Here is a 141289-nt window from a genome sequence, read left to right on the forward strand (position 1 = left end):
CCCGACAGAAGCGTGTGAGATCCCGTCACTTTTCTAGTGCCAAACTAGAAATCATTTGTCTCCTTTTATGTGAAGGTAATCCTTGAAAAAAAGATGCGCATTTTCGGTAAGGTGGTGATACATACTGTAAGTAAGGAGATCGTATTAGGACGGGACTCAAGAAATAGTATTTGGAAGAATTATGTTACTGTGCACAAAGAACAATATATTTCAAGGAATTAGTAAAGTAATCCGGTGACCCTTCTCAGGATAAGATGTTGTTTCAATGATGTGGAAAGATTAGGGGTTAAATAGGGGTTTTAAGAAGCTGAGGAATCGCCCAGAGTGCTGAGCAGCAGACAGGAAAATAATTAGCTTGTTTTGGCCTCTGTATCGCAGCTGGATTTTACACAAACACTGGAGCATTTATTTAGGTGCAGATGTGCGTCGGTAGTTTTGTTGGATTGCCAGCAGTCTGCCAGGTGAGAGGCTCACCCAGAGACCTGGCACCTTGGACCGCTTCAGCTCTTCTTACCCCCAAGAGCCCTTTTGATCCGGTCTTCCTGCTTACTCTCTCACTCTGACCTAATTCACGCAAGACAAACATTTGCTTTCTGAGCAAATACGCAAAACCTTGGTACCTTTGCTTGTCACGGGGGCTGTACCCTGGTAATTGTACCTTTTAAGGTAGAGAAATGGACTCTGAGGAACACCCCAAAGGTGCAAACAGCATTAATGTACCATCAGCGGTACAGAAATGTTCCTCAGAGCTCATTTCTCTACCTTAAAAGGTAAAATTACCTACAGCTAAGGGTACAATTTTGCAGACCCTTGAGGGTACATTACCAATGATAAGCAAAGGTACAAATTGTTACCCTTTTTCTGAGAGTGTGTCTGTTGCATGTTGACAGATGGAAATAAGTAAAAATTTTAATTACAAATAAAATCTCAGTATGATATCCTGGGAAAGTAGAACAGGCATTAAACTAAAGTCATCACATAATCCTGTTTGATTTTTTTAAGTAGTGTTTTGCAACACTTGTGAGTAACTGAGACTAATAAATAATGATAATAATAGTTGTCATTTCTGAGGTTGATGTCACAGCTAAGCATTATGAATTCAAAGCTATACATTAACAACATATGTATTTGCTCTGTGCTTTTTCCCCCATGCCAGCTTTACCTCTGAAGGCAGACGGCTGTGTTTCCACAGAAACCAAGATTTACATGGTAATTCGTGCCGTGCATGAATGTATGCTGATTAGAATGAAAAACGCCGGAGATTCTGCTTGAGGCTGACCACAGAGCCACCGCAGAGAATAATGTCTGATTAAGGTGTTGAGAAATTTGCCGTAAACACACATTCGTCCATAAGAAAAACACTCGCCAGCTAATTATTAGATTTATGGGAAGACACCTCTAGTGTAGTTTTTGATTTCATCTGTGTTCTGCTACCAGGGACGTGGTGAATCTGGAAGCCATCCCTGGATGTTTATGGCAATCTGCACCTTGGGCCTCACAGCTTACACCGTAGCTCATTCTAGGCCCTTTTCAGCAGAGGTCCAGCCAGCTAATTTTTTGTCTCAACCCCTCTGAAAAATACTTTCATCAGACTGAATATGGCCACCGTAACAGTCAAATTCTAGCATCACCCCTGCATCAACCAGTCACCACAGGCCATTTAGAGACGTCGATATGCCCAAACTGCAGGTCTTTGAGCTACGGGAGGAATTCAAACCTCAACCTTGACAGTCATGAACAGCCTTAAAGTTTTATCGCTCATTCCAGCTGCCTCTTTCCGACAGCTCACCACCTGGATGGAGAGGAGTCCTGCTGATTGTGTCAGTCTCTTCCTCTCCACCCCATACCGCCCTCTGCACTTTCCATCAGTCATAAAACACATCACAGGTGTAGTAATAACCACTTTGTTTTTAACACCTCCTTTAACACCTTGTTTTTAACACCGTGTTTTGTACCTCGCGTCTCCGCCGTCTGATCCCTTTCTTCCCGAAAGCCCCTCCTCTCTGGGTGTTCCTCCTAACTTTCAGAAATGTCTCTGTCTACTATAAAAACCACCCTTCACTCATTTCACATTACTGAGCGGCCCCTTGTAATTAATATAATTGAATATTGACATAATATATTGACATGTAAACAATGGTGTGTCTTTATAATTAATTTATAATTAAAACGTGTTGCTTATCAATTTTGCAGTCCTTGAACAATTAACCGAAGACTGATTAGTCAAGGCATTTTTTTAACGTGATTATTATTTCGGACCTCTAATTCATCTCTGGGCAGGATTCCAACTGGCTCAGTTTGACTGATAGTCGGCTTGCATGGTGGGTCAAGATCACCACAGCTGGGGAAGACAGACAGGAGTCTGGTGTCTTTTAGCCCCATTTTCCTACGAACAAAAGGGGTCGCATCAGTTACCACTGACTTTTCTCGCTCAGCAGGAAATTTCAGTGGATCCAATGAAACTCAGCCCATATTTTAATGGAACGGTTCTGACCCGAAGGTGGGAATAGTTATCAAACCTGTATGACCTCCTGATCAAGATGGTCCCTCTGCTGAGCTTGTCGGTTTAAAGCAGGGATTCCCACGCCCAGTTCGGTGGGCTGTATTCCGCCCGGCCGCAGAGGGCTGGGGGTCAGAAGGATTACTCAATTTAAACTAAATGTTTTCATTTGTAACCACCCCTCATGTTACCATGTTCTTTTCAATTCTAGGAAAAAAAGAAAAGATATCATTTATGAAATCACTGATCAGTTCAACGGCAGATCCCACACCCCGGTATGCAAAAAATCTTGTACAATGTAGACCGGTCCATGAACATCAAAAGATTGGGAACCCCCAGTTTAAAGAGTGACCTGTCAGGCGTGTTTGCCGTTGTTTTCCAGTAGCGTTCTTCACTGGTCACTGCTTTTGGTGACTTTCTAACACTTAAAATGATTAAATCAGGCCTAACTTGTAGGCCTTATCTCCCAGGAGAGCAGGTACCAGGGCGGTGTGGGAGACGCCTCTCTTTGTGGTTCTCATTTCTGTGAGAACTTTGCGACATCACCCCAGAAACACCACACCACACACACAGTGAGGTTTGGGGGTGGGAGCGTCGTGGTGTGGGGCTGCTTTTCAGCATGTGGTGCCGGCAGACTTCCTGTAACTGAAGGAAGGATGAATGGGAAAACGTGCCGAGACTCTGAGAATCTAAGAATCTGCTACTATCTACCAGGGTGCTGAAGATGCATTCAATACTTATTTTCCCTGCTGTATATTCTGGTATGAGATACATTTATACCATTTATAAAATGAGTAATTAATGACAGGACTCTGAAACGAAGATGACAATGCCTTTATTGTCACTGGATACATAATCCGGTGAAATTTCAAATACCCATCTCAGTGGTATTAAAACATACTGTGACACACTTAAAAACGAAGGCAGGTAAAAGTAAAGAGCAAATACCAGGTTTTTACCTAAGTTAACATGATTATTATTTGGGCCCCCTGCATATTTTTTGGAATTGGCTCAGTTTAACTAACGAGTCCATGGTGAATGACAGTTTTTTTTTCAGATAAAGAAAACCATTTTATGTTCTAATTCTTCTTAATTGTCTGGGTGTGGGTACCTAGACATAAGAAAGTGTGAGCTTTGTTTTGTCGCCATGCGAACACGCAACTTCTGGGGCAGGTGTCAAAACGATGGCGGGATTCTGAAAGATATTGTGATCGAAATGCGGTTTTTACCGCAGACATGGCATTTAAAAATGTAGCTTACGTCGCGTTTTTCCTTCTCCTCAAGCGGACGCAGGGCAGACTTGCCGCGGACCTGTTTGCCCATGTGAACACAGGCTGATGACCCCCCTGCAGGCTATCAGCTATAGACATGTTAATAAGCTGCGTTGGTTCTTTGCTGGGAACATTGCTACAGGTGTTTGCTGTTTTTTTTTCTTTTTCATAGCAAGCACTAAGGTGTGCCTGGTATTTTTACTAGATTTTTACTAGATTCTGCTTTCTCAGATCTGATGGGATGCAATATTTCTCATTCCTGGTGTGAGTTCTGTGCTTCTCACGCATAACAATGGAAGACAGAGTGCCTGGAGAACTCTGATTGAATATTGGCTAAAGTAAGAAAAATTCTAAACCAAAAACGTGTTCACTGAGTTGTTTTGAAGACTCTTCTTGTAGACTGCCGTTGATTCTCGAAAGGCGGCCACCTTAGTTGCCGACGTGCAACACTCTGCATGGTGTACTATTACAGCCTATACTTGTCTAACCTAAGATTATCTCATGCATACTCAGTGCTGGATTATCAGGTATCACTGAGCTTTAGAGCTGTCCACCTCCACAATGTACAATTTTCTTTGCATGCCAGCTTTGTTTGCTCGGCTTTGAAAAAAGTAATTTGGTCGTCTAAAGAGTCCGGTGACAGGAAGCTAAGCAAGACTATTATTGTGAAATGTGTGAAACATTAGTATTAATGTCACTGGCTGCTCTGCTAAAGGACTAAATTCTAAATTCTTTGGTTCTCTTTTTTTTGCGGCCCAGTGACAGTCATCACAAATAGGCATCTTGGACGATTTTGTAAAAACCTCTTTGAACTTCTGAAAGTGGTCTGGAGTATTTTTGTTTGAGTTCTAGTCAGCAGATGGCAGATTAAACATTTACAAACCAGGGCTTAAGGGTAATAAAATCAGTTACAATGTCTGAGCATAAAAGGTAAGAAAGTAGTAATAGAATCTGGATAAATGACTATATCTCCTAGGAAGATGTTCTTATATATGAAAATATGTTCTTTTAATGCCATTTATTCAGTTAGTATTTTATGGTAATCTGTACAATAACACACCTAAACCCCTCCCCATTTCATCAGATCTATGGTAACATATAGTTTTTTTAGCCATTCATTCCCTAGCGTACTAAGTATTTTACAATATATACAATATACTTCCATTGACAAATTCTTGCCTTGTGCTCATAGTGTTAATTCGATTTGTGCATCATAAACACTGATCACTAAGTTCCTGTCTGCGAGTTGTTTGTGATTCAGGGGCGCAGGAGTTCATGCCTCTCATCGGGCCCTGGCCAGTTCGCATTCCAGGCCTGATGCTGCCATGGGCCCTTGAGTGTGGCCCCTAACCCCCAGCTCCAGGGGTGCCGCACACTTGCTGACCCTGCGCTGTGACCCCAAGCTCACTCCCACCCGCATGTGTGTCTGTGTGTCTTCTGGAGATGAGACAAGGCGAAAGATGAAGCAGGATGAGATGAGGTGAAAAAGGGAATTCCATCCTGGGGATCAATGCAGCACCACTGTTCTGTCAGGGTTAGGTTAGGGTTATTATTGTTAGGGTTAGGTTAGGGTTAGGGTTATTATTGTTAATTAAAACCATAAGAAAGCATTTTTGTAATCTGAAATAAAATAAGATGCGAAACAAACCTACAACTAAAAAAATTATAAATATTGCTTCTGAAGTAAAAACGAACATCAACTGCTAATTTTTAAAAACTATTTAGCTAAAGTAATCATTTATCTTTAATGAGCATTAATAATAATAAAATATGGATCGTATTTGACCTGTTTTGAGGAAATTTGTACATAATGTGTGCTGTGTACTTGTATAGAATTATCTAAAGATCAGACACAGGTACCAGTTCTAAAATTTTGTTAAAACTTAAACAGAAGCTGAAATATATATAAAAAAACTAAACAGAAATATATATTTTAAAAGCTAATAATATCTGTATCTATAAAAGCTAATAAAACACAGAAAACTAACTGAAACAAAACTGGATTTCAAATGACAATTGAAATTAATATGAAAATAAAAACTAAAAAAAAAAAACTATACTATCACTGTCGTGAGCAGTGTCTGTCTTGGCGTGTCTCATACCCTGACTGAAGCACTTCGTCCGACTGTTCATGTCAGCATTCACACTAGTTACAGCATCTATGTAATGGCAGTTCCACCTAAAATGCTCTTCAGTTAACTGAATATTAATATCTCTTTAGGTATCATTTCCGGTATCTTCTATTCTTGTGTGTGTTTGTTTCTCCTCACTTTCTTCTTGCGCTGTCATGCGCTGGCTACATCCATACCCCGTTCCAATCCGTACCAGAAAATGACAAACTGTAAATAAGCCACTGGTCCATCCGCAGCCGTCCTGTGATGCCTGACTGTGTTCCTTAAGTTTACAGGGTCCTTCTATGTGTATAGGCTGGTATGGTATAAGAAATGTGAAAATGACATTTATTCTTGTAGTTAGTTCTACGTACCTTGTTTTGTGTTGACTTCACTTAACATGTTATTAAAGGCAATTTCCAGATTTTCCTGATTAAGCAATGATAAAATTGGTGTTCTTTTCTTCAAATAAAGGATGCCATTGTATGTTATAGTTCTTCTTAATTATCTTAGGGTACTGAATGAGAAGAAAGTGTGTGGTAATGCTGTGTTACCATGTGGCCGCATGACCTGCAGGAAGTCAGTGGCAGAGACACCTGTGTCTGTAGTTTGTAGGGAACATTAATCAGGTGTGTCTGGTATTTTTACTGCAAATGACGTGCTTTTCTCATTTGGTGGCCAAATAGGATTCGGTGGAATATAATATTTGTCATTTATGCAGGTTATCTAACTACCAAATCATGTTGGGATTTGCACTCGTAACAGCATCATTGTAATTGCAGTGCGCAATGACTAAAAACGCCAAAACTTTCGTATTTTGTTCATTAGGTCATTATGTTGGGATTAGAATTTTCTGCATAAAAATCCCAATTACAAACCTGTGTGATAACTACAATTATATAATTATAAACCTGTGTGTGTCTGTGTGTGTATGATATATATTATTTAGACGTTAAGTGAATATTAATATTTAAATTTAAATCAGTAGCATTTAAAGATTTTGTGATGGAGGTGTAAATAAACATAAAGCAAATTATTAGTTCAAATTGACCATTTAAACCATTTATGTTTATGTACATGTCTATATATATAAATATATATAAATCGATGAATGAATTGAATAACATGATGTGATATTCCTTGCAATGTGATTACGACACAGCCCCAAAAAGTTGTGTGAATCATGATCTCTTCATAATTTCCCTGTTCTGCCATTCGCTCATGTCTCGTGTCGGAAGGCGGCATGAATCACAGCACCATCATCATTTCCCTATTTTGATGTTCCCACCTGTCAGGAATGTCTGTCAGACTGAAAACGGGTGAGAGGGGGGTGATTTGTAAAACATACACACGCCTCCTGGCCATTCCTGCAGCTCTCCCGGTGAGTCACTGACTGACAAATGCTGTGTGTGTGTGTGGGGGGGCAGAATACATTCCCCAGCAGGACTGTCGTTACTCCCCGCCTGTCCCCTCCCAGACCTAAGCCCGTTTACGTCACATGCGAGCACGCCCTCTGCATCCTGTGATGCAGGCCGGGTGTCACCCGCCAGAACACAGATATAGTCGTTGATTTTTGGTAGCAAACCTGCGATATGAGTCTTAATTGGCTCAGCATGTAGACCAGGGCTGCTCAACCATTTCTCCCAGAGGTCCAAATTCCGGAAGCGACACACGGACAGAGGTTCCCCCTCATTAGATTTCACCAACAGCTTAACCACACAGTTTGGTCAGCCAACTGAGTACCCCTTGTGTAGACAATGATGTAGGAAATGGCCAGTGTACCCATGATTTAACTCTAATATAGGGTGCAACTGCTGCTAGCATACAGTTTGTTTGTTCTCAGTAAAGACTCCAGTGCAGCAAAATATACAATGTTTATGCCTGTATTTTTTAACCAGGGAAAGACTCACTGACTTCCAAAATAAACATACCAAGCATGTGCAGTTGTGGCGAAACTTGTTGACTTTAGCACGGATTTAATAGCTCACATCCCACCAGTTGATAATTTAGCCCCATTCTAACACCAGTATTGAATATTAAATTCCCTCAGGATCACTTTTGAACGACTAGAAAACCACAGCAACAACAGCTTACGTTTACAAGCTTAAATACAAGTCCAGCCTGTTGTCCAGTCGAGTCTCAGTTCTTCTTCCAGCTACTGAAGTGATGAATATTTGATCCCCTTCGGTGTCGTATTCCTTGTACCCCGGGGGCTGCTGGTGTTCGGTCTCAGCCAAAGGCCCCGCCCCCCACGCAGGTTAGCTCAGCCCTTATTTCTTGTGCCATATAAAGGAACACCTGCATCATCAGGGCCAGAACAAAGCCAGACCTCCACCAGGAGCTCTCTTCCAGGAATCAGTCACCCTCCAGGTCAGTGTACCTATGTACTTTTTTATTTATATACTCTATGAAGCTATAAGTGATTTGATTATTCTGAAAACTGCCAAATCAGTTGTGCTCAAATAATCCATACGCATGGCGTGTTATGAATATATATGGATTACATATATGTGTTTTATATGTTTTATATATATATATATATATATATATATATATATATATATATATATATATATATATATATATGGATTTTGTTTCGACTTTTTCTCGTGAGAAATTTGTCTGATCACACATTCAGCTTGATAATGGGAAAGTCAAACATACTTTTAGATAGAGAGAACTTTGTACATGAAAGTACATGAAAACACCCTCCTTCTAAATACCAATTAAAATCCTTATATCTTAGGTGGGAATAATGCATGTTCTTCTCTATTCATGTTTAGTGGGCAGGTCGCTATTTAAACACCTCTGTCCTGTTTTCCTATCTGCAGCTCTTATCGCCGTCGTTCACATTTGTATTACAGGTACAGTTCCATTGTATTTTAAGTTTCATTGCCATTCTTGCATTTTGAGATTATGTTACCGTATGAAAATACCTTTGCATACAAGTGCTGTTACAGATAACACAAGAGAGTAAAACAAGATGATCCCGTTCCAATCAGGGAAGCGTTAGAAATGCCGTGCATCACTTTACAAGCAGGGGGTTTCATTTCAGCAGAAGCAGAGAGAGACCTTGCAGCTAACAGCACGTGAAAAACAATAAGAATGACTTTGGAAATGAAGTTGTGCTTCACCACAGCTTTCCGGTGCTATGCCGGCTGTCACTTAGTGCATCAAAGAGAGAGGCTTACATCCAATATGTCAAATTTGAAATTCAAATACATGATAAACCTATCATCCATCCATCCATCCATCCATCCACTTTCCATAAATGCTTATCTAGAACATGGTCACGGTAAGCCTATCACAAGAGGCACAGAACATGAGGTGGGAGATATCCTAGAGGTAATGTGTCTGTCACCTATATAATGAGATTTAGGCTTTTCTTTCTTAAAGTTCACGAAGCTGCTCTGGTTTATGAACAATTTCTACAGTGTTTTATATTAATCTAGAAATGACTAATACGTTTGAATTTGGGATTCTTAGTAACCATCGTACAGATTGACAGGATACTCTCCATGTGTCATCAGTGCGGGACGGAAGTGAGCGCCTGCCTGCTCTTGTCTTTCATCGCTGAATTTCGCCTCTGCTTCCCTCCACAGCGGCCACCATGACGTCCGTGTACTCCGTGCAGAGTCTCTCAGCCGGCCGCAGACCCTCCTTTTCCAGCATGTCGCTCAGAGATAACAGGCTGGCCCTCTCCAGGGCGCCGGCCACGTTCTCCGTCCGCTCCCTCTCCATGAGTGGAGATCTCAACAATCTCGGCAGCCATTCCCTCGATGCCATGCAGGCCGGGGCTAATGATAAGGAGGCAATGCAGGGCCTCAACATCCGCCTGGCCAAATACATGGAGAAGGTGCGCTCGCTGGAGAAGGCCAACGCCGACCTGGAGGAGAAGATCAAACAGCTGATGCTCGAGAGAACTCCGAAAGGGCGCGACATAGAAGCCATGATGGTGAAGGTGCACGTGATTGAACAGGAGGTCAGTGTCCAGCACCCCTTAGTGTGAACCATTACTAGTCATGTAATGTAACGAGTGGTGCGTGACTCTAGAGCAGGGGTCTCCAACTCCGGTCCTGGAGAGCTACCGTCCAGTAGGTTTTCTATCCTACCCGGCTTCTGATGAGCCACACCTGTTCTCAGATAAATACCATGAACAGGTGTGGCTCATCAGAAGCCAAGTGGAACAGAAAGCCTACTGGACAGTAGCCCTCCAGGACCGGAGTTGGAGACGCCTGCTCTAGGGGTTAGGACTGGTGAGCAGAAGATTGCCGTGCTAAAATCAGAGTCTAGTCACCATTTAGCCCTTGAGCAAGACCCTTAATCCTAATTGCCTCAGGGACACTGTCTGACCCTCCTCTCTGATCTACACTTAAACTGATCCTTCACTTTGGATAGAGGCTTTGGTCTCCTAATTGAATAAATAAAATGTAATTGCTGCAGACTCTATCCTTTAATCCTAGCAAATTTAACACAGGCAAGACTGAACACACCTGGATATGTAAATCCAAATCCATATAGAGTTAGAAGAGTCTATTCCTTTAGACAGCAGTACGTTGTACATCCAAAGCACTGGTTTTGGTTCCAAACTCCAGTTAATCATTAGTTGGCGTTAGCTTGTGGGATAAATGACCAGCCTTAAAACAAACAACATTTGCATTCTGGTTCCTGGCATCAAAGCTCTGTAAGGGACAGCAGAATCCTAAAGTGGAAGACAAAATGAATTATGTTGCAAGGAGAGCAACACAAAGCAGGTACATTAGGAGAAGCAGAGCCCAGCAGATGGAGGGCTTCATCTCACATTTCGCTTCCCAATTCAGGTGAGGAAGAAGACACTGGAGAACGCCCGCATCATGCTGGAAATCGACAACGCCAAGCTGGCCGCCGATGACTTCAGAGTCAAGTAAGTACCTGTCTGTCCGCGGGAACCTACCTGTGCTGGAAATGCAGCAGCAAACTCCCTTCCAACTGGATACTTCTTTTGTTACAAAATTCTTGTAATGTAAGACTTTAATTGGTTGGGAGCAAGATATTTTTTTTACTCCTATTTCCTTTGGCATTGACTGGCTTTGCTAAAACTGATGTAATGTATTTGTGATATAGTCTCATTAAGCACATAATCTCTACTGTAGGTTATAATGATATTAAACTATTTTGATCCTGTCTGTTGCTAGGGTGTGGTTGGTCTCACAAATCACTTGTCTGATAATAGGCTTACATAACATCCCAAGCATTTAATCCATGGGCATTGAACAAGACATGGGCTTTTATATCGATGATGGTGGTAGAGTAGAAATGGCGGTGTGTTTTGAGAGGACAAGGACGAGGGCTTGTGGGCACGTGCACGGCTGTGCGCAGCGTGACACGTCTGCTTGTCTGCGCAGATGGGAAGCGGAGATGGCATTGAGTCAGTCTGTGGAGGCCGACTGCCTCGCCTTGAGAAAGGCCAAAGCCGACCACGACCAAATCATTGCCACACTGAAAGAAGACATGAAGAGCCTTCAGGACGGGCTACACTTTCTCAAGAAGAACCATGAGGAGGTGAGTCATATCTCCTGGATCTGGGTGCATTACGCAGGTCAGCAGGAAGAGTGAGATCTAAGATCTCCTCCATCCCTCACAGATTCTCATATTGATCTCTCATCAATCATTGATTTTTCATCAGCAAAATCACACAAGTTGTCTTCAGATTATCCAACGCATATGATATAATTTAGAAAACCTCACTCTCAATGCATCTGTTTTTCGGTTCGGAAAGGGTTCTGTTTTCATTTCTAGAACCATCTCACTGACATCTGGCATAGGTCTGCGATGCATTGTTACTGGTTTTATGTTTATGTTTTCACACGAGAGTTGTGGACGGTGGTGTTAGTGGTGCTGCATGTGCAGACATGCGACAAGCAGACACCCTGGCCTTTATGTTATCCTTTGGTGTGTCGTTGGCTTAAAATTTATACGTGTGGTGTAATAATGCCACAAAGTTGGTAATCTGACCTTTATCAACCCTGTTACTGTGGGCAATCAATTATTCATGCTAAGGGCGTTAATTATGAAGGAGGAGTTTTCAACAGCTCCCTCCTCCACGATATCCACAAAAAACCTCTCTCCGCTTTCAGAACACGCAGAAACAAATACGATCTGTAGCCTATCTTTCTTCCTTGCTACAGGAGATAGCCAAGCTACGTGCTCATTTGGCCACAGACCAGGTCAACGTGGAGGTGGACGCCAACCGTGGTCCAGATCTGGGAGCCATATTGACCAGCCTTAGGTCGCAGTACGAAGGCATTGTGCAGAAGAACAAGGACGATGTCGATGTTTGGTACAAGAAGAAGGTCAGTGGTTCTGCAGCCAGTGTTGACTCAGCATTAATCAATCATCATTAACTGTGATACACGCAAAAAATATGTATACAGCAGATGAGCTAATTTCCCTCACCATTGCGTGCATTGACAGCTAGTGCGATAACATGCATCATTCGCATTGCGGCTGCTGTTGTGTTTCTACAGCTCGAGACCATGCAGAACGAGGTGCAGGAGGGCAGCGAGGCTCTCCGCAATGCTCAGAACGAGCTGAACGAGAGGAGACGCTTCCTCCAAGTCCTCGAGGTGGACCTGGAGAGCCTACGGAAACAAGTAAGGGCCTGCTAAGCCCAGATCTTTTGCTGCCCCAATGGAGCCCCACCCCTATTAAACCTGGCCTAACCCAGTCTAAATAACACTCCAGTGTCCCCCCACACCTGATCTCAGATGCTTCCGCGGACATGACTGTTACTTGTCATGTGTTCATTTTTTTGAAAACATTGCTGGTGGTTCTCGAAATACTTGTCTGAAGAAACCAGCAAACTATTCTGGCATTTTGACCAACCCTTCACTTCTGTTTTAAGGTGAAATGTAACTGACTATAATGATCTTTCATTGATCTGAGTGAAAGGAGATCAGACGCATAGTACGCCTAATATGCAGGCACATTTAAACAGATAGAAACTTCTCAAGGTCATTTTGCCAGTAAACTGGGAAGTTTCCACAACTGTTAATGAGTAGAGAGGTGCAGTGCTGCAGTGTTTACATCTAAATCACATTAGTTATTTGATAACTAAATTCCTCACTGGAATCCTGAGATAGTCACAGCTACAGCAATATCTTCATTTTAGGACATTTTTTTAATTGTTTATACATTCTCTGCATTATACAAAGGTGTGTGATGCCGGCTTCTCTCTCTCTCTCTCTCTCTCTTTCCCTCTCTCTCTCTTTCACCTTCATACTCGCTCTCTCTCCCTCTCTCTTTCACCCTCATATTCTCTCTCTCCCTCTTTCTCTCATACCCTTTCTCTTTCTTTCACCCTCACTCTCCTTCTCTCCCTCTTTCACCCTCATACTCTCCCGCCCTCTTTCTCTCACTCTCCTTCTCTCCCTCTTTCACCCTCATACTCTCTCCCTCTTTCGCTCACACCCAATCTCTCCCTGTCTCCCCGCAGGTAGCAGCTTTAGAGGGTAACCTGGCCGAAGTGACCCACAAGAACGCTGTGGAGATGGAGCAGCTGCAGATGACCCTGTCGCAGCTGGAGGACACCCTGTCGCAGCTGCGCCTCGATATGCAGGGCAACAAGACGGAGTACGAGCAACTGCTGCGCATCAAACAGAACCTGGAAATGGAGATCGCCACCTACAGGAGGCTGCTGGAAGGGGAGGAAGTGTGAGTCCCTGCACCGATGTGGATGGTGCCAGTCGTGACAAGCTGTAGTGGCTCACATTGGGTTCTGTGGGAAACCTTACGTAAGATGCTGTGCAGATAACCTGTTCTTGGGTTTTGAACAATAGTATTTATATTGATGTAAGTAGGGTTCCCCGATTCCAGTCCTGGAGATCCAGTCTGTGACACAGTTTTCCCGGCTCAGACATACCTTATAGACCTGCTAATTAGCTGGTGAGCTAAATAAGGTGAGTTTGAGCAGGGAAATCTGTAAACTGTGTTCCAGACAGGCCCCCAAGGACTGGAATTGGGAAACCCTGTTGTAAGCCATTAAGCATGTATTAATAAATATAATCTTTTCCTTTTTTTGTAGGGTTAAGGAAGTCCCTAAAAGTGAGTACTTTTTTTCATGAATGCAACATTTTTTTAGTCTTTCATGACTTCAGGGTACATGCCACAGTAATATCGAGCGACCAATGCAGGTGCTCTCAGCACCAACAGAGATCGCTTTGTAGAAATCGAACGCATGAAATTCAAAATATCCCGAAGCATCAAGAGATAGAAATACCTATGCAATTGCATACTGAGAGCTATTATTTTTCATATATTCTTAAAGAAGTAGTGCTCAATTAGTCCTAAATTTATTCCAAAAAAGTTAAAAACAATAAAAACAATACAGTTGGATTATAGCTGAAATGAGGAGCGTTACGTTTGCATGAACAGCCAGTTCATCCAGGGCTGCTATGCAATAGCATGTGAAGATCAGCTATATATTTCTCTCAGACTCTGATTATCAGACTGCCATTGTGTACATTCCACTGCAATTAATCGGTTACTTTTGGCACCGAGCCAGCCTTTAACTTACCTATCTGTCATGGCCTCCTCACATGACTCACAGGTATGATGTCATTGTGTGAATTAAACAATAGTAAGCAGACACTCCCAGAGCAAATGCAATGCTACAAGTTATAATATATTGGAGCAGAAGGAGCAAGAGACCTAAGGCAGCCTAGTCTTGTCTGCTGTTAACCTGTGACCTGCAACCTTAGTGAATTCTTGTCAAACCCCCCCCCCTCCATTATGGAACAGACAATGGGTTGGGGCACAGAATTAATTATAGATTAATTAAAACTGTACACAAAGTACCCTCCCAAAACAGAGTAGCCCTTAGCAACTGCATACAAATAAGTTACTAGTTCCCTTTCTCCTTCCTTGGCCTTTAAACAACTTCGTTTGATCCGTAGAGCTAAAAAAAACACACACAAAATCACAATCTTGAGAAATGCTTTTAGTTTTTAAGTGTGTATGTTTGCAGGGGGCAGTAAGGCATAGTCAGGCATAGTTTAATTCCTACCACCTGCACATTGTTTGGCCTTTTTGTATTTCAGTCTGGGAGTAAATTGGCCCAGAGCTATAGATAGATCTAGAGCGAATGCGTGAGCAGTAGGAGTCCTGTTTTCCTTTTTCCTTCCCCATCGTAGCCACCAAAATGCTGCTTTTTGTTTAAGTCTCTTGAATTCCCTACTTTTGTTTCCATTTGATTCCCTAAAAGGGAGAAGCTCAAATAAAACTCCGCCCGCTGCTTACAGCTCTGAATCATGTTCTTTTCTTCCCCAAGCCAATGCATTGTTTCCCGAGATCCAGGCAGGAAGTAAAATGACGTTACAATTGTGCTACATGCCATCATCACACACGGGTGTGCTGCTTTGTCAGAGAACTTCTCAGTCCTTTGGCACTGTGGCAGTTTTCCCAGCTCTGACTACACAGCCCAAGCACTTGAGCACATTCTTTCATGCTGTTCTGCAGAGCAACCGGAAGTTCGGACCAGGAAGATCGTCAAGGTGGTCACCCAGACCATGGTCAATGGAAAGGTGGTGGACGAGTCCAGCGAGGTCGAACATTTTGAAGAGAAGAAGAAATAAAAGAATCGTAATTGCTTCATTCCCAGACTTCACCCGAAGTGCCCAGTTTCTTCATAGTTCCGGAGATCTTTCTGGAACATTCATACCAAAGTGTTGTTGAACCTGTAAGACTTCTGTGTAGCTCTTGTTTTAAATATTTATTTCATGGTAATGAAGTCAAAGGAATATTCCGGTTTCCATTACATGAATTTAATGAATGTAATAAAAAAATATTTCAGTCAGCCACTGTCTCCTGGAAATTTTCCACAGACATATTGGGCAAATGAAATAACACAATCCATCCATCCATCATTCCATCCATCCATCCATCCATCCATCCATCCATCTCCATAACGGCCCGCCTGTACAGGGTCATGCGCGAAAAAAGTGCATTTTATCATCGATTATAAATGACCTTTGCTGACGTTTTTATACTAGTCAATATTTTCTGAATTTGTCTTTGCTCGACTGTAGTCATTTACGTTAGTAACTCAGCTGACATTTTCCTAAAGATACAGAGCATATGTTCTTGGGACCTCAGCTTTGGGTTAAAGTACATAAGTGTGTCTCGTTAACCATTACATAAGTAGAAAGTCTCAACCTGCTAATGTTTATGTAAGAATGAAAATGTTGAGGAAGAATCCATTGACCGATGAGGCAAAAAATTATTATTTCCTGCATAATACATTGATGCTCCTCTGCGTGCTACCAGACAGAGCCAGTCAATCCTATAGGTGACATGGGCAGCCTCCTAGGGCACCAGCTACTGAGGGGGTGCCAGTTTGCCTGCCAATTTCGCTTTGCCTTGGATACAGGGCCCTGGCATAAATATGCTCGCCCAGGGAACCACACCGGTACTGCCAACACAGCGACTAAAACATGGACTCCGCAACAGCTCAGAAGGTGTCCTGTGGTATCTGGCACAAAGACATTAGCAGCAGATCCTTTAAGTGCCGTAAGTTGCGAGGTGAAGCCATGACAAATCTTGTTGTTGTAGCACATCCCTCAGATGCTCGATTGGATGGAGATCTGGGGAAATGGGAGACCAGAGCATCACCTCCTTAAACCAACAATTGAACAATGAATGCAGTGTGGCAGGGCGCAGTATTGAAGGAGAGGCCTTCCATCAGGGAATAGTTTTACCATGAAGGGGTAGGCTGCTGGTGGAAAGATGAACATCCATATGAACGACCAGACCAAGGATTTCCCAGGAGAATATTGTCCGAAGCAGCACACTGCCTCTTCAAGGCCTCAGTCACTGCACCATGAGGACTGTGTTTAGCTGGGATGAGGAGGTGCTGACTAACTCTGGGGACAGTGGGGGACAGTGGGGGACAGAGCGTTTTGAGGAACTCCTTAATCCTGGAGGGTATACTCTCTGGTCAGGAGACAAGACCGCATTGTCTGTGCGTGTGTGTGCATGTGTGTTATGTATATATTACATTGTGTCCCCACAATATGATAATAATCTGTGATTTTGATCTTGTGGGGACCATTTTTTTCAGTCCACACAAGGGGAAATTCCATTGTATAAAAATCCGTGACTGCAATCAAAGAACTAAAAGAGTCTAAAGTATTTTGTTTGGTTACTTATGGTTAAGGTTGGGCTGGATATTGGTCAAGGTTCTCATGGTCGCGATTACGCTTTTGCCCATTGAAATAAATTAAAGATATGAATGCAAGTATGTGATGTAAATGATTGTGCCCTGCGATGGGTTGGCACCCCCTCCTGGGCTGGTCCCTGCCTTGCGCCTGTAGCTTCCTGAATAGACTTCAGATCCTTGAATAGGACAAGTGGGCACAGAAAATGAATGGATTCATATTTGACCTTTTTCCTACATTTGGATGTATTTATTTTTGGACAGAGTATAAAGAAGCCTTTAATGCACATCATCTCTTCCATGCTGCTTAACATGGTGTTGCACCTGCACCAACCTGCAACCATTCTGGGGGGGGTCACTGGGCCCACATGGTCTCATAATGGGCATTTTACAGGACACTATTCAAGCCCACAGACGCTGCCAAACAAATTTAATCATGCTTCATACACATTAAAATGGTTTTTATTCCAAAGCAATAATAGCTTTAAATTCAAAATAGAACTGTTAATTTTTATATTTAATCAGTGCAATATTGCCTTATCTTATAATGATATCAGACCCCAATCTAAGCACCACTGATCCCGCATGGAACGCCTCCAGACTCTGAACTTTCTAAATAATTGCACTGTTTAGCAATCCGACATCAGCATTAAATGCAGATGGAACTTTCCCACAACCATGCATTTGCTTCTTCAATAGGGACTGCATTTTTCATTGCCCTTATATAACACCCATTCCCACAAAGTGATTTACAGAACTCTGCAGAAATCATAGGCAAAGAAAATGTTTAGAGCTATTTTTGTGTGAAGTAAGTATATATTTGCTCAGGAGGAAAACACGCATCCAACAGAACACGTTAATGCACATTAACAGTGACAATAAAAAGTAAGAATAATTAATTGCGTTCACCATTTCGGACTTTCTCTCTTTGTTTGGCTAGATAAACACCCCTTTGGTCTCCAATCTTCTCCTCAGAGACACCTCAACCATTCCACATATTCATTACATTTCACCAGCAGCTCAATTAATTAATTACCTTAGCTAGCTGAATAACTAAAAGAGGTACGGATTAGCTGAACAAAGTGGGGGTGCTTCAGTCAAAAATCGCATGGCCATTTTGGATAGTCACTGCAGATACTGCGGTGGCTTTAGGAGAGGTTTTGAGAGGGCCAAGCTGACAGACACGACACAATAGTTTCACACCAACAGTGTGATGCCCGGCTCGTCCGCTCCTCGTGTGTGCCACGCCCCCTGATTACCCACGTGTGCCTCCCTGATCGTCTCCAGTTGTGTCCGATTACTTTACTCAGTCTTGTCTTATTTAAGTCCTAGTCTTGCTTGTCTCCCTTGTCCGTCATTGTGGTCTGGTGATGGTAACCCACCTGTTCCCTGTTCATAGTCCTTGTTCCCTAAATAACCCCCGAGTTTGCCCCGATATTTGCCTGTCCGCCTGCTCCTTACCAGCCGACCCGCACGATCGCCTGTCTGCTCGCCCCAGATCGTGACAAACAGGAAGATCATTTAAACATTTTCTTGCCTAAGACTTTTGGGCAGTACTGTACATACATACAATAAACTGGACTGCAACAATTTGCTTGTATTCTTATACAGACACTCTGCATTAGCATTTAATTACTGAACAATAGGCATTTACGGCCTGAAGATAAAAACATTGTTTATTGTTATGCTCAGTCTTCAAGTGATTGACAGTTTTTCTGCTTAAAAAGGCTTGTTGATACACAGCCTAACACTAGGGCTACAGTAGTTTCGGACTGTAGGTATACTTTCAGCTGCAATTTTCTCAATTGCTGGATTATGCCCTCATTCACAGACGGCAATTATGCATGTTTTGGCAGCTGTTCAGAGGGCATTCAGTTATGTAACATTTAATGATCCTAATGAAGTCATTGTTTTGCTCTGTGACATAGAATTGTCAGCCCTCGTGCAAGATAGACAGTTTCCTTAGTGCGAGAGACACCGAGACTGTAGTGCACTGTAATGCGTTCAGATTACTGGGGGAGAAATTTGACAGTAACCTACTGTCTTTACACAACAGAAGCTGTGGGCTCAGATAAGCCCCGTTAAATCATTCATACATCCCTAATGTAGTTTCCATCCAATTAAATCCATGTTCTCACGACATAATTTGATAATCCACAACATTTACAAATGCAGGTAAATGATCAAAATTGCATTCTGATTATATACTTTTTTAGGTCTTAACCTTGACTTCTCCCGAGGTGTGGGATGTTTCTGGTAGAAACAGAAAGTTAATGTAATAACTCCAGTTCCAGGAACTGGTGGTCCATTGTATTTGGCAAAAGCAACCTTAAACATTATTCTAAATCAATCATCCATTATAAGATTTATTTCTTAAAATGAAGGTGGAAAAAGCCTGAATGACCAGGGATTAAAGTGAAAGGCAAGGAGACTAGCAAAGACATCAATGGTCTGTGTATCACACAAGGTACAAGAGTTTACAGTTCCGATCTGCCTTTGGTAAAGTCATACAGAGTGCCTTTGATAGATAGCCAGAATGGATTCGTGCAACAAAAACTGCTGACAGAACCAGGCTTATCGTTTACTCTGAATATCAATTTCAATAAAATTCCAAATAAAAGACTGACAATAAAATTAAAAGCGGCAGGAATCCAAGGTGACCTGCACAGATGGATAAAGTACCGGGAAACAGACAAGAAAGAACATGTCTACTGAGAGGTAACATCTCCAGCTGGCCCAGCAGAATCAGAAGTGGATCACAGCTTGGAGCTGGCCTTGAGCTTAGGCCTATTCAAAGTTGGGAGTGAAGTTTGGTGTCTGAGTGCAGGGTCAGAATACCTGTGTCACTTGTCTTAATGTGATTAAATTCACCAAATTTGCATCCGTTCTTTCATGTGACTACGTCAGGCATGATTAAATTTCTTTAAAAAATTATTCTCTTCTTCTGTATTCTTCAGTTTCAGGTTCTTTTTTTGTGAAAGGTTAACAAACTTGTCAACGTCTGGACAGTAAAGGATTACAATGTAAATGTCATACAACAGCACAAATGATCTGCCTCCTGGTCATATGCTTAAATGTAATCGACAGAATCGAAGCTGTCTTACCTGCTTGTTCGACGTTGTACCATTATCACCATTTTTGGCATGACGCCTTTGCATCGTCCCAGGGGCTTTTTCCTTTGTTATGACCCCCCCCAGCTACCTGCGATTAGCTGATGTACTCTGATGCCAAGGGCTAGTCACCAGGACTAATTATGCAGCTACTGACATGCTTTGCACAATATACCGCTTGCATCTTTAAATACTGCATATTAATACACATACTCATGTACTTAAGTTACTGTATATATCAAAACTGTGAAATGATTGCTGTGGGATGCATGTGTTTCGTTAGCGTGTAACTGTGAGCATCGTGTTGGCTTCCCTGTTTGTTCAGCTGCTAGTGTTAAATCAAAAGTGGCTGTTAATAGAGTAACTCTCATTGAATAATAGGCCTATCGTGGGGAGCCATTTTAGTAAAGGGGGTGACAGTCCTTTATTAAAATGACTCTCCACAATAGGCCCTCATTTTTTCACTCTTTATGTGGATGCACTGCATCGAAAACTTTCTGTGCCCTTCAGGGTCGTACTTGTAATACTGATCTATCCTTTCCATTTGTTTATTGGAATGGTTGCTATTTACGTATTGTAATGCGATTACCTCTGGCTGCTTTTTAACAGTGGTACTCTGAACTTCTTATATAACTTTCTCCAAAAATAGTCACCAAAAAATGTTAGGGATCGTCTTATAATCGGGGCCGTCTAATATTCAGGCCAAAACGGTATTTTAATGGGGACTACTTTACTATAAGTTTACAAGCATTAAAACCCATGTTAAGCTTTGTGATAACCGACGTGACAATGTGATAAGCGCTGCATTACAGAGGGTGATAGTACAAATGGACCTCCCAGTGATATAGGCAATTTGTTTATATTAATGCAATTAGCATTAGATCCATTTTAAAATGTGGAATATACAAAGGTAAGCTAATTATAGGTGTCTGGATGAATCCATTTGTGAATCCTTCCCTGATGAGCAGAACTGAGATCAGTCCGTTTGTACAACCGCAATAAAGAAATGTCCTGCGTCTTGCGTAAATTTCAGAAAACAGGTTCTATAGTCAGCTAGGAAAGCAATTAGAGCACGCCGTTATCTCCGCGGGATGCAGAGGAAACTCTCCTGCGGGTGTCTGTGCAAATCAAACGAAAAACCGCAGAATAATCATTAATTTAAGAAAAAGAATCACGTTTCAACTTCAGTGGAAATTGTACCATTTATCGATGTGTCAAAAAGGCCACAAGGGTTTGGGAATTCTCAAGCAAGTTGAAGCCCATCACAGCATCTTAGAGAAACACAAACTTCAGCCACTCCCATCAATTAGTCCCACAATTCAGTTCCTCGTGCAGACCTGTTCGTTACTCACCGCGTGAAATAGACTAAAGGGAAAGACCTTTTAAAGCATGCGAGCAGCGGGGAGTGTGTTCCTCTGACAATGAACAAACAAAGAGTCTCAGAGGGATGTCTAACTCCAGACTGTTATACGTCACACCTGGAAGTGCCAGCTAATGATATGTATTAAAATGACTAATTATTATGAAAGTAAAATAAATATATAATACGTGAAATTCAAGTCACACAGTTTGTGCATCATGACACACCTTGACATGAATTTCTACGGTCCATGTTGTGTCATGCAAGAAATGGATGCTTCTCATGATCCAAAAGTTCAACATTGCCCCAAACGGTTTTCAGCTTCTTTCTCAGCTGTGGGCGCCAACAGAAATCTTACACTGAGATGATGTCACACTTTCTCCAGAATCGCACACACCATCATGTCATGCAGGTAAGTGAAAGGCTTAGAAATCGCAGTCGTAATAGTACTTCCGAGAAATATGAAGAAATCTCAGACTGACATTCAGTTCTAGCGTTTCAACGATGGTGGTCACAAATCGAATGACTGCCCTGCACTGAAGATGAATCATCATGCTGTGATGGAGAGCCGGAGAGGCTGGGTCTTGTGAGCTTCCCTGATTCGGATAATGGGCCCTCTCCCCACAGCGAGGGAGGCCAAATGCAGAGCGGGCCCTACTCCACAATGAAACGTGCACACATAAAATCTGGTCAAAAACTCCAGACATCCTCTTTCAAATACTGTGCCCTAAACTCTTAAAGACAAAAGGTTCTAGAACCTGTCATTGTCACATGGAGGAATTTTAGACTAAGCTGTCTCAGTTTTAATATAGAAGAGTAGAAAGTATCACCACTCAGCAGGGCGTCCAGCCGTGAAGATGTCTCCGCCCTGATAGTATCGATATTCCTCTACCCATTCAGTAGGACTGTGACAATTTGGCACAGCCATGTGTGTCGTTTTGTGCCTCAAACCGCATTCCAGAAGTAACAGTCATTGTTTTGTCAGGCATAGCAGCATATTTGCCTGAGGCCTCATGGAAGCAATCAGCAATCTGACTGTCCGTGAAAGGAAAAGGGGTTTACAGCAATGGCCCTGAATCCATACGTGCAACCAAATACTGATCTATAATTCTGGAAGGGTACTTAGTACCACTTACAGAAAAACTATCGAAACATCCATTCCTCTGTAGCTGAACAGCGGCCCGTCAGTTGAGTTATTTGAATCCCTTGTAATAAAAATCAATATCAAGTGTAAAAATGAAGTGTCATTAATCTTAAATAGTCTTTATGCATGCAAAGGTGCACGTTAGGCCTAGCTGTAATTATGATCGCAATGCCAGTAAGTTTTAAGTGTATTATGAACAAGTGACAATGGATAATTTTACGTTACGGTTTCCGAAACGCTGAGATTCCTTCCCCACCCCGTTTGGCAAGCATCGGGAGCTGTACAGAGAGACTGGGGTAAACCACTTCACAGGAATGAGATTACTGGAGATATCTTCACTACATAACAACATGATAGCCTGCTTCAATGGATTAGGATGACAGCATGAGTAAATATTGTGACTCTCCCAGGCCCTGAAGCAGTGAAACACACCACATCATACCCTTTAATAATGGGTGGGTAAGATCACTGCTTCACCTGCGTTTGGCCTCAAGCAGGTATAATGATATTAAATATTTAAATACAGATGTTTTTTTACGGGTAAAGGGTTAGTATGTCAGTAACTCCCAACTGCAGCTGACTTCCACTTACTCAACACTATTCCAGGCTTTTGCATTTACAATTATATGACGTAAATATTTCCACTTGAATTCGCTTCACATCATTTTAAAACAAGCACTTAAGTTTCAGCTGAACTTAAATAGCAAACGCACAAGGTAACACCTGTAGAAACTGAAACCCAACTATATTAGCATCATTTAAAATAATGCCTGGTGAGTTCTTCCCCCTTATGGTCCGTTAACAATTATATGAAAAAGATAATACACTATTATTGTGAGAAACCATCTCATATACTGACTCTGCCTTTCAGGATAGTTTGGTAGAAAGTGCAAAGGTCCTGAGATAATTGTCAGGTTCTTTCTCGAGATCGTTAAAAGAACGTCCAGCTGTACCCTTTAAATACCGCAAGAGCATCACAGAGCTACTCCTTTCATCTCTTTCAGTAACCAGGTGTTTGTCTGGTATTTTTCAGGACGGACAACATAGTTAAAATTATGAAGAAACGCAAATTTCCATAGAAAAACCACCCTAAAGGCAAAAAAACTGTCCAAAAATACCACAGAAATGTGACACGCTATCTCGAGATAAGTCTTTTAATTTTGTCATTAGTCTTTATATATTTTAAGGCTCCAATTGTTTGGATCCACTTCATGGTACTTTGAAGTCTACAAATTCCCCCCCCCCCAAAAAAAAAAAATAAAATAATAATAATAATAATAATAAAATAAAAATTAGTAATAAAAAAAATGATAAGCACATTACAGGGCCTGCGTTTTTCCCCAAACACGTGTGCCTCGTTAGGGAAGCGCGTGAGAGAGAATTAGAACAGAAGACGTTGAAAAATCCATTTGATCCCGTCGCAATATTTCCAATATGTTCACGATAGCTCTTCCTGACGAGAAAATGCTGACATCTAGTGGCCGTAGCGTGTTTTGACAAAGGGAAACTATCACAAGTCGAGTATTTTGTTGGATTGCTTCTGGTTAAAGTTAGGGCTGGGATTAGGGTTTTTCCAATAGAAGTGGAAGGATGGTTTTTTGCATGGACTGGATTGTGTGTCGGCCTAGGGGGTCGCCAACCGGGATCTTAAGGTGTTTTGTTGTGTGGTGGATACAGGAACACACTGTACCAGTGCAGGCTCCCTAACCTGACCTGATTCCTTTCAAATAGAAGTAATTAAAACTCAAATTCAAGTTTATAAAGAGTTTATCCAAGTTAAAAAGTTAATTAACAAGCGGTCTCATTGGGTGATTTTAGTTAGTAACACCTTCGCAATATCAAAAAAAAAAACACACTAAACACGTGTGTTACTAATAAGCTTTGTTAGTGTTGAATGCATATTAAGAGAATCAATAAAAGTTAAACTGAACTGAAGAATTTTATGCTTTTAGGGGATCTGGGCTCAGGTCTAGACCTTATCCTAGATCAGAACCCAGTTTTTAATTTTCAAACTACTTAGGATCATGGGGATAATGCTTTACTAATTAGTTAAATGAGTTTTATGGTAATGTAGGCTATGTAAAATGTGTGTGGACATCGTGCAAAGGGATTCTTTTTTCTTATCCTTGGCTGAGAACTGAAACTTCTGACTTTATAATTTCAAATTTCAAACTGAAAATGATTTTTTTTTCGCTTTTTAATTTCTAATCTTGCTAATTTCATCTCTTGCCCAAGATGCCCAACAAAATCAATATATTTCATGAAGCACATCTCTTCCAAAGAGGGACAGGCAGTGACCCCGGCAGTCATTGCGTCTCGTCTCTTTAAGTCGTTCTCTGTATGGCTTCTGTTTCATCCCCTTACAAACCAAGATTACACTAAACAGTGATTCTAGCTTGTATGGCACCAAGCCCCCCGACAACAAAAATTGTGTGCTTAATCCCCCCCCCCCCCCCCCCCCACCACCACCAACAAAGAAAGCACCATTCATCACTGTCATTTTTAAGACATTTGGAACGATAGAAATAGAAAATTATAAAATTAAAAACTAATTTGACTAATTGCTGTCAGGACCAGCGTCTGTTTGACCCTGTCCTTTGTGTGTCTTCCCCGTTTGGCCAGCAGGTGTCGCTGTAATCCCACATTTCTCCTAGCCTCTGTCTCCTAGCCTCCTAGTATAATACTATATTATTTGTGCCCCATCAAGTTAAGTGTTACCGAATTTATTTCTGTGTTTGTATGTGTTTTTCAATTCTGATTAAGCATCAGTAATAACACGGAAACATTGCTACTGATATGTGTTATTTACTGTGCACTGTAACTTTTATCCAGCACCCTGTGCTGTGCTATTCCCAGCATGGTGCCAAATGCTTCTGAGATACCTGTGACCCTGCATGGAAGAAGCAGTATAAAGGTTAATGAATAATCAATACAATTGATTCACTACTCCAATCTATAAAGTATTATATATTAATATTACATTTATGCATTATTAATTTTGTTCAGGTTTGTTCATTTGGTTGACTGTATTCATCACAGCCCCCGGCAGTGACATGCTCTACTACGTCCCCTCCTGGCAAACTCACTCCTAGCTTCGCTATGTCATCGTTATCCGGCAGAGGATTCTCGTTGCAGAGCCACCGGTTCCTCTTTGGGTTCCCACTGCCCATTCTATCTGGTGCTAACCTGGTACAATGGGGTCCAGATAGAGCTCTCACAATAATCTGCCAAAAAATGTGTCCCCAAATTTAGAAGGGAACATTTTAGAGCTGAATTCAAAGAGCAGGATCAGTTCATTTACATGAAACCCAACCACTGGTTTTGCATTATAAAAAAAACTATTTGTAGTTCTCTGTCAGGATTGGCCTGACAGAGAACTCCCAGGCTCAGGAAATAGTGAACGAGAACTGGCATCCTCCACAGTAGGGGTGCAAAGGTCTCCTTCCACAGCTCATATAGCTGGCATCAGGGTGGCGTCTGGAGAGGAGCGGGGGGCGAACTGAGCGAAAGCCGTGACCCTGTGGCGCCCAGCAGGCATCCAGCCTTTCCAGCTCGCACTCCACCGCGAAGCCTCTCACCTTTCTGGTGACCTAAAACTAACCTTTCCATGGAAGGGGAGCCTGACAGCTCAGAGACCCTGTCAGGGGCAGAGGGGAGTCTGACAGGACCCCTTACAGGGGTCATACGGCAGGGCAAATTTGCTGACCCGGGGGGTGGGGAGTAAATCGGTGCAGGTTTTGTGTGACTGTTATCGAAAGGGTAGAGGTGGGTAGCTCAGGTCCAGCGAGTGAAAGTCCAGACCAGGATTTAGTTTCAACCACCGAGCTGAGTCCACTGTGATTGTGACCCTTTATACTCAACTGGTTGGTTGAAACAAAATCTTGGTCTGGACTTTTACTCTCTGGATCTGATTTACCCACATCTGCAAAAGGGGCGCTCGGTTAAATTTGTCTGGGCTTACCCCTTGGTAAATTTAGTGGTGGACCCCCCTGCTATGATGGACCTGGGGGTGGACACCTCTCTGACCCCCGCCATCTCCGTTATTGGATCTCGCATACGGGGACACAGTATGAGTGAAGCCACTGCACGACGCAGTTTAGATGAAAGCCTTGCATGTCACTCCACTTCAGCAAAGGTCACTGGGAAGGCAGGATGGAGAACGTGCCCGAGGCAGCTTCATGTTCAGCGAAGCCCATGTGACACATACAGGTGAACAAAAAATGATGACACAGAAGGAGTAGGGGCTGGTTTATAACCACTATTCTGTAAAGATACGGAACCTGCTTGTGCCATCAGCAATTCATCAGTACTATTTTTTCTTTGCAAAGTCAAAGTGTATATCCATCCATCCATCCATCCTCAAATCTCACTGCAGGGTTGCAATGGAAGGTGCACTGGAGCCTTGCTTTAGCAGTACTATCAATAACAAATATGGTTAAAACTTCTACAATATAGAACAATAGAAATTATTTAAAACATGAAATTGCTGGCATATTTCAAGGCCCGTCCATCTGTCATCTCATTTTCCTGGTGAGGACTGCCATGCTTTCATACTACACACTTTGCCCCTCGGTCTTCTGTGACGAACTTCATGATAGATATAATAAGTTGCATTTTCTCATTTGGCCCCTTGGGGGCGCTGGAGGCATACTCCATCCATCCATCTTCCAACCACTTATCCAGTAAAGGCTTGTGGGGGTGATATACTACTCACCAATATTTTGATGTGGATATGTCCCAGGATACGTCTTTACATTAATCAGTGTATATATACTTAGCAGCTCATTATGTTAACATCCCTTGTTATTTTGTCTTTTCTTTTTATGGGGCATGAATAATGGAGATTATTTGACTCTCTTCCCAGATGGGTAGTGGTCCAAGGCCTTCCTACAGAGATGTTTCTTTGCACTATTTAAATCAGCTGCCCCTGTATTTGGGGCTTACTGAAAGCCTTGCGGCTTGCTGAATTTAGCTCGAGGCCTCTTGTATTCCCCCACTGCACCGTCCGAGTCAGTAGCTGTCAGACCGTGTCACTGTTCCGCTGGTGTCCCACTTACTCTGCAGTCTTTGTCTCTGGATGCTCTCATTGGTTCCTTTCATATTATGGTTCTTGCCATGTTTGGTAGTTTTTAGAATTGATCTGAAATATATTGTACGTGTTTGTTTGAAATGGAAGCCGCATGTTATTCTTAAGCTGATGAAAGCAGAGGGGCGGCATGGTGGCGTAGTGCTTGATACACCTCTGGACCCAGGCTCTGAGTCTCCGCCACATGTGTGGAGTTTGCATGTTCCCCCTCTGCTGTCATGGAGTTTCTCCATGAGTTTCTCTGGGTACTTTGGTTTCCCCTCACAGTCCAAAAACAGGCTGAGGTTAATTGGAGTTACCAAATTGCTTATAGGTGAGTGTGTGTGTGTGTGTGTGTGTGTGTCCCCTGCCTTGCTCCAGTAGATTCTGGACCCCCTTGTGACCCTGAATAGGACACAAGGGGTATATTGTGGAATTGGAAGGTCACTGTTTCATATCTCAGTATCAGCAGAGTGATGTCATCATTGGGCCCCTGAGCATGGCTCCGAGCTCTAGATACTCCAGTGACTGTCTGACCCCCACTTTCTCAAAAACATACATCGCTTTGGCTGCTAGTCAGGTTAAATGTAGATTGTATTTTTTGAATTGTGAGTCAGAGGGTAGCACTGTCGCCTTACCTCTAAGGCTGAGGGTTCAGTCACCACCTCCACACTTAAAGATAATCTCATGCCTATTTCTTCTGGGCATTCTGGCCTAAGTACATAAACTACGTGCAGTTAAGTTAATTGATGTCTCTAAATTGCCTGTAAATTGTGTCAGTGTGTGAGTGTTTATGCCCTGTGATGGAATGGCATCCCATAAGTAGTCTGAAGCCGGAATGAATGACTTCTAAATTAGACATACAATGAGAGATAACATTATTAGTTATGCCTGCTTGCCAAATCAAACGGCCCCCTCCACACAGCCAATCACGTGACTGCAGCTGAATGCAAACAGCATGCAGAGAGGGTCAGGAAGTCCACTCACTGTTTGACAAAGCACCGGAACGGCTCTGATGGCTGATCGTATTTATTTTCAGTGTGGTGCGACGTGTCACGTTGCTGGCATCTGCCCGAATTCTGACATGCACACAGTGTACGGTGTCTAACGTTTACAGGGAATCCCGTGACGGCATTTCTTGTTAATCAGGGAGGCCAGAAGAGACGGGACAGACTCGTTAATGCTAACAGGAAGAGCACAAGCGCAAGAAAGACAAATTTCAGAACAGTGTGTGCCATGGTGTGCAGAAAGAATTCAATGAATGCAAAAGTCATCTACTGTTGAAGTGATTCTGGAGGCAAAATCTCCTTTTGGCAAAAAGGCTCACCTGGTTGTACCCAGAAGAGAGTCCACTGAGTGTATAAAAGCACAGACTTATACATAACACAGTTGTGCACTTATATATATAACAGTATTTTGTGCATATTAAACACTTTTACATAGCAATGCTGTAGGTCATATTTATGAGCGTTGTTGGTTTATGTTGGTTTTTATTTTGCGTTTGTTTATTTCTGTTAAGAACATAATAAGTGTCACTTCATCATGCACTCTTCTCCACCAGCATTCTTCGCTTCTGGCTGAGCAGAGCATTGTGTTCCACTCACGAAGACGCTGAGTGTGTGGGACAGATGCCTGCAACTGTGCAACTCCCACAATAACGGTTGATCGGCTTCAGTGCTTGGCCAGGGAACGTCACTCCCTTGTGTTTCCGCCTTCCAGCTTTCAGATGTAACGGGGTGGGAAGTGCAAGCGAAATCTAAGTAAGACTATGAAATACCAGCAACTAACAAATTGGCACCTGCTCCTGCTTATCCCCATTATTCCCTGCCTTGTCAGTTCTGGGATAGGCTCTGGAACCCCGCAACCCTGCATAGGACAAACGGGTACAGACAATGGATGCATGGATGGATGGATATCCCACATGCCGTGTCTCTAATGGAAATATGTGTTGCTTCAGCATCCCACAAGAGGCGAACATTGGAGTGTTGGGTTTACTTACCGTGTTAATGATTCAGTCATTACTAGAGGCTATATGCTTTATTTTCCTCCAGATCGAGGTTTGAAGAAAAGATTATATGATGGTATAAGAGAAGTGGATATGGGGGTTGGCTGGGCCCCGTTCCCCCAATGTAACCTATCTGAGTGCATCAGTGAGTACAGATACATTAGAAATGCATTGGCTGGAATGCCTGACATGGCCTCCTCCTTTCTTGCTGTCTGCTCCAGAAATGTCACCCTCACTCAGCTCAGCACAGGATATGTCCACTGAGCCCTTACAGGGCTGCTCTTTGGAAGGGCTTTGGAAGGCACTGTGGCTTCAGAATTTGTGTTGGCTGCTGTAAGGGACCATGACGTACTAATCGTCAGCATTACGTCAATTTAAAGACCTTTCAGAGGAGCCGAGGCAAAATATTCGGTCGTATTATTTGTACCAGTATAATAGTACTATGTTAAGCACTATTGGGGTGTTGTGTGGCTCTGTGGGTTGCGACTCGGTACCTGTGATCGGAAGGTTGCTGGTTCAAAATGCCATGATCGAGAGAGAGACTTCACTATTGGACCCAAAAGACCATTTGCTCCCTTGACTGGCTAACCAAGCTTTTGCAGATATCCGTCACCTCTATATGAATGTGAACAATAATTAAAAATCAAATGATTTTCTTTGACAGTTACCTCAACAGCACGAATAGCAAATGTATAGAAGTTTTCTATTACGAGGACACTTACAAGATGATTGAGAGTAAAAGGATAAATACGACTCTTTGATGATTGAAGAGTCATTATTTAGATCTAGAATCTCACTAGTAATTTTACCATGAGTTGACACAAGAGTTTTCAACTAAGAAATTGTTTCATGCACATGAAAACGGGCACAGCTCCCAGTTCTTACACCTGCCATCCATAACCGATCTCAAAAGGACGGAGCCCTCAGCAGAGCGTGTCGTAAGTAGGTCAGCACACTCACCTCACTCGTGTGTTTGTGTTTCTGAGTGCATCACATTGTGAATGAGGAAATGTGGCAAAGTGGGGAAGCTGTCCATCACTTGTCCTGTGGACATTTCCATGTTCTTGCCATTGAGGGCAAGTTCACACATTGCTGGAGCTCATATATACAAAATTGCCTTGTATTTGACACACTGCATACGCAGTTTTCTCCAGTGTTGGGGAAAAGATCAACATGAATTGTTGAAATCAGTTGTTACTGCTTCTGTATGTTGTTAAAAAAAAAACAGTATGATTGATTATTATTCTACGACTGGCATTTATTTGTTAAAAACCAGGTTTAACTGTTATTGAATATATCCTGGGGAGGTTTGGGGGCTGTCTGCACAGCACCGAGACCGTACAGTTCCACAGCTGGGGCTTCAATTCACAGCATCTGCCTTGTGTGTACAGTTCTGCAACATCTGCCCGTTTCTGTGTGGCTTTGCTACCACGGGCAAAAGACATGTGGTTTAAGTGGATTAGACTGTGTGTTTGGATGAGTGCCGGGTGAAGGACTGCCTCAGGCTCACCATTACCCTACGATACGTAAGCGGCTATTGAAAACTGATAGATTCGTATATTTTTCCGTAATTCCCGTCACCCCTGTTGTGGAAATGAATACATTTTGAGCAATGTGAACTTAAAGCAATGTAAGGAAGCATGCACTGAAATGTGGGCATGTCAGGGAATTTATGCCTTGAGATAGGTGTCCCACAGCCTAGTGATGACTGAGGAAGTCAGCTTGTAAATAAATCCAAAAAATGTGTGCTTTGCTCCTGCATGATCAAAAGTCACTCCAGTTTCCTCCTGCAGTCCAAAGACACGCAGTTATGTGAATTGGTGGGTGTGACACACCCACACCCTGCGATGGACTTGCATCCCGCTTAGGTTCCCCAGCCTTGTGCACTGTCCCACCTGGGACAAGCTCAGGCCCCCAGTGACTCTGTCCTAGGTAACCGGTAAATAATTGAATAGATGGGGGGAAAAAAATCGGATAAGATAATGGATATCACCCGCTCCTCTATAAGCATGCAAAATGGCAGTTTGCTTTGTTACACAAACAACACAGGTGTCAAATGACTCGGCAGGAAGCATGCGTTTAGCTTAGGTAGAATTCCAACACACTTAAAGACAATCTGATACGCGACCTTAATACAAAGGCAGTAACCCTGTGAACCTGTAGAGGTTAGAAGATGGATAGATGTATGTTTATATAGGCGTGGCCTTCACAGTCAAGTCATGAAAGACATCATAATAAAAATGATTTGCTGATCATTTATGACTTCAGCTGATATGGTTTTTTTGTGGATAAAATGTGTCAAAACAACTCAGAAGTTTTCGTTTGTAAATAACAGGGTTTTGAGCTTGAAGTGGGGCAGATATGCTTTGTGTCAATGCTTCTGTACTTGGAAGTGTCAGTGTTCTGGTTTGATGGTATATGACTGGACACTTTATATGTCCTTCGAAAACAACAATTTTGTTGTGGGTGAAAAGAAAAAGTCTTACGGAATTGGAAAAACAATTTACGCAAAATGGTTTTTAGCAGCTGATCTCATGCTGATTGTGCTAGATAAAATCGAGAAGTACGTCGATTCATCCATCACAGATACTGAACAGGGGTAGGGTGGAACTCATCTGAGGCGGCATATGACACATGGCTGGGATACACCCTGTATGGGAGGCCAGTCCATTCCAGGACACACACACTCATACATTATAGGCAATGTTAGCGGTGCTAGGAGGAAGTCGATGTAACACGGGGGACCCAGCATTAGTGGTCTGACCCGCAGCTCTTGAGGTGTGGGCCAACGACACTGTCCAATGAGCTACTATGCCAGCCTGGTGTGATATTTAACTTTATGAGAAATTTGCACTTGCAGAACCTGTTAGTTTAAGTGGCTTCTTCCTTACCATAAAACAAACCCTGAAAGCTTGCATGTTATTACATCTCAATGCTGGGCTGGCATCAGTGACTTATTAACGGAACAGAGTGCGACAGTAATTAGCTTCACTGTCCTGTCTCCTGCAGACATTCTCTGCTTACTGATTCAAGTCGAGAAGAATGAGAAGACACAAGACTAAAGGATTATGCCCAGAGGTTATGTCCCCCGACTTTAGGGTTGAGAATGTGTATAGCAGATTTTACTCATACATTTCCAAGAAATAATGGACAGAATCCCAGTTTAGCAATGTATCATACAACACACCCATTTAACTTAGATAGGGAGAATATGCTCGCCTGCTCAGAGCCTTTTAGTCAAGCCACGCACCTTGCTAGAGATAAACAAAAGGAATACTTATGCTGGCTATTTGCTTAATTTTTTTCCAGTATTGGCAACAGGTGTTGAATTGACTGTGAGATCGTTGCATTTTTAAAAACACATGCCAGAATATAAAAGATGCCTATCCCATATGTCAGTCAATGAATCATGGTTAAGGAATGAGAAACGTGCCTAAGGCCTGCAGGTAATTGTCAGAAAACCGTTAACACTACAATAGTTAAAATGAATTGCCATAGAAATTAAACGAACAATTTTTACGTCACATTTCAAAATATTGTACAGGACACCGTTGAGATGGAGTCCAACACAGTATTCCTTTGAAACTTCGATGACAGAAAGGCTTTGAAAACCAAATTCGCAGTGCACACTGCACCCGTTATAATGGCATCCTTGTCTCTTTAAAAAGATGCAGCCTACGCCTCAAAAAGCGGCTTGTTCCGGCTTTGCCCCTTTACATCTTTATCCTTGCCCACCCGATGAAAATAGTACCACGTACACAGGGGCTCGACTCGGCGAGCGGGACGCCGCGATTTAAACGGCTCCGTCGATCCCGCGGTGTCGGCGTCGAGGCGCGTCGCCGCTGCCGCCGCGGCGGTTTGCGCACATCTGGCCCGGGCGCGCAGCGAGCGCGCGGTGCCGGCGGAGGGATACGAGGCGGGGGAGCCTCTCCAGCTGTCAATCGAAGGGAGCGAAACTGAGCGGAGATGTCGCGTCGTCGCGGAGACGCGACTAAAATCAGAACGATATGTACGTTAAAATTACTGTCGTGACAGGGTATATATCATGTCATGACACGTAGCCCCGTGAAAAGAACCGCGGCTTTTTGTCGCTTCTGTGAAGTTGTTCTTGATTTTTGAAAAAGTATATTCACCATTTCCTCTCCTAGTCGAGAAAAGCGATGGATGTTACTCTCTTACCGTAGTGCCTGAGGTAAGTGACTTGACAGTCGTGACTTTAGTCGCTGGTTTCCAGCAACGTCGCATGCTCCTAGATGCACGCCTCTGACTGACACTGATTATATAACATAATCAATGGCACCGGTGGATCGATAAGAGCTAGGGGCAGCTGTCAGATGCGCCCTGAGCACCTCCATCCTGGGAGAGTATGTATAGTAACACCCCAGCAAGTGCGGAGTTCCTCCTGCAGAGGGTCCGCGATCAGAAACGGGCGATAGAAATTTCGCGAAAATGTCGCCTCTTTGGCACGCTGGAAAGTCGGGGCACTTTTTGGCGCTGCGGGGGGAGAAATTCCTCCCGAGACGATGCCAGCGCCAGGCAGCTTTGCGTAGCCCGGAGCCTTTGGGCGAAGCCTTCGTTTTGAGCGCCGTAACCGTTGTAGTGGCGCTCTTTATTACGGAGGCATCCGAACTGCCTCCATAAGGCTTCCCTGAAGGGAAGTTCCCGTTTAAAAACGTTTCTACAGCCCCCTTCAGTACTGCGGTACACGCATACTGCCCTGCACGGTGCAAAGTGCACCTCAAACGTTAAGTAAAACACCTGCTAATTAGGCCACGCAAAGCCGATTCGGCGTCTAACAGGCTAATAATCCATATTAATGTCAATTTACACGGTTACTATAATATTTTTGTTTCACTTTCGCTTGCATTTATAAGTCGCGCCACGAGATCGTTCGGAGTTTATTGGTATGGGCTGCTTAAGTTGCCAGTAACATGTTATTAATAATGTAACAAAACAATTGTTACACAGATCTCTGCATTCAAAGTAACTTTGATATCCTTTGCTGAGCCCGATGACGATTGTAACATAAACTTTCTCCCTCGTCTGAAATATACATTACATTATGTACATTTGATGTATTTTAAAATTACTGTAAATGAAATATGTATAAACTTATGCATGGGCCATATACAGTATGTAGGTAGTTCTACGTATTTTACCATTCTCTAAGATTTTTTTTTTTTTTTACTCCAGATTCTTATAAAAAGGCTTTAATTCATTCAGTTATCTAGCATGTCTTTGTATTCCCTCTTTTTGAATTGTATGCTAGCCACAACAGTACAGTAAATATAAAAACAAAATAAAAATTGGGAAAAAGTGTGAACAGTATTATAGTCATTACATATTTGTGGGACGAATACACATTTTTAACTAACCCTTTCCTCAATTCTCTCAGAGCTCTTCATATTTTTGTATTGTGCTACTTTTGTAGGGTTTTAGGGAAGATTTGTAGATGTAGTAATTGCAGTCATGTAGGTTGTGGTTCTGTGTTATTTATAAGTAGAACAATAATTAGTGTATTCAAAGTTATAAAGATACTTAGTCCTTTCACTGATAACAGATATACATTAGATTACATTAGGCCAGTGCTAGTTGAGCCTGCTGGTGTGATACAGAATGAAAATCTACATGCCAGAATACATGCTCCTACACTTAGTGACTATTTTACAGCAATAAAATGCTTTTTTTCTCTGCCAAATGCTTTGTGTATTTATGCACATAACTGATAGGCTGTGTTATAAGTTATTTGTAAGTCCTAATTATAGACAACATAGTTTTGGTTGTGCTTCCACTTGTGAGTGAACCTGGAATAATAATCATTTGCTGATCCCATAATGCTAGAAATCACATATACTGTAACTGTTATGTGTATTGTTCAGTTTTTCCTCATGAGTATTGAGCCAACAGGTACTTGTGTCACCTTAGTTTTTATCTTATGGGGTGGGGGATACTTTTGCATGTCAGACCATGAAAAGCTATATTCAGCAGCTCACCTGGGGTTCACGCTGAGCTTCTCAGGAGAAGGTGCCAGGGACCACAAGGGCTTTGACTCTTACCTGGCATCCCTGTTCTGTGCCCCAAGTAAATGGGCGATGCTCTTGGGTCCACCATGGTCACCAGGCCATGTGTGCAGGCAGCCTTGAGGTCTTAAGGTACCGACATATATGTGTTTTTCACAGTTCACATGCTGCCATTGTTAGTGAGGATGCGCTGTTCCCTCAGTATCAAAGGAGTTGGACTGCAACGCATCCTTCAATGTTACCTGTACCTAAGTTTGTTGTTGCTTAATTTTTCTGCAAAATCGAAACTGAAAAATAGGGTTAAGCAGCGCTCATGTGATGGGTACACTTAACGGTAAATAGTGTTAATATAGTTTTTGTGACCTTTACCAGCTCTCAGTTTGGTCATTACCTTTAAAGCACGTGAATGAAAAAAAGTTACGGTGGTATAATTTTGGATAATTATGATTAAGTAACATGTGACTATGAAAATTGCAGTATAATATTTGCATCTGTGAAAGTTGCCCTTTGAGAATTTTTTTTTTCTGAGTGTGGGACTGTTTCAGAAGCACAGCTACGCCTGTCATATGAGGGTGAACAAAGCTTCCTGTTTTCTTTTTTTTTTGTTAACTGTAGATGGTTGGGGGATTTTGTTTTCACTCATAATTGCCGTAATCTTAGGGGTCTGTGTCTAAAGGACTTGTGGGCCACTCTACTTTATAATAAATTTGATGTTATTGCCGTTTCAGTTGAACGTTGGTTCGGACCTGACATAATCTTGAGCTACTTGCACGGTGTTTCTCACTTTCATTTTGTGGTTCCCCTGAAGAATATTGTTTATGATCGCTTTATGACCAGAGGGTGCCTAACATTTCACAAAGGGCTGGTTGGTTTAATGAGGCAGTTTAGTATCCTTGTACAAACAGGGGAAGCAGAGGCTATGGGAACATGTTGCCTGTCTGTGTACGAGCTTCGTATCACATTACCCTTCTGAGAGGCGTCACAACAAGTATGTGGGCTAAATGTCGACAGCATGCGTGGTCGCATACATATAGGAATGTGCCCGTTTTGGGATTTTTTAAAAGACTGTATTTAAATATGAGTGTCCTTCTGGAACCATTTCCATGTTATATGCAGTATATGTTTGTAGAGTTTTATGTGGTTTTATAAATGTACGTAGAAATCGGTACATGCTTTTTTTTCACACCTAGCAGAGGTCAGATAACAGGAAACGGCAGGTGGTCATCCATGTGAATGTGAATCACGCTCGCACTGCGTTATTTACAGCGCGGCTGTGTCCCATATACCAACTTCCTCACAGAGCCCGCCCTTCCGCCACAGAACGTTTCCCTCTGCGCACGTTTCGTCACCAGCACCCTCGGTGTTTAAGGCAGCTGCCACCTTGAACGTGAGGCGCCTTTTTTGTTCAGTACTCCGGAGTGAGATCATGACTGACGGGATGAGCGTGGAGCTGCCTGGGACTCGCAGGCCGTGTTGGAGTGCCCGGGTTATTCGGCACGGTATGTCCATTGGCTTTTCCCACGGGATCTGCTTTTCTCATGCCTCTCAAACATGCTGCTGTAATATCGACCGGAGACGTTTAACCATTTGCTATAGTGACACCCTGCATAACAGGGATGATGAATTCGCGCGACAAGCGAATCAATTTTCATCTTGTTATCAAAAGATATGAAGTAATCCCGAGTTAGTGAAGTAGAATTGAATATGGTTGGTAAAATGTACAGTGTGCAATATCTACTGCCCTCTCCCTGGTTTACTGTATTCCTATTCAGCATAAACATGTAAGGTTGGTTTTCTTTTTCAGCTTACATCCGTCTGTTTTTCAGTTCATCTTCGTGGATCTTTTTCAATTTGTCCGGTGAAACTGGAGTTGTGCTCATGTATTTAGCTTGCAGTATCCATTGTGTATAGTAGCCAGGCATCACATAGGGTTTATTATTACTTTCCTGTATATTTTAATGAATTCATGGAGCGTGAAGTGAGGTTTACTGGTTTAAAAGATTCCTCAAAGTTGAGAAAACAATGTGCCTAATGCAATTTCATTTGTATAGAAGAAAGACAGATGGGAAAGGCTTAAACATCCTATCTTGGGATGTGAGCTGTGGTTATTGATCTCGTTATTATCTGATGGAGAATTAAAGTTAAGAACATTGTACTGTACATTTGGTTGTGGTAATGCCTCATTATAAAAAGAAGGTGATTTATATATTTCTATAACAGCACACAGGTAGCACAGTGTAAAGAGTGTGTTAGTAGAGTAACATTATGCAGTTAACACAATGTAAACTGTGTTAACAGAATAACATTTTGCAGTTAACACAGTGTAAAGAGTGTTTTAGTAGAGTAACATTATGCAGTTAACACAGTGTAAACAGTGAGTTAATAGAATAACAGTATGCACATAGCACAGTGTAAGGAGTGTGTTATTAGAGTAACAGCACACAGGACCCTGCCTTTGCCTCACACACACCGTTCCTGTCAGTCCTCTCCTCAACCCTCACCGTCTTCGGTTCCCCTGACTATTTATAGTGGCTGACAGCTTCACATGTAAATCAAAGTGACGTGCGGTTTGTAAATCGGCCTGTTCTGAGACGGAAGCTGTCTCTAACCCCACATGGTTCAGAGGGAGCAGTCAAGGGCGGGCCTGGATGTTTGCGTGAGTATGTCTGTTAGTGTGTGTGTGGGGGGTGCCTAGGAGTCTACATTATGTGCTGTGCACTGCATACACTGAGACCCTCACACTATTCCCAGAAAGGAAAATCACTATGGATACCTTCATTGTGGAGATCGTAGCATAATCGTAGCATAATCCATGTGCCTAAACTAAATGAGTCATAAACCAAGCTCCCTAGACCCAGTTATACAGTGAGAGCTGAGAGGTGCTGGTGTACAGATCAGGACCCCGGGTGCCTGCTCTGTGGCACGTTCGGGTGGGCTGGCCTGTGATCTTGGCCTGTCTGCAGGTGTGAAGGGCAAAGCAGGGGTGAATTCAGAGAGCATGACGCCAGCTAAGGCTTCACGCGGTTAGAGAAAGCCGAACCTCGCAGGAAGCAGCTCAGATACCTTGTGACTGGGGGTGGGATGGGGGGGACTGGGTCTGCTCCGCATGCTGCCTCATGTGGTCGTGTTTTGGGGAAGCCCGGTATCTGTTACTTGTTAAGTTGCGGGGATATAATGCAGTATGTAAAGCAACAAAAATAGACGAAACACATGGCAGGTGCTATAGCAGGCAGCTGCTGCTGAAACGCTGTAAGGAAGTGCAGTGGGGCACGTGTGTGTGGTGTTAAATGCGTTCCAGCCTATTAATGGAGGTCTCCTCTCTGGCTTCTCCCCCAACCCTCAGCTGTCTATGAGCCCTCCGGGTGTGGCAGCATGCGATCCCCTTGAGCAAGCCCCCCCCCACCAGCAGGTGACAGGATGCCGGTGCAGGCGGCTCAGTGGACCGAGTTCCTCTCTTGCCCCATCTGCTACAATGAGTTTGATGGGAGTGGCCACAAGCCCATCAGTCTAGGCTGCTCCCACACCGTCTGCAAAACCTGCCTGCACAAGCTGCACCGCAAGGCCTGTCCCTTCGATCAGACAGCCATTAGCACGGACATTGACCTGCTCCCTGTAAACTGCGCCCTGCTGCAACTGGTTGGAGCTCAGGTGAGTGTGAAAGGTCGGTCACATGATCACCGCCGGACCAATAGCGGTGACTCGGCCTTGATATATGCAAATATATGCAAATGATTATTACAGCACACAGGGACACCGGTTTATGGTCGCAGTTGCTGAGCGGTCGCTTTAGTGTCTCAGAAGTGTAAATTTATTAGTCTGTTTATGTTTTAATCTGATTATTTTATGGTGTTGTAAGTTACTCAAAGTTACCATTGTGAGTGGACATTGTATTTTCACCCAGGTGCCAGACCGCCAGCCGGTGTCACTGAGCAGTGTGAGTGAGAACAAACACTATGAGGCATGTCGCCAGTGCGTGGAGGACCTGGCACTGTACCTGAAGCCCCTCAGTGGAGGGAAAGGTATGGCGCTGCCCCCTTCTGGCCAGATAGTTGGCCTCGCGGGCAGGGATGGGGCGGTACTTCCTGCCCTTTGTTGTTTTATGGTTTGTCGCAGTTCGAAGCGGAGAAACATGAGAAAAACCATGTGATGCATGGAGCCGCCTCGATTACGCACGAACCTGCCTGCCTGCCTGCCTGCCTGCCTGCCAGCTTCTTGTCGTGATTTGAAGCGCAGGTTATTGATTTATGGCCTGTTACGGAAAAACAATGCAAAGTGCAGCATGGTGCTGTCTCAGCATCCAGACCCTGCATCTATCGTTTAAACCCGCCCCCTCCCCATAATCCACCAGGGGAGGCAGGCCACAAAGCAGGGGACACCCTGGACAGGACACCAGTTTGTCGCAGAGTATTCCAGCATGCTTACACAGAGGAGAGTGGCTGCTTGGCACTAGCTGATGTAACTGCTGCCTTCTCCCTAATGGCTTCCCCACCCGGCCCAGGTGTGGCGACCCTGAGCCAGAGCACGCTCAGCCGGCCCATGCAGCGCAAGCTGGTCATGCTGGTGAACTGCCAGCTGGTGGAGGAGGAGGGCCGCGTGCGGGCCGTGCGGGCGGGCCGCTCCCTGGGCGAGCGCACCGTCACCGAGCTCATCCTGCAGCACCAGAACCCCCAGCAGCTGTCCGCCAACCTGTGGGCGGCGGTACGGGCGCGCGGCTGCCAGTTCCTGGGGCCCGGTGAGTCCCGCCTCCTCCTTCCCTGTTGTTGTTTTCCTTTTGTCTGCTCGGTCGGAGTGACTAAACATACGTGTGTGTGAGGCAGGCGGAAGAGAGCCGACGTGGGCTGCCTGTGTGTGGCGCATGTGCCTGTGTGTTCATGCACCACCAGGCAGCGGTTTGCCAGATCACTCCCACGCCACCCACTGGTTGCCGTAGATTTCTGTCCATGTAGAATAATCGGTCGGCGTGCTTGCGTTTCAGCAAGCCCACCAAACCCACCCGCTTAGCTCGCCGACCGCAGCAGGCAGCTGGTTCTGTCCCGGACAGGCGGGTGACCTCAGTCCTGTGTTGACGTCACTGGCAGAGCTGTTCAGTGCTCAAGGCTCTGAGAATGTTAGAAGCTACAGGTGACAGGAAGCGATGCAGCCAGTCTCAGTTTCCGTCTATATTTAACAAAGTGGCACTGCCAGATTCACCAGTGGCTCATATGAATGAATCTCGTGTGTGTACTGTGGTACTGGGCAGTTTATTCCAGCTACCCAGCCACCTTCCTCTGCTTTCAATTGAATAGATTAAGTGTATGTATCTGTACTGGTTGCCATAGTTACCATTCCGAGTATGTATGTCCCGTGTCTGCATCAGCCATGCAGGAGGACGCCCTGAAGCTGGTGCTGCTGGCTCTGGAAGACGGCTCGGCCCTGTCCAGGAAGGTGCTGGTCCTGTTCGTGGTTCAGAAGCTTGGGGCCCGTTTCCCCCAAGCCTCGAAAACCAGCATCGGCCATGTGGTCCAGCTGCTGTACCGGGCATCCTGTTTCAAGGTGAGGCAAACTCTCATCGAGGGGTGGGCTGCAATGTCATATCCCGAAAGTTTTGGTTAGAATCACAGTCCATGATACAGATCATGATTCGTTTTCAAACCAACCAAACTGGAATGCATGTAGTAATGTTAATTAACCATATAATCAATTAACCAGCAATTCTGTAAAACTGTAAAAAAAAAAAGTATTTTTTTCAGCTTGAACGGGTACATTAAGTTTAATTTTTTTTTTCTTTTTTTCTAACCAGTTTAGTAAGATCTACTTACTAAGTTGAGATCCACTGAGACAGACAATTGTGAAAAAGTGAGGAACACGGGCAGTGCTCTGTTGTTCGGCTGGAATAGCTTTCTGTCACTTAGATCTGTTTTTGTTGTTGTACTGTTGCACATACAGACATCATGTTATAGGTACTTCCTGGTTTGTTCTGTTATTATAATAATAGTGTCAAGTAGTGCAGTATCCAATCACTGAAATGCTTATTATGCATACAGCTGCAGCCAGTCACAATAAAATTTGTTATAACACCCACTACTGTTCTCATCAAAAGGAGACCACTTGTGTTTTCAGAAGAACATACTGTACACTTAACATACAGTAAATATAAAATGACAAATATTGGAATATGGAAGGTAACACTTTCCAATTTGAGAAGTTCCCTTTGGAACTTCTTGTATTAGTTGACTGGGAAGAATCAGACTATTATACAATGATTATTCCTTCACAAGTAGAAGGAAAACTGGAATGCTGTACTGTACCATCAAAGTTTATGACTGGGAAATATATGTGAAAAATATCAGATGACTAGTAGTTTTTAAGTGCATCATTTGAGCTTCCACTCAGAAAGAGAAAATAAATAGTAATGAACGTGTTAGTACTGATAAATGATGCATTAACTGTGCTTAACTTAGTCTGGCATGGGTAGCGGCATAGGAATCCAGGCTGTTTTCCCAGAGTGCCCCAGTGCGCTATATTTGGTCAGATGCAACAGATCTCACAGCTGCAAGGCCCGGCCATGTTGAGTGTTACTCCAGCAGAAGGGGCTGCTCTGCCTAACAGCTGGGCTGTTTTTCTGCCAGTGGAGCATTTGGGGTGAGGCTTAGGCTGTGCTGCCCATGTCTCCCTGCGCCTGGAGGGTTAGATGCTAGTGGAGCTCTTCAGTAACTTGGGTTCCATGGTCTGTGGACTAGGGCTGGGTATTGATTCACTTCAGATATTGTGGATAAACAAGGTAAAAAGGCGTCAGTGGTGCAGTGGTACTTTGTACAGTTTTATGTCCGACACGTTTATTAAACATAAGGATATGCTGAACTTTGGGCATCACAGTACGCCTCCTATTAATATTTCAGGCATATTCCTAATTTGCTTAGCAGATTATGGGCATAAGTAGAGGTCCGTATAATACCCAAAAGCCAGTGTCTGGATAAATTTTTACACTGGCTATCTGAAGCCCTGTAATCACATTTCATTTGTCGACACTGATTTGTGGCTGTTGACACAACTCGTGGAAACACTTATTTGACACACTCTGTTGGTAGATAATAATGAGTTCTGTTTGCCTGTAGTTTATTTTGAGTAAATTTCTTCTTTGTTTTGCAGCGCAATATTTTAAATAATTGTGATGTAATATTGTGCAGCCCTACCTTCAGTGGGGCGGCTCCCATGTCTTTTATCTGATCCTGTCACCAGATCCTGTCGTCAGATCCTGGCCACATGCAATTAACGCAGCTAAAGCGTCACACCTCTATGGGACAAGGCTACAGGCTGTAAAAGGCATATATTAAAAAATCGATCTCAGGATTTTATGAATCGACATTGGATTATGCAAATGAAGACCAGGGAATTGATTTTTTTAAACCCAGCCCTACTATGGACCTGCAGGGCAGCTTCTGAAGGGTCCCCAAGTGGGTGTGTGTACAACACATCATGTCTTTGAGAGGGAAGAGGTCGGGACACTCTATGCGCATACCAAGGGCCATGGTGATTGAAAAAGGTTCAGAACCAGGATGCTATGAGGTTCCTTTCCATTGGCAAATCAATGTTGGAATTCATCTCTGCGTCTGTAATAAGTTGGTGTCTAATGATGATCACTCATAGGGCAGATTCTGAGTGGGAGGACACTGGTTCTCACACCTGATTTGACCTGAGTCTTCATTGTCTGAGGACACCTGTGAAGCGCTTATAGGTCAGTTACGAGTTCATGATAGACGTGCGCTAACGCACACTTGCGGGCCGTGCTGCCCTCCTAGGTGACCAAGCGCGATGAGGACTCATCCCTCATGCAGCTGAAGGAGGAGTTCCGCACGTATGAGGCGCTACGGCGGGAGCACGACGCCCAGATCGTCCACATCGCCATGGAGGCAGGCCTGCGCATCTCGCCTGAGCAGTGGTCCTCGCTGCTTTATGGCGACCTCGTGCACAAGTCCCACATGCAGTCCATCATCGACAAGGTCTGAGCCTCTTCCTCCATCCCATAGGCCAGGGGTCGGCAACCTGCAGCTTGCGTGCCACACGTGGCTCTTTGACCATGAGGCTGCGACTCTTCTAAGAATGACAGATGCATTCACATTAACAAATTCTTTGATAATACTTTTGTAAACATAAATTATATATGGGTTAATATGTTTCATTTAAATATTTCTTTAGCTGTGAATTAGGCAGTCCGTCGCGTCCCTCTGTGACATCTTAACTGCATCATCTACATCTTCCTCAAAGTAATTCTCTTCAAAGAAATTATGTCTACAGTCAAATGATATGCATTCCGGAGTTTTCGAGCGTACCTGAGATTGGATGTACGCTTCAACTTTTATTGGGATTCTTAATTCTTTCATATACTTTTTTGTAGTAAATCGCCACCACGCCTTCCCAGGTCTTTGTAAATATTATTAAATTTTTTCTGATTATAGCCAGCTGAGTCTGGAGTGGTGAGTACATTTTGCACTGCTCAGTCAGCACAGTTACAGTAGTGAAGTTGAGAGTGAAGGCCAAACGACTGCAGAGCCGAATGGACTTTACTCAAGAAAGGAGGGGTGAAGGTGAAGACTATCACTACAGAACTTATCAGTGTTGTAATATCAGCCACCTTTGTGCTGTTACGCGTCCAAGTGATTTAAAACAGAGACGCTCCCTTCCGTTTTGAAGTTATGTTTTTGTGTTAAATGCATATATACCAATATTGCATAAAAAAAATCGTATTTCAAACCCCTTTCTCTACCCATTGCGGCTCTTTGTAAATCTTGGGTCAAATGTTTAGGATGAAATGGCTCTTTCCTTTAATAAGGTTGCCGACTCCTACCATAGAGTAAAGGCCATGATTTCTATACTGTACATTCAGGACACCGGATCCCAAAAAACAATTTCTTTAATGCTGTGATTTCAGAGCCTCACGCATAAATAACAGTCTGTTTTCTCTGGGTATCCTCTGAATAATTACTGTAAAAATGATAAAACTGACATAACTTCCATATGCTGTCATGTTTGATACGTGCTGTCCCCAGTCATTCTTTCTTTGGACTTCAATCTCATGTCACAGTAGAAATAACTGAATGTATTAATTGTACTGAATTGTTTTTGCTTTGCTCCATTTAAGCTGCAGTCCCCAGAATCCTTTGCAAAAAGTGTCCAGGAGCTGACCATTGTTCTTCAGAGGACGGGAGATCCAGCCAACTTGAACAGCTTAAGACCTCAGCTGGAGCTCTTGGCTAACATCGATCACAATCCAGGTAACATCTCGGATGTTCTGACTTCAGTGGAAAAGACCTTCAGCGGCAGCTGGGTGTGGAAAAAGCCTGTCTCTCTGTAATTCACCGAGAGGTGACCTTTCGTTCCTGTGTACGCTCTGGCTCTAAAGATGCCGCCTCCCCGACGTGGGACCAGCTGGAGAAGGTGATGCTGGCAGTGAAGGTGGTGGTCCACGGTCTGGTAGACTTCATCCAGAACTTCAGCAAGAAGAGCCACGAGACCCCACAGGTAGCCGCTGCCTCTGAGTGTTTCCCCACCTCCCCTGAGACCGAGCGACGCGAAACAGTGCAGCATGCGACTCTGCAGCCATCTGTCACTGTATTGTTCTCCTTCCAGCCGCAACCAAACAGCAAGTACAAGACAAGCATGTGCCGCGACCTGCGCATGCAGGGTGGCTGTCCCCGGGGGACCAACTGCACCTTCGCCCACTCCCAGGACGAGCTTGAGAAGTGAGTGGGCGCGGAGACGCTCTGAAGCACGGCGAGCTCATGCACAGCCCTGCACCTCAGTCTCTAACGCGCGGTTCCCCTCTCTCCCCGCCGATGTGCCAGGTTCAGGATGAGGAACAAGAAGATCAGCAGCACTGGCAGAAACTTCCCACCTGCCCAGATGCCTTTAGGCAAAGGGGGGGGCAGTGTGACGAGCACCCCTGCAGGGGGGGTTTCTCCAGGGGGCTCAGAGAGCGCAGAGAAAGGAGTGTTGCTGATGGAGGGCACAGCCCCTCCCCAGCTCATCCCTCGGGGTGGGGAGACTCTGGATGAACAGAAGAGGACGGTCCGGAATGGATCCAATGGAGCGGCTGGTCCCGGTGGCCCCTCTTCCAGCCAGAGCGAGCAGTAAGGCCCCGTCACTTGTGTGAGAAGCACTGACATCCCTTTCTGACCCGATGAGCTCTAAATAACTTTAGCTTAGTGAGATAGCTACCATAGAATATCGATATTATAGTGAGATAGCTACCATAGAGTCTCGATATTATAGTGAGATAGCTACCATAGAGTCTCGATATTATAGTGAGATAGCTACCATAGAATCTCGATATTATAGTGAGATAGCTACCATAGAGTCTCAATATTATAGGGAGATAGCTACCATAGAGTCTCAATAAAGACTTTTACTTATTTAGTTTTCAGCAGTCTCTAAAAAGACAGCTCCAATTTTGTGTTAAATCTATTTGCACAATCAATTGCACGAAAGCGTTTTCTTATTTTAGTTGTGTTTTTGGGGCATTCAAGCTGAACGCTGACACACTCAGTTTTTCTGCCCCTCACTGGGTGTGAGTGTGGTGACTTCCGCCTGCTGTGACGTCATGCGCATACCCTTCGCTGCAGGAGAAGCGTAAAAACAACAGACAAGAATGTGACGGTCTGGCAGTATTTTATGCTTTTAACAGCACCTTGTAGCACAGCGATTTGCAAACTTTGTAAAAACAGTTTTGAGAGGTGGGAGTAGCATTTAGTGGAAAATCCCACTAAAGAAAATGTGCGTGCTTGTGCGAGACAACGCGAGTAATATGAAAAAGGCTATGGATGATTTTGGGAGTCGCTTGCTTGTGATACACAAGGGGCTGCGATCGCAGAGAAGTGTAAGTGACGCTGTTGCCAGTGGGAGAAACATTGTGGGGCATTTTAAGCATTCGCCACTTGTGTATACTCGCTTGGAAGATATTCACACTGAACTATAAAATGCCTCAAAAAGATGAACTGTATTTAATAGTTTCAAAATATTAACAATAATATATAAAGTATAAATATTTCTAATATATATTTTATATATTAAAATATTAAAATTAAATAAACTCTTGTATCGGAATCTGTATTGGCAGTATCAGAATCGGATCAGAACTGAGATCATGTGGATTGGCTCCTCCCTAGTTTTATATGAACGGAGTTTAGCACAGTGTTCTATGCAAGCCATGTATTCAGTTATGCTTATGGAGTCCAGCATGACTGTATATCAGCAGCTCATGCGGCTCATGCGTTCCAGCAACACTATGTGTAAATGAACAGACAGCAGAAAGTAATGTTGAAAATGACAGGAGAACAGGAATAGTGTAAGTCGACTGGAAGCCCACTGGGCTCTGAAAATCTTCAGCAGAGACTTAGATCTGATTGACAGAAATGAGGGAATGAGGAAGCGTGTGAGGTTATGTCTGGCTGCTAGATCCTGTCCGCATTGGGCCAGGCAACAGGGGGAGGCCACTAAGGTTCAAAGGTCTGGATGTTTTTATTGTCATGTACAATGTACAAAATAAGTATGTAGTAAGTAAATAGTATTGAAACTTGTTTGTTTCCCGTAGAACAAAGCACCACATGTATATGACGATCAGTATAACAACTGATGATACATAATCATAAATAAGAAATAATAGAAAATAACAGCACCTCATCCCAGCTCCCGGTAGAGCAAAAACATGGACTGTCTGTGGGTCCCCAAGGACCGGATTGGGAAACACTGTCTTAGATAAACAGACGCTTGTCATATATGTGTATGAAGTGTATTGGCAGTACAGCCTGGGGAGTAAAGTGTCAGAGCATGACATTCAGCAGGATGTGCTGAGTAATTACCTCTTATTGTGGAGGACCCTGATTCACTGATTCTTGTAGACTGACTGCTTAAGATACTTCATCCTTTGTCAGAGGGGAGGAGAGAGAGATGTGGCTGTGCAGTAGCTCAGGGTACAATCTCCAGTAGAGACCCTATGTCCCTGAGACCTTAAAATGTACCTGGTCACAGAAGTGCTCAGGGCCCAGCTTGACCTTATAGCCTCATTACATGACGCCTTGAGTTCCTCTTGCTTGAGTTCCTCCACTTGTGCTGTCCCATTCCAGGAAGACCGTATCTCCTCCGAAGACACCGGTCAATCACATCTCAGCTACCTCACCTCATGTCCCGAGCTCCACCGCGGACAGCAGCTCCCCACACCCTAAACACGGGCCCTACGTCCTCAGGGGCCCCCTGTACCCTCCGCAGTCGGACGTTTATTACCAGGAACAGAGGGCATCTTTTGATACACCGTCGTACCCCCAATCCAGTAAGTCCGATCACTTAAATTTGGTCTGTCTCTGTTTGTAAGAGTAGTGGAGAAGCACGGACGTAATAACAAGCGTCTTTAGGTTTGAAGGAACTGCTGTGATCCGATGCGTGTGACTCTTGTAACCTAAGGTGTGGATTTTCTTGGAACACTGAGGAATGTTGGCAGGAATAGTAATAGCAATGCATGAAGGTCATCAGGAACTTCAGGATAATAGTTACAGCAAGCCCAGATGTGATGTGCGGGCTGGGGGGGGGGGGGGGTTCCAAACATTTTTTGGCTTACTCACATGCTGTTTACGGTTAAAAATCTGTGGTTGGTTGGCATTTGCCCCGCCTTGAGCATGTGATTGGTTGGAGTTGTTGATAATTATGGCAGTAACTCACTGTTGTCCTCCATCATTCCAGGTAATTACTATACCTCCGCAGTGCCCCCACCGAAACCGTGTGTCGCTCGCTTCCTGCGCTCCAGCAACGTGCCCGAGTCCTCACTGCCCCCGGCCGCGGCCGGATACCCTGAGCAGCCCCCGTCCTTCTCCTTGCGGGAGAGGCCACCCCCCTACGGCCCCGCTCCACAGTACGGCCAGCTGGCGCCAGCACACGGCATCTACGCCCCCGTGTACGACAGCCGCCGCCTCTGGCGGCCGCAGATGTACCACCGAGAGGACGCTCGCAGCAATTCCCTGCCCCCTGAGGTGCTGCACTCGTCCGTGTACCAACCGCCTCTGAGGGAGCGCTTCAACTCACTGGACGGACCTTACTGTGCCGCTGGGGAGCAAAGGGCCACGCTGCAGAGGGTAAGCTCTCCACTTATAGGGCTGCCCCTAAGCCTAACCCTAACCCTGAGCCTAACCCCAACCTATACTGCACTGCTGGGGAGCAGAAAGCCACAATGCACAATGCAGAAAGCCTCTATATCCCACTGAGAATCTGTACAAGGCACCCTGAGAAAGCCAGTGGAGCCTTATCAACTCTTTCTGTCAAAAAAAAAATGTGTTCTTTCTGCTGCTGTTTGTTGACCCCCTCATGTTGTGGGAATTGTTGACCACGCCCATTTTAGCATGTGACTCACCCTCGTAAAAATTTGACTCCAGTTACAGGCATGCCCTCGGGCAGCTACACAGGGGCCGGGAATAGCCTCTTGTGTTTACTGCTGACGGTCATTACAGCCTTTCTGTGACAAGCTCAAAACAGTAGAATCCCAGGCAATGCAGACTCCTGTGAATGCAGCTCCCCATCATCGTGTAAAATGTGGAGGGCTGATTACTGTACTCAGCCTGGGGTATTCGCTGTCTTTAAGGGCATTATGGCCTCCTGAGCGCAGAGGGGTACTAGGCTAACTGGAAGTACAATATTTATAGGCTTGACAGTTTTATTAGTCAAGAATTTGTAATGGAATGTAAAACTGCAAAGTCGTGTCAGTGGTGGTGTTTTTTTTTTTTATTGTCCTGCGTAGGACTCCTACAACAGGGTGGCCCTCGGGTATGAGGAGCTGGTCCGCCGCAAGCCGGAGCAGTGGGCCTCCCAGCACGGGCCCGGGCCTTCCCCGTCCTCGCCCCTCTTCACAGTCGACTTCACACCAGAGGTGTGCTCGGCCGTCTTTCTCTGCATACATCGCATGGCTTTCCTTCCCACATAGTCTTCATTGGCCATGATAAACAATTAATTTAGCTTTCTGTATTTAATGTTTCTAAGTTACAAAATTATTAGTTTGCCTCATCAGGCAGATAAAATATTTTTTTTATTGTGTATTAAAGTATGGGCGGCATGGTGGTGCAGTGGTTAGCACTGTTGCCTCACACCTCTGGGACCCGGGTTCGAGTCTCCGCCTGGGTCACGCGTGTGTGGAGTTTGCATGTTCTACCCATGTCGTCGTGGGGTTTCCTCCAGGTACTCTGGTTTCCCCTCACAGTCTAAAAACATGCTGAGGCTAATTGGAGTTGCTAAATTGCCCGTAGGTGTGCATGTGGGAGTGAATGCTGTGTGAGTGTGCCCTGCGATGGGCTGGCCTCCCATCCTGGGTTGTTCCCTGCCTCGTGCCCATTGCTTCCGGGATAGGCTCCGGACCCCCCGCGACCCAGTAGGATAAGCGGTTTGGAAAATGGATGGATGGATGGATGTATTAAATTATTCTAAAAATCAGTCTTACTTGCTCGTTGGTCACAATTTTTACCCGTATACATATTCTCATGGGGAAATTTCCAGGGTAAAGCAAATATATTTACTGGTGCTTGTCTTCCAAAGACTCCTAATAGCCTCAGATAGTAGAGTTAGTAGTTATCAGTGAACAAAAATGTATGCAAAACATGTTCACGAAGTAGCTAGATACTCATATCATTTGTTTCCTGTTTCCCTTCTTGTATGTTTACTGGAAATGACAGCAGCGTGTGAGGAAGGCCATTAGGCTGTTAACCTGTCACATAACTGGGTATAACCTGGTCATGTGATTGAGTGGGGTTTCTCCCACGCTTCCGCAGTTCTTGGATGTGCTTTAAATAAATGTGATTGGTGGAAGCTGTCTCCAGGGCAGCGTGAACATCTGTGGGAGTGAGCAAGAAAAATAGAGCATCCCATGCCTGACCCCCCCAAACCCCTGCCGGTCTTTCCATCTCCCAGCTCTCAGAAAGCGTGGGAAAAGACTGCGTGGGATGCAAGGAGAGCCTGAGCCAGTACTCACCCTGGTCCTGTGGTACCATCAGCTCCTGCATCAGTACCGCGGAGTCAGACCTGCAGGGCGTCATGGCGACGAATGTCTCCGAGCTGCCGGTGAGTGGTTTATGAAAACGGACGTCTCCGGAATGGTTTCCCGGCGTCTCCCGGCCGGGGCCCTTTGAGTCTCGCATGGGTCGCAGACACTGCTCTAATCCCCAGTTCCTTTACAGCCATACTCACAAGAACTTGCATTCAAGAACAAATGCATCATTTTGGTGGATGACACATGATGCATTAAAACGGCCAAGTAATTAAGATTTAAACACTTTCCAAGACACAAACATTTATCTTTATTTAACTCTACGGTTATTAGTTCATACTGATTATAGGTGCAATATAATACATTTTATTTGAATACAATGCTGGGCTTCTCGGTATATTCACAGATATTCATTTAAAAACTACCGTTTCTTTAAATCTCAGGAATAGATTGAAACATAACATTTATATTTGTATTACACTAGAAATGCATTATTATTATTTTTATTATTATCATTTGTTATGGATGGGCATCCTTGTGCCCTGTACTGCCTAGGATAGGCTCCAGGCTTCCCCACTGCCTGTCTGAGATAAGTGGTTGGAAGATGGATGGATGGATGGATGTAATTATGAATGTAGGATTTATAAGGTGTGATGTAATCCGCTGTCCAGCAGGACCTGGAAGGCTGCAGCGTGAAGCGAAGGCTGCACGGCCCAGAACCCTACCGCAGGCCCAAAGAAGAGGACCCCATCATCCCATTTGGAGAAGGGCCCATCATCTCCAAGTGGGGCGCCATCTCTCGGGCCTCCCGCACGGAGTACCACACCACCGAGCCCGTGCAGGCCACGGCCTCCCAGAGGGGTGCCACCACCACTCCCATCAGCTTCCGAGGTGGGGAGCTTCTCTGGCTGGGGCCCTTATGTAGGGCAGAGATGATTCCATGCGCTGATTTCCTCGCTCTGTTATAGCGTCACTCCTGACCTAACCTGAACTTAGACAGGAAGTGTCAAAATTTCCTACATTATAGAGCGAGGCGTCGCACCCAAATTCACCGGTAAAATGAAAGGCCCTGTTCTGTGGGGCTAATTTTAATTATGGAATATTTTTATGCACATAAACTGAAAGCAAATCCCTCATATCTCCTGGGTTTCCATTCCAGTGAGGGGAAAAAAAGCTCAGAGTCGCAGTTAGTGATGAATCCTCTTTTCTTGCAGAAGAATTGGGGTTTGAATATAAACGAAATGCGTGCTTTCATCTCCGCTCGAGGTTTCGCGTTCAGATTACCCCCCCCATAAGCTGCCGCTGCGTTACAGCGCCTTCGTGACACTCGCATGGCGATGAAGGATGCTAGCTGCAGCCTTTCTTTGCAGATTACGGCTCCTACATCAGTCACTGCGACTACAGGTGGAGCTCCCACAGCTCCGACCCCCCCTGCCCCTCCAGCTTCCTCGACAGGTACGAGGCCCGTTCCCCTGCAGCCGCGTGCGGCTCTGCACTCACCTGCCTCTTTACTTCACACCTGTAACATTAGGTGAGGTTTAACCAGTAACAGGCTGAGCCTAGAAGGGCCAGCGAGTAGAGTTGAGAGGCCTGTTCCTGTTGAAGTTTGCTTGTTATTCTTGTTGATGCATGTTGATAATGTGTGAGCCTTAATCCTGTAGTCCTCTAATCTCTCGATGATGTTATTTCCAGTTTAGCGACTGGTTGTATTGCATGCCTTTTATGTAAAAGGAGATTTATGAATACATGCACCATGTCCACATTAGTGGCTTCGCACGGGGTTCCCCGGGCTGAAGCCCAGGGGCCTCTGGTCATTAGCGACATCTGGCTGTTGGTGTAAGTGCCTGCTGACTGAAGTGCGGGCGTAAAGGTGACATTTGTGACAGCTTGCCACATTTCCGCAGTGACCAGCGGGGAGTCCCCGGGCTGAGAGCCCAGCGCCAGTCTTCCAGCGCCGAGGAGAACCGCAGCGCAGACGCTCTACAGGTGTGCTGGGGAGGAAGGGGCCTGTGCAGCGGGCAGGGGAGTCGCTTACGTGCATGAGACCAGCTTAGCCCCCCCCTTCTCTCCGCAGGCTGACGTCTGTACGGACGGCGTGGACGGCGAGCCGGACAGGGACATTGAGCTGGAGCTGTCCGCCCTCGATATCGAAGAGGCCGGCTCGCAGGACGACAAGACCCAGGTGCATCTCCTCTGCCAGACTCCTCGCTATCTCTTCTCAGATTCGTAGGCGTGTTTATCTGCCGTACATCCCTGACCCCCCTCCCTCGGTAGCCGCCCACATGCTGCAAAGGCACAAGCAGTACTTTTCAGAAATGCTGGCTGCCAAGCCGGTTACTTTCTTTATTCAGTACCAGCCTTGTCTTCCTGGAGGGACCTTGTGTCCTTCGGCAGCCCATGTCTGAAGGGCACGTCAGCTTACATGTTTTCTCCCGACACAGCAGGATAATTGCTTCTAATTATTTTATTGTATTGTTTATGATTTTTTTCATTGATTTGAATGATTATTAAGCATCATTTGAGTTTTCAGGATAGCATTTGTGCCAAACTTACATATACCAAACATATTGTGCCAAACGTGCTTTCTATTTTTCTCTGGATGCAGGAGTCGCTAAGAGCATCCTCTCATGGTACCCATCTCCCCGACGGCCCAGTGTCCGGCAATGGGCACCAGAGGAGCCAACCGGACCCACTCTCATCGGACAAGATGGGGGCTCACCTGCTGAAGAAGATGGCCTTCAGGTGAAGCTCAGCTCCGGCTCGCTTTCACAGAAGAGACGGGTCCCATAGCGGTCGGCCTGCCCGCCCTCTTTGAACTGACAGCACTCTTCTGCCTCTGTGTTTCAGGAAGCCTGTCTCTCCCGACAGGCACGGCTCATCTGGGCTCTGCGTCAGCAAGTTAGTCATGAAGACGGGGCGAGGTGATGTCCCCCATCCCAGCACTGGGGCTGAGATGCTGCTCAATGGTAGCTGAGGGCTGGGGGGAGGGGCGGGAGGCGGGGCCACGCAAAGACTCAACCTGCGATGTCGCGCGGCCTGGCACGTAACTCGGGATGGATGACCCACAGCCCTGCTGTCACGGCGACTGTGCTGTGTAGGCTGCACGTAGTGTTGCATTCTCAAAAATGCGTCATATTTCCCCGTTTACTGTGGGTCATTTGGTTACACAAAAAAAGGCCCTTGGAGTGTGTTTTTTAAAAAACTGTATTTGCCTATTCACTTTCCAATAGCTACAGAACTTGGATGTTACCATAGAACTCAATGATATTAGCAGTGCTGTACGAGCTTTGCTGACCATTGGTGTACTTTTCAAACACTGGATGGCTTGATCTTAAAGTAGCGGGGCTTTGCAATCATATTCCTCATCGATAGTGTGTTTTATTATTATTACTTTTTTCTGTTCATTGTCTGTTCAGGAAAACAGCGCCCTCTCTGGGGACAGTAGTAGCAATTTTAAGAAAAGATTGGTTTTTGCAGCAATTTGGCATGACCAAGCAATGAATATTAGGGGCGTGTTCATCATGGCTGGTTTTCGGGGCATGTCACATCTCTGATGTTCCACAGATTTTATGTTTTTTTTCCTCTTTTCCTGGTCTGTTGCTGTTAAAGACATAGTTATTTTTCTCTTTATCAAGAGCAGTTAATGGGTCTACGATCCATCTAAATATAATGATGCATTATATATATTATAAACTAAATCATTATCTACTACAAAATTTTTGAATACGTTTTTGTGAATGAACACTTTTTTTTATTGATAACTTTCCACTCTATTTGTGCCCTCTAGGATGATTGACCACTTTGTGTCCTATGGCTGGGATAGGCTATCACAATCCTGTACCGGATTATTGTTTGGAAAATGGGTACAAAGATCAATGGATGTTGTCTTGAAAACAGGATAACTTCCTTTCTTCGTGCTAAATCAGTACTACTAAGTGTGTGTTCTGGATATAAAGTGGTCATATTTGTGTGAATTTTTAACAACAACAGAACAGGTACTTCCCACCATCAGGACGTGTCTGCGCCTATGGCAGTGTTTCCCAACCTGGTCCTCGGGGACCCACAGACAGTCCACGTTTTTGCTCCCTCCCAGCTCCCTGCCAGACAGTCCACGTTTTTGCTCCCTCCCAGCTCCCTGCCAGACAGTCCACGTTTTTGCTCCCTCCCAGCTCCCTGCCAGACAGTCCACATTTTTGCTCCCTCCCAGCTCCCTGCCAGACAGTCCACGTTTTTGCTTACCAGGAGCTGGGAGGGAGCAAAAACGTGGACTGTCTGCAGGTCCCTGAGGACGAGATTGGGAAACACTGTCCAAATGCATAAACAGCCATGACACTTACAGCCCTGACAAGAAGGATTTTTTTTCTGCGCCATGATGTTCTTGCACATTTCAAGCATTTTCCATCTCTGTGGCTGGGAGGAGCTGTCTGACTGGGACAGACAGTATGTTCAGGGGACAGATGTGACACGTGTAACCAAGAAAGAACCCTCAGTCCAGCACCCCTGTACCCGCTAGGCAACTCAGTAGATATGTCAGCCGTTTTCAGGCTCGTCCTTCGTTAGTTTTTTTGTTCATATTCCTTATTTGATCCGACTTGTACGTTTTCAGTGCTAGTCGAGAGGAAGTTCTTAAAAGCACTTATTTAGCAAACAGCAGATGCTATTTAGACTTTTGCACAGTTTCTTAATGGTTGCTAATTGCTTATGATTGTCGGTTCTTTGTTTACACTGTTGTGCAAAAATGCAGGACATAACCACGGCACTAACAGCTAATGGAGAATAACCTGCCTGGCTGTAGATTCTGTGCTGAATACAGTGCATTCATTATTGACATTAAACAGGAACAGGAGTAATGATTTTATTCTTAAATTATAGAGATATTGATGTTCATTTTCAAAATGGTTATTGAGTAACATTAATGAGTATATGTAGGCTGCACATGATGTGTATTCTGTATTCCTATAGGGGCAGCGTTGTCTGTTATCACAGTAGCCACAAGAAGTATCTAAGGTTATTGTAAACATCACTAGTACCAAAAGCATATTTAAAACTTGAATATCTGTGTTCTGGATATTTTTTATTTTACTCGAACTGCCCTCGTGACACGCTGCGCACACTCAGAGCTTCTTGTATGCGTGCAGGTGTGATGTGATGACAGGGGAGAAACTCCACTGGGAAGCAGAGACGACGGTGTGTTACGTGCATTACGTGCATCCGGCCCGGCAGCATTAAAGCGGATTCCGCGATCACTCTGACAGGACGGACTGCTTTGTTGTTGTGAATGTGTTAATATTCTAGTTAGGCCTCAGCATATGCTTATATTCGTGAGGTGATGCTCCTCCCGGGTGACAGGAATTACACCAGAAGTCACCGTGAAGCTGAGCAGAAACTGTCAGAAACCAATGTGTACCACGATGTAAACCAGATAGTCGTCGTTATAGCTTCCGCCCTCGTTTCGTCTGCCCCCTAGCCATGTCACTGTCGGCCACCGCTGCCCTGTCCCAACGCTCTGGAAAAATTTGCTCTGACTTTCTGGGTTTTCTGTATTTTAAAACATTCTAACTTCCGTGAAGTTGTCCGTCAAGATATTTTGTATCAGGATTTTTTTTTTCCATCATGTTTTGAAATTGTGTTTCGTGCTGATTCTGTGTGGTTCTCTTGCTAGCTGATTGACATGGTCCATAACACAGAAATCATAGCGCTGACCAGACCAATCACACATGTCCCGAAGGGTTAGCGGTAACTTAACTGGGATTGTGTATGTGGCATTTCGGAGGAGGTTCTCTCCTGAAGGGGCAACAGGGATCCCTGAAGGTGAAGCTGAATTTCCAGGTACTGAGCGAAACATTTATCGTAGACTTTCTTAGGGAAGGTTAGAACCAACTTGACCAATCCTCCACAGGCCCGTTAACTGACCCTAGATGAGCTCATGTATGCTATGCTGTGTGGTCTGGACACATTCCTGGAGACTGGATGTTCCAGGACTTACTTATTCAGGATATACATGGCCACATGCTCCTGTATGGAATTTACCAGCTCATTATGTGTGCTGTAAATTTCTTGCTAAAACTTACAGGCATGATCTGAGATTTTAAATATATTGATTTGTTCTGGACTGTGCATGGAATTTTATCAAAGCAGTTCTGCTGTAATCCTTTGCATATGTATGATTCTGTGTGTCCTTTTCATTGCGAGGTACAGTCACTTTTTTCAATGAACCTTTGCATTAAGCTGTTATGTGAATGCATATGAGTTTTAGACAACTTGGTAGGTACTGAGAGAGATTTAATTTGTCTTTTTGACAAAACATATAGATTGCAATGAGAAACATTTTTATATGAAAAGAAAATGGGACTGTGGAATTAAATATTAACTGCAGTATTCAGGTTTTCAGTAAGTCTTACTGATCTCATCTGTTGAAACTAAAGCACTTCTACTCATATAACACATACTGTTCATAATTAGAGTTGGTGTGAAGTGTGTAACTCATGGCTGTCAGTGTGTGGAAACATTAATAGAACACAATTGTTTTTACTGTTGCTATTACTACTCTGACATCAGGATTTTTTATGTATCATGGAACAGTGTATGTGCCATACAAAACCTCAGGCAGAAAGGCAATTAAAAAAAAATACACGAGGCAAAACCACTCACACCAGAAGATTGGTCAAGTTGAGTGCAAACTGGAGCATCCAGACCAGAGTTCTGCCTCTGGTTGTTGGAGCTGATTATCGCAGGGGTTACCAAAGCCAAGTACCTACAACCCTCAGGATAGAGCCTCCTTTTTACAGCATCCTCAGCAATAACGGAAGGCCAATGCAAATATTACGTATAATTAATACTGTGTATATAATTTCGGAATTCACCCTGTACAGCAAGAAGAGTTTTATTCTTTTTTAATTCGTTACACTGGAAAAGGTTTATGCTATGTGGAGTTGCATAGAACACATGGGGTTTACAGAACGTCTGTGCAGGACTTTGGAGGTTTAGAGCCACGAGTGCACCGGGTAGAACTCGAGGCCGCTCCGTCTGACCGAAACTGATCCTGATTGCAGCTCCAGGCCCAAGGCCTCGCATTCAGAGAGCGAGGCAGCGCTTCATCTTGCCATGTCACACACATCCCCACCCCGACGCGGGCGGAGTCCAGGCCGCGTCCTTGTGGATGCGGACCCGGGCCGACCGAGGCGACGTTGTGCATGCTGTCCCTTAGCTGGGCGATGGAAGACATTATTCTGTAGTTGTGATACAACACACCTGCCGTTGTACATGTTCTGCACATGCCCACTATGTGGCCACGTCATGTATCGTGGTTAGCTTGCAGCATTTACTGTCTGCTTTTATAATGTTTTATTGTATATCATAATTATTATTACTGGTAGTATTTTATTGGAAATAAAAGAAGTCCTCTTTTTGTATTGTTTGAATTTTAAAAATTTGCTTAGCTGTGATTGTTCTGGAGTTAGGGTTGGAAAGACGAGAAGCTTGTTTGTCAATTGTACAACCAGTAACGGAGCTGATGTTTGAATATTTTTACGTCTGTATTAGACATTTTCTTTGCAAATCTATTGTTCGATTGAATTGTAAATGAAATAAAAGATGGTACACATCCGTCATTGTATACAGCTGGCACCATCGTTAGATGGACTTACTGCTCATTTTTATGACATAATCAGCTATATTTAAATATATAAAATATAAAAAAATAAATATAATTTAAAACAAAAAAAAAAACTTTTCAGGAAAGTGGGGTATGCCCAAATTAATGATTTTTATTCCATTTATTTCTTTTTTCTTACCACCTGTGAAGGTTTTTGATTTTGCATTTTGGATTACAATGCAAGATGGCCTCTGGCTTGTGTGTTAAAATGTGGCACATAGAAAAAAGAGTGGATTATTTTTGTTAAATGTTTGCTCTAGCACTAACAGGCCTGTTTTCCTGTATGGAGCAGAACGGTAATATGAAATAAAAGGAGACTGCAGTATCTGAAATGTATTTGCATGCATAAAAATAAAGATGCAAAAAAGTTCATGCCAGTGTAACTGCGTCTGTCGCTCTGTGTACATTACATTCTTATGGGCTGCAACTCACCTGTTGTTTATGTATAACACGGGCATCTAGTGGTTCAACTCGGTACTGCAAGTACTGTGTCGCTTCATTTCTCCAGCAAGACGGGATCAAGCAGTTTCTGGGTTTGTAGAACATCTTCCCACAGTTCTGAATAAAAGGAAGAATGACTTGATTTGCATTTTTACCACTGATGATATAGCTACTGCTACTTTAACTTTCATGTTTCATAAACTGACCACCGATTTCTTGAATTCCATAAACATAAAAAGCAAGTTATCATTAAACCTATTTACAGTACATAGGGAATTAAACAACAAAATGCCAATTACACACCTAGGCGTGTTGGTTGTCATCCTGCTTAACAAGTCATATATCACACAAAACTGCATTATATGAACCGTGTTCACCGAAATTAGCATCACTTCAGTTGCCAAGAACATTAATGTTTAACTTCCCAACCCCGGACGCCTCAGTTGGAACTGACTCCTTACAACCCCTTTTATACTTCAGCAGTTTAATGCGCAGGAACCATTTTGATTCCCCGTCTAAATGTAAACGTAGTTTTAATGTAATCATATATTATTAAAGAACCAAGTATTAATCTTGCGAAATATAAAATGTTATACGTTGTGTTTTATGGCTATGATGTAATCCAAAAACAGCAATCTCAGGCAGCATTACAGTGTGAATGATTCAAAGTACTACAGTAACAAGGAGTACACTGATATATTTCCTATTGTTAATTTTTAAATGAAACTGGTACAGCTTGTATACCTTATTTATTAGGTACTGCATGTACAAATTTAGCAGCCCGTCGTGGTTTTAATGTGAACTTGTTGCCCCAGAAATGTTAAATAGGTTAAATAGCGATCGCGCGCCGCTTTTGCATGTATGCATAAAATCAAAGTGAGCGACTGTTTACTTTTTTTGTCAGACTTTTAAAAGTTAAGGCCCACCAGGCTCAGGGAAAAATGTAAAACTATTATCGTGCTCAAATTCTCTTGTAGTTTATTAAACACAAACATTTCAAAATGGTTAGTTCAGTGCAAGTGGCATGATTTAAAAAATATATAAAATAATATGTTAAAATTAAGAAATAAATGGCGTAAAACAGAATAAGAATTATTAATTATTATTATTATTACATATACCAGAAATGTGGCCCTGATTTGTGCAATATTCACGAAAAACTGACAGGCGGAAGCATTAGCCCTGGTGGTAAACACATAGAAATACCTTTCTTATGTGGATACGACAGCTGCCCGCAAAGGCCAAGTTTGGTGTGGAACATTAACGTTTAAAACACATGTTCAGCACTGGAATAAAGGAGCATATAATCTGACAATTACCCCGCATGTACTTCGGCTATGCGAAGCGTCCTTTGCGGGGTGCGCATGCGCACTTCCAGGGGTTCGGTTTGTGTTTACAGCCGCCCGACCACTGTAATGTAGCGCAATGTTATGACAGCCCTTTTCGGAATTAAAAGCTCTATACAGCAAACAGGTAGGACGTCCGAGAGCTCAATGTCGTTTCGTGCAGGAAATGAAGCTGTCCGTTACCACATAAGATAACCGTCTTTCTTCCTGTTAAAGAAGGGTTGTGTGTAGCAAGCAGCTAGGAGGGTAGCTAGCGACAAGGCTCGCCTGTGAGCCCAGGCCATGCAGCGCTCCCTCCGGCTGCTGACCGTCAGCACGGCTGCCGCAAATACCTTTGCCTTACGGGATTAAAATGTCGTCTGTGGCAAGCATTTTGGAGAGTGCTGTAAACTCGGGCCAGCCGGGTCGTGTGTGAGGTAAATGCGAAGGGGCTTGTCCGCCGTGTCCGTACGGGGGACCGTTGATTGTTCTCCTGCAGCCGAGCTAACGGGACCGGGCATGTGTGGAGGCATATGACCGGCTCTTAAAATGTCACTTTAGCAGCTACCGAGCTCCCCAAGTCACAGCATCGTCGAATAAATGGCCGTCACGTAGTGCTTTTAGCAGCCTGACAGAGGACCTCCGGCGCGGCCACCGACACAGGAGACATTTTCTTCCTCCGTTTCACGGTAGTTTGAAGGCAGATAATCCCATCTGAGGGCGATTAAATGCCCCAAGTGTGATAACGGCCGACAGGCTGTGGTAGGTGGTTAACCGTTGCAGTAGGATGGGAGACTAACTATTCTCATTCGTAAACCAGTCTCGCTCCTTCGCCATTGTAGCACCGTGATTTCTGCACTCAGTCACCCCTGTACGATAAATATTCATGACCATGGCGTCGTGTGATTCAAAGTAATAATCGTTGGTAAATAACAGGACGACGTTTTTGCCAGTTTTCTCGACAGCCAGCATCTTTGCATAGGCAACCAGTGACGTAAGCGCTGTACGCGTGAGTTTGTCTGGTTATTTGTGGGTACTAGTTAAAGCGCCCCCCCAGCTAGGGTGTCCCCGGTTCGGTATACACCGCCGCCGCCCCTGTGTGTGCGGTTCACTCGAGGTTTTGGTCTGCATTTAATTAATCGATTAGAGGTGCAATAAAGTGTGTCTGTGCCCTGTGCTAATTTTTGCATGTATCTTATAATTTTGTTAGTCTGAGTTGCAGAAAACGAGTGGCGTAATTGCTGGGGACAATCGTTTAGACTGATCAGCTTCTCTGTAATCTCAGGTTCAAACTTGTCGGTACAGTTTTGCATAGCTTAACAAAAATAAACGCAAAAAGACCTCAATCGTCATATGTGAAACGTCAGTGTCTCAGATTTCCAAACCTCTGAGCAAGTCTACCGGCATTAAAAAATAAGTGGCAGGTTCTGCAGAGTTAAACTGATGCTACCGTAACGATGAAGACCTGTTGTTCAACAAAGCCAAGCCAACTTCCTGTCTAAAAGTTCAGCTCAACTACAGTACAATGCAATACTATATGCAAATTTTTGAAAACGAAATGAGTTCCTTATGCCGGAAGTACTTCTTAAGTCACATGGATTGGGGTGGAGTTGCGTGCCTTTTTCCTCTGGCTGGTATCCATGGGCACACTGCACAGCTTTATGGCATAAACAATGAGGAAACATCACTGCCAGTTTTGCAGCTCTGAGGAGGAACAGGTCCATCCAGTGAGACCACTGGAGGGTTTTTTTTTTTCTTTTCAAGATGTGAAAGTTGCTGCCTCTGGAGAATACTGCCAGGTAACACCAGTAACTCCTGAGCAGAGATCAGTACCACCTGACCTCACTGCTTAGTGGCACTGTGTCTCTTATCGCACTCGCCAGGCGAGTTCTTGGCTGCCAGTGAAAAGATGGCACTGTCTTTCTGGCAGTGAATTTGGCTTAAAAAAGAAGCTTCATCACCTCTTGTTTGCTGCTGTTTGGGTCTTTTTGAACATTGCATTTTCATTAGCTTCAGAACAAGGATGGCTGTCATGAAATCTGAAATTGGTCATGTTATTTCAGTCTTTCCCAGTCTTTGTACTGTCATGACTCATCTTTCAAGCTGAGCTCTTCTCTTCCTGCAGTATCACAGCTCAGAAAACTGGCCTACGACAAGTTTTTTTGTCTTGAGAGGACAGCGATTGGAACGTGCTCATATTTTATACGTTCTCCTGCAGTGGGGCTAGTGTTCCAGTAGGAACAGTGCTCGGAAATATTAAACTTCAAATGTCAGTGGTGTTTTAATAGACTGTATGTCGTGCTAATAGGAAGCATCTACGCTTCCAGCTCATGTAGGGCGACACATGCTGCCAGACTGTTCCAGTTTGAGTTTTCAGTGTGAGGAACCATTGTGTGCAACCCAGCCCATGTGCTGTCCAGTCATAAGACCCTCTGCGTCATGGCTACTTCTGTACCTGCTGGCTTGCCTTGCGCTGAGTAGCGGTGTGAGGATTCAGGTTAAGAATTGGACTCTCCCCTTGAAGTCTGAATGTATGTCTTGGAAAATCACTTTGAAAAAGGGGATGGCATGGTGGTGCAGTGATGCGAACGGTTGCCTTACATTTCTGTGCCCCGGGTTTGAGTACGCCTTGGCTCCGTGTGTGTGGAGTTTGCGTGTTCTTCCTGTGCTACTGTGGGGTTTCCTTGGGATATTCCAGTTTCCCCCCACAGTTCAAAAACATGCTGAGGTGAATTTAATTAGCCAGATTGTTCATAGTGTTTTTCATCTTGCTATTTTTGAAGGATTTAGGTTAAGTGTATTTCAAGTGTATATTTAGTAGAGGTGTAGTGGTTCACAAAACTCATGGTTTGGTACAGACCTCGGTTTTGGATTCACAGCTTATCAGTACAGCACGGAAAAACAGAATTTGCTCTGAAATTGCTAAAAACTGCAAACACAATTAGGAACAGCTGAAGATCATAGGCAATGCATTTGTAAATGTGTCTGAATAAAACCTAAGAGATACTTGTCTGCACAATGTAGAAACAAGTAAAATAAAAAAAACTATAATACCATAACAATCATCTAGATTGCATGTTCTCTACTTCCCAGTATGGCTGCATATCTGTAACGATAAACACCCCTATAGCCAATAGTTATTTTTCAGTCTGAATTTACTGGCAAAAGCTCCTTAAATGGCAGAGGGAGACTAACTCGCTGAGGTTGTTTTTGCCTTCTTCTGGTCATTTGGATGATCTCATTTCAAATGAGTTAGCACTTGTGTTTTCAGCAGCATATCTGAGTTCAGTAGATTAAACACAGCTTAGGTATTTTCAACTACACTCGCTCTGGTGTTGGTGTAATATATTGGAAAACCGAAATGTTCCCAAACCATCAATAATAACTGACTGTTACCAGCATTAGCCATAAGCAACTCAGGAGTTTTTTTTCTGTGCTTAACATCTACCTGTGAATTTAAGTTCTGCTCATTTCAGTAAATATATTCATTCATTTCATTTTGTGTACTGAACTGAAAATGTTGCACCAATGGAAGCATGATAAATGCATGTACTTGTACAGTCCTAATACCTAATACTAAAATGACATATTCAGATGAAATGTGGCTGCATACATTCAATTAAAAAAAAAGAAAAGAAAAACTAATTATCATTATTTTGTCAAGTTTCGGTTTTGAGCGGGGCCCTCTAGAGGATGGGACTTGGTGTGTCCACACTCGTTCTACCGCTCTAATGATACAATTCGTGGCTGGAACTGTTGGGAAATCATGAACTGTTGTCGTGCTTGTGCTGATTTCTGCACCATCAGTCCTTTCTGTTCAGTTCCTCTCCCACACTGCAACTTAAAGTACTTCAGTTTTCTGTCACCAAGGTAATGTGCAAATCTAAGTTGGCACATCTGAAAATCTTCAGTTTGAAAATTCCAGTTGTGAAACATCACATAGCAGCTGTTTAGTGCTGGTTGTTTATACGCTATTTTTGCCATGTTACTTCAGTGTAATACAACATCATCTTAAATTCACCTTGCAATCGTTTTGTTATGGGTTCTAGCATTCTCTAGCATTGGGGACACATCCCACTTGTGTGCTGCTCTCAGAGCGAAGTTACGTATAGCTTTTCCTGGGTTTCCTCCACGTGGTGCAGAGAACCCCAAGAACCTCGAATGGCTGCTGCTGTGTGTGATGGTTAACATGAGGTTTCCTGTTAGCTCTCTGAAATTGGCCAGCAACAGTTGCATGAAGGTTTCTGTCACTGGGGTCAGCTTCTGTCTCAAAAACCTTTTTCCTGCCTCTAAATGTAGGCATGCAAGCTTTACTTTAAAGGGATGCATGTCGAAGCCACTCTCTTGGCTTCCCTGCATGGTGAAGGAATGCTCCCTCATGGGGCAAATGCAAGCTGCAGTTGTGCATTCATCTGCTTTGCTGGATAAGGGAAGTCTGCCATGTGGTTGTTCTGTGTCACCTGCATATCACATGGAGAACAGGTGGTTGTACCTGCCAGCAAGTTGGCCAGATGTAGTCAGCCTGCTTCAGTAGCGATTATGAGTTAGATTTTGTGTCATGGTGTAATGCACTAAACCTGTGATATCCATTATATCATTTTATCATGTCTCGTTTTGTGCACGCTGCAGAATTGGGCTAGCATATTTACAGCCCGGATCTGGTGTAGTGTAACATGTCTCATGCTGGTCTTAGGCTGCAGCACTGTTCACACCCCATGGGTCCTGTGGTCTTTAAGTTCAGGACTGAGCTTCTCACCCGTTGAGCGTTACGAGGCTGAGATTTCTGGGTCTGTCTGCATAGGTGAATGTGAAGGCGGGCTGTGCATAGCTGCTTGCACCCCACTGGGCCCTAGTGAGTCGCCCAGTGTCTGGGACGAGGGCTAGCTCTGCTCTGTGACATCACATCTGTGGCTTGAGATTATCTGCCATTCCTACTTTGTTTCCTGAACTCCATCAGCTCTTTTCTGTCATGTTTTCCCAGCTGATTCTCAGTTTTCTGTCACATATTTTTAACATTTATTTCTTAATATCCCAGACTCAGTATAAAACAGTATTTTAAAAATATAGATGTATGGATGGATGGATGGATGTTCTGGTGCCAATTTGTCAATACACAGATGTTCCCTTAAAGTTGTTGCTCAGATATGAAATGTTTTTGAATGTTAAACACGAATCAGAATACTGTTTAGATGTCCAGTGCATATCATTTCAACATGCTAACTTAATTTTTTTATTCAGTCTTGCAGATACTGTTCCATTGCAGCTAGTATAATTTGATCATTAAAAACACTGAGACATTTATTCTTTATTACATGCAAAAAAGTGCAGTACGTCAACATTAACATTGAATATTCTCTTTATGATCATAAATGTTAATTACTGTTACACATGCACATTTCCATTATATGTGCACATTACAGACAGTCTCCAGGTAATGAGCCCGATTCATTTCCTAAGTCTGTCTTTAAGTTGAATATGTAGGTAATAATAATTAATTATACAGTAATAATTAAAGTACTTGAAGTACTGTACTCTACCTTGAGCTGACGAACCACTGAAGCCATGCAGTGTTTTGTCACGAATCTCGCAATGTAGTGCGTTTGTTATTATGAACCATTGTTTTTAACCTGACTTTTTATATAACAGGCTTTATACCTGTCCGTTCCTAAGTATGAGTTCTCTGTAAGTTGAACATTCATAATGCTAGGACTGCCTGTACTTTTTTGTATGTACAGTGCCTGGTTTGAATTAATTTCAAGCGTATGATTTATTCAAGCTGTAATGCAAAGCGGGAGATTAATTTTAAAATTTATTGCTGCCTGTGCCACTAGGTATTATTAAAATCCTATTCTCACCTGTAACATAAACGTAAAAGTACACATGAGTAAACTAGAATGCTTTGGTTAAACTTTGGATTGGTGATCGGTGCATTGTGTGCTGTTTACTCGTGAGTGAAATGAGGCTGTAGACACAACAGGGGGTGGGACTGTTATGCTGTCAATTACGGGCTGATTCATTCCCCTTCCTGTTGGTTAACATTCCCCTTCCGACTTAAACAGGCAGCAGATGACAACATGCGCTGATTTCACCATCCTGGGTTTCAAAACATTGGTGCATATTTATTCAGTTGTTTTCATTTTCAACTAGCATCTATAATCAGTTCTGCGGATGATTGGGCTTGGATTAGATGCTAATAAAGGCAAATAGTCCAAGAAGGTAAAAAAAAACAACAAACTTTACATTACAAACTTTACAGTAAGGTTACTTTTTAATTTTTACTTACAAATCCTTATGATGGATATGGGGCAGGGAGCAAAGAATTTCATCATAACAGCGTTGTGTGTAAGTGGCTGTTCCTTGCTTTTAGGAAGTGTGAACGGTGCCCACTGCTTTCGCAGGCAGGTTCCTCTGGTTCCCCTGGGCTTCGCTGAGGGGGGGCGTGGTGTGGCTGCGAGGCGTGGGATGTTTTTACATGGATTCAGAGTCGCCACCTTCATTGCATTGTTCATCCCACTTCCTGTCCTGCGAGCAGTTAGACCTCAGATCCTCCAATCAGTCACTTTCCATCCTCACTCAGTGGCTTTGTATCGATTCCCTCCACTTCCCCTGTGTTGGTAGTTCTGTAAGTGTAATGTGATCTTTTGATGGAGTGAGAACTGCTGGCCTCGGTGGTTTCCTACATGGTTCCGGGTGCCAGGGCTCCGTCAGACTGTGGCTGCACTTCCCACCTCCTGGTTCCCCTTCCCATCCCTCCATTTGGTAGCCAGCTTCACTGATTTGATTGCAGGTTTTTTTTTGTTTTGTTTTGTTTTCTTCCTGTGGCATGAATCGCATGCCTGTCCAGTGCCAGTCAGAGACTTCCCTGCAGGGGGCGGAAGGGGGGCCTCTGGGGGAGGGGAAAGAATCAGACATACAACCGCTGTCACTCGCAGACTGTGTCCCTGCACGGCAAAGGATCGTCGCGCCAGTGAGGGAGAGAGAGAGTGCTGCCCGTGACAGTCACACAGGGGTTGGGGTTGGGGGGGGGGGGGGGGGAGCAGGGATGCCATGTGCCTAACCGGTCCGAAGCTAAGAGAATCGCCAGCATTAGGGTCCCTTAGCTGCTTTTGATGAACACTTCAGGAGAAGCAGGGAGACGTGCTGTACTTGCAGTCTGCTGGATGCCTAATAGTAATAAACCCAGTAATAATTAATAATAGTAAACAAAATAACAGCAAAAATAATAAACTGTATCGATAGTAATATACCAGAAATAGTGTGGGATCAATGATAATAAACATAGAAAGCAGAAGTAGCAGTTTCTATGTATTTTTTCTATTGATGTACATTTTATTTTGTGTTTTAATTTTGTTATTCTTTTTTGTTTTGTTTTGTTTAGTTTTGCTTTGCTGTTATCATTAAAGTAGATTAATAGTAGACCGATTAGAAATTGGTAGCTTGGGGCTCACTGCCCCAAAAATGTTAGTTGAAAATGTCATTTCCAGCATTACTTTATAGTGCTTTTAATTATGTGTTTTCTACTCATGGATTGTGTTAAAATGTTGCTTTATTTTTATTCCATTAAGAAATGTGTATTACTGTCTTATTGTTCTAAAGATTAGAATCTTCCGTTAGAGTTGATTGATTAAGATGCTTGTGAAGATGCCTTAAGGTTAGGATATTGGATGCGCCATAGCAACAGGAATATGAGTACACCCACTGGCCCGCCCATGTGACCACGCAGCCAGCCGCTTCCTCATCTTCATCTTCACCGTCTGCTTGCATGGGGCTTTTCTTTTGTGCTGCCATTACATCACATTTTTCAATCTGACGAACGTGGCAGCTCCTGAAACGAGAGACCCAACCGCATAAAGACGGGGAGACGTAGCGGCCCCATCCTTCCCCCCCCACCCCCCCCCCCCACCCACGAACACACTCGGTAGGCCCCTCGCATTGCTCACGGTGTGCTCACCTCCAGACCTGGTCGCAAAACGCGGCTTCTGGAGATTCCCAGACACATAGACCATGAGGCCCTTCCTGGCAATGGCTGAAGATCCAGTATTCTAACCTTAATCGTAGCAGTGATGTCATGAAGTATACGGAGAGCCCCCGCTAAATGGCTTTTTATGGTTTTGTTTTCTAGGTGGTTTTAATAATTTAGCCCCCATTCATGTGCTGCGCTTGGTTTAGCAGTCATGGATGACAAGGCCTCGGTTGGGAAAATTAGCGTGTCGTCCGACTCGGTTTCCACCCTCAACAGTGAGGACTTTGTGCTGGTATCCCGCCAGGGGGACGAGACGCCTTCCACTAATAACGGTAGCGATGACGAAAAGACAGGACTGAAGGTAAGAGCGCCTGAAATGCTGATGGGGTGGGGGGTGTTGCCCTGTGGTTACAGGATCTGGTCTCTCTGTGGATCACGGTTGCTGGGTGAATCCAAACCAGACCCACCTCTGTCTCTGTGTTCCTAACTGCTTCTTGCCTTAATGGCTTGTAATATGTGGGTGCTGATGTGATTGACATTTCCAAGTCCAGGTGGGTATTGTGTAAGAATGCAAGTGTCGTCTTTGGTCTGCCTCGATAAATGAGCGGTCTGGTATTTTACTCTGTATCTCTCAGCCGTCGAGGGCCAGTGGAGCCAGAGCAGTCTGAACACCTGTTTAGTAGCGTAACTCAAATATTCACGCTTCTGACAGTTTGGCAGAAGACTTTCAGAAGAGAATTGTTTTTTTTTTTTTTTAAACGAGGGTTTAATTTTGCCCTTTTTGTAACTGTTCTGAGCTTCTCTTCAGAAAACACTGTCAGTAGGGTTTCAGTACAATATGTTTCTGGCAAATTGCATATTATTTTGGGTTTATAAGATAATATTTTCTGTTCTTCAAATACCACAAATAGATATGATGGAGTTGTGTTCTGCCAGCAAGCTTGGAAGTAATGATAAGGTTTGATTCAAGTTTCAATTGGAATTACAGTCCAGTGTTCAAAAAAACAGCTTATATTCTGTGTAATTCAGTCTCAGAAGTTTGTCTGGTTCCTGAAAATATTATGATTTGTCTTTTACATCAAGCCAGGATGTTAAACCATTTAAAATGAATGAAAACACACAGAATCTTTGGCAGGAAATCATAGAATAGTGTTAATACTGTGATTTAAAACAGGAAGGTCAGTCTGTGAGAATTCCTGTATCTGTAATTCTGACTGTTTCGGCTGCAAAGTTTGCACGTACATTGCGTTGAGCTTTCCTGCATGTACAGCACTTGGAAGAATGAAACACCATCACTTCTAGAATGGCCATTTGAAATCAATCTAAAATCTGTCAGGTTTTATGCATTTGCTTTTTGGAGGTAAGAGAATTCTGTGAAGCCCAGCTGTGCTTCTGTTGCGTACCGTGGGCTTGTCTCGGTTCCTATCATTGTTTTGAGGTATGTTTTGTTTTGAGTTTCCATCTGGACCTGGAAGGGGGGTGTCTTTGCTCTGTCCCTTTGGCTTAGTCTTACCTCTGCAAATTGCCTACTTATGAACGGCACCATTGTCCAGGCTCTCTAGCTCCATTTTATGGTGGGTGCACCCATCTTGTAACTAATTGTGTCGAATGACTGTCAAAGCGTGGGGTTGGTGGTGTAACGCATGCATTGTTTGTCGCTTGTGTTAATTCCTCTCCCCTTTAGACAGTAGGTCCTGGGTGCCCTTATTTCTTCACTCTTTTGTGTGGTTTTGAGTGAGGTGTAGTGTAGTGTTGTTCCCCTACATTCATTCTTTGTAGGAAAGAAGGCGATCTTATACATTTAGGTTCATGTTTTGTTTGTTGTTTTGGTGAAAAGTGGGTCTGACGCAAGTCGCCCATCTCTCAGACAATAGGATTTCCTTTGGTCTTTGTCATATATATGGCTACACACACATATTCTAGACTGAGCTGTAACACTCACTAATAACCGTGGGTTAAGAGTGCTAGCAGGAAGCTTAGCTTCTCTACATTTTCTCCAGAGAGCTGCTTCTCTCATCATAAATGTTTAAGGAGACATTATCGGTGCTTTAGTGATGGGTTTTCCGCCGCTGCTGATAAATTTGCGAAACCTTAATATTGGGCAACTTTATCAGCCAGCTGTAATTGGTTTGGCTGTACTATGTAGCTATTACATTTTGTTTGCAACCCCCTGCTGTAGCTTATTCAGGAGAGTGCTCACAAATATAGTGATAGTGAAAGCACATAGTCAGTGAGCTACTCGGGTGCAGTCAGCTAGGGGTTGGCGGTAACACTGTAACCAACACCCCCTTTTGTCTGGTTCAGAAAGGAGGCTGGCCTACAGTTACAGCTCATAATGGTGACTTAGGTAACCCTCAGACCTCACAGTGACAAGAACTACAGTGTGTAAATGGAGTGCGGTTTGCAGTGCTATGCAGCTTATTTGCAGCAAAACAAATCATGTTTGTGCACATCTGCTGATGCCAGATACTACACTGGCATGCATTACGTTTCTTGTGCTTAAGCACAAATTATATAGAACGTGAGCTGGCTGCAGCACCTATTTTTATTGTGTCCCTGACCCGAATGAGCACATGAATCCTACCCAACTTTTTTTCCTGATTTTTCAGTTTTACCTTGATATTAATACAACTCAACGTGATTTGAGATGATTCCCAGAGATTTGTTTAAAACAAAACTGGAAAACTTTTGTTATATTAAATGACATTTACTGTAGCTGTCTGCAGAAGTTTACAGTGGTACATGTTTTAACTGCTGTGTTCCTTTATCCGTATGAATAGATGCATTGGTCCAGCCCATGAGGGTTAGCTGTAATAGAGAAGCTTTGTTATGGCTCTGATGGCAGTTGAAGAGTCTCCAGTAGGGATGGCATGGTAGCTAATTTGCTTGTTAGCCTGGCCATCCCTAATCAGCCCGTTGCTAGGCAGGTGACCAAAGCAGCTCATCAACCACTACCTTGGTGGCATGTCCCCTGTGGATATAAGCAGTCACTGCAGCAAGAAAACATGCATTTATTTATACATGACTCTTTATATGGTGATAGTGGACGTAAGCTGCGCGCACTGTAATCAGTGCCTTTGGTGTGTATTTAGGTTCCATGAGCTTGATCGGCACTGTTTAAGCACTGCGGGTCCCCTCGGCTGTCTCCAGCCACACCCGGGCTGCAGAGGGTGAACCGTGTCACAGGTGGTTTGCACAGGCTATTGAGCGGCTAGGGCAGTTTACAGTGGAGGAATCCTGAGTGAGCATGTCTCGGAGGCCCCACTCCAGGCTGTTGCTGATGCTCCCTGTGACATTTGGTATGGAGCTTTCCTTCCATTGGCTTCCCCGTGAGACACTAACTGAATGTTTTGATTTTAGCTGTGCCTTCTGGCATCCAGTGTGACGTTACGACCGATATGCTGACTTTGTGTACAACCAGGAAGGAATACAGCAGATCTCTATAAAAATCTTTGCTCAAATTATTCCGACATTAAGGTATTAAAATACTGCATGGCTGCCACACTCAAGGAGACAGTAACATGTTACAACTTTTAAATTAATGGTAATGCTAACTTTAGGAGAGCAAGAGCATTTTGGCTCTGTGCCAGTCACCCTTATTCTTTGCGGTACAGTAATGATTGAATCCCTTGATGAGCTGCTCATTTCCGTGTCCCCCATTTATGATGTCACATTGTCTCCCTCAGAGAAGACCAGATACACATTGCAGGTTTTTCAGTTTACTCCACAGTAATGACTGACAGACATAAAATGTATCCCAAATGATTGTGGATTGTTTGATTCCTGTGGCTAAAATTCTATCCTTTTAAATCCTATGTCTCTTCCCATAAAATTTATAGAGTCTGCTGTTAGCCCTTTTCTCACCACACTGATTGCTGTCTAATCTTTATTTCCTCTTGGCTACAATAGGATCATGTAGATTATTGAAGGACTGTATTGTAACCATTAGGCAACCAAGAGCACAGTCAGGAAAAAATCCTGCATTGAAAGATAGACACTGGAAGATTCTTCCAATGTTTGCGGCATCTGAGGGCGATCTGAATGACTCCTTGAAAGGATCGCGTAGCCTGGGGGGGTCGGGGGGCGGGGGAGTGCCCAGTGGTAGGTCTCCATGGTAACAGACACTGCTTCCTTTCTTTTTCCCAGTGCAGCTTGAGCCCCTAATTCATAGAGCGAAGAACAGAGTCAGACATTCTGCGCTGGTCGCAAGGGAGAGTAAGCAGTGGCAGGTCTGACCACACAGGATCGAGGACTCTGACCGCACGGTCCTTAATGCTTTATGATATCAGGTCTGACCACACAGGTTCGAGGGCTCTGATCGCACGGTCCTTAATGCTTTATGATATCAGGTCTGACCACACAGGATCGAGGGCTCTGACCGCATGGTCCTTAAAGCTTTATGATATCAGGTCTGACCACACAGGTTCGAGGGCTCTGACCGCACGGTCCTTAATGCTTTATGATATCAGGTCTGACCATACAGGATCGAGGGCTCTGACCGCACGGTCCTTAAGCTTTATGATATCAGGTCTGACCACACAGGATCGAGGGCTCTGACCGCACGGTCCTTAAGCTTTATGATATCAGGTCTGACCACACAGGATCGAGGGCTCTGACCTCACGGTCCATAAAGCTTTATGATATCAGGTCTGACCACACAGGATCGAGGGCTCTGACCGCACGGTCCTTAATGCTTTATGATATCAGGTCTGACCCTACAGGATCGAAGGCTCTGACCACACAGTCCATAAAGCTTTATAATATCAGGTCTGACCATACAGGATCGAAGGCTCTGACCACACGGTCCATAAAGCTTTATAATATCAGGTCTGACCACTCGGGATTGAGGGCTCTGACCACACGGTCCATAAAGCTTTATAATATCAGGTCTGACCGCTCGGGATTGAGGGCTCTGACCACACGGTCCATAAAGCTTTATAATATCAGGTCTGACCGCTAGGGATTGAGGGCTCTGACCACACAGCCCTTAAAGCTTTATAATATCAGTCAGTGCTGTACACAGAGTTGCCACATACGTTGGAGCTGTACATATTTGAGACATGATAGTGTTCAGTGTAAATATACCGAGCCTGTTTTGTTTTGTTTTTGCTGAAGTTCCCTGGGGTCTTCAGGTTCTTCAATTAGCAAGGCGGTGCTTTGTGGGAACCCATCTACCTTGTTTTGTAATTTATGTGTGCTGTATAATCCCATGGACTCGTATATCACTAGCCTGTCTCTGCCAGAAGAGGGAGCTATACCTGTGTTAACTGACAGTTACAATCCATAGGACTCACTTTCTGTTTACACATACTCAGGAATGCCTTTTGAACACATTGTTCCCATTTTATGTGGCCCTCTGCCAGGCCAGCTACACTCCACTGCTATTACAAAGGAGAGTAAAGGCTCACGGAACGTCTGTGTCAGTTCTATCTGCTGAAACATGAGGATCATGCTGATGTTTGTCCCCCTGTGCAGTTAGACACGGAGGAGTGTGATAGACGTCTCTAAACGTGTTGTCTGTTACGCAGGTAATTTCTGAGGAAGGTGTCAGCTTGAAGGTCAGTCTCTCTCCCCGTCTCTTTTCTGTTGTGGTGACGCTGTCTGTACTGTGTGTCTGTTATCATTTGGTCGTCCATCGGATCATGTTCTCGTCTTTCGCACGATCAGGCAGGAAGCCCCAAGCCGAGCCGTGTCCCTCGGCGCTGCTCAGCGCTATAGCAGCTTTGGCCGCAGCCTGTCCTCGCTGCGGTCGCCTCGTAGACGCGCCCGGGCTTCCGTGTGCTCTGCCTCTCTCTCTCTCTCTCTCTCTCGCTCATTAGCTGCTTTTCAGATGCGTGTGTGCAGCAGCCTGCCGGCCACCTACTGTTCAGTTGAGGGATTGCAGAGTTTTGAGGAAATAAAGAAGCCGAATTATTTAATTCAAGCCAAACAACTTTTTCTCATTCTTGGATATCACCAAAAATTTCTGTCTTTGTGCACTAACATTAAGCTAATATGTTTAATTAGTCATTACCATGCTTCCTTCAATCACAGAGACTCCGGTAATCATGCAGGGTGTTTGTTTTCTTGGTATCTGCACTGATATCCTGGACGCCTAGGTCATATTCCAGCAGATATGCTTAAAAAGGGTGAAGGAGTCAGAACCGGCCAAGGTGCCCTCGGGCTCCGTAACGCTGCGTGCCAGTTTTTGTGACCGTGGGCCGTCTGCCGCCTTCTGACGCCGCGCCTGTGCTTGCATGCTGGTCTCTCCACCTCCCTCCCCCCCCCGGTCCCCTGCCCTGCAGATCGTCGGCAACGGTAGTGAGCAGCAGCTCCGGCGGGAGCTGGAAGATGTTCTGATGGATCCATCCATGGCCGAGCAGGCAGCCGGCAGTGGGGAGCAGGTAGGGGGCGCCATGTCTGCCTCCCCAGGAGCCCAGCCCAAGCTGGAGATGGTGCTGCCTGTCCAGTCCGCCAAGGAAGGCGAGTTTATGTATGAAGGTGAGTGGGGGCACCAGATCAGGAAGTGCAGCTCCAGTGACAGGGCTGTTACGCTGGTCTTAGGGCATCGATTCTTAGTCTCATCCTTGGGGACCCACAGATGGTCCACATTTTTGCTCCCTGCCAGACAGTCCACGTTTTTGTCCCTGGGTTTGAGAAAGACTCTCGTACGAGATCTAGCGGTGTATGTTAGGTGGGGACGTTTAGCTCGGCCTAAGAAGCATCAGAATCGCCCATTTCTATTGTGTGCTGGATTTTTGGCTAAACCATACCTTAGAAGTGTTAAAATGAACTAATCTAAATAGCTGATCTATGGGTAATATCAGCAGTCCCTGCTAGTGTGGGATAGTCATTTAGCTGAGAGTAATTCTTGGCTGTGCTGTCCCGCCTTTCTCCCGCATTCCCTGCATGATTCTTAACACTCTTGGCACTGTGCCCCCCCCCCCCCCCCCCGCCACAGAGGTCGTCCTGTCTGTGAGGTCCCCTGGCGACTCGTCGGAGCCCAGCCCCAGCACGCCAGTGCCAGACGAGGACAGCGTTGTGTTCAGCAAGCTGACGTACCTGGGTTGCGCATCCGTCAACGCCCCCCGCAGTGAGCTGGAGGCACTGCGCATGATCAGCATCCTGAGGGGCCAGTGCCAGATGCCCCTGGACGTCACGCTGTCCGTTCCTGGTGTCTCCGAGGGCACCGTCAGGTAAGAGACAGGCCCCCCGCCCCGCCCTGCCCTGCTCCACCCCACCCGACCCCACCCGTCCCCGCCCTGCCCCGCTCCACCCCACCCCGTCCTCCTGTCAGAGGACCACAGCTGATATCTTCCCCTAACAGGATGCTCACACACACACAGACTGTTCAGTTCAGCTGAGCCTCATGCCATGGGACCACCTGCCGCTCAGAGCTACCTGGGGGCCCGGAGAAATCCTGTACCGCCAGTGTGTGACCTCGGGAGGCTCGACACCGCCTTTTCCCCATGTCTGTCGGCCATGTTGAGACCCAGTAGGATGGTCCTGATTGTAATCTCAGCTCCCAGTCTGAACGCCTCCGTGTCTGAAACAGGTTGCTGGATCCCCAGACGAGCACGGAAATAGCTAACTATCCCATCCACAAGATCCTGTTCTGTGTGCGCGGCCACGATGGCACCCCAGAGAGCGACTGCTTCGCCTTCACCGAGAGCCATTACAACACCGAGATCTTCCGCATCCACGTCTTCCGCTGCGAGATCCAGGAGGCGGTGAGGGCTTGATGGAAACGCACTTTCTCTGCAGCATCACCCATAGTGGTTATAAGCGCCGAGAGGCTGATGGTCTGAGTAGCCACCCATCACTAAATTATGCCTGTTCTCACCATGGGGAACTCCGTGATTGGCTGCCAGCACCACAGCTGGTGTGTTACCTGGGAAACACACATTAGCTGCTCTGGGCGTGATGCTGTCACCAGGGTATGCTTTGCAGACATGATTGAAATGATACTTTATTTGCTGTTTCTTTAGTTTTCACATATCCCATTTTGCTGTCCTTTAAGGGCCCTCACTCAAGGCAACCTTCTGATCACAAGCACTGATCCAATCAGTTCAGCCTCAATCACCACATTATCTGCTAGCAATGATAGTGCCAGGCCCAGTGTGTTTATGTGTTTTTCTGTGCTGGTGCTTTCCAGTCCCCTACTCCTGAACTGAGTCTCATCCACTCCTGAATACCATTTGATATTCCCTTAGGGCTGTGTTCTGGATCAGAATCTGCCCCATTTTGACCTCTGCCCTCTGCCATCCTCTAGGTTAGTCGGATCCTGTACAGCTTCGCCAGTGCTTTCAGGAGGTCGGCCAGCAAGCCCCTGCAGGCGGCGCAGGCCCCGCCCCTGACGCCTGACAGCGACGTCTTCACCTTCACCGTCTGCCTTGAGATCAAGGAGGATGATGGGAAAGGCTCTTACAGGTGAGGGAGAGCACCGTGTGTGGCCCTGCTCTCCGGGGAGGGGGGGGGGGTACTCTCTGATAAAGGCCAGATATCGCCCCATTCGCCGGAGTGTGTGTGCTTTCCATAAAGCCCTTATCAGTGTCCCACTCACACTCTATAGGACCTGACAGGACTGCTTTAGCTGCTCGCAGTTAGGGCTCAGGACTGCTGCCTCGCACCTCCAGGGCTGCTTTAGCTGCTCGCAGTTAGGGCTCAGGACTGCTGCCTCGCACCTCCAGGGCTGCTTTAGCTGCTCGCAGTTAGGGCTCAGGACTGCTGCCTCGCACCTCCAGGGCTGCTTTAGCTGCTCGCAGTTAGGGCTCAGGACTGCTGCCTCGCACCTCCAGGGCTGCTTTAGCTGCTCGCAGTTAGGGCTCAGGACTGCTGCCTCGCACCTCCAGGGCTGCTTTAGCTGCTCGCAGTTAGGGCTCAGGACTGCTGCCTCGCACCTCCAGGGCTGCTTTAGCTGCTCGCAGTTAGGGCTCAGGACTGCTGCGGATTCCGGTCCTGATTCTGCTCATTTGCACATCCTGAGATTCGCCATCCCACTTGACTCTGAATGAGGTGTGATTCTGCAGGAATGTAGGGACTGTTAAGTCGCAGTTTGAACATCACGTGGTGCAGGCTCCTCTGGTCAGTCTCGGGTCCCCACACCTTCATAGGCCCCTAGGTGCCGCCTCTCCAGACATCGACATCTTGGGAACGAGCAGCAGGTCCCAGCTCGGCCTGGCTGCTTTTTTTCCGACTTCCTGTTGGAGTGGAAATAGGCTGCTCATTACTAAAAAAATAGAAATACCGATGTTTTCCTTACCTCACAAATGACCGATCTTCTGAATTGTTTGGAAACAAAAGAAGCGTATTTTTAGTCTCCTGGAGAACAAAGTGCATTAGTGATTAGGATCTTTGATCCGTGATTTTGTGCACTGAGGCAGGATGTGAGCAGCGGTGTTAAGTCAGTACGGGGAGACTCAGAAAGCGGGTAGAGTCCTGTTATTGTGTCTGTTTACGGAGCTTAGTCACGTCTGCTCTGTTGGTAAGAATACGGAAGCCCACCAAGGACTGTTGTTAACGGTTTATATGTGTAACTCTGCGCGCTAAACGGCATGCAGCCTTCCTGAGGACGCCATCAATCCATCCCTGGTTCCCCTTTGATGAAGCTGTTGGATTAGCTCTCCGGTTAATCTTCCTTTGCCCTCAGGGAAGGCTGGCGCATTCATGCACTAATCTCATTTCATACAGCACCATGTATCTGTGACCATCCATAATCCGCAGGAGCTGAAACCAGACTTTGTTTATATTCGCCGTAGTCTCGAATTAAGCCGTGAACGTTCCAGGGGTGGGGAAGGGCAGGGGCGTCTCACCGCGTCTGCCAGCAGGGGGAGCAGTGATCTGCAGGCTGCGGCTCTGTCATTCATTGCTGAGTGTTGACTGTAACATATATCAGTCGTAAATGGAAATCAATGGCTACCAAAATGATATAAAGTACAGTGTGTGACCTGATATTTTCAATAAAAAAAGCCCTGTCACCAACAAACGATGCTGTCACGGCGACCGCGAGGCTGAGACTGAAGCGTTACCCTCCGTTTCCGCTGAGAGACGCGCCGCATTTCCCTGCGCATACAAGTTATCTTAGGTCGGCGTTCACGGTTCGACTTCTGAGATTCAGATCGAGTTCCAGGTCAATTTTTTCGAACCGGTTTGTTCAACCTCGAGTTCTAATGAGTTCCAGTACTGAATTGCCACTGCATACCGGTGTATTGGAAATACTGCGGCGACTCGAGGAGAGATTTTGAATTGGCTTAGAGGACGTATTCTCGCAGTGCAGCTCAGATGGCGCATGAAGATCGCCATAACAACATGGTGCTTGACGGCCATTAGCCTTTTTGCACAGTGCTGTACCAACACCGTTTCTGCCTCTGTTTCAGCGCTGTGTCGAAAGACAAAGACAAGCAGTGCTTTAAGCTGCGGCCCGGGATGGAGAAGAAGATAGTGATCTACGTGCAGCAGACCTCCAACAAAGAGCTGTCGATAGAGAGGTGAATGCTTTCTGCTCACTCGTAGCTGTACCGTACCTCGTCTGTTAACCATGAATATTTCATGTGTGACACAACGCCAATCATCACTTATTGACGTGTGTTTTTTTTTTTTTTATTTTTTTTTTATTACTTTTTTTACGTTTTTTTTTAATAGTACTTTCACTGTATATATGTGTAGTATTCAGTTGATGTCTTTGGGTGACACCCTATTGATAAAGTCGTTAACGGATATGATGAAGAGGGGAACGCTTGGCTGCATTTGTTCGGATGTCGCCTGGTTACTGTGTAGCTCCAGCCTTCGCTGGTGGATCATGTGCTGCTTCTCGTTGCTAGGTGCTTTGGTCTCTTGCTGAGTCCAGGCAAAGATGTGAGGAACAGTGACATGCACCTGCTGGACCTGGTGAGTGTTCCCTCCTGTCGGTTCGGCCCGGCCCGCTTCCCCCCACTGTCGCTTACGTGTCGACACCCCTGCTCTGCCACCACAGGAGTCAATGGGGAAAAGCTCAGATGGCAAGTCTTACATCATCACAGGGAGCTGGAATCCCAACACCCCTCAGTTCCAGTCCGTCAACGAGGAGACCCCCAAAGGTAAGGAGATGGCATGCAGACGCTGTTTACGGCGTTCCTCTCGCTGCCTGGAAGGACTGCGTTGATATGCCCCCCTTGTGTCCCACAGATAAGTTCATGTATATGACCACGGCTGTGGACCTGGTCATCACGGAGGTGGAGGAGCCCGTGAGGTTCCTGCTAGAGACACGGGTGCGAGTCTGTTCCCCCAACGAGAGGCTCTTCTGGCCTTTCAGTAAGCGGAGCTACACCGAGACCTTCTACCTGAAACTCAAGCAGGTGAGAATGTGAGTCTGTGAGAGAGAGGGCGAGAGCTCTTCAAGGCAGGGGAGGAGGTGTAAGCATCTTCTCCAGGAGTGGGAGGTCTCCATCTACGCTGAGGTCATTAGCCTGCTGCATCATGTTCTGCTAAGCAACCTTCTGGATTCCACTGGTCAGGGCTGCATCTCCAGTCTGCTGCATGGTGCCAGCTAATAGGCCGAGTGCAGTGAAGGCCAAAGTGCCCCTGGACTCAAAGCAGAGGAGCATGCCACATCCATAACCTGCTGCTGCCGTTCTCCTTCATCCCAGATGGAGAGGAAGGACAGGAAGAGCAACACGGACACGCTGTACGAGGTGGTGAGCCTGGAGAGCGAGTCTGAGCGGGAGAAGAGGAAGACCACAGCCAGCCCCAGCATCCTGCCGTCAGCGTCACAGGGCCCCATGGTGCCTTCACCCCCCGAGGACGAGGAGGAGGAAGGTGAGCCCGAGTCTTGCTGTGGGTGGGGGGGACCGGATCATGTGACACTGAGGTTAGCAGGGTCTTTATTGTGGTATGGAAGTGGGTTTAACATAACATGGGGGAGGGTGGACAAAAAGGTGCCCGGGAAGTCCACCCCGACCCCTGCCTTTAAAATCAGTGCTTCCAGTGCTCTGTCCACCGTAACTGTGCGCCTGTCCTAGCCCCCCCCCGCTCACCCTGCTCTTCCTCCCCCTCAGACAATGATGAGCCCCTGCTAAGCGGGTCAGGGGACGTGTCCAAGGAGTGTGCCGAGAAGATCCTGGAGACCTGGGGCGAGCTGCTGTCCAAGTGGTGAGTGTCCTGAACTCCTCTCCTGTCTGACCGTTAGCTTTCACCTCTCCTTCATCACACATGCCAAGTGCTTCTCTGGTCTGCCGGTTCCATTTGACTGCAGCCTCGCTCACACTCCCAGCCTCCAGCAATGACCCTTGGATAGACATTTTTGTTATTGGTCTCAGGTACGCTTTCGTCCAATAGGCCACTAAAAACCTCCCACCCCCCAAGTCACTTACCAGGAAGCTTTATGGGCGAGTGGCTCCTTCAGAGCTGCTTCTGGAGGACGGCTTCACCTTTGGTTGTAAGAACATAAGAAATTTACTAAAGGAGAGGAGGCCATTCGGCCCATCAAGCTCGTTTGGAGAGAACTTAACTAATAGCTCAGAGTTGTTAAAATCTTATCTAACTCTAATTTAATGGATCCCGGGGTTTTAGCTTGCGCTACACTAGCAGAAAGATTATTCCATACTCTAACTACACGCTGTGTAAAGAAGTGCTTCCTCAAATTCATTTTAAAATGTTCTCCCGCTAATTTCCACTTATGGCTACAAGTTTAGTATTTAAACTAATATTGAAGTAGCCACTTGGCTGAACAGCATCCAGACTTGTTAGAATCTTATATACCTGGATCATGTCCCCCCTTAATCTTGTGCTGGGGGGGCACATCTGTTCCGATGCTCTGTGACCCCCAGCTGAACCTCCCTGTACCATTTGGCCTGTCCTGAATATCTGAGCCAGGACTCGGGCTTTTGGGGGGTGGACACCGCAAAAGGTGCTGGGGCGCTTGAAGGCCGCGCCGGGTGTGGGTGTGTTTGTCGCTCGTGTTGCCGTCGGCGATGAGCAGTGGGGTTTACGTGGGCGATGAGGCTTCATCTAGCCGGACAGAGACCCGTGAAGCATTACGGATCCTTTCCCGCAGCACATATTACCATTTTAAATGGAACAGATGGACATTAAACTTGGCCTTTTCTCCCCCGCTCCTGTCTTTTGGCCGTTTTCGTGTCCTTTGTGCTCCAGGCTCAGATTCTGACATGTGCTGCACCGGCGCCCCTTGTGACTTTTACAGTACTGAGTTTGAGTCAATTTATGGGGCACAGCCTTTCCTAGGCCAGTGGAGGCAGGTCGGTAAGAATCGGCTTGATGGAACCCGACCTCTGCGTATCTCTGGATCATCTCCCGACGGGAGGCGTGACCAGGAAGTCGGTTTTCTGTATCGTCGATATGATTAGGTCCGTAGAACGTTCGCTGGACCCCGTGATTCTTACTCTCCCTAAATCCGCCTTGTTATTTCCTGGTGCTGGTCTGAGGCGACTTCCATCCTTTCTGAGCCTCACGCTTCCTTCAGGTCTTCCTCCAGTGTCAGTTTGTTCTCCGCGGCCTGAAGTCTGCGCTGGGACCGAGACCACGTACTGTACGCACCGTCGATGCCACTCTGTTTTTTTTTGGCCGTAGGAAATGAGTTGTCAGCCTTTGGGTAGAATTACTTTCACAAGTGTGTCCGATTTGTTCATGTTACAGGCAAACGTTTATGTTTTTTGTGCAGTTTACCCAAGTTTTGCTGGGTAATACTCAGAGATAAGGTTCACGTTATAGAATCCTCGGAAGGACACACACACATACACACACTTTGCAGTTTGGAGAATTCATTCAGAATGAGACATTAGATAACCAATGGATCCCAGATATAAGGCGTCCCGCCTGTTTGCAGGCTCTTACTGTCCTTATTACACGCCGAGATGAATTCAGATCAGAAGCTCGGGCGTGTTCAGCCCGGAAGCTTAGCCCGTCTACCCACCCTGCAGATTGGCTTGTCTGTCTCTCTTCCCGCCATCTGTACTTCTGGATGCTCCTACAGGCGTCCTGGTGTGTGAAACACGGGTAACAACGGTCACGTTTCCACACTCGGCTGGGACAGGGCGGTAGCCGGTGTCCTGCTTACAGGTCATCAACTGTGGCTCATGTCCTATTCCTTTGGTAAAATGAGAAGCTTTGCCAAAACAATGCAGCTTTTCCCGCACGGAGCCCTCGTCAAGCTCGTCATTTTCTATTACGGGAGGCTTATGCAGAGGCGTGTCATCTGAGAGCCCTAACTGCTTCAGCAGAAAGCCCCGCCATCAAAGGTCACTCATCAGCTTGGTCACGTTCTCTTAGTCCGTAGAATTGAGGGACGCATTGAGCTGTGGCACTGAGATGCAGCTACGTTTCCATTGGGTTTAAAGGCCATGGATACAGTGACTCATCCTCTTCTAGTTGCACTGAAGGTAACACTCAGGACACAAGGGACTGAAAGGGCACCCACACCCATGCCATTCAGCACAGGGTATTAATACTTAAAATGTGTATCGCTTTCTGTGTTTCTAAGGATAGACCTGATATCATTTGTTGATATATATAGAAACAGGGTTGAAATTAGAGTAAATCTTTTTATTCTTGTTTATATTTGTGTTTAATGTGTTTCAATGCTTCTCCAGGGGCACTTTTCCAACATATTTTCGGTACTTTTGCTTTTCCGTTGACTTCCGGTCAAGTACCGTTTCCCAAAACTTCCAGTACCAAAAGTGCCAAAGCAGATGGGGTATCACTTTGGTACTTTGGGTTGAGACTTGAGACACTTTCTTTGTCGATCGAGTATGCAAAAAGCCTGCTGCTAAAACACAATATAACCACCGGCTTGAAAACAGTTGTGAACTCAGAAAACAATGTGGTATGTGGTATTGGTGTTTTTGGACTTTTGATGCAGTGACTGTGAGTGGGCCGCCGGCATGCTATGAATGCACCATTTTGCAGTCGGCACCTCCTTGACGGTTGCGGGGTTCTCTGGGGGGGGTCCAGGCACATGAACCTGTCGGTTCGGCCGAAGCAGCTGCCCGCGCTCGTCCGCAGCGGAATCCCGGAAGCTCTTCGGGGAGAGGTCTGGCAGCTTCTGGCTGGTTGCCATAACAACGACCACCAGGTGGAGGAATACCGCACGCTCATCACAAAGGTAGGCCCCTCCATCAGGAGCTGTATGTGAGGGACTGTAAGCTACTGGTTAGCGGACATCTGGTTCTTGAGCTAACGAGCCTCACCATGTGTGTGGCAAAGCTGCCCCCCTTGGCCCCTCCCCTCACACAGCCCTGCCTGCTTTCCGTACCGCCCATGACCGCCCCTACCCGCTGGCCTAATCATTCCCATTATTCTGCAGTTGGGTGTGAGAAGCATTCACAGAGGTGCTGAGGCTGCTGCCCTTGAGTATGTCCCAGTCTGCAGGAATGGCCCTCGTCTGATTTCCCTGTGGTTTGTCATTCAGCTTGCACAGGTTCTGTTTTGGGGGCAGCTGGGAGGGCGGTTCTTCAGCTTGTGGTTCTGTGGTCACGTGACCTTCAGTGACTTCAGGCAGAAATGTGCCCAGACCACACACAGCACACAGTAATGCTGTAACAGTGTGTCCCAGTCCGGTCCTCGCGGTCCCACAGACAGTCCATGTTTTTGCTGCCCAGTAGAGAGCTGGGAGGGGGCAAAAATATGGACTGTCTGCCAAGGAACTTCGGCGGGAACAAAAACACGAAGTAACTGTGGGTCCCTGAGGAGAAGATTGGAAACCCTGCTGTATAATGTCAGGTTAACCCCATTGTGCCCTTCTGTCTGTGCACATCACCATTCAGTGCTTAACAGCTCTCTATTGATGCAGAAGCCTTTAAATGCCGACCAACAATCTTCAATATATATGCCTAGTCACGGGGTTTTACGTCCAACTTTTCATAGGGTATTTTTTTTTTGTTGTTTCGTGGACACCAGTAATGGGGGCGAGTTCAGTGGATGCCTGTATTTATTGTTTTATACTTTATTCTGTTATTTAGATGGAGAGCTAAATATGAAACCAAACTGTAAAACTTCATCTAAATATCAAATAATATTCTTTAAAAAAACTGGAAAAATTATTATTAGAACATGAAATCATGATATAATTTGATTTAAACAAAGTAACGAGAGAAAATGACTGGAAAGATCATTTGAGTTGTGGTCTGAAAGTTCTGGGTTTATTGAGATCACACACATACATGCGTGTATGTGCTTTACTGGGAAGTGACACGCTGGCGGTCCCCGGTGGTGTAAAAATGGTAAACGGACTGCATTTATATAGCTCTTTTCTACTCCTACGAGTACTCAAAGCGCTTTACATTTCATGCCTCACATTCACCCATCCACACACTCATTCATACACCGGTGGTGGAGGCTGCCATGCAACGTGCCAACCTGCTCACCGGGAGCAACTTGGGGTTCAGTGTCTTGCTCATGGACAGTTTGATGGGGTCAGGAGAAACCAAGGCTCGAACCTGCAACCCTCTAGTTGCTGAACGATAGCACTACCTCCTGCACCACCATCTTGCCCAGTGTACGGGTGCAGGTGAAGGCAGCCAGGATGAATGGTGAGCCCTGAACATCTGGGTTGAGCGGCAGACTGCGGGTTACCCGACAACAGAACAGCCCCTTCTCTAAATGGATTCCAGCATTAATCTGTTCTGGGTGTCTGCATTATATTTACCAAACGCGATTTAACTGTCAGGTGACAGCTGGTTTGGCTCTTGTTCGGCAAAGCTCTTCGTCATTCAGAAGGTCGTGGTCGTCGTGGGGCGGCTTGACGGCACGGAGCTGTGCCGGGTGTACGTGGGCCAGTTACCGTGTGGACGAGTTCTGAAGCCAGACCTGAGCTTAGGAAGATATGTGCGACAGTGCTGTGTATTCAGGTGACTTTTCAGGTTTTCCTGCACCACGTTCTGCAGTTTTCTTGCTGTAATGCCGAATTTGTAAGTTGCCTTACATAGATGTCGGCTAAATAAAACTGCCACTGCTATTATTATGACTAAAATAATAGCACAGGGGCTCTTTTAGCTGAAGTATCTGGGAATTTTCCATATAGGGAACTTCGGCATTTTTGGACTTGGCTGTTTCGTCAGTCTCGTGTTTTTCCCGGCCTGCAGCATGTCGTCTGTGGTCGCTTCCAGCCGGAGAGTTCCAGGTGTCTGCAAGCCGCCTCAACACCCAGCATCTAAACAGACTCTCCCCTGAAGCCTGAGAGGCTGCCGGTCTTCTCTGCTGAGGACAGGCTTCTCGCTCTTTCGTGGGGGCTTCCTGGAAGGTCATTTCACGCCCAGGAGAGGCTGCTACCCCGCGTGCCTTAAGGGAGCCCTTGTCTTAATGGCGTTGGGGACTGCTGTTCCTCACTGATGTGGTGGATAATTATTTGCCTGTGTGATTCTGTTCTGAAACATGCGGCTAGTCTGATAAGCGGATTGGATCATTTGGTTAGTTTTGTCTCAAAACTGATATGTTGTGGTTGTCTGTACCGTGCAGAAGGACCTGAGAGAATTGCCTATCAGTGGAAATAAAGCTAGATCGACTCTTTAGTTTAAAATGACATTGGGGTAGCCTTATTCAGCATAAAGGGAGGCAGTGGCGTTACCAGGTTACTGCATCGTGGGTGCCCATGATTAATAAGCTGACAATGGAGATTCCTAGAGCAAGCAGTTCTGTGCTTTGGTTTCCCCTAAATAGGAGTGTTGCTACAGTGAGCATACCAGCCTTTCGGAGCGTAAGGCCAGCCTGCTTTGGTGTGAACTCACTCCGAAGTCAGACATACTGTGTAGTCAACATGTTCTTCAGTTTGTATTTATAAACTGATTGTAAACTGCTTTGCTAGCTTGCAGGTTACCTGTGCTCACTATATAACTGAAATTCCCAGTTGTCCAGACGGTTTTCCCGCCGTCCGTTTTCCCGGTTCATTCGATTCTCCTGTAATTCTTTCTGCTTGTCTCTCTTGTCGTTCCCAACATATGTTAGGGACCCTCACTGACAGACACAAGGGTGGTGCGACCGCCGCTCTCAGCCTGTGATTTTGAGACCCAGCCTGTGCCCCTGTGGCGGTCTGATGCTGCTTCCTCCCTTTATCTTTCTTTCGTTATTTGCTCAGAATAAACCTGCAGGAAAAGCCTCCCAAAAACAGAGATCCTTGAATAGAAGGTGCAGGCGGCGAGCGAGATGTCCCGCAGGTCTGCATGCTTCACAGATTCTTAAATGCTTCCGTCTGTTAGCCACAGGGCATAATGTTTCCCATTAGCTTTGTTATATAAATCACGCTTTTTTTTTTCTTGCCTTTTCTCTTTGCGAATCGCTCTGCAGAACGCGGCTGCTCCTATTGCCAATTTTCATTTCTGGCTCTTCTTAGTTTCTTCTTGCACCCGGATTCTTAAAACCTCACATTCTAAAACCAACCCCAGAACAGAAAGCGTAATGATCCTCTTTATTGTCTGCGAATAAAGACCCCCAGCAGCTCTGGGAGTTGCACCTGTCCTGCAGGGGGCGCCCTCCCTGGGTGATGATGTCGACAATGACTTGGCAGATGCTGTACCTCCCTGCATCCGCCGGTCTTCCTGCACGGCTCAGCTTGGCCTGTGGCATGAACAGATCAGAGCTGAGGCCACGCCCCAGCGTCAGGCTTTGATCGTCTTGTGCGAGTCCCCTAAAGCCCATCTTCCTTGGCTTATCACATGGGAGCGAGCGCGGACAGCGTGGCGACTAGCAAGACAAGCACGGAATAAAGCGCTTTTTTGTTATTCGGTCCCCCACATTTTTTAGCGAATGATGAATCCATCTGCTGACTCGCGATCGCAACGTGTCGTAGGGTTAAAAGAAGCAGCGACGGCAAGCTAAAGCCAGCTAGATGGGGGCGGGTTTAGCAAAGCTCACAAGAGCTTGGATGCCCAATACCAGCTTCCTCGTTCAGGGAAATCGATACCGGTTCGCTCATCTGAGGCCGTTTTGCTGTCTCCGTAACACATGCCACCCTCACCTCCACACTGTAGATGCTCCAGGAGGAAGGGGTTAAATGTGGAGTGAATGCCACACTGTCGCTGAACCTCTCCGGTGAAGAGCCCCTAGAAATCCTAGCGGAGAAGCTGAGAGAAAGGAATAGATCCGGCCGGCGAATGTCCGAGTGTCTCATCATGCATCACGCGGGCATCTGTCGAGCTGCCACGGGAAAGCTGCTGCCCCCCCCCCCGCAACAAGCAGGCCACTCTCGCAAGGCACAGATCCTGCCAAGCGTACGTGCAGCCGGCCAGACTGCAATGCCGCTCGCAGCGCCACCGTCAGGTCAGACGGTGACCTCTGCTGACCCACAGACAGGAGCCAGCTGCTGTGGGTCCCCGGGATGCCGGTGAGCGCCGAGAGTCAGGGGACAGGGGCAGGGACAGGGCCTCGTCCTGCTGTACGGATGTACGGATACGCTCACGTACCCAGAACCTCATATGGCTCAACTCTGGCACCTTCAAGCACAAGACCGGCCTCCCGGCTAGACTCTGCTCGGCTGGGTGTGACAGCAAACAGTGTGTTACTGCTCAAACACATTGGGGGTGGGAGTGGGGTTGGGGGTGGGGGGGGTAAACACTCCAGTGCATCGAGTATTATGTCTAATTCTCACATACATGATGCATGAGGTCCTGGAAAAGCTTCAGTGGCACAGTGAGTAATGTTTGTGTGTGTGTCTGTGTGCTCACGTGCGCTTGTGTGTGCTTGCACTCGTGTGTTTATGTCTGTGTGTGTCTGGGTCTGTGTTTGTGTCTGTGTGCTCGCTTGCGCTTCTGCGTGCGTGCGCACATGTGTGTGTACATGTCTGTCTGTGTCTGTGCGCTCGTGTGTGTTTGTGTTTCTGTGTGAGTGAGTGACGGCATGCAGCTCCTCCTTGCTCACGCTTCCTGCTTCAGCTGCTCACTGGCTGGATTTTTTGGGGGTGGAGCTCTCTGCTGCCTCCATTGCTGCAAAGACGGGGTGAGAAGCAGAGAAGAGAGAGAGAGAGAGAGAGAGAGAGAGCGAAGCAGAGGTAGGGGGAGGGAGGGAGTGAGACAGAGCGAAAGAGGGAGCAGAGCTGCATCAGGGCCACAGCAAAGGAGGAAAGCTGCTTCTCTGCATTCGGGCGCGGGGCTCCCTCATTTACATTCCAGACACCGCCGCCTCTCTGGGGGATTTGCACGTCTTCGAGGCTCCGTGCACCGCTGTCTGTCTGCAACTCTCTCAACTAGTCTTTTCATTCTGTGATTTTAGTATCGTTATCACTGGTATTATTTTCGTGTCAGTGAGGAGAACTCTTTCCACTGGTTTTCCCTGCTAAAGTCATAAAGAGCTGCATCTCTAGCCTCGGGGCTGTCTCAGAGAGCGGAGCGCCGGCTTCGTCTGACCATGCCTGAACGCTCCAGCCACCGCTGCCATCACCGTGGCGACACCTTCCTCCTTTAACAGGCCAGCGGCTTCCCCTAACTGAAAAGATAAGGTCTCCGTCTGGATTCTCCATCCCGCTGTTTTCTCCCTCTGCCCTTGGTCGGCACCTGGCCGTGACACTGAGGAGCGAACTCCCAGAGGACGCAGTCGGGCCAGGACTGCCAGCGCAGCCTCCATCCCGGCGCCCGCTCCTCGCTTGCTCCTGGGAATGCGCCGGGCCTGTGGGGGGGCCTCCTCTCCGGGTCTCGCTGCATCGCTGCTGACATGGCAGGTGCCGTATGCCCCTGCATCTGCGGACTCTCGCTGGGGCACGTCAGCTGTCAGGATTTGCTGAGAAAGGAAGAGGAGAGGTAGAGGCGGGGGAGAGAAACAGACTTGCAAGGGGGGCCGGGGGGGTGGGGCGGGAGTGCGGGCGGTTTCCAGGGCACCCGAAGTAAAATTCCCTTGCCAAAAAATGAGAACTTGGGAGAGCTAAAGACCCACCTCAGGATGAACTCTACTGTGGATATGAACCAGAGCAGCACTCCGTTTTGTCTTTTGGGTGTGGGCTACCCTCATGTCTTTGATACCTGCATCCTGGAGATGGCTATTATCCTTTTCCTCACTATCCTCATCATCTCCGGAAACCTAGTGGTGATTTTTGTCTTCCACTGTGCGCCGCTGCTCAACCATCACACCACCAGCTCCTTCATCAAGACCATGACGTACGCTGACCTGCTGGTGGGGGTAAGCTGCCTGATCCCTTGCCTGTCCCTGCTGCACTACTTGGAGGGTCTGGACGAGGAGCTCACCTGCAAGGTGTTTGGATACATGGTGTCCGTGCTGAAAAGCGTGTCGATGGCGTCGCTGGCGTGTGTCAGTGTGGACCGCTACATCGCTATCACGCGGCCGCTCTCCTACGCCACGCTGGTGACGCCCTGCCGGCTCCGCGTCTGCATCACTCTCATCTGGCTCTACTCGAGCCTCATCTTCTTGCCATCCTTCTTCGGCATGGGCAAGCCTGGCTACCACGGCGACATCATCCGGTGGTGTGCCGAGTCATGGAGGACCAAGCCTCCCTTCACCTCCTTCATTGTGGCACTGCTGTACGCACCGGCCACCTCCACGGTCTGCTTCACCTACTGCAACATCTTCCGCATCTGCCAACAGCACACTCGCGAGATCAGCGAGCGCCGCGCCCGCTTTGGCCCACAAGAAGGTGCGACCGGCGAGGGCCAGGCCTGCACGGACAAGCGATACGCCATGGTGCTCTTCCGCATCACCAGCGTCTTCTACATCCTGTGGCTGCCGTACATCATCTACTTCCTGCTGGAGAGCGCAGACATCTACCAGAACCCAGTGGTCTCCTTCCTCACCACCTGGCTGGCCATCAGCAACAGCTTCTGCAACTGCCTCATCTACAGCCTCTCCAATAGCGCCTTCCGCAAGGGTCTCAAGCGCCTGTGTTCCTTCTGCCTGCACCGGGTGGAGAGCAAGAAGCCCCCAGGAATACACGAGGGCACCGCCGGTCCCAGGGCCACTTGTCACGTATGAGCCAAACCGGGGGATTCTGGGTTTTCCAGGAGTCATTGGTTCTGGCAATAGGCGTCCCGTCCTTAGGCTGCTGGGGGAGCAGCAGTGCACCCCAGTCAGAAGCGGGAAGGCCGGCGTTGGATGGGCTCGAACCGCCTGAACCGAGAGGGCGAAGCTCACAGCATTGGGGATGCACTTTCTGTAGTCCTCAAACAATAGCCTTCTGCAAAAAAACAAGCTACCGTCTACAAGTACGTCTTAGCATTGTGTGAAACATCCTTGTTTCGTTGCCAGGCCTTTCTGGGATGCGAAGGACAATGTTTGACTGCAGAGTGCTACTCTCCAAGACACTTTTGCATTGGATGGAGTATTTAGTTGTTTAACTTCAAAACAACTTATTGTGATGGCTTTAACGTCTTCATCTGTGTACTTTTCCAAGGTTTCGTTCACTGATGTTGTGTACCCATGTTCTGATTTCTGGGGCATGGCTGTGTGAGGCATACCACAAGCACATCGGACTCCACAGTACGGGATGTGAAATCCCTACTGCTCGGCAAAAAAGGACGGGAAAACATTTGGCAGATTTATTTTTTGTTTTATTTATTCCAAGGTGTTTCTAGCCTGGACCTGAACACATAGCACTGTTAGGAGTTAGGATAGCTGTTATTGTTTACAGAGTGTTGTGTTTCAGAGGAGGGTTACCTTTGACTGCACTAATGTTGTCCCATTGTCTTAAGCATGCTGTGCTTTATGCTGGCTGGCACCCTGTATTTAGTTTGTGTTAGTAACGATCCAGGAACGTCTCAGAGGAAGGATAAATGTTTATTTGTTTAGCTGTTTACCTCAGAACAGCTTCTAGCTGATCCATGGATGGTGACTTGCACCACAACGTCTTTCTGTAGAATCTTATTGACTTGCTCTCTCAAATGGGAGTTTATTTTCTGCCCGTTGATATGTCAAGCTTTGGGGCGGCGTTGCGTCATCGCCCATCAGCGTGCCACTTTCCGACCCGCGATTACACTGCAAATTTAATCATGAGGACTGAGGCTGTTTTTCTGAGATGATTTCTGAATGTGTTGAGAGTCTGGATTGCCCGCAATTCATATTGTGAAAGTGCTTTTATCCGTGAAGGCTTTATGTAGCACGCGTCATGGCTGAGAAGGCAGCATCTCGGACGATTCTCCCAGCCGACGCGCAACCGATGGAACAGATGCATGACGGGGAGAGACGCCGAGGGTTGAATTGCAGTGTGTGTGCCGTTCCTGCAGACATTCTGCCTTTGAGTCTGCCTTGCATGTTGGGAAGCGACTAGACGACTAGACTGCTGGGCAGCCGTGTCAGAGCTGGAGCCGCTGTTACACAGGCATGCCCGCGCCGGCACTGTCCAGTAAATCCTTGGCTCCACTCTCATTCATTGGCAGTCTCGCCACCGGACAGGTTGTATGTAGGTCTCTGGCGAGTGAATAGCTCAGGCATGGTTGGGTCCAATGCGCCATATGAGCAGGACGCTGGCGTACACAGGCAGCCTGTAGCCAGTGATTCACACTCGCGTCTTTGTGTGGAAATGGGTTGCTGATAAGGGGGGGGGGCATTAATTCCATATTAGCGCCCCGCTGAGTCTCGGCTCTACAACGGCGCACGTATTGCTGTACTGAAATCCCATTTTAGCCTGGTGCTTGTCATCATTAAGTGCACGATAGTATTACACTTTTTTTAATAGACCAAAGTTGATGATTTAATACTGTGGGTTTTTTTTTTTTTTTTTTTTTTTATTTCTCCTAAAAATTGTACTTGACTTGGTCGAGAGGAGAATGTGTGGTTACCTTCCAGTGTCTGATAGACTTTAATCATGACTCCTTCTCAGGCCTCGGAATGCAATATCGTTGCATAGTCACCTCCTCTTTCATTGTCTTCTTCAGAAGGGTTTAATTTATTGTGATACTTTAGGCACCTTTGAATGCGACTGATGTTTTTTGTCCAGTCTTTAGCATGTGTTGAATTTCTTGTCTATTTACAGTTTTCTTATATATATGGAGCATATTATACATGGAGCATTTTTATTTAAACCCGGTCCTGTGAGTAGTCATTGGGCGTAATTCACGATGGGCTCACAGACTGTTTTCTATCGCTATACTGTTGCAAGGGACAGTGCAATACTTTTCATGTGTTCCAAACCGAAGGACTATTGTTGGAGACGACGAAAACATATCACCTGTTTATAGGAAAAGGGCTTTTCGTTCTCGTGCAATTCCAAAGTGTTTCCAGTGGGTTTCGAAACGGGAGGTATCAATCTGTAGATGCTGAAATAGCAGGTGCCAATCCAGGAGTGTCTGTCTGCTCCTTTTTGATTTCTTTAAAAAAATATTTTCGGGCAGATTAGCCTTGTACCAGACTTGATAGTGCTTTAATAATACACGTGTCTTGCAGGTTCCTCCTGTGTATGTGAGGCACTGAGCTCTCTCTCATTTTGTGCTTGTGAGGCATGACAGTAAATATTTGACATCGGAACTCCAAGATGGCCCCCATTCGGATGGCTTTGGCGGTTTCCTGTGTCTTTGAAAACAAGTATCCCTTATCAGTCTTGTGTTGTCAAATGTCAAGCAGGGGAAAACGATGTCATGGGCAGAGGCTTGAATTACAGTGCTATTCCTGTGAACTTACATTTGTTGTAACTTAAGAATTAATTTCCACACAGCATCGTGTGCCTGTACAGTTGACAGCGCGAGTGACTTCGGCCGAGTCCTGAAGGTCCAATGTTGAGCAATACTGCATCGGTCATACCTTCATTTGTATTTAAAATAAGGTCTATGAATAAACCGATGATCTTGATCTGATGTTTGTATTGTTACTTTTTGAATGGTGAACTTTGCACTAATTTCTTGTGCTGATGTGACCTTCAGCAGTCTCGACAAGAGATTTGTTGTTGTTTTTTTCCCCTCCATTGACACAAAAAATGCCTTTTGGACCATTTGAACGAGTGCTGATGCTCGTTTGTGAGTGCGTACCTCCGAGACGGAATGCTGAGCTTATTAAAGTCTCGGGGGTGGAAAGCAGTGATGGCCCAGAATGTCCATTGCAGCAAGGAGAGAGCAAGGTTTCCCTCAGTGTGCGGTTTGGGACACTTTCATGCCAGCGAGTAGTCGGTTCCCCTTTTCCTGTGGGAAAACTCTGCTCTCTGAGAATCGGAGTCAAAGGTTTGCGATGCTTGGGGGCCCGGGGGCCCAGGGGCCTGCCCTCTGGTAGTGACCTACTCCTCAGTGCCATATTAGGACATGAAACCTGGTGGGACCCCGATTCTAGGGGACACAGATTTGTGCCGGAACAGCTTGTCCCCGGTTGGGTCAGAAGCTCCCGGATCATTGTGTCCACTCTCCGTGACGCCTTTTCTTATGAGCCGATTGGCTTTGGCTTTCACATCAAAAAGCCAACCTTTTAATGGAGTCCTCTTGGTCCAGAAATTTAGCTCCAAAATTTCGTATCAGGGGAAAAATGAAAGCAAACAGTCTATGGTTTTGGTTTTGAAATGTCCCAAAGCGCAAGGGGTTTGTACTAACTTGTGTGTCCGACGTGGGCCGTGGTCGGGCTCTGTGAAATACAGTCAGAATACTTTCCTTTAGAAATCACAGAGGCCGACATTTTGCTTGACGTCTTCCATGGTGTGTAAATGGGCTGCAATAGTACCTTGTTTTGTATTGTACGTTTGGGAAAACACATGTCAACAATATATTTATATACTGGTCATATCTGTATTGACGAAATAAATGTCATTATTTAAAGGGTTCTTTCCTGTTTTCTGATGCTTTGCCTCATGAGTGTCTGACTGTCCACGCTCGGTGTTCACTGATGGAGCATCAGGGCGATGCGGGTGGGAGGGGCACAGCACCCCGCGCTGTCCGTGTCTCTGATCACCGGGAATGCAGTGCAGTACAAGTCTCTTCCACAGGGCCACTTATTCTTCGACTGCCACGCTTTCGCTGATCTCGGACCGGGGCTCCAGCCCGGCCACCCCCAGCCCCCGAGCCACGCAATGCCCGAGATGCGATAAGGACCCGGCTTCCGTGGCTCCCTGCCAGCCAGTTTTCATCGGCCCGCCGTGGGCTCTAGCAGCCAGCCCGAAAGAAAAACAAAATGCCACTTTAACCATTGTTATGTGACCAAAAAAAATGCCCATTATAAACAATGACGGGGGAGGGGCAGAGCGGAGCGTTTCCCATGGAAGTCACTCCTGCACTTGCTGTTATTCTCTCCGCCGCACGCAAAGGGTTGACAGGGACGTCGCTCTCTAATCAGCCCAAGCGGCTGGGCCTTTGGTGCTCCTGGAGCCCAGATATCCCAGGTCCATAAACATTGATAGTTATCAGAACCAGTGCCCCCCTGCTGGGTGGGGCGTGTCAGTATGGGGCTCTCTGTGGGGCGGCATTTGGGAAGCGGGGGCTGGTCTAGAACACGGTCATTCTCATGATTTCCACCCACCGTGAGCTTGTTGTTTTATTCTTCATTCTTCCTGTCTTTCTTCTTGAGCTTTCCTTCGCTTCACGTCTTCCTCTCGGGGAGAGTCTTGACCAGGAAGACCACCCATCCGATACCGAAGTACCGTCATGACATTTTCTGAAAAACAACTGAAACTGCCGGAATTCTATTTTGCTTTTTGGTCAGTAGTTAATTTCAGGAAATTACAGTTATCCCAGTTGGTGTGCGTTCGCTTTTTTTAGAACGATTAAAATCAGCACACTTCGTATAATCATTTAAGCTAACAGGCACGGAATATCCTGCCAAATATCTTTACTTTTGCTCAAATACATATGGCATATTAAGCTCCTTTTTATGGAAAAAAAGCAGATTTTTGTATCAGTATTTTTTAAATGTATTTTTGGTAGTATCATATCCTAGTAAATGATAACCAGCTGCGGTGGCCAAATGCGGGGCCCGGCACGCGTCAGGTTCCCCGCTCTCTGTGTGGTGGCCAAATGCGGGGCCCGGCACCCGTCAGGTTCCCCGCTCTCTGTGCGGTGGCCAAATGCGGGGCCCGGCACCCGTCAGGTTCCCCGCTCTCTGTGCGGTGGCCAAATGCGGGGCCCGGCACCCGTCAGGTTCCCCGCTCTCTGTGCGGTGGCCAAATGCGGGGCCCGGCACCCGTCAGGTTCCCCGCTCTCTGTGCGGTGGCCGAATGCGGGGCCCGGCACCTGTCAGGTTCCCCGCTCTCTGTGTGGTGGCCAAATGCGGGGCTCGGCACCCGTCAGGTTCCCCGCTCTCTGTGTGGTGGCCAAATGCGGGGCTCGGCACCCGTCAGGTTCCCCGCTCTCTGTGTGGTGGCCAAATGCGGGGCCCGGCACCCGTCAGGTTCCCCGGCTCTCTGTGCGGTGGCAGAGCGGATGCTGCACTACTTGCTTCTGGCTCCACAGATCTATTATTTAGAGACTTTATTTTCTGCCCCAGATAAAAAGAGCATGAATAATGTAAGGAGGGGTAATTAATCTTTGAAAAGTGACTCCCTTTAGCAGGTAATTCTTAGCAGTCATGCATCCACCTCTGTGTCCCACACCGGTTTTGGAGAACCTTTGGAAAATGTCTGGCCTCCCGTGCTGGAATCCGCATGGTGTCCCGCAGATGGCTTTTACGGAGTGCTGAACGCAGGATACATCTGGGAACGTGGGAACGGCCAGTTCCAAAAATATGCTGAGTCACTGCAGGAAGGGGACGCCGTGGGAACAACATGGAGCTTATTGTGTTACAGTGAGCAGTGCCGTACGGTTCAAAGGTAATGACGTGTCTGCACTTATCCAGAGTAAAGCTTTCATTCCCGCCATGAAAACATGCTGAGTTGCAGTCGGGCCTGCAGGAAGGGGGCGCTGTCTGCGTTTATCCAGAGTTACGCTCTCATTCCTGCCCGGAAAACTTGCCAAGTCACAGTCAGGCCTGCAGGAAGAGGGCGCTGTCATTACTGCTATCAATCTGGTCCATATATTCAGAGTCTGTAATCATTATTAAATATTATCCAGATTCTCCGGCCATGGGAAAGCCCCCAGAACTGAGCTTTGGCGCTCCGTTGGTGACCTAGGGGGTGCACCGGTTACATTTCTGAGGTGGGGCACGCATGCAGGGCATGTGGTCACCCTTTCTGACCCCCTTCCCCCATTATGAGGTGGACGCGGCCTAAGTTGTCCCAGTCCAAACCTGAATGGAGAGAAAGGTGCTGAAAAATTTAAATGAGGGGATGTAATTAGCGTTCATGGAGAGTGAGAGTCTGGGAGAGAGAGTGTCCCTATTGCAGGCCGCCCTGCGCACCGGCTCTTATACAGTGAATAAATAATGTGACGCTGGAATTGTTTGATAGCAGACATAAATCACTTTTACAGGAAGAGAGTAATGTCCATGGGGGCTGTAATGAGCTCTGAGTGAGGAGAAAGTCAAGTCCCTTTGGATGGGGGCCTGATTACTATTAAATGGTCTATAATTTAGTCTCCAGGCCCCCCTGCAACCCTGGAGGATGGACAGATGGATAGATTTAATTCGTTGAGATAGCAAAGTGCCTCTGTTTTGTGGCTCATCTGTGCTGCACCTGTGCTCTTGAGACAGACCACGGGGCTGGAATGAGAAGCCCCCAGGCTGCCTTCTGCTGTTTCTGCATGTTTTTTGTCATTTTTTGACATACCGTTCTCTGTGAGCCATTCTCTGACATTAGAAGTCGTATTTATACTCCTGAACTTTCCTAAGCACTACCCATTTTTTAGGGCCCAGCTCATACATTACTATATACCAATCTGTCTTTATGAGGAGAAATTGTTTCAATACCCATATTCTCATCAATATATCAATGTTTTGAATTATGCATTTTGAAGAACTTGTGTTTCTTTTATTCTACAACAAAAAGATGAAGAGGAATATTGAGCTAAGCTTGTTAACTCCTCTGGCAGCACCTGGCCACACCAGAGTTATGCTTATTCTGAGAAAGTAGGTGAAATGTTATGTTCCAGTTCTACCCTCAGTGTGTTTTGTGTTTGGTGAGCTGCAGTGTATTATCATTTGTTAGATCACAGGCTCTAGGAAGGTGTCCTACTTTAAAAATATATGTGATATAATGTAATAGACCTAGTCCCCCTCCAAAGGTCCCTTACCTGTCATGTGGTCATACACTGATCATGAGGCCCCTTTAAAAGAAAACTACCCCCAGGACAGGAGACTGTCATACAGGATGCTTGTTCATCCACGTCCTGGTGTGAGTGTGGCCTGTCCTGTAAGACGTGCTGAAGGCGTTTGCTACGCTATCCTGTGATTGTGCTGTTTACTGCTTGTCTGAATAGCTGTTTTGTTTCGCCTGTATCCTCTAAGTGGTGTGGCCTGCATATTTTTGGGCAAGGGCCTAAGGCGTCTGCAAGAATCTGTTCTCTCATCTGCAGAAAGTTATTTGATGTTTAAGATATTATTATTTTGTCTTTGTGCCCAGCGTTGTAGCGGTTAAGGACCTGATACAATGATACCATCAGGTCCAAGCATCAAATACTATTTAAATATAAACTATATAAATAATATAGTCCACAGAAGTGACTTGAGTGTTAACTGCTTCAGTAATTGTATTACATGGATAACACAAGGGCTTTTATCGCAGTCATGGTGGGGGACATAGTAAGCCAAGCAAAAAAAAAAAATTACAATGCCAAGTAATGCCTGGCGCTGACCAGGTGACGGGTGGCAGCATTGAGCTCGTTCCTGCAGATGCTTATGACTTCAGTTAAATTTATTGAAAAGGAAAAAGTGGAAACTTTACTTGAAGGGACACAAATTCTCAGCTATTACTGAAGCACAAATCATGAAATCTAGTAGCTGCTTGAGTCAAGAGATGCATCACGATTCATTAAATGAACAAACATGAGATCAGTATTTCACAGGCTGTCTGTGGCTGTCGTGCGGCTGTCTGTGGCTCTGGTGCGGCTGTGATGGGGCTGCCTGTGGCTGTGATGCGGCTGCCTGTGGCTGTGGTGCGGCTGCCTGTGGCTGTGGTGCGGCTGTCTGTGGCTGTGGTGCGACTGTCTGTGGCTGTGGTGTGACTGTGTGCGCCTGTCTGCGGCTGCGTGCAGCTGTGTCTGGCAGGGTTCTGCTGCCTCACCCTTTGCTGCCTGGGCAGCAGCAGGGCTCCAGGCTGCCTTTCTCCCTTAATTTAAGCTAGCAGACCTCAGGCTGTGGAGTTCTGGGCCCAGCGCAGCCCAGAGCCCTGTACAGGTTTGCTCCCCTGCTGATGGGGAGTGTCCAGGGCACTTACTCTTCATTCCCTCTCTCCTCATTCCCAGTCACTGCTTAATAGTCCAGGCCTGACAAACACTAAAAAATAAAATAAAGGAATGAGGGCAAACAGACAGACATCCACACGTTAGTTTAGTGGAACACGCTCCTGGACTTTGTAGTTGCAAATGAAATGGAGTTTTTTAGTGGGGGGCAAAGAAACATGCATAGCTGTTTTCTTGTAGCTGGGAGTGTAACCAAAAATATAGTGGTTGAATGTGCTGTAATGCTGGGGCACATTGTATTAATGCTGTTATCAAACCAGAGCACATTTCCTGATGCTTTGCCAGCGGTTAGGACAAGCCTGGCTCATATTTGTATAATTTTACTACAGTTTTGGTTAGTTTTCTGAATAAACTCTCTAAACAAATGCCTTTTGATTTTTATTTTTTTTGCCTTCAGCTTATAAAAATATTAAACCCTTTTTTCCCCAAACAATAATTCACTGCCTCACAATACTTGCTAATTTTATATATAAACATTCAGAGGCCGGTTTGAAGCCCCCAACTTCAGCGGTGGGACGGGCCCTAACGACTCTTGTGTCTCCCAACGACCTGCTCAGGAATCCCCGCAGGATAGCGCCATCACCAGGGACATCAACCGCACGTTCCCCGCGCACGACTACTTCAAAGACACGGGAGGCGACGGCCAGGACTCCCTCTACAAGATCTGCAAGGTGAGACGACGTTCTACCCAGCTGTAATTAACGACATAAAATGTGCCGTTTCACTCTCAGCCACCATAAGTGAGGATGTCTTTATACAATGGGGTTAAGATCGTCCGTCCCAGTTACAGAGATTCATTTAATCTTGTCCAAAGGAAAACAGGCAATTTTCACAGCTCTTACCAGAGAGCATTTTACTTGCACATTATAAAAAAGTATTTCTACATATACACTTTAAGCACAATGTAACATAAAGATGATGTGTGGAGCAGGCTGTAGGTTTGTAGGCAGTAGGCAGTTGGTTTGAGGCCAGTATGTCACATGTAATTGTATGTTTTCCACGATTGGAATACGTATCGAATTTAAACACACCAAAGAGTGCTACCATGTAATCACATATTTATGTGAAGTTGTTATGGTATCGTGAGTATCGACGGCTTTTTGGGGGCAAAAACACACGGGTTCCCATTAATAATTCATAAGTCATTTCAGACTCCAAGCGGGTCCCCCTGCGGGGGGAATGTCTGTATCGACCGCGTGCTGAACACCACGCCTTGATTTATTACCCAGCCTATCTGGGCCGAATCGCTTTTCTCATTTAGCGCTCGTTACTTCACTATAAAGTAGGATTCATTATAATGGGTGTGTTTCCTGTAAAAATGCGTGAAGTGGCACAATGATTGAGAATGTCGGACATATTCCAGAGAAACCAGGAACCTGCCATTTCTCATTCTGGGCTGTAAACACAGGAACAGAGATGAAAGCCTCATTGCTTGCTGGTCGATAGGCGGAGTTCAGTCTGCAGTTTGGAACGTTGGCGGTTTTAGCAAATTTAAACATTCTAATGGAAAGTGGCATCATCTGGGCTGTTTCTGCTAAGCCACGCCCCCCTCTGTGCCACGGCCTGAGTTCTGCCTGTTAAAGGGAACCTGGGGTGGATATTCTGCTCCCTCTGATGTAAATTTTTTAATGTTCTGGCTAAAACCATTAAAAGCGATTTTAAAAGGAACAGCATGCAGTGGTTGAATGTGCTGTAATTTGCATAATGCTGACCATTTGAATATGTTGAATCTGAATTAGTATATGCAGATGACAAGGTGTGAGGAGAGTCTGTATTCTGTAAGCTCACGTTTATACATGCACTGCCTTCATTTTCGCACGCTGGTTGTTCAGCGTTTTCCTCTGGGTTCTCCGAGCTTTTCTCCTTGAGCAGATGATGCAGGGACAAAGCCGGAATGAATTTTGGACATATGGGATGTGCAAACAAACCTAAGCAGGCCCGTTTCCATGCCCAGGCTGCAGGCCGCGTGTGTCTGCAAGTCCGGCCTGCTTCCTGCTCAAAGACTTGCTGATATTTGTACCGAAAGGCAGCAGAGAAATTGCACTCTTGGACCCTGCTAACAAATGAGGCTTAAGCCCCCACTTAGAAGCCTGAAACCCCCCCCCCCCCACACACACACCGGTTAGCCGTGGTTTGGCCGCTCCCATGTCAGGCTGTGCTGGTCTCTCTGCCACAGGCGTACTCCGTGTACGATGAGGAGATCGGCTACTGCCAGGGACAGTCCTTCCTCGCCGCCGTGCTGCTGCTACACGTGAGTCCTCCGCTTCTCTCCTCCTCTCCACATCAAATGGATTCTCCCCGGCACACAATGGGCTCTCCTGCGGAGTGATGTCATGTCTCTGATGTCTCCTGGTTCCAATCTCAGGAGCAATACTGGCACCTAGTGGACAACCTGTTTACTGCTTTCCCCCCAGAGCTGATCTGCATCGCTGCGCGCTGTGGCCCAGTGTAACATACAGGCACATGTTGTATCATGGGAGACAGTGTGATGATTCTTATGTAAGATTCATATTTATGATTCTTTTAATAGAGAAAATCAGCACATGATTATCATTACACATGCTAACAAGGCAGGCTGTGTATGTCCCCCTTAGCTTAGGGCTCGGGTTTAATCAGACTGGCAGCCGTCGGCCGGAATGGGTCGCCGTGCCCTCCCCCTGCTCTCGCCACGGTGTGGGGTGGGGGGCGGGACTGGCTTTGCGGCCGACGGTCCTGGTAGCTCCTGTCCGTGTTGCCGTTTCCCCTAGATGCCGGAGGAACAAGCCTTCAGCGTGCTGGTGAAGATCATGTTTGACTACGGACTCAGGGAGCTCTTCAAGCAGAACTTCGAAGACCTTCACTGCAAGTTTTTCCAGTTGGAGCGACTCATGCAGGTGAGTAGACGCTGCCAGGGGGGCAAGCCACCCTGGAAATCCTGTGTGTGGCATGTGGGCACAGTAAGTTACAGTTTTAGGCAGGTGGGGTGTCCTCAATCCTGTGTGGAGCTGAAGGGGAGATGATTCTGTGGTCATGGAGATGATTCTGTGGTCATGGAGATGGATGTTGCCCATGGAGCTGTGGGCCCATCTTCTGTTCATGCGAAACGCGAGAGCCCCGCATCCCTCTTTCATCCTCCCGCAGTCTCGTTCGGCTTACTAATGGCTGACAGTGGTGTTTGTTGTGCTCGCCAGAAGCCAGGGAATGAGAGGGGAGGCAGGCAGGTGCTTTCATGTCTTATTCATGAGATGATGGGATTATGGAGGCTTCTGACCCTCAGATCACACACTGTGTTCTGCTCTTTGTCCTGAGCGAGCGCTTAAACTAATGGGCTTTCCTTTAGTAGCAGATTGAATGCCGCTTTCAATTTTAATTTTTAGTGGTTACCTTTAATTCCCTTGATTATATAATACTGTGTGAGGCTCAGTAATGAATTTGAGTGCCTGTATTACACCCACACAGACTGGTTTGTGTGTGTGTGTGTGTGTGTGTGTGTGTGGATTTTAGGAGTGTTCCTGCCAAGAAAAAAAAAAAGTATTTTTGTGTCGTAGGAATGGAATTGAGAATATTAATGCCTTAACAATCCGTGTATGATTTGCTCATTCGTTTTGCTCTCAAATCTAAAATGTAAAAAAAAACGGAAAACGATCGCTCATATTCCATTTTGGTTTTTCACTTGGGTGCAAATGGTGTAACCTGGAAGTGACTGTTACTCGTGGTGGTCTCACAGTGGTGAAATGGATGGCTTCGTGTTGGTAGTAAAAGGCTAGTAATTAGAGCTGCTTAAATCAAACCGTTAATCCATTTAAATTCAAATATTACATATTAATTTGACTGACCAATCATGAAAACGCCGTTTTAAAAATGTCGTCAATTCCGTGTAATCATTAGCCTGTTTTATCCATCCCTATTTGCCCCCGAATCTGCTTCCCTCTGACATCTGCTGTAAAGGCAAGTAATCGTTCATTAATTGTAATGATATATTAATTTTAGGTCATATTGCCCAACACTACACTGTACTACAGTATAATAAACAGTATAAGAAATCTTCTTTCTTAACCTCAACATCTGTCATAGGTACAAAAGCAAAGTGTGTACTGGACTGACGATACCAAAATGGAATATGAGTGATCATTGTTTGTTTTTCCCATTTTGGATTTAAACTTTTTGGTTTTGAATGGAAAAACGAATGAACGAATCATACATGGATTATTAACGACTATGTCAATTGCATGTAATGATTGATTGGTAAACGTGTGTGTGCGTGGCAGGGGGGGTTTAGAGAAACATTTTCTCACATCTCTCCCCCCGCAGGAATACATCCCAGACCTGTACAGTCACTTCCTGAACGTCAGCCTGGAGGCCCACATGTATGCCTCTCAATGGTTCCTCACACTCTTCACTGCCAAGTTCCCCCTCTACATGGTCTTCCACATTATCGACCTTCTGCTCTGTGAGGTATGTGAGGAGGGGAGGGCGTCATACGATGCCTTGGGTTTTACATATACTGTGCTTCGCCCAGTGGTGTGTAGCCCACCTGATTGGCTGCTGGGGGGCACCATAGAAGGTCGGTAGATAGGTGCAGTCTGTGGAGGGTCCAGCGCTGTGGGTTACTTGCTAATGAAGGCCAGATGGGATGGAGTGTTTTTGTTTAGGAGGAAGTGGTAACAGTCAGAGTCTGCGCACCTACTGTTTATAGAGTATAAAGGTGCCGTTTATGCAGTGTGACTGCAGTGTGACGCTGCAGCTTCCTCGGGCCCCAGCGCTCCTGTCTCACCTCTCACTCTGCCTGCCCAGTTCCTCACCCTGCTTCATACCTTCCTTGTGGCCCACTGACCTCCTCTCCCTTCTTCCCCCAGGGCATCAGCGTCATCTTCAATGTTGCTCTGGCGCTCCTGAAGGTAAGTCAGTCCGTGTCTATCCATCCAAGGCCTGTGTGTTCCTGCGGGCTTGCCCTCCTGGTGAGGGATCCAGCACTCCGGAGCAGTCCTGTGTGTCACACACATGCCCTTTCTCAGGGCTTGGGCTGCTAACACCAATAGCTCTTTCTCAGGCATCAGAGTGCTAAAGCTAACGGCTCTTTCTCGGGCCTCAGAGCGCTAACGCTAACGGCTCTTTCTCGGGCCTCAGAGCGCTAACGCTAACGGCTCTTTCTCTGGCCTCAGAGCGCCAACGCTAACGGCTCTTTCTCGGGCATCAGAGTGCTAACGCTAACGGCTCTTTCTCGGGCATCAGAGTTCTAATGCTAACGGCTCTTTCTCGGGCATCAGAGCGCTAACGCTAACGGCTCTTTCTCGGGCATCAGAGTTCTAATGCTAACGGCTCTTTCTCGGGCATCAGAGCGCTAACGCTAACGGCTCTTTCTCAGGCCTCAGAGCGCCAACGCTAACGGCTCTTTCTCGGGCCTCAGAGCGCTAACGCTAACGGCTCTTTCTCTGGCCTCAGAGCGCCAACGCTAACGGCTCTTTCTCGGGCATCAGAGTGCTAACGCTAACGGCTCTTTCTCGGGCATCAGAGTTCTAATGCTAACGGCTCTTTCTCTGGCCTCAGAGCGCCAACGCTAACGGCTCTTTCTCTGGCCTCAGAGCGCCAACGCTAACGGCTCTTTCTCTGGCCTCAGAGCGCTAACGGCTCTTTCTCGGGCCTCAGAGCGCCAACGGCTCTTTCTCGGGCCTCAGAGCGCCAACGCTAACGGCTCTTTCTCGGGCCTCAGAGCGCCAACGCTAACGGCTCTTTCTCGGGCCTCAGAGCGCCAACGCTAACGGCTCTTTCTCGGGCCTCAGAGCGCTAACGCTAACGGCTCTTTCTCTGGCCTCAGATCGCTAACGCTAACGGCTCTTTCTCTGGCCTCAGAGCGCCAACGCTAACGGCTCTTTCTCTGGCCTCAGAGCGCCAACGCTAACGGCTCTTTCTCTGGCCTCAGAGCGCCAACGCTAACGGCTCTTTCTCTGGCCTCAGAGCGCTAACGCTAACGGCTCTTTCTCTGGCCTCAGAGCGCTAACGCTAACGGCTCTTTCTCGGGCCTCAGAGCGCCAACGCTAACGGCTCTTTCTCTGGCCTCAGAGCGCTAACGCTAACGGCTCTTTCTCTGGCCTCAGAGCGCTAACGCTAACGGCTCTTTCTCTGGCCTCAGAGCGCTAACGCTAACGGCTCTTTCTCTGGCCTCAGAGCGCTAACGCTAACGGCTCTTTCTCTGGCCTCAGAGCGCTAACGCTAACGGCTCTTTCTCTGGCCTCAGAGCGCTAACGCTAACGGCTCTTTCTCTGGCCTCAGAGCGCTAACGCTAACGGCTCTTTCTCTGGCCTCAGAGCGCTAACGCTAACGGCTCTTTCTCTGGCCTCAGAGCGCTAACGCTAACGGCTCTTTCTCGGGCCTCAGAGCGCTAACGCTAACGGCTCTTTCTCGGGCCTCAGAGCGCTAACGCTAACGGCTCTTTCTCGGGCCTCAGAGCGCTAACGGCTCTTTCTGGGGGCTCAGACCGCTAACGGCTCTTTCTGGGGGCTCAGACCGCTAACGGCTCTTTCTGGGGGCTCAGAGCGCTAACGGCTCTTTCTGGGGGCTCAGAGCGCTAACGGCTCTTTCTGGGGGCTCAAGGTGCTAACGCTAAGGGCTCAGAACAGTAATGCTAAGGGCTCTTGTGGCTTGGAGCGCAAACGCTAATGCCTCTTTCTCGGGGCTCGCAGTGGTTATGCTAACAGTGTTCAGGCCATAGAAATGCCTTTTTTTCCCACCAGATTGTGCAGCTGTGTGGCCACAGAGCCCCGTTGTCACGGCGACGGGCCATGATGTCAGTGCCATGCCGAGCCCACACAGAGAATGTGTGTGGGCCAGCGCCCCCCACGTCCCCCCAAGATTCGGTCAGCCCAGAATCCGCTTTACAGTCCATTCCGATGTCCCTCCCTACAGACCTCAAAGGATGACCTCCTCCAGACGGACTTCGAGGGGGCGCTGAAGTTCTTTCGGGTCCCCGTCCCAAAGCGGTACCGGTCTGAAGAGAACGCCAAGAAGCTGATGGAGCTGGCCTGCAGCATGAAGGTAATGCTAATGTACATCTGGGAACGCGGCGTGTTCACTGCGCATCTCCGTCAGGAGCTCGGCCCTGGTGCACCCGACTCACCGATGTGGAACATCGGGAAAGCAGGCTGGAGGTCTGTGAGCCGTGTAAAAATAGACTTTATTCCGGAGTTGCAGAGAAAGGATTCCCTTGGCAGAGTATGTCACAGACATGCACGTTGCTGTCTGTCAGTGCTTTTTTAAGGTATATCACCGTGGAGATATTTAATTGCCTTAAAAAAATCTGTGAATATTTTCTTTGGGATAATCCAGGCAGGTTGTTTGTCTGGTAGTTAGAAGTGGTTGTTCTCCTGTTTATGCTTGATGCTCTCTGGGGTTGCCAGTAGAGGGCGTAGTCCGACCGCAGCCAGATCCCCCCCAACCTCAGGACTGACCAGGCTCATTCTGCTTCTGCGCAGGATGGGTGCGGCAGGATGGGTGTGGCATTCATGGCACTTTTGTGGGACTAGTCCTCAAGGACGTTCACCGAATAGTCATGTGGCATCGTCACTTTGGCGGGATTTAAAGCCTCAGTCATCACTGAGGTGGCCCACCGTGGCTCCCTGTCGGGCTCTGATGAGGACGTGGTCGTGTGCAGATTTACATGTTGACTCCTGTGTATGATCTGTCCAGTTAGAGCTTTGTCTCTGACATTGAGGATAGTGGCCAGGCAGCCATGTTTGAGAGAGAACGGCAGCTGAAACTGGATCTTTACACCTCTGTCCCCGGAGACCCGGTCCGCTTGCCTGGGCCTGACAGTCAGCCTTAGACAGGGATTAGGGAGATTAGTGGCCCGTGGGAGAATGCCCGGCCCTCCTGGTGCCCCTGGTGAGTGACACCCCCCCAGCCAGGTGAGAGTGATCAGGCCCAGGAACAAAGAGCTCCTGCGCTTGAGGGGAGGAGGTACAGCCTCCCTGACATCGAGCGTCTGCTTCCCGCTGCTTCCCAGTGCCTCTCCGCTGATGTCACCCGCTCCCATTTCCCCACCAGAAGCGAGGCAGAAACGGAGCCCGGCAGGGAGAAGGTGGCTCTCTGGATATGCTTCACGCGACCCAGCTAGCCGCTCCTGCCTGCGATAGAGGGGAATAAAGGAGGACTGTCTGCGCCTCTGCCAGCTGCTGTGGGCGGGGGCTGGTGTCACCAGTGCACACGGCGCAGAAGTGTTAGGGCGAGGCGTTACCTGCGCAGCTGTGAATTAATACATCGTTAGGGTGTGGCTCAGAGTGTCCTGTGTGTTCCCTCCTGCATCCGTCATTGGTTTTTCAGCAAGGCTGATTCACGGGTGACCACAGACACGGTAAATGTTGGCAGCATTGCCGATTTCTCAGAATCAAGAGTTTTAAGGGTCTCTGGCGAAATTCAGCAGAAAGGTAAATATTGCTCTTTAAAAGGTGTTTAATCTCTTGGCTGTCGGGTGCTTGCTTTGGAGAAGCTTTGCTTTGAAACCCCATTGAAATGCGTTGACCTTGGTTATAAGGAGTCATGTTTAAATATGCGGCCCTAGATGGAGCCGGAAAGCCTCTCTGTGGCCAGGAACATGGTCCCCTGCTCAGTGTACAGATCTGCGCGCTGTTCCCTAGGCAGGCCGCCCCGGCTTGCTCTGTGCAGGGAGCTTTCTGTGCTCACACCTTCATGTGGTGGTGGTGGTGTTTAAATGTAAAGCGCCCCCCCCCCCGCTGTCCCCAGGGCTCCCTCCGCATTCCAGGCTCGGGGAGCATCTCGTCCCGCTTTTGCTGTTCTCCTGCTACAGCTGTCAGTCGAGCACTGGGGAACATGACAAGTAATGTCCCCCCCCCCCGCTGATCTGCTCCAATTTACTCTGATACAGCTCCTCTCAGTACATCTCCATCAACACCTCCTGCGGTCAAGGCTAAGTCTCAGAAACAAACATCTCCTGTAACCACCTACATTCAGCTGTAGCTGTGGTTTTTATGTTTGTGTGGGGGGGGAGGGGGGGGGTTGACATGAAGTTTGCAGGACTTTGTGTCCCGTGACTGAGATTGACTTTGTGAGCAAGGTGTCCTCTCACAAGCGACTGTTCCTCATTAGAGATCTAGCAGCCCAACAGTCCCGGCTTCCTGGGGGGGCGGTACGGAGGGCACATATTTCAGAAATAAATTCACCTCCCGCTGAGCCCTGCTCCCCACCCCTACATTTATTTCATCCACTCAGGGCGGGGCTTGCCGTCGGTATCCCAGCATGCAGTGCGAGGTCAAAGGCATAGGGCTTTCTCCAGTATGCTGCGAAGAATGGATACCCCCCCCCCCACCCCACACACACATACACACACACACACACACACACACAGACAGCCAATCACAGGCTCGCTGGCTCTCGTATCTCAGTCGCCTTTGACTCAGTGGCCCCACAGGGATCAGAATAAAGCCAAAGTGTGTGGCTGAGGAGGAGCTGAACTGCCGCTGCGTGGCAGCTACCGCCAAGCGGGCCAGACTCTGTGCCGCTCACAGTAATTGAGGGCAATTTACACTAATAGTTGATTTAAAATAATGTGTCTAAAAAAGTTCCACGGTGTGATTGTTATGCCATTTCAATCGGCTTCTAAAAGTAAAACATGGACCCGAATAGAAGGTAGTGTTTTTCACCCCGAACCTTAATATGCGTCATACCTTGGCTAGAATATATGTTTTATTTCTGGCCCATTAATTCGGTAAAATAGCCATTAGCTTAAGCGATCACATTGCCCTGCTGAGTGAAGGACGTGGGTGTCGTCAGGCCAAGCGGTTTGGAGCCGAAGGTTCCTTTGATGCCAGACAAGTGACCCGGTGATACTGCCCCCAGTTCTGGGCCTCACTGTGGTGCCCAAGGGCGTAGGATGGCTTTCGACATCACACCACATCAAATCAAATCAGCCCTGAACCCCCGCCTCCCCCCACCCCCAAAAACACAGTACTGTACACGCCGAAATCTACGCCCTTGGCAGTTCCCCTTGATTGAGGTGCTTAACGTGACAAATGCGTGTATCTAGCAGTATAATTGCAGAAAACTGGGTTAGAACAAAGACAATGAGAGGAAAGATTTCTGCAGTTTGGTGATGGATGGCCGCTTCAGGGTCTCCCGAGGTGAGGTCTCTCCCTTAAGCAGCCCCACTGCAGGCTGCCTTGCCTGTCCACACCTAATACTCAACGTGACCTCTGTCAGGGTCTCAAAGGAGTTCACAGCTCTGAAACTTTAGAGGTAAAACACCCTCTTGTTAATTGGTCCTAGGGTGTGAACCCCGGATCTCTGAGCGAGACCTTTCTTTGCCGAACCCCAGAACGCTCATCAGGAGGAACAACTAGGCCAAGTTACCATATGGCAGAAATAGGGCAGGGGAACGGGATTAACCCGTCTGGGTGAACCCAGTACCTGTCATGACTTCACTCTGGCACCTGCTTTTGATCTCCTGCAGCCGTAAGGGGTACTCCTGGTGCTGGTGTCGTCTTGTTTTCCTGACAGTCGTTCACCTCCATGCCATAGATTAGCCAGAAGAAGCTGAAGAAGTTTGAGAAGGAGTACTATGCCATGCGGGAGCAGCAGGCCCAGCAGGAGGCGCCCATCGAGAGATACGAGGTACGTGCCGATGACCCCTTTCTATGGTCATGCCAGGGTCAAGCCCACTCCGCCCTTCTGTGGCATGTCAGTCAGATGCATGATGGGAAGCCTGTTTAGCCAGCAGAGGGCATCCTTCTATATGAGAATAACAGGGTCTCCCTGTACATCCTGTGTTTTACTCGTCCTAAGAGAGTGGCGGGTTTCACACCCGGCCATGAGGATGAGCCTGCTAATGAGGCAAGCCTGTCTCGCTGGCACTTTGGGAAACGTGGGGGTGCAGATGGCAGGTGGGTGTCACTGGGCTGCACAGACATGCACATCAGTCATTCCGGGCTCCTGTCAGCTCCCATAGCCTCACTGGGACACGTGTGTCCTCCCTGAGTTTCGGTGTCCAGTCTGCAATTTTACATTCGGTTATTTTTAGGCGGCTTGTGGTATCTTGTGGCATCAGAGTGGTCTGTGTGGTCTGGCTAACACCGAAAAGGCACCCTGCAGAGTGCACTCGGCATCCAGCGAGTTGGTCAATTTTTAATCAACATCTCAGGCGCGGTTCTCAAAGGCCGTTTCTTTATGAGAACTGTTAAATATTACATCGAGGAATATCTTTGGGCGGCTGTTCTGGGTCCTTTGCCGAGGGGGGGAGGCATAAACAGGGAATAAACCGAGTCCTCTTGGCTTCTCCTCCTCAGAGGGAGAACCGGCGACTCCAGGAGGCCAACATGCGACTGGAGCAGGAGAACGACGACCTGGCCCACGAGCTGGTCAGCAGCAAGATTGCCCTCCGCAAGGACCTGGACAATGTGAGTGTGGGCAGCAGTGTGCCGCTTCCTGACATGAGCGTGGAAAGGCGTGTGCCGCTTCCTGACGTGAGCGTGGGCAGCAGCGTGCCGCTTCCTGACGTGAGCGTGGACAGGCGTTTGCCGCTTCCTGACGTGAGCGTGGGCAGCAGCGTGCCGCTTCCTGACGTGAGCGTGGACAGGCGAGTGCCGCTTCCTGACGTGAGCGTGGACAGGCGAGTGCCGCTTCCTGACGTGAGCGTGGACAGGCGAGTGCCGCTTCCTGACGTGAGCGTGGACAGGCGAGTGCCGCTTCCTGACGTGAGCGTGGACAGGCGAGTGCCGCTTCCTGACGTGAGCGTGGACAGGCGAGTGCCGCTTCCTGACGTGAGCGTGGGCAGCAGTGTGCCGCTTCCTGACGTGAGCGTGGACAGGCGAGTGCCGCTTCCTGACGTGAGCGTGGACAGGCGAGTGCCGCTTCCTGACGTCAGCGTGGACAGGCGAGTGCCGCTTCCTGACGTGAGCGTGGACAGGCGAGTGCCGCTTCCTGACGTGAGCGTGGACAGGCGAGTGCCGCTTCCTGACGTGAGCGTGGACAGGCGAGTGCCGCTTCCTGACGTGAGCGTGGACAGGCGAGTGCCGCTTCCTGACGTGAGCGTGGGCAGCAGCGTGCCGCTTCCTGACGTGAGCGTGGGCAGCAGCGTGCCGCTTCCTGACGTGAGCGTGGGCAGCAGCGTGCCGCTTCCTGACGTGAGCGTGGGCAGCAGCGTGCCGCTTCCTGACGTGAGCGTGGGCAGCAGCGTGCCGCTTCCTGACGTGAGCGTGGGCAGCAGCGTGCCGCTTCCTGACGTGAGCGTGGGCAGCAGCGTGCCGCTTCCTGACGTGAGCGTGGGCAGCAGCGTGCCGCTTCCTGACGTGAGCGTGGGCAGCAGCGTGCCGCTTCCTGAAGTGAGCGTGGGCAGCAGCGTGCCGCTTCCTGACGTGAGCGTGGGCAGCAGCGTGCCGCTTCCTGACGTGAGCGTGGACAGGCGAGTGCCGCTTCCTGGCGTGAGCTTGGACAGCAGCGTGCCGCTTCCTGACGTGAGCGTGGACAGGCGAGTGCCGCTTCCTGACGTGAGCTTGGACAGCAGCGTGCCGCTTCCTGACGTGAGCTTGGACAGCAGCGTGCCGCTTCCTGACGTGAGCTTGGACAGCAGCGTGCCGCTTCCTGACGTGAGCTTGGACAGCAGCGTGCCGCTTCCTGACGTGAGCTTGGACAGCAGCGTGCCGCTTCCTGACGTGAGCTTGGACAGCAGCGTGCCGCTTCCTGACGTGAGCGCGGACAGCAGCGTGCCGCTTCCTGACGTGAGCGCGGACAGCAGCGTGCCGCTTCCTGACGTGAGCGCGGACAGCAGCGTGCCGCTTCCTGACGTGAGCGCGGACAGCAGCGTGCCGCTTCCTGACGTGAGCGCGGACAGCAGCGTGCCGCTTCCTGACGTGAGCGCGGACAGCAGCGTGCCGCTTCCTGACGTGAGCGCGGACAGCAGCGTGCCGCTTCCTGACGTGAGCGCGGACAGCAGCGTGCCGCTTCCTGACGTGAGCGTGGACAGGCGAGTGCCGCTTCCTGACGTGAGCTTGGACAGCAGCGTGCCGCTTCCTGGCGTGAGCTTGGACAGCAGCGTGCCGCTTCCTGACGTGAGCGTGGACAGGCGAGTGCCGCTTCCTGACGTGAGCTTGGACAGCAGCGTGCCGCTTCCTGGCGTGAGCTTGGACAGCAGCGTGCCGCTTCCTGACGTGAGCGTGGACAGGCGAGTGCCGCTTCCTGACGTGAGCGCGGACAGCAGCGTGCCGCTTCCTGACGTGAGCTTGGACAGCAGCGTCCCTTCTTGAATTCAGCGAGTTGCATTGAAGGCGGTAGCCACAGATTTCTGCTGATGACATCTGGTCACTGTGTGATGACTTCCTAGTTCAGTCATCTGAGTGATCACACTTGGGACAGAATCAGAACTGGCCGCATCATTTTGCTCATCTTTGTCCCCGAGGCGCCATCTTAAGCGTAACAGTTTGGAAAATGCAGCAGTGTAAGAGGTCAGTGCCTGTCATGTAAGATAAAAAGGCATCAGATATTATGGTGAAAGATGCACCTTCTCAGAGGCCAGCAGTGCTGCCCCCCCCCACCCACCCCCCCCGCCGCAGCTTCTGTTTCTGTCTTGGGTTTGGAGTCTGGTTTGCCTGGCTTGGAACCTGCATTTCGGGTCTTTGGCCTGCAGTGTTCATGAAACCAGCAGAGCCGATCCCTGGGAGCAAAGGCTTAGCTGGCTGGGGTTATTTATCTGCGACTGTCACGCTGATAGTTAATCTGTAAGCTGTCTGTGTGCCTCTCCGTTCCCAGTGTTCCCCGCAGTGCTGAGCCAGTGGCTGGCTAGCGTGAGATCCCCGTCAACGTGACGAGCCCAGTTCACTCCCTGCTCAGATTTACCTCCTATCCATCATGCTCCAGTGCGATGGAGATGCACTGCATCTTTCCTCCCAGACCACCTTAACCTGTCGCCCAGTTGCCAGTCCCTACAACTGTACTCACCCACCCCGTCTCTCCCGGTAACCTTTCCGGCAGGCGGAGGAGAAGGCCGACGCCCTCAACAAAGAGCTGCTGATGACCAAGCAGAAGCTGGTTGACTCCGAGGATGAGAAGCGGCGACTAGAGGAGGAATCAGCACAGGTGCACCTGGCGAGGGGAACACACACACCGTCCTTTTTGCAGATTCGGTGTCCAGTGGGCTTTAGCACTTACTGAGAAGATACGGCAGTGCCACCGATCCTCTGTGAAAACGTGGCCACAAACCAACTGCCTTTTGACTTACTCAAGGGCAAGCATGATAAGACAGTCCTTCTGCAGTGGGTCAAACACAGTAAAACACGACACACGGTGTGTCGGCTGCAGTGCGTCAACTGTAAGGACCAACCGAGGTCATGCAGTTGGAATGAGGTCTCCCTTGTGGTTTGGTCTGCAGGAAAGTGTCGAGGTCAATCCCTCATCTTTCTCTCAAACTTGACTTTGTTTCCAGCTGAAGGAGATGTGCAGACGGGAATTGGACAAGTCGGAGTCGGAGATCAAGAAGAACGGCTCCATCATCGGTGAATACAAGCAGGTCAGACTGGCCGCCACTGAACGCTTTGCAAATACACCCCCGTAACGGACGCAGCAGAAATCAGCCCCCCGGCCCAGTCTCGGTTTCATTTCGCGATTCCGCAGCATGCGAGTTTCCTTTGTACTTCCTCTGCCAGTTTCCAGAACAGAGATTGACGTGTGGGAAGCCTTGAAGCAGGTTATTACTCAAAGCTATCATTTGTATGTTTGCACTATGGCTACATAATTGAAAGGTGTGGGAAGGCAGCGGGAAATGTGGCCCATATGAGGAAGCTCAATGTATTCATTAGCTTATCGTGTGTGACCTGGGATGGGCTGTACACTAACGGCGCTCTGTGATATTCTGTGGCACCCTGTACTCGAAAGAATCTTTCCAAACACCCATCCATCATTCAAACCCTTATCGTCGGCAGGGTCTTGCTGAAATATTCTTTTTCACAAATACATTTAAAACATGATATGTAATGCCAAATGCCTCCACGCTGAAGTGGTGAGCACAGCACTGGAAAATCGGTGTTTGCACTACACACTTGACTTGAAAAGCGATTTTCTAGCTATTTTTGAGCAACCGCGCCTTCCTTTCAGGCCAACCGTGACGACGTCCCAATTAATAAGGCATCGCAGACAAACGATGCTATCAGGGACGCCTCCTCCTATAAGTGAATAATTCTCAAGTCAGATAGCAGGGAAAATGTGCTTCATTAAAGGTGGATTTGGCTTCTCCCCTATGATCACATTTTAATGGCTGCCGTGGCAGGATGATTTATTGCGGTCGTAGGTAGAGGTCTGCCTTCCCTTCCATGGCATGAAAAGATGGCAGCTCAGACTAGATGGAGCCACAAACAGCCACCAGGTAGGAAAGACAAGATGGCACGATTTGGGGGGGCGGGTTCGGGTAGAGAGACAACAGTTATCGAAGAGCTGACCTCCCTGCCACCGCCTTCGAAGTGTTTCATTATCTAGTGTGAAAAATAAAGGTCAGTTTTTCTCTGCTCTCTAGGAGTCAGTGAACTTCTGGAACCTTGTGATCATTTTGACTGGAGAATTAAAGTGATCAAGTCTGCCGTTGATAAACGAAACATTATCTCCTCATAAAATCTGCACCTTAATCCATCTTTGACCTTTGTGGACTCAGAGTTAATCCCCGGGTTACAGGGATCCTGAGCCGTACAGTGTTGGGAAGCTGCAAACATGCATTCATGAAAGGTTACTTCATTCCATCTGGAAGTTGTTCAGATGGTTCCTTCTCCTTGGAGACTTATCACCCCTGAAGACTTGTTTAATAGCACTGGATGATTCCTTCTCACCTGCCTGTTGTAAATAGTGTCATGGGCCTGTGTGTCAAAGCCCGGTATTGCCCAGAGTAGGAGAACTTGCTCACATGTCGGCCTGACAGCCATGTTGATGATGTCACCCCTCCCTGTTTCATCGCTTTTGGAATGAAGGTCACCTCCTTTTAAAAGCACCCTTCTAATTTCCTCCGTATCCCGCAGATCTGCTCCCAGCTTAGCGAGCGTCTGGAAAAGCAGCAGGCGGCCAATAAGGGGGAGCTGGAGAAGATCCGGGTGAGTCCGCCTGTCCAACCACTGGACACACGGCAGTTATCCCCGGTCACACATACATCACTGTGCCCATCGATATCCTCTGCATCCAGTCATGGTCCCTATCGATGGGCCTCCCAGCCCGTCACAACATGAAGATGTATAGGGAGTTTAAGAGCTGGCAGTAAGTGCTTCCTCTGAATGGCTGCGGAGATTTAGGTGCCCCAGGATTGACGCTCATTATCCCATCTGGGAACTGAGGAGGCATCGTCTCTGTGAAGATCGGCTGTCCGTCCATTGGGCTGTTATTCGGAACCCAGATGAAAGCTGGCTCCACCCACCGGATTCATTCATTATTGTCTCGCTGATAGCCCACGTCGTGAAGCTGCTCTTCATGTGTGTAGCGATTGTGGGGGGTGGGGGGGGAGAATAAACAATTGTCTCCACAATCTGCCTTCCGTCTGACGGCAAGCAGCTGTGGCGTGTGCCGCTTGCAGTGCAAATAGTGACAAAGAGATGGGGGCAGGAGGAGGAATAATAAGGAGGGGGCCCGGTGGTGGGCAGGGAGGGGCACTGTGACGGGGAGCCCTAGATTCAGTGCAAGAGCCCTCCCCGTACAGGTGTCGTAATGGTCAGCATGGCCTCTGTGTAGCGTGTCTCCATGGTGACAGCCTAAATGCACCACTGTCATCCTCATCTCCGAGGTGACAAGCAGGATAATGGCGTCCTTGTCACTATAGCAAAGTAACGACTCCGATTCAGAGTTCAGCTGCACCTGGCACCACATGACGAGTGGCTGCTTGCTCCCACCCCCACCCCTCCTCCGAGACTCACGCCCCCCCATCTCCCCCCATCTCTCCTCTTAGCAAAAGGTGGAGGGCTGTGAGAAGTGCAGCGTGCTCTTCAGCAAGGAGGGCCGTCTGAAGGAGCGGAGTGCCACCAAGGAAGGCAGCGAGGACGACACGGACGAGGAGAAGGAGGCCCTGAAAAACCAGCTACGCGAAATGGAGCTGGAACTGGCCCAGACCAAGCTGCAGCTGGTGGAAGCCGAGTGCAGGATCCAGGTATTCCCGTCAGGCCCAGCCTCGACCCCTAGGGGGCGACGTGGGTCTTTGAGCTGCCCTCATGATTTCTTCCTGCTTTGCCCCGTGTCCACACAGCATTACGCTCCTCAATCCCCAGCCTAGCTCTGCCAAGCTTAATCAGATCAAACAATAACGACGGCTGTCAGATTATGGATTTTGGCTGCTTTACCTTAATTTTACACATTGGCGTGAAGACAGGCCCATAAAACCCACCTCTCTGCAGTGTCTGTCCCTCCCCAGGACATGGCCCATAAAACCCACTTCTCAGCAGTGCCTGTCCCTCCCCAGGACCTGGCACATAAAACCCACCTCTCCACAGTGTCTGTCCCTCCCCAGGACCTGGCCCATAAAACCCACCTCTCAGCAGTGCCTGTCCCTCCCCAGGACCTGGCACATAAAACCCACCTCTCCGCAGTGTCTGTCCCTCCCCAGGACCTGGCCCATAAAACCCACCTCTCCGCAGTATCTGTCCCTCCCCAGGACCTGGCCCATAAAACCCATCTCTCCGCAGTGTCTGTCCCTCCCCAGGACCTGGCCCATAAAACCCACCTCTCAGCAGAGTCTGTCCCTCCCCAGGACCTGGCCCATAAAACCCACCTCTCAGCAGTGTCTGTCCCTCCCCAGGACTTGGCCCATAATACCCACCTCTCCGCAGTGTCTGTCCCTCCCCAGGACCTGGCCTGTAAAACCCACTTCTCCGCAGTGTCTGTCCCTCCCCAGGACCTGGCCCATAAAACCCACCTCCCCGCAGTGTCTGTCCCTCCCCAGGACCTGGCACATAAAACCACCCCCTCAGCAGTGTCTGTCCCTCCCCAGGACCTGGCCCATAAAACCCACCTCTCTGCAGTGTCTGTCCCTCCCCAGGACCTGGCCCATAAAACCCACCTCTCTGCAGTGTCTGTCCCTCCCCAGGACCTGGCCCATAAAACCCACCTCTCCGCAGTGTCTGTCCCTCCCCAGGACCTGGCCCATAAAACCCACCTCTCCGCAGTGTCTGTCCCTCCCCAGGACCTGGCACATAAAACCACCCCCCTCAGCAGTGTCTGTCCCTCCCCAGGACCTGGAGCACCACCTGGGTCTGGCGCTGAACGAGGTCCAAGCCGCAAAGAAAACCTGGTTCAACAGGACGTTAAGCTCCATCAAGACTGTGACGGGCACCCAGGGAAGAGAGACAACCTAGCTAGAGGGAGGGGCCAGGCCGAGCGAGGCTGCCACTGCAGTGCCCCCTCTCCTACCCCCCCCCCCCCCCCTCCACGCTCACTCCCGGGACCAGAGTGGATACTCAACGGGGTTTTTAAAAAGGACAATATTCTTAGGGTACAACAACTCCAGACGACAAGATGTACTTAAAATTAAAAAGGCTTTAACTTTAGCGGAGTCAATATACTACTGATTATTTAAAACAGTGTTTCTCAGCCTGGTCCTGGACCTCCAGAAAGTCCAGGTTTTTGCTCCCTGCTAGACAGTCCCCCGTTTTGCTCCCTCCCAGCTTCCAACCTACCGTGAGCTGGGATGGACCAAACCTGGACTACTGGGGCTCCCCAAGGGCCGGGTTGAAAAACGCTGATTTAAAAGGTAAGGATGTGGCTGTGGAGTAGCCAGGACTGCTCTTACCACTGAGGAGGGCACTCCACCTGCTCTTACCACTGAGGAGGGCACTCCACCTGCTCTTACCACTGAGGAGGGCACTCCACCTGCTCTCCTGCTTCAGGCTACTTGCACAAAACTCCTGTTGAAATCTAGGTACAAGTGCTAACAGCCTCCTTTTTGAACTTGTGAGCTTTTTCTGATTCTGTTTAACAATGCTGTTTTTTGTTTTCTATTTACATAAGTACATACGTTCTGATGTATAGATATGTGTGCGTGAGTCTGCGTGTCTGTGTGTATGAACTGAATGGGGCTCCTTTGACATTTTTACCATGTGGAAATGGAGGTCGGTGCCATTCAGGCTGTAGAAACCGCGAGGAAGGCCTGGCGTCGATCGTGCCGAATCGCTGCACTCACTGACAGTCACTATAATCATTGAACACGCCACTCTGATCATTACTTGATGCTGGTCCACCACTTGGGGGCTTCTTTTCACTGTAAAAGGCCGTCAGCGTGCCGCAGCGAGGCGGGTACTAGCCAAGGGGGCGTCGGCGAGTCAGTGGACCTCTACCCATGATAGCCAGCATCCCCGCTAGATTCTGAGCCCCGCGTTTGACCATGTGCTCCTAGGATGGGTGGCAGGGCGGGATTAGAGATGGTCTCGGCCCAGGTGACTTCTGGCATCTGCTACTAAGAAGCAGAATTTAAGGGCTGGTGTGTCTAGACAGCCTTTGATAAGGATTTGGGGATGTAAGGCCGTGTGTTTGTGCGCGTGCAGAGGGTCTCTTTCAGGTGTGCTGTAGCAGAAGAGCAGCAGCTCTTTGCACCTTAAACATATTTATAATAGGTTACTGCTGGTTCACGTTGCCGTTGTGATTAGTGGAGAGCTTGTACTGCGGAAGCTGACTTTGAGAGGCATTGGTTTGTATATAAGAAGCGTATGAGTTTGTTTATTTTGTATTCCTGTTTTCCTCGGTAACTATACTAATGTTGCCTAACGTAATCCGTTATGTCGATGCTCAAAGCTTTTTGTCTGAAATGTCAAACCGCTGTTACATTCATTACATGCCAAAATGTACCTTCATCCAGCATTATGGAAGTGTGGATGTTGTAATAGTAATAGATTGCATTGTGTATAATTCATGCATTTAAATATAAACTAAGGAAGTGATAAATACAGATTAACAGATGTCTCCCTCGTTTTTGTTTTGTTAAATTTCATGCCACCGGTGACACCTGGGGTGGGAGAGTCATTGCTTTATACGGTCATTAGAGTCTAAGCAGCTAATCGCTTTAGCGGCAGTTTGGGGACATCTAACACCATCTAAATATAATTTAGGTGGAGCTTAGGAGAGAGTGTTTGGTGTTCAGGCTGGTGTTTGCCTGGGCCGATGTCCAGCATCATGTCTGATTTCAGTGATTTTAAAAGGTAAGGAAATGGTTAATAGTCTTGTCTGTATATATTATTGTGAACGGACAGAGAAACACAAAACGAAATGGAAGTCCCATCATTTTGTGTAATTTAAAACAAAGGTCTAATGACGCTTATGAAAGCATCATATAATCTGTGCTCTGCTTATCGCCTAACCCACGACCAGGATGCAGGATGCAGACCGCCAGCACGCTCCCATCTTCTCGGCTGACGGCCTGCCCAGCTGTTCTCTAAAGCCATCGCCTCTCTCTGTCCTCGCCTTTGATCCTCTCGCAGAAGCCTCTTCTTTCTTAGTGCTGACTCTCTCCAGAGTCCAGCTGATGATTCTGGGTCGGATGTGACTCTCGGGAGTCCTCAGAACTCCTGCCGTGCTCCTCGAGGAGTGCGGACGCCGCAAAAGACGGAGGTGAAACAGAATAAGTGCGAAGAGAAGGCAGGGAAACCATAGCAACCAGCAGAAAGGGAACAGGCCGACTCTAATGGGCTGAGAGTCGTAACGAGGCGCGTGTGAAGCGGCTCTGTGATTGATGACTGCGCTCCTACACAAATCTCTACCTGTTTGTAGTCTTTGTTTTTTTCCGTCCTCATCCCATTATGTGAAGGTCTCCGAATCCCCCTCCATGTCTTTCACAGTCCTTCTCTCAGTCATTTCTCATTGACCCCTTAAGCTTCCAAATCCATCCAGGCAGTTTCCATCCTGCTTGGGGGCAGCTTAAATGAAGCCTCCTGCCACACTCAAGACCTGCATGCCTGCATAGCTTTTGATTCACAAAGCTGGTAAGCCAGACTGTTAAATAGTTTTTAAGTGTCTTAATTTGACTATAGTGATACCCCTAGAAAAACACCGTTAATGAAGCCTGTCTGTTTCTGCCAAGCCATAAAATGGAACATCAGTTTGTATGTGTGGTATCGGGTGCACTCCAGAAAGGCTTTTCATGGCAAACAACCAGGTTTGTACAGAAGTGCTTCCGATCCGGTCCTCCGGGACATACAGCCGCTCCATGTTTTTGCTCCCTCCCAGCTTGATGCCAGGCAGTCCACAGTCTGGGGGCCCCAGAGAACAAGGTTGGGAAACATTGTTGTAGAACATGCAAATTCTGCTATTGGTAAAATGCAGCGCTGGAACTCTTGAGCAGCAGATATTAAAATTGTGCTCTCTAGATTTTTGGAATCAAATAAAAAAGATTTTGCCTTTATTATTTTCTTCACATTGTCTATTCCAAGAAGTAAATTTCATTTTTGACCACATTCCAGTTTTAATGTTCCAATATGGGTTTTCCACCAAAAATAGTGGATTAAAACTTCAGGGTTCTAGACACTCCAGTAGCTCTTCAGGAGTTTGCATCATTTAGTTGTTTTTAAGTTGCTGAAAAAACTTCCTTAATTATCTGTGCTTTGACTTTGACTGAAGTGAATATGAGTATTCAGTGAGTGTTTCAATGGCTAATCATCTAGTATTTTGAGTACCATAATCTCAAAGGTGGTCTTTCTCAACTTAGTCCTCGGGGACCCCTAGAAGGTCCAGGTTTTTGCTCCCCCTCAGCTCCCTGAAAGATAGTCCACATTTTTCCTCCCTACTGGGAGCTGGGCAGGAGCAAAAACATTGACCGTCTGGGGCTTCCTGAGCACTGGGGTGAGAAACATCACTTTCAAGTCAAGCAAGACCAGTTACACAGGACGAGATTTTAAAATCTGTATGGGAATCCATACAGTTGATTAGTAATGAAAAATGTAACCAGAGGCTCCCCAGTGACGCACCAGGCGAAGTGTGGTGAATCTCTGGAGGAGCTGTGTAGTACAGTGCATGTAAAGAAGGGCTGGCAAATGCAGACTGACCGCTGCAGACTGACTGCCATTTCGGTGGCTGGGATCCTGTGTTATGCTGGAATGGCTCACAGCAGAGTCATCAGACCAAATATGCGCTGATCCATTTTATCAACTCTATATGCTTGCATTTCTACAACTGAATATATACCTGGACCAGAAACCGCGTGCATGCAGTGAAGGAGACAATTAGGCATGAGCTTCCAGTTAATGACCAAGCGCAAGTGTAAGCAGCATCAGATCAGCTGCTGCACAGCAACGTCTAAGAAAGAGATGACCTAATAAGATTTTGCTCCCTGCCAGACAGTCCACATTTTTGCTCCCTCCCAGCAAGGACGATCCCCGAGGACCGGGATGGGAAACCAAAGCACTTGGTTAGCCATGTTGTTTGCATGCTGCAAATGTCAGGAATAACTCCGCACTTAAAGTGGCCCATAATTTTAACCACGAAGGTAGATTAAGAATCAAATAGCAGTCCAGATTAAGAATCAAACAGCAGTCCAGGATGCTGTTATGTGTGAAGCTGAGTGTGAAGCTCTCCCCAGCGACACACCCTGCGTTTGCTGCATGCCTCAACCCCATAACGCCCCTGCAAATCCCGACCCTGCTCCCTGTTAGCTGCTGAGATTATCTGTACTGCATGAACTTGTAACACAGATTAAAAACAGTTGTTCCCGCTTTTTATCTCAGCCTGTTGGATACATCTGCTTTCCTCTGCATTATTTACAGCAATTTTATGGTTTGGGTTTAACTGGGTAGGATTTTACCTTCACAGGTATGTTTATTTTCTTAGGTGATTCAATAAGGCTCTGTAATAGTTAGAATGCCTTTACATCTAAAGTCTATCCCTGTAACTGTCACTGGTCACTTTATTAGGTACACCTGTTCAACTGTTGAACCAAATATCTAATCAATGAATCTTATATCAGCAGCACAGTGTATATAATCATGCAGATAGAGGTCAGGAGCTTCAGGTAATGTTCACATCAAACACCAAAATGGGGAAGAAAGGTGATTTAAGGACTTTGAATGTGACATTGGTGATGGTGCCAGGTGGGCTGGTTTGAGGATTTCAGACATTGCTGATCTACTGGGATTTTCACACACGACCATCTTTAGGGTTTATAGGAAAAAGGCCGAAAAAGAAAAAACATCCAGTGAGCAGCGGATCTCTGGGTGAAAATGCCTGGATGGCGGAGGTCAGAGAAGAATGGCCAGACTGGTTCAAGCTGATAGAAAGGCAACAGAAGACCGCACCGCTAAGAACAGTGTCGGCTAAAAATAGGATATTGAGGCTACAGTGGGTATGGACTCACCATAACTGGACAATGGAAGACTGGAAAAACGTTGCCTGGCCAGAAGAGTCTCGATTTCTGCTGTGACATTCAGATGGTAAGGTCAGAACTTGGCATCAACAACATGAAAGCATGGATCCATCCTGCCTTGTATTCCGGGTGGTGGTGGTGTTTAGTGTGAGGGATTTTTTTCTTGGCCCACTTTGGACTCCTTAGTACTAAATGAGGATCATTTAAATGCCACAGCCTACCTGAGAATTGTTGCTGACCATGTCCATCCCTTTATGAGCACAGTGTTACCCAGCTTCTAATGGCTACTTCCAGCAGACTAACACACTATGTCACCAAGCCCATATCACCTCAGGCTGGTTTCTTGAACATGACAATGAGTTCACTGTGCTCATATGGCCTCCACAGTCACCAGATCGCAATCCAGTACAGCACCTATGGGATGTGGTGGAACAGGAGAGTCACATCATGAAAGTGCGGCCACCACATCTCCAGCAGGTCTGTGACACTGTCATGTCATCCTGGACCACAGTCTCTGAGGAATGTTTCAAGCACTGTTGAATCTATGCCGTGAAGAATTAAGGCGGTTCTGAAGGATAAAGGGGGTCCATTATAGAGTGATCACTCACTCTGTATTATCTGTGTCCCCAAATCCAAAATCCTTAAGCTGTATGTTAGCCTTCCATAAAGGGGCTCATCAAAAATTCTCTTGGCGTCTGAAGGGTTAAGTTTGCTTGACTTTCTGCCTTATGGGTGTAAACAAAGCATGTTCCATGAAGGCCCAGAAGCTGGGGGGGGGGGGGGGGGGTGGGACACTACCACACTGTTCTCAAAATGCTCAATCACCTGTTAGCTGATACTTGTTTTTAATGAGCGAAATATAAAATTCATTGTACAGATGTCACATTCCTCGGCGTTCCCTTCAAGTGTCATGTTGACAGTTAAACACTTGTTCGATATCTTGTTCAATTATTAATCTGGTTTGCAGATAGATGATGTCTAAACCATACAATTATACCCAGATATTTGATGGATTTAAATAGTCGAACTTGCCATAGTGAATATCCTTCCACTGGTTCTCACTTTTAATTTATTAAAAAAGCTTTAAATAGTAGGAGAAGCATCAGCGTTATGCAATTCCACAGTCCCTGTTCCTCTCTGCACTAAAAATACTTGCAGGCAGCTAGAGTAGCTTGTAGGCAGAATGAACTTGGTAAGTCGTGGTGTTGCTCAGTCTTCCTATGAAGAGGTGCGAGCTGCTCGCTCTCACGCTGTCTCGATGCCTCAGGCCAAAATAGGGCTGAACTTGCTTACCCTCCAGACAGGGAGACATTGCAAGCTTTGCAGGATTGTTTTTCCCTGATGCAATCCGGCTATAAACGGCTCATCTCTCCTGCAGCCGGGCTCTGATTTATCGGCTTGTTGGCTGCCAGCATCACTTCTCCTCGGAGCCGTACCGCCCCACCAGCGGATGATCGAGGAGCCCCTAGCATCACCTACAGAACTGATTACGCTGCAACATGCATAATTTAGGTTCCTTTGCGCCTTTTAAGTCCATCTTGTCATCTCTTGGCAGGTGTTGGAATCTTGTGTGGCTGGAGTATGATCTGGAAATTTCTCCATAATCAACCCTCCTCTAACTGCTTAGATCACAGAATGTTATACAGTAGCCACTGTGCTGCATGTCCAGCATTATGAGGGGAAAATAGCTGCACTAGCTGCAGGTGGGTAATCAAATCAAAAGTCTTGTTAAGGACCCATTAATGAGATTGGCTCCTAATCTACACAAGGTTACTGGAGACTGTACCATATAAATTTCCTGCTGCTATCAATTTTCAGTTTTTGTACAATGATTGATGTCTCAGAACTGGTCTGTAGATGGCGTTGATTTTATTTATGAAGCACAATGCTATAAGTGAAGCAAGACGTATTTTCTGAGGCAGATCCATCACTTTAAATCGGTGTTTCTCAACCGGGTCCTCTGGGACCCCCAGACAGTCCATGTTTTGGCTCCCTCACAGCTAGACAGGCTACCAATAGCTGGGAGGGAGCAAAAACATGGACCATCTGGTGGTCCCCGAGAAACGGGTTGAGGAACACTGCCTTAAATTAACTGAAAGGTAAAACGAGCTGCCGTCTGACATCTTGACAGCCATTTCCAAAGTCCTTGGCTTGCAGTCTCCCAGGTGCCATGGGTGTCGATTCCTGAAATCCCAGCAGATCCATGTTGGTCCGGCACAGCCAGCTCTGTAAAGCTGCCAGGTCTCCTCTGTCTGATTTTTATTTTAGATGCCAGGTTGCTGAGTGCGGTGAGGCAGCATCGTTTACAGTCATTATTCATGCAAAATAGTTTAGTTGTTGCTCAGTATTCAGCGGGCAGACTTATTTCTCAAGACTTCATCGTCTCCTGAATTACAATCTGCTGACGTCAGTTTCACAGCATTGTTTTATATTTGTCTGACAGAAGGACAAGACAGGCAGTTTGACGAGTCTCAGCACTTTATTGTCAAGCAATAACTTATGGCAGATACAATGACAAACATCACCACGGTGATTTCGCTGCTAATAATTTCATAACACAGAACTAGCAAACAGCTGCAGTGATTTCAATGGGCTTCAAAGCCTGCAGAGCTCACTCGCATAAATTGTGCACAGATTTACCATATCACATTTTTTTTCCTTTACGTTTCAAAAATAACATTTTTGAAGGAACTCCTTGGTATCATTTTGTTTAACAAGTCCATGGAGGTGGGGCAGTTTGGCCAAACTTCTCGGCTGTCGCCGATAGCAAGTCAAACTGCTTAAATTAATTACAGCACTATGAAGCCCTTCACTCGCCAGACTTCACGATTTATGACTGCAACAAATGTTAACACAAAAGGGTCTTATGAAACACAGAAGTATTTAAAATGTATGAGTATATATTTTATGTGTATTATATATTTACATAAACAGTATACGCATGTAGCTCTTCTAAATTATACATTCATACGTTCTACTACAACAGAGAATACATTCCGACCCGCGAGTCTCAATCAGTCGCAGACTTTGCAAAAGGAGCCTGGAGCCTCCACTGAAAAGCTTTAAAAGCACAAATCCGTTTCCTGTCTGTGTACGTGTTTGATGGACCGCCTTCACCACGAGGTCACACTTGTGCTTTGCTCACAGCACAAACATGAAGAAAATTTGAAATTCAGCAACACTGCGCTCTCGCCGAAACAGGATCCCGTTCTATTTCAGCACCTCTGTGCTGAACGGAGAAACTGAATTCCTAGATATCCGAACCCTAGTCCTACATGTGGACCTTTATCGCTATACTGAAGGGCTAAGATTCTTAAATATTTACACTAAGACAGACTGGAATGGAGTAAGCGCAGGTAAGCGGTTATAAAACAGAGGTGAGAAGTCTAAACACAACAGACCAGCTTGGCTCCTTAGTCTTTGGGATATGGGGGGGGGGGAATCATGATGCTAAAAATTTAGGACATTCAGTGAGAAAAAATTACCAGAGAATATAACTGGGACCAGGGAATTGGTAAATATGCCCAGCTGGGCATAGATTTCATCGGGTAGCTTGGGTTAGATCCGCACAGCTGGGGCCACAAGCCTACAGACATATGAGAAAAGCTGAAGGAAACATTGTACCGCTGCTCACCTTTTCCAGGAATCTGCTGAAAACATTCTGGTGCTAATATGGGGTAGACAATAAGGTGCTTGTTTATTTAAAACACTTATTTTAGGCAAGAATTTTTGGGAAAAAAATATTTGGGGCTGCCAGGAGGGCTCCAGCATTTGCTGTGAGCATGGCAGAGGGTGAGGACCGGCGCTGTGTGCCGCACTGACCTCAGGCCGCACGGGGCCCTGTTAGACAGTTGGCTGTTCATTAGCCCTGAGTTTCAGTATTGCTAGTGTGGCTTTGTGCTTGTTCTATCCCAGCATTCCCAGACAGACTCAGCACACCAAACAAAGAAAAAGACTCTCCATTCTATCTCACTAAACAAGCCAGTTTTGTCTGCAGATCTTGAATTAATACAATTCCCTCGCCCCTTTATTGAACTCTTCTTTTCGCCATTGTTACCACTGTGGACCGCAGACATTAACCATTTGCTTTTGCCCTTTTGAATCAAAAAGGATACTCTCTATTCTCTCCAAAGGAAAATTACCCAGCTTAGTTTACATACTATTTATAGCATATAGACCAGAAATACAGAAAGTGTCAGATGGTTCTGTGAGCAGATTCTATCAATATTCCACTGAAAATCTCAACTGTGTCACTAACACCTTTGGTTACACGTTCAGCCAAGTGACTTTGGAATGAAGGAAATCACGGAAATGTTGAAATAAGTCCTAGTGCCCCTTAAGAATATATTTTGAGTGATTGAGGACATGGAAGCCTGATTTATTTCTCTAACAGCTACTTTTAGTTAGTGTTTGTGGAAGACTCAAATACATTCAACTGACTATTTACATCCAGCTCTGCAGCGCAACACTGAAAAGCAGTAATGCAGTAAATGCAGAGAGAGCAGCTCTTCCCCCCACTGCGCCAACGAGCAGCTGAAGCCTGCGTCCCACAGAGGATCCCTACATCTTAGGCTGAAGCGATGGCAGCTTTACAACGACACATGTCAAGACAGAACCAGGAAGAATGTAGGAAGGAACAGCATGAAACTCTCAAAATTACACATCAAGGGTTTGGAAAACTACTACATATTCCTACATAGCAAGATTAAAATAAATAGTATTTCTTAACAGCACAAAGACGTGCCTTTGTCTCACATTCATGTGTCATTATTATTGTTTATATATATTTTTATTTATTTATTTTTTGAACCCGATTCAGAGTAACAAAATACATGGAAGTTCCTTGAACAAACGTGTGAACCACAGATGAGGAACAAACTTACACCAAAATGAGGGAATGTGTTTCACCTTCAGTTCTACATCCAAATTACAGGCGTCTGGAACTGCGAGGTTACTATAGAAAATAAACTTTACAAATTAAAAGTCCAGTTCTCATTTGTAAACAAATATAGCTGATCTTTAAGAAACACAAAAATTGTTTTAAAATGTGTGTGTGTGTGTATATATATATGTTTATGTAAAATATGTATATTATATAGTGAAAACTAATTCAATTGTGCAATAGAACAAAAATGACTAACCATTTCTATTCCATTTTCTAAACTTGTGTGTGTGTGTGTGTATATATATATATATATATATATATATATATATATATATATATAATACAACGCAATTATAGTAATTAGATATACATAGAATTGTTTTGCCATTGAAGAAAGTTTATTTGCCTTTTGGGGGTTACTATGAAAAGTCCCCTCTCTGAAACTAGGAAAAATACATTAGCAATTATACGTTACAGCAGTACAATTGAGTGTTTCCTGCCTACTGATTGTGAGATAGCAAAGGAGCTGGAGGGAGAGCCGTCCTGGGGGAAGCAGCTTTCACCCTCACACTCAGGGCCCACTTCATGCACACGGCCGCTAGCTTTGGTAAGCAAACTGAAACGTCCCGATGCCTGATCTTCTGACGAGGTTACATTTGGCAATTAAATGTGTGCCAAAATGTATATAAATGGAGGGCATGGCTATAAGAGACACCTACACTGATATCTGCTGCAAACGCAAGGCACTGCATACGATAAATACACACCCCCATGTAGGCGGCCTTGTCCAAAAATAGCATTTCTAATTAACTTAGCCTGTATTGATTGATTCCACGGGAATAAATGTGTTGGGGTTAAAAGTCTGACGCCAGACTTTAAACTCTGAAAATAAAACACAGCTATGTGACAGTTATGAAATCGGTAAATAAAACTGAAAATTCATAAGGCGCGTGCAAATACATCAGTAAGCAATGGAAAACCTCGCAGGTGGGTAAAGGGGCGGAGGAGTGATGAGCAGAGGATCTGCTTACGGCACAGCAGCTTTGAAAAGTCAACTATTTACAATAAACTAATCCGAGAACTTCCCTGCAGTCACTGACCACGCGGCTAAATTAAACACACAACTAATTTCGTTGGTCTTTAAAATTGCTTCTGTGGTACCGAGGACTAGTAAATAAACAAAATAAAATACCACCAAGTGTTTTTTTCTGCGACAATATACAAAGTTTTATGTGGTCAGCCTATTCATTTCCCCTAATTAGAAAAAAAATGGATAATTTTAGTTTATGTGACAGATCATGAAAGTTTACTTCAGGAAAGGGAAAAGAAATGTAGACCTTTACAGACCCAGATCTACTTTAAACAGATAACAGCGGCTGTGTGTCTCCACAAGGAGAGACTTTATATGAATTTATTTACATAAAGCATGTTCCAGAATGTGAGGGACGTCTGTGAGCTTCGGTTCCAAATAAACCAGCTCACAATGTTAGCGTGTGCGTTTGTGGAACAGCCGAAAGCAATGACGGCGACATGCAGGACCAAAGGGATCAATCTGACTGCAGCAGAAACGCATGGGGTGCCGCGCCTGCAGCCCTTCAGCAACGTACTCGGGAGTACGACGTGCGTGGGGGACACGGGGCCCAGCACGTCCATCAAAGCATGGACTGGTCTTCATTACTACTGCTCACTCAGTGGTAGAATGGACTGTTGTTGACATTTCTATCATACGAGTTAAGCAGTGGAGTTATGGGAAGAAAGGACCGTAATGGACAGACAGACGGAGAAAAAGCACTGTGCTTCTAGCCACAACCTCACAGAAGACTGAATTGATGGTGGTCCAGGGTACAGCTCAGTAGCTGCCCATAGAGAAACAGTGTACACCACAGTAACCTGCAAGTCAGCAGGATGCGCTGTCTACTGAAAGGTGTGCTTTGTGAGACGGCACCGTGCATACCATCCGCTGGAGAGCGTTTCATTAAGGAGAGAGGTGGAAGGCCCAACTCCTACCCTCAAATAGCGGACATTGAAGGCTGTGCTCTGAAACGCTCAAAGTGGTAAGACACCCCAGAATGTTACTCCAGGCAAACAAGCGGAGGCAACCCGAACTAAACTACAATTACAGGTACAGGACATTCAAAGGTCCTTGCTTCGCCACAGAGTACTACCTTTACGTATAAAAAATTGGAAGAATGCTCTACTCTGATTATACTTACGTTATACTCAGAAACTCTAAAATAATTTATCCAAACTATATACACACATAATATCATTTCTACAAATATATTTATAGTAATAAGCACCATAAATATATATGCATACATTTGTAGTATAATCCCACATACACACGCACACAGTGAATATACAATTAAAATTAAATATTGCAGTGCTGTTTCGGGTAAGACTCAATTGAACATTCACATTGTTTCAAGTAAGCTTTAAGCTAAAAGTTCAGGTGTATTGCTATATAATAAAGACCAAGTTCAGCCTTCGATTTTGCTAAAGTTAACTAAAGTCATATTGCTTTTCCGTTGTTGGGGTATATGCCTTATACGTAGAGATAGTTTGACTGTTCTGTACAGTGGAGATAGCCTGGTTAGGCCGAAAGCGGTAAGAGTGTTTAGAGCCACACAACCTGATGGTTCTAGAAGTCAGAGAAGAGATCTTGAGGACCCAAGTGAATAATAAAAGGTGCGATGGTCCGCGGCTGGTAAAAGGGATTGTCAATGAAAAGACCACCTACAGTGAGAAGAAGAGCAGAGAGACTGCAGTTAATGTCCGGACCTGCAGGAGGCAGCATCACACATTCCAGGTTGGAAATCTCTGCTCTTTCAGCTGTATGTGGGGTTTTCATTGCATCGGGGCGTATCAGGTTAATAAAAAGGACATCAACAACTGAAGTTGCACATTACCAATTCGGACAAAAAAAAAACAAAACAAAAAAAACGTGGAGCCCATTCGTTCGAGATAAAGCAGAGAAATGTAAAAACTGTATGCAATAACTCTGTAGTTCAGACAATGTAGTTAGTAACTCTGGAGAGATAAATTAAAGGGTGATTTTGGAGATCTAGTACAATGCCTGCCATCAAGACGAGAGAGGGCGAGCTTGGGTGAGAGTTTGCAGCAGGGACAGTAACCTCATTGGTCTGGGGGCGGTGGCTTAGTGCTCCCATCCCCCTTTGCAAAGTGAAACAACCCAATCAAAACATGGTATTGCTTGATATCGAACAATTGCGTTTGGAGGAGAGACTGTGCCTTCTCTCGTCAGCGATGACCCTGTCCCAGCCACGGGCCAGCAAAAGCTTATCCTGACAGATCAGAACTCCCCAGACTCCTGAGCTTCAGCCCCAAACAACCCAAAGCTGCCAGAAGGACCAGAATTCCAAATGGGCCGCGCCTAGCATTGGTAGGGAGTTTGGGAGACGGGGATTGGCTGGAAATTGGTCTTCTGGCTAGTTTTGGGCTATCCCTTCTAATATGAGAAAGGCAGATTTTACTCATAACATTCATCAAAACAGAGGGGAAACCATCTTATATACATGAACCATCAGGCGTTGGAAGATGACAGGAGGAAGATGAAGGTGTGTTGTGAGGTACCTGCTGGCCTCATGGGAAAAGACAGACTTGTAGCTCACACAGACACTTCACAAAAATTAAAATAAAAATATGGGACAGTTAGGTAGCAAGTCTTGGTGGACCTTTGTTGCTGCTTTTGATTCCGCCGCGAGTAGCTGCGTTCTTGCCTCTCTGGAGTGTGCGTGTGTTTGGGCCCTTTGCCAGGAACCTCGGGGGGAACCAGCCAAGCGGCCTCTCGCGTTTGACGCACATGCAACTGAAGGCCACAAGAACCCCGTGTGATAGGTGTGCGGTCAGCTATCAGGACCACAAACAGGAGCTCTGCCTTGGCCAAAAGGTAGGCCACAATCGTTTTCCCTTTTTTGATTAATTCCATCATCCATTGATTTCGGACAGGGTAATCAGTCAGAGAATCCTCCCAGGCCTGGTCCTGATAGTCTAGAACATTTCATTTCATCAATATTATCCTTCGTCGCTAAGACGTTTTCTGTCCGTTGCTGTCGTTCGCTGTGTATGTGCAGAGCAGTACTGTAATCTGTTCATTTTCTAGGGCTTAACAATTAATTTAAAGCAGTAAACCATTACATATGTTAGCCAACTGTGGCTTCGAAGCCATTTTTGGAAGAGTTTTAAGAGAAAGGCAAAAGTCAGAGAGAGGCAGCTAAAGATCAAAAGCCCCAAATTGCCAAGCTGACAACCAGAAATCATCTAGCCTCTCCTATGATCCACCACCGTACTGGGCAATTAAGTACCAGCAAAGAATACCAGTGTTAGCCTTAATGCTAAAGCCCCAGAATGCACTTACGATGCTAAAGGGCTGTATACACCAGTCAGTACTCAGGTGTTGTAAGATACAAAGGTTTATTCACCAATGCTGGCAGTATCGTCTATACATCCTTCACATAGCTGGTCACCTTTACAGTGTGTGTCAGAGTCAAATGTTACAGCCCGTAAACGCTCCCCCCAGAGAAAAACACCACATCAACAACAAAAAAAAATGCCTGTATAATTTATATTCCAAGACTGAGGTAACATTTCACAGTACAAATCCTCAAAATTTTAATGAACAAACCTGCTTTTTAAATTTTTAAAACGATGTTTTAAAGTAGAAAAGAAAGCACAAAAATCCCCTTCTAAAAATCTGTACAGTTTGGGTTGAGTAACGGGGGGGGGGGCGGCCTGGGGCCCTCAGTGCTAAAAGAAGGAGTAGTGAGGGATTGGGTAGGCGGGCACTTTCATGACAGGCAACAGAAGCATTCTCTTGGGCAGACCTAGGAGAGAAAAATGGAGAGAGGTCTGCGTGTGCGGGCAGGTCACTGGGCAAACCAGAGCGGTGCTTTTAAGGAGAGAACCAGACCGATGAGGGAGAGTGAACGAGTGAGTGAGCCTTTCCACAGGAGGGCACATCTGAGGAACGAGTGAACGTGGAAGGAGAACCAACTACACATCTATCTCACAGGTCATTCGCTGAATCATCTAGAAATCAGCATAGATCCAACTTACGTTAAACAACAAAAAAAAAGCCCGGACGTCTGGAAGGAGATTTAAGGAAGACGAGCAGATTGCAAGTCGATATGTTGATACTGCCTTCTGCTGACATTCTGAAATGAACAGCTACATTTTAAATCAATACTCAGGACTCTACTCAAGATTATGCTTGAAACTGTGAGACTAATAAAATAAATCTAATTTCATACCTGACGCAGCATGTATTTATAAGTTTATATAAGTTTTTAATAAAGTCTGAGAACATGGATCTTTTGATACCTTTTATAGTAATATTTAGTGTGCAGAGAACCTGTCTCTTCTTCAAAGAGAGTGATGTTCAGGAAAGAAGATAACGTCACGTTTGTTGGAGGACTCTCGCTCGGCCTGCGCCTGGGCTCTCGCCTAGCAAACGCCGAGCCCCCTTTCTGGTGCAGTGTGCAGTGTGCAGTGTGCGTGTTCTTGTGGCCTGGGTGTGGCGGCCCGCAGCCGCTCTGCAATTCCCTCACGTTGTTTCACCACCCCCACCCCCCATCGAGAAATCACAAAGCAGCAACAGGAGGCAGAACGCCACGGATAACGAAATCAAATTAGGATGGAGATAAATCGCATGGCTGTTCGTGGGATTACCGACATGCAACGACTTCCAGAAGCAGTAGACGTGTTGTTATCGCTCAGCCAAATACCTGCTGTCCCGCTTTGCTTTGCCACACGTGGGGCACAAAAGGAACCGTCTTTATGTGGCAGGGAGAGAGCAGGCGCCTGGCCGCCCAGCCCACGCCAAAGGGACGGCAGAGGAGCCCAGTCCCACACGGCGCCCCACAGTGCAATGGCTCCATATTCTCCCCCTGCACATAAGGCTCATTCAAAGTGCCCAGGAAGACTGGAAGGTGGGGGTCCCAATGCCAATCTGAGAAAGAGCCCCCGCTTCCTTGGGGTGCCCTAGAAGCTCTCGGTTGTGTGTTGGGTTCCCGTGTTGGGGTGTCAGTGGGCTGGTGGGTGGACAGGTGCATAACTGCAGCTGCTGGGTTGTTTTCTCCATAGACAGACACCCGGCTCACCCCCCAGGGTCTGGGGCTATTCCTACTGCCCCTGGTTCACCCCCTGGGTCTGGGGCTATTCCTACGGCCCCTGGTTCACCCCCCAGGGTCTGGGGCTATTCCTACTGCCCCTGGCTCACCCCCCAGGGTCTGGGGCTATTCCTACTGCCCTGGCTCACCCCCCGGGTCTGGGGCTATTCCTACTGCCCCTGGCTCACCCCCCAGGGTCTGGGGCTATTCCTACTGCCCTGGCTCACCCCCCGGGTCTGGGGCTATTCCTACTGCCCCTGGTTCACCCCCCAGGGTCTGGGGCTATTCCTACTGCCCCTGGCTCACCCCCCAGGGTCTGGGGCTATTCCTACTGCCCTGGCTCACCCCCCGGGTCTGGGGCTATTCCTACTGCCCCTGGCTCACCCCCCAGGTCTGGGGTTATTCTTGTTGCCCCTATGCTGAATATTATTCGGCAGAGTGTGTCACATGCACTGCTGCTCTGTAATGCAATTGGCCTCATCGACAATGACTCCATACTAAATGTATACACAAAAACGAAGCCAAACTTTCCTTACAGCAGAGCCTGGGTACGATTGTCATGTGAGTGGTGGTGGCAAGTACATGGCCAAAGCTGGGTCTGTGTGACACCCCCCCCCCCCCCCAAATGAGAATGGCACTGGAGTCCCACCCCACCAGATGCTTGCTGGCACCACTTTGAATGGGGTATCCGTTGGCTGTAGACATCGAGGAGGAATGTCCAGAGTCAGAATGGGGGGGGTGGGGGGGGGGGGGGCGGGCAGGCAAACTGGCGAGCAGCAGTTTGGACACTCAGGCGAAGCACAGCAAGGCTTTGCTCCAACCACAGGAAGAACCAAAAGGTTATGACCGTTTCCATTTTTCATTTGCTTCAAACAAAAGACGGGATTCTCAATTTTGATTTCATCCCCCCTCCCTTTTTAAAAAAAACTCAATTTCTTTGGGATGGTCGCTGCCATCAGCTTCTCTCTTGTGCCTGTCTGGAAATTGTGGCGGTAATTTGTGACGCTGGACTGAGATGAGGGGGGTGTTTACGTACCATATGCGGGAGCGGCGGCAGCCGCGCTGTACCCGTAGGGGGTGCCGTAGCCTGCAAGCACATATCAGCCGCGTTAGTGGCGGGGACAGTGGGCGCAGTGGTGTCCTAAAGCAGGGAGGGGGCGCTCATGCACCTGGAGTGACGTATCCGGGCGTGGCAGCGGCGGCGGTCACAAAGCCCCCCCGGGCCAGGGCTCCTCGTCCTCGGCCGCGAACAGCCTGGGCCGCTGCAGAAGCTGCTGCGGCGATGACGCCTTTCGCCTGAGGGGGCGACAGTGAGCGAGCAGATCCCTCAGAGGACACCCCCACCCCATCAGGGTCAAGACGGTTGCGTTACTCTGCAGTCACACATGGGCTCAGCTCTCTTGCCTACTCGCTCCTATAACTACATACATAGGGCAGGACGTCCGACGGAACACAGGTGACCAACAGGAACCAGCCAATAAGCGCAGGAATGTCGCATCGCTGCCAGCTGAGCTACCGTTGTTCCCCTGACCAGGCACATTTTTGCTCTCTCCCAGCATCCTACACCAGGTATTTGATGTTCTTGACTGTCTGGCTTCGTCTAGGGTAGGTATGAAATCGCATACTTGTTTGCTGTGTAGCAGGCGAAATATAGCGTGCAAAGTGAGCAGTATATGCAAATTCTCAGTATAGGTATGACCATATGCAAACGGCAGCCAGATGGCGTGGTACATTCTACGAAATTCCAAAATGTGCAAAATGATTGACGCCAAGCCATCCCACAAGGCCACTGGCACTACAATCAGAGACGAAGAATGTCACTTACTCAAATTTGAGTGAAATTTATACAAAGACAACACTTTCTCTACCACCTTAAGTAAAAAGCAAGACCCAGTTAGACATTTGAATGTGCTATTTTTGTTGGCAGTTTATAACAATTTTTCACTTTCACAGGGGTCATAACTGGGTTAGGCTATATGCAAGAAGGCAGCTGCAGGCATACTGTTCTCATGCAGACTTATAGTGTGTACTACATTAACTGTCAAGTAGTAGGCTTCTGGAGACATTCAGTACCTACTGTGTAAGTACGTGATTTTGGACACACCCCATGTGTGTCTGGGTTCTTGATTGTGTGGTTCCGGTGTGCAGGGAGCTGGGAGAGAGCAAAGGTGGGACCTGTCTAAGGGTGTCTGAGGGCTGGCTTGAGAAACACTGCCTAGGGAAGGTGTGCGTGCTGTACGTGGTGTGGTGAAGATCCGTGTGAGAACATCAGCGCATCGGGCAGGAGAGACACACACAGACACACAGGAATAAAACATGCTTAAGCGGCTCTGTAAGGCGGCTGCAGCCGGCTGACTAGGAAGCCGCATCTCGGCCATGTGCTACGGCACCGACCTGAGGGATAATTTTCTTCTTCTTGTTGCCGGCGGCGTTGGGACCAGAAAACAGCTTCTCCAGGGCAGCCAGGGCGGCGCTGGCCTTGGCTACTTTCTTATTGGGTCCGGCTCCACGGAACTTCTGGCCATCCACCTCCACCTGCAGGGACGAGAGGGCAGAGCTGGCGGCTGGGGCGAGGGCGGAGCTGGGGGGGAGGGGGTGGAGCCGAGGGTAGGACTGCGGGCAGGTGGGCCACAGTACGGCTGATAGTGGGTGATCCGTATGAGGGGCGCCCCACAGCGGAGGGGCGCCCCACAGCGGAGGGACGCCCCACAGCGGAGGGACGCCCCATAGCGGAGAGACGCCCCATAGCGGAGGGACGCCCGCTGACTCGCCTCCATGACGAAGCGTTTGTCGTGGCTGCCGCCGCTCTCGGAGATGAGCTCGTACTTGAGGCCGCGCCGCTTCTCGTTCAGCTCCATCACCGGGTTCTTGCCGCTGGCGGTGAGTATAGGACCCTGAGTGCGTAGCTGCAAGACACAGACAGGCTGCAGTGAGGAGCCCCCTTTAGAAAGCACCTACAAGTCCATCCGAACCGTCTGTAGCAGCACAGGCTGGCTGAGATACCAATGGAGTATTACAGTGATTCTCAACCCGGTCCTCAAGGACCCACAGACAGTCCATGTTTTCGCTCCCTGTCAGAAAGACCACATTTTTGCTCTCTCTCAGAAACGTTAACTTTCTGGGAGTCCCGGAGGACTGGGTTGCGAAACACCAAAGAATAAGATTTATTAATTACTCATTTGAAAGAGAGGAAGTTTGATACATCAGGCATGAGCATGCAATCTGATTGGCTGTACTGGTTAATGAGTCTCAAACGAGACTGGTGTCAATTCGCCACAAGCTCGACACGACAGCCCGGCCCAGTCAGAGCCCCAGGCGCCCCAGTGACAGCGGGCAGGGCGTCCCCAGGAGTCCTCGGGTTCTTAAGAGGCGGGAGCCCCGCACCTCCAGTGTGTTGGAGCCATCTGTGGCGGAGTTGGTGGCGTTATTGCTCGGGTTCGAGGACGTCTCGCTCTTGCCCTCGCTGTCCGACTTCTCGTCCGCGCTCATGGAGTCCAAGTCGGCATCAAAACCGGTGGGGTAGCCCATGGCCTGCAGAACCTGAAAATGGGAAGGGTGATTAAAGATGAGAGGCTGCCACAGAGAGCTGCTGCGCCCTCATGGCGTCCGTGACCAGGAGCTGGCAGGCGAGGGCGAGACCGGAGTGACAGTGACAACGCTGATGCGCCCCTTCACTTCTAAGAGAAGGCTCCCTTTGACCCACATTCCCAGTACTTCCAGTACTCCCAGCACCGCTCCCTTAGGGGATCGTGATTAACCCAGCAATACCACATGATTAATGTCAACTGGGGCGATCTGCTAAATTCCAAACCAAATCCACTGTGGCCACACCCCCCATACCATGTGGCCACACCCCCCATACCTTAACCGCCACGTGCAGCTTGGCCGTTTTCTTGGAGGAGCCTGAAGCTTCGTAGACGGTGCCGTCGACGTCGACGGACATGGTGAAGACGGGCGCGTGCACCGGACCGGACTGCGACAGCAGCTTGTACTGCAGACCCGGACGGATCTGGTTCAGCCGCATCAGGGCGTTCATCGGCTGATTGCTGTCTATTGCTTTGCTGTCTAGGACTGCAGAGAGGGGAAAGTGAGCCGGAGGGAGGGGGGGGGGCAGCAGAAGGGAGGGGGAGTACCCAGGGAGTCCCAAGAACAAGGATAGAGGCATGAGGCAGGGCAGCCAATAGCCAGCATCAGACATCGCTGATGTAAGAGCAATACGTGGCATTAGAGTGGCTGTCGTCATAGGGACAGATGCGTGACCTCATCCCAGATTATTTGTGATGAGGTCTGCTGAAAATGTAAAGGATTTAAGCTGGCTGCTGAAATGCTGAGGATTTTTATTTAGAGAAAGAGTTTAGTCAAAAATGACAATCCAGGATTAAGACTGAGAAGTTAAAAAAGTAGAGGGCAAAATCGGTGAGGTTTAAGCTGAAAACGAAAAGCACGCATTACAGGCCTGGTGTTTGTGACAAAAGGCTTGTGAGAACAGCGTCTCCATGTCTCCAGGCGTAATGCTTATGAACTGGGGGGTGGGATCAGGCATGGGGAGGGATAATGAGGGTGTCCCTCTGCCCAGCAAGGTGCACCCTGGTGTTCACTCTTTTCTGAGAGTAATTATAGCCAGGCTCCGGGCCAATAGCAAGTCACCCACAGCAACGAAACCACATGACCTCTCTGCCTCCATATGCATATCCCCTTCCTCTGTCACTGGCCTCAGTGTGCCTGTCTGGGATGCATCTCCCCCTGCCCCCTCAGTGAGGAACCCCCCCAGGCATCCTAGCGGCAGCCTGGCATCATTCTGCGATAATGAGCCCAACGGCCTACCGCATGGTCACCACTGGAGGGCGCCACTTGCCTTTCCTTAGGTTGCGCTTCATCTTCTTGATGAGGTCTTTGTCATCCGTCACGCCATCCTCATAAGGCCTCTTCAGACCCGTCCCTGTGAAGAGCCATAGGCACAGCACTGTCAGATGGGGAGGGCAGCCAGATAGGGGGCAGGCAGGCAGGCAGGCAGACCGGCAGACAGGAAGGCAGGCAGGCAGGCAGACAGACAGTCAGAGAGCCAGACAGACAGACAGGTACCTTCTTTTTCTGACCACAAGTACTTCTGGGAGGGTTTGCTTGATGGCAGAGGGTCCATCTCCAGGACCTTGTAGATCTGACCGAAAGCCAGGAACCGAAGGGCGTGCTGAAACACAAAGGCCAGCAGGGGGGTTAATGAGCAACTCCCTCATCTGCAGAAACGCAGGGGCAGAGGAAGGGGAGCCATGTTTGGGTAACGAAGAAGCTAGAGGACAGTAGGCCAGGACGGAGCCGGGAGGCGGGAGGCAGGAGCCGAGAGGCGGGAGCCGGGAGCCGAGAGGTGGGAGCCGGGAGCCGAGAGGTGGGAGCCGGGAGCCGAGAGCCCGTCTTCGGCATAAACGGCGCGGTGAGCGAGCGCACTGCGGCGGAAGCGCTGCTATTAGCTTCTCTGCTCAAACAGGCCGGAAATAAGGTGCAAACTCATTTTTAGGTCCGTTTACCCCCAGCTGGTATGACGGGACTCCTGAGGGAAAAAATGACTTGACGACCTACACATTTATCAAACTTCAGTTAAAGATTTAGCTCCCTTTCCAAAAATACACCAAATTCTAGGCAGGAAATTTATTTATTAAATACCTGGAAGAGACGTGGGTGCTCTTCCTGTGATACTTTAAAGTCCAGCATTTTTAGACTGCTTATATGCGTGACTTGTTATCCACAAAACAAAAACAATGTTATTTTGGTCCTTAGTGACCCAAACAAAGAACACGTCACTAATGATCCGCAGACATTCCTACAAGTGTAGCGCTCAGATTTATCTTAAACAGTAGAGCTCAAATTGACACGCATTCAAATTTTATTTCTGTTTAGCTGACAGCGTTAAATTATGAGACATAACTGGTAAGATCCACTAAGGGAGAAAAAGGCAATTATTTAGGAATCCCCTCAACAAACACCACATGAAATTTTAAGCCCAAGTGAAAATGTATTGGCATGAACAGTATGACAGAGATGCTGCAGGGGGCCTTAATATACCAGTGAGACAAACACCGTGTGAGCCTGGCATTAATGCATTATACAGCTCTTACACAAAGACCAGGGGGGGTAAAGGAGCCCCTCAGCATCGTTAGATTATAGACTCGTGGGGGCAGAGCTGCACTGCGACTTTGACTACAGTGTAAGAGCCCCAGGGCCTCATGGGAAACCGGCTTGCTCTCTACACACAGCCAGACACCTTTAGGCTCGCGGTGACATGGCATGGCGCTATCCGGGGTGCGAGGCGGGGGAGGATCTGTGCTGGGCAGCGACTGGCTTGCAGAGAGGGCTATGGAAAAGGGGGTCCCTCTGCCCGAATCCGGGACGGCCCTCTCTCACCTGGGCACTGGCGGTGACTGCCTCGGCCTCCTGCACCGTCATGGCGGACAGCGTGTCCGTCGGCTCCTTCTCGCACGGGTCGTGTAAGCCTGGGCCACCTTGGAGAGACAACCGGCATCCGGTCACCTCCCGTCCGGCTACAAGGCCGGACCCCCAGAGGACATGAGATCCCCCTCGTATCCAGCAAAGAGCAACTCACTGCCGTCAAGCGTGAGCCCCAGCAGGCCATAGCCATGCGATTCTCCCGCGTCCTGCCCGCGCTGCTCCTTACCTGGGAGCAGGATGCCGGAAGCCAGGCACTCCATCACCCTGCGCAGGGCCTCGCCCGCCCCCAGCGGCCGGCTGCATGTGGCGATAGCTTTCTCACAGATCAGCTCCAGGGGCTGTCATCGAGGCGGGGGGGAGGGTGACACACTTAATCTATTTCGCCACTTACATGTGCAGGTATCTGCTCAATCAGCGCAGGTTATTCACTACAGTGAGGTACAACAAGGGCAGCCGGGTAGCTATCAATCTCTATCCTGCCTGCTGCCACACACACATTACTGATATGAGGAGTTACTCGATAGAGATCAGTAAATACCCACTACAGCAAAACAGTCAATTCGGGGCATGTTATCTCCATTTTTGTGCCATTCTCCATTGTGTGCCGTTACATAACAGGCCAACACGAAGGTTGACCGAAGGAGTCCGGGCCTCAAACATCCCAGCATGCACCTCTGCCTTCCCAGCATGCCCCAGGGCACTCACCCATCCCTTGAGAGCTTCCCATGCAGGCACCCTGTTGCACATGTCCCGCAGGATTCTCAGCACGATTACACCCGACTTCAGGCCGTTGACTCGCGCCTAGAGGTTGGGGGGGGGGGGGTTAATGCCCACACACAGCCCAGAACAGGCGACCACACACTAAACAGAGCTGGAGGTGGCACAGGAGCACAAGTCGGGGGGGGGGGCACACAAATAGTGCAGCTTTAAAGAGGAAGCCAAAGGAGAAATGTGCCAAATTCTGCTTTTGTAGCCTTGTGTGTTTATCTTTTGGGCTACTGAGAGAGAGCCGGCAGAGAGGCGGGCCAGCTGGCCAGCACCATGAGGCTGCGAGGGGAGCAAGGTAAGGAGGAGGCCAACCTGGAACCATTTGGCATGTCGCAGAGATGCCAGAGCGACCAGACAGCTCTGCCGGTCCAGCAGGTCGGGAGCTTCTGCTGGCTCAGTGTGCTCTTCTGGGGAAAGAGCAGAAGAGAACAGAAGCCTGAGCACGGGGACGGCGGCAGTGGCAGCACCACAGTCCTGTCGCCAGCTCTATTCTTTCTTCTTTCGTTAAGCAAAGAAATATTTGTTGCAGCCGCAACTGCAGCTGTACCAGGTCAGCATGTCACCCGACGGGGAGGGGGGAGCAGAACGCTGGCAACTCCGGGGACAGCTAGGAAAGTCGGAGCTCAGACACAGCAAACGCGCTGTTCTCAGAGACCGCCGCAGATACCTCACTTTCAGCAGTTTTGGGGGCACAAAATGCCTAAACAGCAAAAAATAACAATAAATAATGATTTTTTTTAAAACAAACTTCCCGAATAACCTAGAGACTCCCCAAACTACAAAAAGGCAGGTGGGTAATTGGATTTGATAGAGCGACTCTGTCTGGCCCTTAGACAGTGAGTAGAGATGGAACTGGTCGTTGGAAAAGAGTTAAATTACATCACACTGCAAATAAGTGCAGAAAATACATGCATAACCAATCGTAAAAAGCATAATTAATCATTAATTCAAGCCTGTGACTTACTATTTTAATCATGGCAGTCTGCCACTTACAAAATGGTATAAGCTCCCCAAAGTGGTGTTTGAAGCCAACGCTTTATGCGTTTGTAGCTAAATGTCAATTCAGAATGGCTTCATATTTAAAAAAAAAAAACGACGTTAAAATTCATCTGAGGCCAGTCTGTAAACAAGCAGCAGGCAGACTCTGCTCCCAGTGCAATAATGAATCGTCCCAGTTTGACTGCTAGAAGATGAGCTGGTTTTGTCGCTGACAAGGCCCTTGACCTGGCCCCTGGAGAGCAGGGATTTCGGCCTGATTTACTCCACCCCCTGTCTCATCGCTCATCTGGCACGTCCCAGTGAGCCCCCGGCGAGTCCCCCCTCCCCGAGCGCTGCGTCAAACGGGCAGGACACAGCCATCCCCGGCGGATTCAGATTCCCTCTGCGTGCGAGTGACGGGGGTCTGCATGCCCAGGAGGAGGAGAAGGAGCGCACCTCCTTCACCGGACCAGTGAGGCCGGGCCGCTTGAAACACATCACGCGGCATGCAGGAGGGTCTCC

The 141289-nt window shown here is 47.1% G+C and overlaps 5 protein-coding genes and 1 long non-coding RNA gene across 21 annotated transcripts in view; 4 read left to right on the top strand and 2 right to left on the bottom strand.

The window, feature by feature from the left end:
* The first annotated feature begins 1183 nt into the window (after positions 1-1183).
* On the top strand, positions 1184-15714 carry si:ch211-243g18.2 (uncharacterized protein LOC559906 homolog). The gene is made up of 12 exons (XM_049021005.1): positions 1184-1209; positions 1785-1887; positions 8175-8252; positions 8714-8746; positions 9485-9864; positions 10703-10785; positions 11267-11423; positions 12050-12214; positions 12389-12514; positions 13357-13574; positions 13945-13964; positions 15378-15714. Exons 1-12 carry the CDS (start codon positions 1207-1209, stop codon positions 15491-15493), a joined length of 1482 nt encoding a protein of 493 aa, XP_048876962.1. The 5' UTR covers positions 1184-1206; the 3' UTR covers positions 15494-15714.
* A 17774-nt stretch (positions 15715-33488) lies between these two features.
* Positions 33489-58795, top strand: rc3h2 (ring finger and CCCH-type domains 2). Of its 3 annotated transcripts, none has more exons than XM_049020999.1 (20): positions 33489-33949; positions 39121-39425; positions 39679-39796; positions 40276-40509; positions 41134-41309; positions 43556-43756; positions 44896-45028; positions 45157-45275; positions 45384-45496; positions 45599-45883; positions 47876-48078; positions 48486-48874; positions 49534-49662; positions 50694-50843; positions 51444-51660; positions 52140-52224; positions 52674-52755; positions 52844-52951; positions 53375-53511; positions 53617-58795. In XM_049020999.1, exons 2-20 carry the CDS (start codon positions 39195-39197, stop codon positions 53741-53743), a joined length of 3237 nt encoding a protein of 1078 aa, XP_048876956.1. In that variant the 5' UTR covers positions 33489-33949; positions 39121-39194; the 3' UTR covers positions 53744-58795. The 3 variants fall into 3 exon arrangements, with proteins under 3 accessions (XP_048876956.1, XP_048876953.1, XP_048876955.1); XM_049020996.1 differs by having other exon boundaries at positions 33493-33949; positions 51441-51660; XM_049020998.1 differs by lacking the exon at positions 33489-33949 and adding an exon at positions 34991-37276 and having other exon boundaries at positions 51441-51660.
* A 1421-nt stretch (positions 58796-60216) lies between these two features.
* LOC125746692 (rab GTPase-activating protein 1) lies at positions 60217-118171 on the top strand. 5 transcript variants are annotated; one of them, XM_049021000.1, is made up of 27 exons: positions 60217-60337; positions 68312-68513; positions 73681-73710; positions 74437-74632; positions 75093-75327; positions 75687-75861; positions 76404-76561; positions 78508-78618; positions 78952-79018; positions 79104-79206; positions 79295-79464; positions 79756-79924; positions 80164-80257; positions 83075-83225; positions 98847-98960; positions 100466-100540; positions 101037-101162; positions 102580-102723; positions 103125-103166; positions 105172-105300; positions 108796-108888; positions 109560-109670; positions 112240-112344; positions 112691-112774; positions 114267-114338; positions 115181-115378; positions 116457-118171. In XM_049021000.1, the coding sequence occupies exons 2-27, from the start codon at positions 68364-68366 to the stop codon at positions 116577-116579; spliced, it is 3225 nt and encodes a 1074-aa protein (XP_048876957.1). In that variant the 5' UTR covers positions 60217-60337; positions 68312-68363; the 3' UTR covers positions 116580-118171. The 5 variants fall into 5 exon arrangements, with proteins under 5 accessions (XP_048876957.1, XP_048876959.1, XP_048876960.1 ...); XM_049021001.1 differs by lacking the exon at positions 60217-60337 and adding an exon at positions 60416-60626; XM_049021002.1 differs by lacking the exon at positions 73681-73710.
* On the top strand, positions 88903-93788 carry LOC125746695 (probable G-protein coupled receptor 21). The gene has a single exon (XM_049021008.1). The coding sequence runs from the start codon at positions 88985-88987 to the stop codon at positions 90026-90028; it is 1044 nt and encodes a 347-aa protein (XP_048876965.1). The 5' UTR covers positions 88903-88984; the 3' UTR covers positions 90029-93788.
* LOC125746697 (uncharacterized) lies at positions 115576-116430 on the bottom strand. Of its 3 annotated transcripts, XR_007399035.1 has the most exons (5): positions 116363-116430; positions 116219-116314; positions 115931-116074; positions 115757-115882; positions 115576-115708 (listed from the first exon to the last, which is right to left on the bottom strand). It is a non-coding gene; the product is annotated as an uncharacterized LOC125746697 (long non-coding RNA). The 3 variants fall into 3 exon arrangements; XR_007399034.1 differs by lacking the exon at positions 116219-116314 and having other exon boundaries at positions 116315-116381; XR_007399036.1 differs by lacking the exon at positions 116363-116430 and having other exon boundaries at positions 116267-116333.
* A 5856-nt stretch (positions 118172-124027) lies between the features above and the next one.
* Positions 124028-141289, bottom strand: part of LOC125745953 (spermatid perinuclear RNA binding protein) — a 51534-nt gene continuing 34272 nt past the window's right edge. For 6 of the 8 annotated variants that reach the window (XM_049019295.1, XM_049019289.1, XM_049019292.1 and 3 more), the window contains 13 exons: positions 140102-140196; positions 139727-139822; positions 139248-139359; positions 138977-139074; positions 137663-137768; positions 137436-137519; positions 136443-136651; positions 135965-136120; positions 135352-135486; positions 134975-135115; positions 133750-133876; positions 133617-133667; positions 124028-129188 (listed from right to left, as the gene is read on the bottom strand). In XM_049019295.1, coding sequence (XP_048875252.1) covers positions 129094-129188; positions 133617-133667; positions 133750-133876; positions 134975-135115; positions 135352-135486; positions 135965-136120; positions 136443-136651; positions 137436-137519; positions 137663-137768; positions 138977-139074; positions 139248-139359; positions 139727-139822; positions 140102-140196 — 1505 coding nt within the window. In that variant the 3' untranslated portion in view covers positions 124028-129093. Of the gene's footprint in view, positions 131297-133616; positions 133668-133749; positions 133877-134974; positions 135116-135351; positions 135487-135964; positions 136121-136442; positions 136652-137435; positions 137520-137662; positions 137769-138976; positions 139075-139247; positions 139360-139726; positions 139823-140101; positions 140197-141289 lie in introns of all 8 variants that reach the window. The other 2 variants (XM_049019296.1, XM_049019297.1) reach the window with 1 other exon arrangement.

This window comes from Brienomyrus brachyistius, chromosome 7, assembly GCF_023856365.1.
Source record: "Brienomyrus brachyistius isolate T26 chromosome 7, BBRACH_0.4, whole genome shotgun sequence".
Lineage (NCBI taxonomy): Eukaryota > Metazoa > Chordata > Actinopteri > Osteoglossiformes > Mormyridae > Brienomyrus > Brienomyrus brachyistius.

Bases quoted from the DNA above. Each gene is read 5' to 3' on its own strand.
- si:ch211-243g18.2 (XM_049021005.1), top strand. The intron at 1,888-8,174 runs GTGTAGTAATAA...TGCCATATAAAG, and splicing joins AGTCATAAAACACATCACAG to GAACACCTGCATCATCAGGG. The intron at 12,515-13,356 runs GTAAGGGCCTGC...GTCTCCCCGCAG, and splicing joins TGGAGAGCCTACGGAAACAA to GTAGCAGCTTTAGAGGGTAA.
- rc3h2 (XM_049020996.1), top strand. From the start codon at position 39,195: ATGCCGGTGCAGGCGGCTCAGTGGACCGAGTTCCTCTCTTGCCCCATC. The intron at 49,663-50,693 runs GTGTGCTCGGCC...TCCATCTCCCAG, and splicing joins CAGTCGACTTCACACCAGAG to CTCTCAGAAAGCGTGGGAAA. The intron at 53,512-53,616 runs GTGAAGCTCAGC...TCTGTGTTTCAG, and splicing joins CTGAAGAAGATGGCCTTCAG to GAAGCCTGTCTCTCCCGACA.
- LOC125746692 (XM_049021000.1), top strand. From the start codon at position 68,364: ATGGATGACAAGGCCTCGGTTGGGAAAATTAGCGTGTCGTCCGACTCG. The intron at 74,633-75,092 runs GTGAGTGGGGGC...CCCCCGCCACAG, and splicing joins AGGCGAGTTTATGTATGAAG to AGGTCGTCCTGTCTGTGAGG. The intron at 83,226-98,846 runs GTAGGCCCCTCC...CGACCTGCTCAG, and splicing joins ACCGCACGCTCATCACAAAG to GAATCCCCGCAGGATAGCGC.
- LOC125746695 (XM_049021008.1), top strand. From the start codon at position 88,985: ATGAACTCTACTGTGGATATGAACCAGAGCAGCACTCCGTTTTGTCTT.